At 39.6% G+C, this 144179-nt stretch overlaps 2 protein-coding genes across 2 annotated transcripts; both read right to left on the bottom strand.

Annotated features, from left to right (window-relative positions):
• Window positions 1–1377: 1377 nt before the first annotated feature.
• ADAMTS1 (ADAM metallopeptidase with thrombospondin type 1 motif 1) lies at window positions 1378–8997 on the bottom strand. The gene is made up of 9 exons (XM_031612736.2): window positions 8448–8997; window positions 7998–8344; window positions 7403–7535; window positions 6829–6996; window positions 6246–6532; window positions 5934–6120; window positions 5656–5831; window positions 4584–4759; window positions 1378–4207 (listed from the first exon to the last, which is right to left on the bottom strand). The coding sequence occupies exons 1-9, from the start codon at window positions 8995–8997 to the stop codon at window positions 3466–3468; spliced, it is 2766 nt and encodes a 921-aa protein (XP_031468596.1). The 3' UTR covers window positions 1378–3465.
• Window positions 8998–36126: 27129 nt separating this feature from the next.
• ADAMTS5 (ADAM metallopeptidase with thrombospondin type 1 motif 5) lies at window positions 36127–84486 on the bottom strand. The gene is made up of 8 exons (XM_031612737.2): window positions 82510–84486; window positions 71610–71742; window positions 54520–54687; window positions 49706–49989; window positions 48054–48237; window positions 47446–47621; window positions 46426–46601; window positions 36127–43176 (listed from the first exon to the last, which is right to left on the bottom strand). The coding sequence occupies exons 1-8, from the start codon at window positions 83458–83460 to the stop codon at window positions 42606–42608; spliced, it is 2643 nt and encodes an 880-aa protein (XP_031468597.1). The 5' UTR covers window positions 83461–84486; the 3' UTR covers window positions 36127–42605.
• Window positions 84487–144179: the final 59693 nt, after the last annotated feature.

The raw sequence follows: 144179 nt of genomic DNA on the forward strand, positions 1-144179 counted from the left end.
GCCTGTGCCACTGCCTCACTGCTCTTGCTGAGAAGAAACTGTTCCTAATATCCAGTCTGAATCTCCCCTGTCTTCTGTAACTCACCTCTGTTAAAAACAGGATATAATTTCAAGAACCATATTACTGTCTAACAGATGCAACTGCTAAAGATTCATGGACTGGTCAAAGAAAAATATGTAGTCAGTAAATTGAGTTGGAAATGAAGTCTTGGTCTCCTGCGCTACAACTATGGGTTACGAGCCAACCAGCTGCTGCTGTGTTCATGCTCTAAAGAAATCAGTACCACTATAGAAATTAGGCTATCATAGCCTTTTATTACTTCATCACTGATTTTATTATGTAACCTTTTGCAAGAGTGTGAAAGGTGTTGCTGTTGCCATTTCTTCTGTAAAACAGAAGTGTGTTTAATTTTCCTCACAACTTCTAACTCCTCACATAGATCACTCAGCCCTGTAATTAACCAGAGGTAACTAGAGTAATACGGGCGCTTTGGAAAGGCACTGAGAGTGTTTCTTGTTAAAAAAAAAATGGTAAATTGCTGCATTTAATTGGATCCAAATTCCCTTCTGTGTGAAAGGTGGTGCCTGTGAAATACCATTGTTTCCTCCCAAAGAGCCCTAAGTGCTACTGCAAGAGGAGTATGTCAGCACCCAGGGCTTGCTTTAATTGCTATGGGCAGGTCTAGAGGAAGCTGTTATGTCTGCAGGGTTTTCTTAGCCCTGCCTTGAGTCTAGCTTGATGAGAGCAAAATTAGGCAATGACCCTCAACCAGAAGTCAGGGGACCTTGCCAATTTGGTAGATACGGAATATCTTGCAGTTACAGGACACTAGCTCCTTAGGCTCTTAAATGAAGAGCGTTTCAGGCAACGCCAACAGACAGCTTTGTGTTAGGATACAGAGTTTACAAGGATTAAGAACAACTGAAAATTAGTTATTTCTCTTGCAAATGTATATATCTATATATTCTTAAATTAAATGTGCTGAAATATACACATGCATATAAATAGAATCAAAGAATAATTTAGGTTGGAAAAGACCCTTAAGATCGCCAAGTACACCACTTGTCCACTCCAAGCATTACATACACACATCCCTTAAATACCTCCAGGGATGATGATTCTATCACTTCCAATGCCCACCCCCCCTTTCTGTATGCAAATAAAAATACTCTTAAGCATTTATGAAAAAAGAAAGTGGCCGTCTCCTAAATAACACTACAAGTAAAATGTTCCCCAGTATTTTTGCATGTCAAAGACAAAGTAATAGTTAATGATTAAGTGTGACATGATGAAAATTTTTCTATGTGCTTTAGAAGGGCCAGGATTTTATCCCTGGAATAAAGTGGGAACAATTTCTGCAAGACAGAGTCCAAACATTGGCAAAGGAAGTTTTAATAGATTTTTACATGACACAAAGCCAAAAGTATTCATAGATGACTGATGTCTCAAATTCCATGGCAAGAATCCCACTGAGCTCAACAGAAGATTTTCCCTCAACTGGAGTAGTCATGAGATCAGAAATGAGGGAGCAAAAATCAGTTTCTTAACGCTTAGTATGTATTTCAACATTATGAAACGTGTTACTAACAGTTAGAACAGTTCATTCATACAGTACTTTTACAAATAATTAGAAGAGCGTGATCATGAGGCCCTCCAGAATTTTGTGAGGGAAACCTCTGACTGCTAGTTAATAGTTTTAAATTCCAAAAGCATCTTTCCCAGTAAGTAAGGTTAAGTGGAGCAGGTAAAACTGCTACTTTTGTACTTTTTTTTTTGTTATATACACCACTGTCAGCAATACTCCCTCTGTAAGCCCTTATTAAAATCAGTGATGTCAGTCTAGCAGCAGTCCATATTTTTGAAGATGAAACAACAGTACTGAGCACCCAGATAGTAGTTAAGCAATAAAACACAAAATTACCCCTTTTAATGTACAGGTAGTTTTCCAAACCCCCTGACTGACATAGTCTGTTAGTAGCCTAAGCTACTAGTATTTTAGAAAAATGTAGTTTAGCTTTCTTTGTAACATTGTCAAGCAAAACAAGCTTGGCTTCTAAGGCAGACTCGTTTTACTCCAGTGAAATAAAGACACTCCACTTTCAAAATTTATAGGGTTCATTTATTACTTCTAGTAACATATTATACTGTATAAATACTCTATCCTTGTTATATGTCCTTTTAAAAAAGCGATAACTTAGAAGATCACATTAGACAAGAAGTATAAAAATAAATATGCTCATTATATGCATTTATTACAAATTATAACCCTTCCCAGAAGGGAAAGAAATATAAAATACTTATAAAGTATGTAACATCTATAGTAATATATTTTACTATATACATATGGAAAGCCATATTCTCTCATTGTCTATGGACTGGCACAAACTTTAATTATGCAAATGCTGGCGTAATGCTGCGGATGGACCTGCTATCCTTCAGCTTTGTCTTCCCGCCTTATCAGTGATTTGAGCACTACAAACCCATCAGAGGCCATTTAGGAGAGGTTCCCATTCCTAGCGGGATTTCTTGATGTCTTTTCATCCAAATGCAAATAATTGCTATCAGCTGGGGTAAGGGAAAAATAACATGAGAGCACTGACTGAAACGCCCACTGCCACTAGTCTGGTTGACAGGATGGTAGAGCCAAGCTCAAATCAAAAAAAGCCAGTGGAAGGTATGCAGAAGGCACAAAGAGCAACTACTCGTAGATGCTACCTGCTCCATGAAGATTTCCACTTTTTCTAGCCTCTGAATTAGATGTCACTGCAGTGGCATTAGAGTGGATAAGAGAAATGGACAGGAACACTGGAATGACATAAAGATGCTTTAAAGGAAATAATGAAAGAATGACATTCTAGTTATTTGTTGAGTAGAATTTTTGCTATTTCTTACTCTTTACAGGTAGAGAATATGGCTTTGTTTTTATATAAAACTGTTCTCTGAAACAATAGCAGCCATGAATGACTTAGTTAAAGCTCCTTTTCTAATCCTGTGTTTTGCCCTTTGTGAGGTAGGTAAGCCCTGACCAATTATTTTAAGCTATCTTTTCCACTCCCCTTTGTCTTCTCTTCTTACATGTGGGGACTTGATCAGTACCACAATATAAATCCAAAAGAAGGGAGAATTAACCAACCCCAAAATGTTTGCTTAAACATGCTTTGGCCACTGCTCATGTTTCAATTTGTAACAGACTTTAAAAAAGGAAGTTATATTACGCTAGGGCCTTCTCTGCCGAAGAAGAGTGAGTGACATTGGTCTGCTATCCTATCAAATCTGCAGTTGGCAGGGTAGTTTTAGGATGCAATGCCAACAAAGGTTATTTGCACTGTCCCACCTCAATGGATCCTCACCATAGATTTTGTATGCAAAACGCATGCGCTACCTCTAACCCTCTTATTTTCAGTGCATTGTTCTGAAGGAAAAAATAAAATAAAATAAAAATTAGCTTTCCCAACTTATACTATTTAACTACAGTCCGTAACATTGCAGAAGTCTATCAGGTGCTTCGGTTTCTTGGAAGGCTCACAGCTTTCTTGTGGCAGCACGCCGCCGTCGTAAGAAATACATTTCAACAACCTCTTTTTGAAACCTTTCCCGCACGTCTTAGAGCAAGCTGACCAGTCCCCCAGCTGCCACTGTGGGCAGGGGATATCAGCACAGGGACGGATATCACTGGGCTTCAGCTCCCGGGCACAGTCAGTGGCTGGCCGCCCATGGGGGTCCCGACACTCCACTGCCCGCCGCTGCCAGCCTGAGCCACACGACTTGGAGCACTCGCCCCACTCCTCAATGACCCACTCAGAGGAGATGATCTCCTTGATGGCATTGAAGGACTCTTTCTTTTTACTGGGCACCTTCTCTGACGCAGGCTGAGCAGGCTTCTTCACAAAATAGGTGAACTTGATCTTAGGCTGTGGCAGGTCCCCCACTGTGAGGACTTGGATGGTCAGAGGCTCCTTTAGAGGGCTGAAACTGCGGATCCTCTCCAGAGCGGCAGAGGAGCCGCTGTATCTCAGCACGCTGCCCTTGTAGGTGATGTCCTGCTCCAGCGTTGACAGGGTGTAATCACCATTGAGGACATAGGTGCCATCTGCAGCCTTGATGGCCAGGAAGCTGCCATCATGCCTGGCACCTCTGTGGTTCCGCTGTTTTACCTCGATATTGGTCGCCCCAGCTGGAATGGTGACCACGTCGTGGTAGCCAGGTCTGCCCAAGAGAAAAAAGAAAGACTGAATTCTCTGCTCATCTCTGGGACAGGGGAGGAGCTGCCTCACACAAGGCTGAATTTCATTTGGAGCCAAAGCATGAAGCGCACAAGTTGCTGACCTAACAGAACTAATGGATTAAGAGATTTGCAAAGTCACATCGCACATTATTGCTGTGGCAAAGGCATGTCCCATGTAATGGGTTTCCTTTAATACTGAGATCTGACTGTGAGTCATCATCAGTCAACTGTCTTTGACAGAACAAATCTCAGTTCCAAGGATAAACTGAGACAGTATCTCATTGACTTGGAAACCAAAAAGCCTACACCCACAAAGCATTCCCCAGAACAAAACAGCAGCCGCGGTCATGCACTCACTTTGCTCTAACAAGTGTTCCAGACACTTTTTTACAAGTGGATCCATTGCCACCGCAGATGCCGCATTTGTCAAACTTCTTATTGGAGCCTATCATCCGGTCACAGCCAGCCTTCACACACTGTCCCTGGACGCACACAGAGGTGGAGTCGGGGCTACATGGGGTGCCATCCACAACCTTCACAGGAAACCAAGAGGAAGGCATTCAATTAGAAAACGCACATTCCTTTGAAATTGCAAACAAAGTACATACAAAATGAAGAATATGAACAGAGGGAAGGCCTGCAGCACCCAGATTTTTAAGGCTTTTCAAACTAGAAACCAAAGTTGGGGCTACATAATGATTCTTCAACTCACTTGAAAAAAAATAATGCCGTGGTGACAAAAGAGAACAAGCAGTTTTTATTAACACCCACCCCACTCCAAAAGAATTCTATAGAACTGTTAGCAATTATGCATAAAAGACATTTTTCTTCTCATGTCACTAGAAGCGAGTGTAAAAGAAAGTACAGAACTAAAATTGCATTTAATGGTGTCCAATCAATCCTTTCCTTCTACGAGTACTCCTCTACAATAAATATCTGTGTCATCACCCTGGCAGTTACTGGCTCTCAACATCTAATGACAGTGAGTTCAAGTAGCTACGCAAGATAAGTTATTTTTCCTTTTGTTTATTTTAAGCTGTCAGCGTATTAGTAACTGCTATGACAAAGCACTGATATTTTGGCAAGGAAACATAAGAATTCTCCAAACATATCTCAGTGCAATCAAATTGGTGGAAGGAGAGGGAAGGAAATTAGGGTGGAGTGGGTAGAAGAGGTGGTTCGTGTGAAGTAACTGCAAGCACTGTGCCAGAGTATTTAAAGCATGCTGGCACCAATCAGACTGTACATGTATGGAGCAGAAAAGGAAGAATACTGCTTAAATACAACACAATCTCATATTTCTGACCTAGCTTCAATACAAGAAGAACATAAGCTCAGATTTCTACACTCCTTGATTCTTAACTTCACAAAGAGTAGGAGAAAATAGAAATCTGCTTCTTTAAGAGGATAAGAGATAGCTTTCAAATACCTTTGGCTGTAAAACAAAGAAGTATCCCGTTCCTTTTGCTCTGCAGACCAGTTTGCATCTGTCCTTTGGAGAGACACCAGCATACTTGGGTGTCCACTCCACTGCAGGTCCGCTTCCAAAGGCAGATTTGGAAAACTCATTGTGCTTCTCACATTGTTCCTCTCTAAAGGTTTTGCCTGCAGGCACAGGAAAGACAGGTGGACATTAGATCAACTTCTGTACATGGTCCTCCTCCAGAAGATCCCCTTCCTTCACCTCAAAAATGGGGAAAAGATTACCATTGTTATCTGGGCAGTCCTCAATGTTGCATGACCTGTACTGCACCCTCTTCCCCTCACAGTACTTCCCCCCATTCCTCGGAACAGGGTTGTCACACTCCCTGAAAGAGTACTGCACACCGCCGCCGCAGCTCCGTGAGCACTCGCCCCATGCTCCCCAGGACCCCCAGCTGCCATGCACTGGGGTCTGAAAGGACAAGCAGAAGGAGACCAGAACAGTTAGATAAAACCACAAAAACTTTAACACCAGCTGCTTGTAAAATAAAACAAAACAAAACCAAAAAAAAACTTCTAAGTCTGTAGAATACTCACATCATAATGCTTCTTCTCAGTTTTATTCACACACTTGCCATTCATGCACCATTTCCCTTCCCCACAACTGGTACCATCCGCCCAAGGGAAGTGTTTGGTTTGGCAGACGAGCAGTCCTCCCGAAGTGCCGGTACACCACAGAGTTGTGCACGTACTGGCTGCATCAGGGCAGTGCTTGGATTCATCTCCAAAAGTGAACTGGCACTGTCTGTTGGCATCATACAGCGTGCCGGGCAGGTCAGAAGGAAGCTGGATTGGTCTGTGGGGCTTGTCCAACAAACACTCACCTGAAAAGGGATAGAAAAGGAAAATAGAGCAGATGGTGCTGTCAGTTAGTTCAGTTTTAGAAAGGAAAAATGTATTGGCTTCTCTGAAATTGCATTTTCATTGCAGCATGAGTTTTCCAGCCAATCTGTGCCACCATTTTTTGTACAACTAAGGGCCTTCTAATGTCACTGGCAGCATGCAAAAAGCTAACGCTGTCCTTAGCAGAAAGCACTCCATTAATTAAAAGGAAAAAGAAGCAAAGCAGTAAAATGCAAGAGCATGAATGCCACATGAATGGAAAGTTTAATCATCTTACCATGACCATTATCCAAGAATGTTGTAATCATGTAGGCACTACATGGAGACCAGGGCTGGCTGCGATCCAGGTTGGAAAGCATGGATGCCATCATATGGAAATCCCGGCTTATTCCATTTATGCCAGCACACTGCTTTGCATCGTCATGAGGCATGTTAAACACGTGGCCTTAGGAACAGAAAAAAATAAAAAAGTTTGTGATTTCAGCAAGCCTGTCCTTTGCATTACCACTGCTACTGTAACTCTAGAGCTACTCATAGTCAGGTCTTTAAATACTGAAAGAATAGTGGTATCTGAACAGTGCCAAGTTTTAAGCAGATTACAGAGCATCTTCTCTCTCCTCACAGGCTATTTTCCTGCAATCTCACTCCAACACAGTTCTCGCAGACAAAGCAGTCTGGCCTGGAACTGCTTTCAGCAGTGGAACCCTGCTGCACTGCCAGGCTGTGCTGCTTCCAGCCTTGCCAAGGCAGCACAGGGTGCCCAGTGCCTGCGGAACTGGGAGCTTCCAGCCTCAATGCATCGAGCTGCCTGCAACTAATCAGCTGAAATCACATTTTAGAGCTTCAAGTACCTAGCTCGTGGGCTGTTGTGAAGGCAGCCTGCAAACCGTCATCTTCTATGATAGAGCAACTGCGGTTTAGATCACAAACGGTTCCCACATCGGCCATCCCAAGAGTATCACATGTCTTGGCACCACAGAGGTCCTGCAAAAAAAGGCAGTTCATTATTAATCAGATCAGAGCCTTCACCTTGGCAAGAACCATCCCACCCTGGCAGCTTGCCTTCACTTATGGAAAGTGCATAAATATTCAGCACTTCAATGGGTACGATGGCAAAAATCTGTCTTTGGAACATACACAGGGCTTACACGTAGAAGCAGGATGCATAATTTCCATACTGACTCTGCTAAAAATATACAGCAGAAACACACTGCATATCACAGAATATCCCAAGTTGGAAGAGACCCATAAGAATCACCGAATCCAAATCCTACACTGTAAGCTTCACCTAAGACAACACAAAGGATACTGAACCCTAAACAACAAAAATTCATTTCAATTACAGACTGTTTTGTGGAGCTCGAAGTGCCTCCGAATGCTTTTTGGAGGTCTTTGGGGGGTGGGGAGCTACGGGCAAGAGAGTAGATTGGCCTCCTCGTCCCTCACCTGCCTGGTGAAGAGGATGGCAGTGTCGTAGTGCTCGGCGTGTCGGTCACTGGGCGGGTTGTGCTGCTTCTGCCAGCTGCAGAAGTTGCGCAGAGTCAGGGCAGCGTTGGAGGAGATGTCGGGTCCTTTGCGCTCCTCGTAGATGACCATGATCTTCACCACCACCAGGCTGATGGAGTTGCGGATGCTGGGGTGCTTGTACAGCTTGGCCGCCACCGAGAGCAGCGTCAGGAGGTAGTGCTTCAGTCCGCTGCCGTGGAACTCGGCCATCGACTGGTCGGCCACCAGCATGGTCTCCACGTAGCGGGGACTGGAGACGAATCTTTTTTTCCTTTTGCTTCTCGTTTCTGCATTGAAAAAGAGAGGGAGAGAGCGCGCACGTGAGCAACGCGCGAGAACTCCGCGCCCGAGGGCAGCACCCAAAGCCCCGCTCCCACCCGCGCTCGGTACCTGCATGCCCCGAGGGCTCCGGCTCCGGTCCCGCCGCCTCGGCTCCCGCCCCCGGCTCGGTCACGGCGCAGCGGGATGCGGCGGGAGCGCGGGGCCCGCGGAGGCGGAGGAGGTGGGGACCGAAGCGGTGCTCCGCGGCTCCGGGCGCGGGTTGGATGAGGTACTCGCGGCCCCGCAACGAGAAGGCGCCGCGCATCCCCGCGCACAGGCTGAGGGCGGCGGCAGAGCCGGGGTCCCGGTTGACGGTGCCGGAGTAGAAGCAGCGGGCGAGGTCGTCTCCCGGCGGCGGAGAGGAGGAGGAGGGCGGCGGCGGCCCGCCCAGGTACTGCAGGGTGAAGTCCGGGGCCAGGAAGCTGCTGTCGGGCTCCAGCTCCAGCGTCAGGCGCTCCCCGAAGGCCTCCAGGCGGAAGCGCTCCCGGCCGCCGGCAGCGCCCAAGCGGCGCGGCAGCACCAGGGCCTGGCGGGCGGCGGGGCGCTGGGCGCTGCACAGCCCCAGCAGCCCCAGCAGCGCGGCCAGCACGGGCGGCGGCGGGCGGGCGCCGGCCCTCATCGCGGCGCGGCGGCGCGGCGGCGCGGCGGCTGCGGGCGGTCGCCGAAGCTGAGCGAGCGGTGCGCGGCGGTGCGCTCGCGGCGCGGGGCTCTCTCCCGGCGGAGGGGCGGCCGCGGGTCCGCGATCACTGCGGAGGCGGCGGAGACTTTTCCATGGCCGGCTTTTCGGGAGGGGTCTGCCAGAGGGTCCCGCTCTGCGGATCTCCGCTCGTGGCCGTTCCTTTTCCCTTCGGCTCTCCGAGCTTCGGTCGCTCGCTCCTGCGAAAGCCCCGGGACGGCCTCGCGTGCACTTCCACTCTTGCGGGCGGCGGCGGGGACGGAACGAAGGCGGCCTGCGAGCCCCCGACCCTCCGCCGCGATCCGAACGCCTCCGCCGAGCGGGGTGAGTGCGGCAGCCCGGTCGCCGCCGCCGCCCTTTATGGGGTTTGTCCGGGCCGCCCCCATCCCCGGCGCGGCCCCGCCGCCCCCCACCGCGCCGCCCCTCGGCCCGGGCCGTGAGCTCACTGCGTGCGTAAGGCTGCGGCGGGCGGCCCCCGCCCCCGGCTCCCCCACCGCCCTCGACGGGGAGGGACGGGGAGCGGTGCGGTGCGGCGGGAAGGGCAGCGGTCCGAGCCCGAGCCGCGCTGTCGGGCTGGGGGATGCAGCCGGCCCCCGCCCGCTGATCCTCATCCCCCGGCTGGGCTCGGGGTTCCGTTGCCACTTGGTTGTGCTTTTCCTTTTCGTTTCTGCCCCCTTCTCCCTCCGCTTTTCTTTCTTTTTCCTCTTGAAGGAGTCTGTGCGCAGCCTTAATGGCTACAGTCAGGCGTGCACCTGTAGTCCTGGGAAATGGTTCCTTATAAATCACTTAAATAGGGGCATCTAAGTCGGTGCAGGCAGTTTTTCCCCGAGGCAGCCCCAGCCGTACAGCTAATCCACATTGTAGTGCGCAGCCCCATCAGCAATGCGCCTTCCTCCTCGGAGAGGCCTTACTGAGGATCAGGGCAAAGAAGTGGTGAGCAAATGTGGTAACAGAAACCAGAGTGCTGTACCTATCAGTGACATGGTATTCAGTGCCAAGCAGTGCCATGCTTTATGCCAAGGCAAAACTCACAGGCTGGAGGCAGAGCAGAATGTATCATCATGAGGGTAACATCTTTCTGAGAGAGCAAGTGTTTCTGAACTGAAACCAGAGGATTTTCAATCTCATTTAGACAAATGTTGCATAAACTTGGAGACATGTTCCAATGACAGTGGGACAGGCTGATTACTTGTCTAGGTCAAACAATACATTTGTCTCCTACAGTATTGTGAACGGATGAACTGGAGTTTCCAGTTTCTTATTCCACAGAAAGTGCTGTCATCCCACATTGATGAACAAAATCAAAGAGGGAACTTCACTTAGTATGCAGCAGCCCAACTCCTTACTTCTTTAGCAGAGCCTTGCAATTCAACAGTTGCAGCTGTGTGCCCATCTGCCCTTATTTTTCAGAATTGGTGATGTGTACCCAACTCTGCTTTTCTAGAATAGGAAACTCAACAAAGATGTGGTCCATTTATGCTGTTAGTTTTCTTTTGCATCTGATACATACCTAACACTTTTTGTAATTTATTTTTGAATGTAAATGTTCAAAATTGTTACGTTTGCAAAAATATTAATTAAAAATACAGAAATATCCTGGTCAGTGTTGATATAATGTATTGCTCAGGAGGGATGGAGCTCCACTGAGGATGTCCCTGAAGCCACGAGCAGCTTTGTCACGATGTTTGGCAGTTCCTGTTTGATTTTAAATCAGGCTTTTAAATTCTCTTGACCACCTTAAAAACACTTCTTGCATGATTGAGGTCTTCCTTGTGTTCCACCAGGTGGCAGTCGCCTATCACGCATATTTTTTGAACAATGTTTCGTGGTTATCTCTCTGTTTCCATCTCTGCTCTGGTGGAATTGCCTTTACGTTTTAATGCTGTTCTTAATTCGGTGATTATGAGAGTTGGTTAAAAGTTTTTTTTATATAGTGTCCATCAACATAGTTTAGTTCAGTGGCACCCACTCAGCAATTGCCTTATTTTCCAATTATTACTGCTGAGAATGCCCAGACAGGAATATCAGTGATATAAGTGCACTGAGCACAAATTGAGAGAATAATTACAATTAGAAGCAAAAAGTTTGGCTCCTGACAAGCATGTAAGACTGTGCATATAGTCTTGTGAGTGTTTATTTCTGCAAATGATTCCAATGTCTAGCTGTATATTCAAGGCTGGAAAGCATGTTCGTATCTATTTGCAATCCATATCCAATGCATATCAACTGCACGTTTTATATAAATGAAAATCTATTTAATGCACATATAAGAATGTTTTAGAAAGCTAAGCGTTCTGAAGTTTTGCTTAATTTCGCTGAGTGGGATGAAAAGGTGCCTTTTAGTCCATTAACAGTATTTCTTGGGAAAAAATTCAATAACGTTTACTGCAAGGGTAGCCGCCAGATGGAGCTCATCGATCATTGTATTGTAGTTAATAGTGGAAGAACAGTGTTTTTAGTTATGGATTAGCCCCAATTACTTTCAGTATCTGAGCAGTATTAACAATAGCAAAGTTGTAGTTTCTTTTCTAATCTTTGTGTAAGCAGCGGCTTCCAGAATTAAAACACAACAACAGCAAACACAAGATTTCAGCCTGTTTGTTTAAATGCTGCAGCAGAGCATCTTTCAAGAACTATTAAAACAGCAGATGGCGCATTAGGTCCACTGACTAGAAGGTAGGTGATGATGCTGTTAAAAAATACTCAAAAGAACAGTTCCAACAGCCTTAAAGCCAATTAAAAAAAAAAAAAAAAAAAAAAAAAAAGTATATATATATATATATATATATATCCAATTTTGCAGAATTTTTCTCCCTACCGAATGGTTCACTCACAATCAATAATTCTATTTGCTTACTAGTATTTGAGCAGCCTGAGAGGTTTGACTTCATGCAGCAGAAGGGAATTCATTGTCATTCAGGATGATGACAGTACCGAACAAGATTACTTATGGATCCTGGTCCACTGTGATGTCTTTTGTGATATACATGATTGCATAGCTTATTGCTCTTTTCCATTTGTTACTGATTTTGATGTCATTAACACTTGATAGCAGGATGTTAAACTGGGATATGAGAGAAAAGCTCTAGCTTTACTTTTGTGTTTTGATAATTAGCAGAAATGGGATAAAGCAAAACCACGTCCATCATCACTTTGATAACAATCTGGAGCTTTTTTTTTCTTTATTCACTGTGCTTAGCAGTTTCCCCACAGTTTCTCCTTTTACATAAGCTAATAATCAAAGTTGCAGAATATATATATATATATGTAAAACCAACACAGAAACTTTGAGTCCAGCCAAATTTTTATCACTAAATAGCTTATATAGCCCTATATACAGTCAAAATGAAGCACTACCAATTCTTTTTGCTTTCCAGTGGTAAACTTTCATCAACATTGAATTCACTAGGACCACTGTACCTCTGGCTGCATGAGTTGAACATTTTATTATTCAGCAAATGTAATGCACTAGACGTATGTATTCAGGATTTATAAAGGTATGGGCAACCAAGAAGGTTGATTTAGTTTCAACCCAATAGCACTTGTAGAAATAAGAATCCACTTACCTTATGCAAAAAGGATATTAATCCACAGATAATTTCTGTAGTCATTTTGCTTTGACTTTACGTAACACAGTCCAGTGACTTTAATACAGTTACAGGCATTATAAATGATGGCATAATTTCTCTTTTAATATGTATACTTTTTTACAAGGTACAGATAAAAGCATATGTAATCTAGATCCTCTTATAACTCTCCTAAAGACTATATTATCAGTTGCCAAAGCTTTCAGTTGATGTTTTTTTGTGGCTTCTTCATACAAGATTCTACAACTTTACTTGTTTAACTGTTCCTGAAATAAGCATGATGAAAAATACATTGTGTTTTGTCCAAAAGTTTGTAGCCATTTTGTTGTAGGGCAAGTGTGGAGGGAAATTGAAATCAAGGAATGCTGATGTCAGCTTCAGTGTACAAAGACTGCAGTCATGGATAGTAATGTTCCCTTAATGATGGGCAACTGTAATACCCATGGCCCTCAGTGTCCTCCTTGTGTTATAGTCAGGAGTCATAGCTTTCTCTTGACATTACTAGTAGGTCAGGTCTGATGAAGGTGATGAAAGATGTGGAGCTGTTTAGACCTGGACTTAAAAAGTGGGCCCAGATGAACTTAAAGAGATTCAACAAGGCCAAGCGTAAGTGTTGCACTTGGGTGTGGGCAATCTCACCTGTGTACAGACTGGGAAAAGAACTCACTGGGAGCGGCCACGTGGAGAAGGACTAGGGGGTCCTGGTGGATATGAGACAACAGGAGAGCCAACTGTATCCTGGACTGCTTCGGAAGAGGATTGGCCAGAAGGGTGAGGGAAATAACTGAGGGATGGAAATCCTCTTCTGTGAAGACAGACTGTGAAAGTTGGAGCTGTTCAGCCTGGAGAAGGGAAGGTTTTGGGGAGATCTGAGAGCGGCCTTTCAGTATCTAAAGGAGACTTGTAAGAAAGAAAGGAACAAACTCTTTAGAAGTGTCTCTTGTGGCAGGACAACAGTTCTTTCAATCTAAAACAGGGGAGGTTTAGGTTGGATATAAGGAAGAAGTTCCTACTATAAAGGTAATGAAGAACTGGTACAGGTTGCCCAGAGTGGTGGTGGATGCCCTGTCCTTGTAGACTTTCCAGGTGAGGCTGGATGGGGCTTTGAGCAACCTGATCTAGTGTTAGATGTCCCTATTTGCTATAGGGGGATTAGACCAGGTTATCTATAAAGGTCCTTTCCAATTTAAATGATTCTGTGATTCTGTAATGTGAGTCATCCTGGGACTGACACAGAGTATCATTCCTTCTGTAGCTGAATGTGACCAAAGGAGAATGGCAATGCATCACCAGTGGTGTATGCTGGTTTGTCTTGGTAGGGAAAAGTTGAATTGTCTTGGTAGGGAAAAGTGAGCCTGTATCTTGACCAGCAGCTGCCTGTATTCATAACTACGTGTACAACTGTCTATTGTTGAATCCCTATCTGATCCAAGACATCAAAGACTGTTAGCAGCTCCTGGCTGTTTGTTGATTGATGTGCTTGTTTGGACCTGTGAGCTGCGCCCTTAAAGAAATACATTCTAAGACTAGTGGAGGCAAAGCTGTGCATATGTTTAACGCTAGTTTTCTGGCTAAATCAACACCTAGGGGATGGTCTAGCATCTACTTTTATGTGGCCCAGCTATTATCAGCCACATACTTCAGCAAAAATCTCTTATCAAAGCGCAGTAAGTCTGAAGAGGGAGGTTGATATGAGAATGTGATATGACCGTATCACAGAAAAGTTGTTCTAAAGACTGTTGAGGTCTGACGCTGTATCTCAGTTTCTGGTGGTAGAAGTATTCCTACTGAGGAATTTATGTCACCATTTAAATGGCTTATGAACAGCTGACCTAAATCCCAATTTTCATGGTTAAAACAACTGCTAGTGTCAAGTATACAAAAATCTCTCTGAAAAGAAGGGATCAAATAAAAAGGATTTAGGCGAAACAAAATGTTGAATTACACTACGCCTGCAAAAGCGTTTCAGAAGTTAAATATAACCATAACGTTGGCTGCTAAGTCCCTCAGCAACTGGCAAAGAGAATGGAGCACATTTGTGCATACCCTGAGTTCCACTGACATTTTAATATTTTTATCACACTGCTATTTCAACAGATACCGTGCTTTCTCAGTGTACTTTGGACAGAGGGTTTCACAAGTGCTGCAAGAAGTGTTACAGTTTCCATGAACATTCTCTTAACGAAAAGTCATCACTGTGCCCGTTAATATATATTTTTTTTCTTTCCAGACATTTGTGTAGTGTAGGAGACAATTGCTGTCACTTAGCAAATGAGGGCATGTGACAGCAATTCCAGGGAGTTTCTATCTTGCTGAACATTGCCCTCCTTACTGCTGTCCTAGACATGCGTCGGTCTTTCTTTGTGACCAAAGAAGCCTATATAATGTCGATAATCCTTATAAAAAGTATCAGGAAATTTGGACCCATTCAAGAAACATTTTCTTTGGAGTCAGATTTCATGCTGGGCAGTTTTCTCACCCTAATGTTCACACAGCCACACAAACAGTTGTGTCGGCTTAGTAGAGGGTGTGATAATGCATTGCAGAAAGTGGTAGGAAAGGGCAGCTCAGCCTGTCAGGAATACAAGAGCTAAACTGCCACACACATAATATTGTACATAGCTTGACTTGCATGAGGATTTATTAATATGAGGGTCCATTTTACTAACCTTCCTTCCTCGTATTCTCCCTCTGTGATTTTAGTAGCCTCACTTACATACTTTATGTTACCCATACTTTTTTCAACCCTTCTTATCACACCTTTCCTCCCTGTTATGCTGGATAATCAAGAGTTGGCAGTAAGAGTATTTAACAAAGGGCGAAAAAACATTAAGGAAAATGCTTTACTACTCTCTACTCCCCAAATTATTTATATATGTGTTTAGATTTATTTAATCCATGTCTTGCTAAAAGCAGGATTAGATGGGCTTTCCTTTTGGTTTGCAGGGATGGGTCTGGTTCCCCTGAACTGCAGTTCTTGGTGCTCCCCTTGGTATCGGTTGTTCTGAGAGGGTCCCTCTCTTCCTTCCTCTCCCTTTCCAAAGAGTCTTAACTTTTCTGAGCATGTCTGAAGATTGATAAATAAATAGATTTTGTTGTGTCACTTGTGAAATCTTTCTTTTTGTCTTGCACAATTGTTTTCCCTCTTGAATAACTTTGCTCTCCAAGGAAAAAAATAGACCATTTCTAACTGGTTGTAAACTCACGTATGCGGATTCATTGTATTGTCTACTTGCTTTTATAGCACAACACTGTACTTGAGATTGCCTAAGAACACACCTTAAAGTAGATTTGTATTCATCATCAGGTTCTCCATTGCCTATGATAGGAATACTTACTATCACTGTAGTGTTCAAAACGTTAGATATTGTAATGTTTTCCCTCTTCTTCTTTAGACGTGAGTCTTGCTTTTCTACACTTTCTACACTTTGTGAAATGCTTTACTGTAATGATGAGTTCCCCAGACATCAGTCCTGAGAGTAATTGATATCCTTTATAAATGTTAGATATCTTGCATTTGAATATATAAATATCTTAGACTGCCACCTTTTCTGCTACTAAATAATGCCCAAGTTGTGTCACAGAAATGTCTACCACTTAGTAGAATTTCAGTAATTTTAGATACATGAGTCACCTTTGTAGTAACTTCATGCTGTGAACATGATCCTTGAATTTAATGAGTGGTAATCAGAAAGTGTAGAACTGACCTTGCATCCTCTGCCTTCACCTTCCTGCTCAAAACAGAATATCCATAGGGTGTGTGAAGCCAGAAGGTGCTACTCTTTCTGTTATTGCTGGCACAGAGGTGGATGTTAGGAGCCTCCCTAACTTTTTAACAAGTATTTGAGTAGCTACTATTACATACTAGGTCATTGTCGGCAATTCTTTTTTTTCCATTAAATCCTGTTTTGATTGTAAGAGCCTATTGACTGAACAGCACTGACTTCCATGAAGTTTATGTCACAGATGGAAAACAACTTTATGGACTCCTCAGCTTACTGCTGGGGTTCTTTGAACACAGAACTGGGAGAGTGGCCTGATACACCAGAGGATTATGCTGCCATGTGAAGGGACCTGAACAGGCTGGAGAAATGCATTGAAAGGAATCTCATGGAGTTCAACGAGAAGTGTGAAGTCTTGCACCAGAAGAGGAACAGCTCCAGGCTCCAACATGCTGGGAGCTACTCAGCTGGAAAACAGCTTGCAAAAAAGGACCTGTGGGTTCTGGTGAGCATTAGGGAGAACTTGAGCCAGTAATGTGCCCTTGCAGCAAAGAAAACTAATGTTATCCTGGCTGATGTAGACAAACTATTGCCAGAATGTTGAAGGAGGTGATACTTTATCTCTATTCAGCACTGATGAGGTCACACTGTGAGTACTGTGTGCAGTTCTGGGCTCTCCAATACAAGAGAGATATGGATATGCGGAGAGAGTGCATCCAAAAGCCACTACTAAGATGGTGAAGGGACTGAAGCATGTCTCCTATGAGGAAAAGCTGAGAGATCCGGGGTTGCTCAGTCTATAGAAAAGAAAGCCCAGGGGGGATCTCATCAATGTCTATAAATAATTTAAGGAAAGGTGCAAAGAGGCTGAATCAGGCTCTTTTCAGTTCTGACAAGACAAGCGGCAACGGGCACAAGAGGTTCTGTATGAACATCAGAAAACATTTTGCTACGGTGCAGGTGACTGAGCAATGTAACAGGTTGCCCAGAGAAGTTGTGGAGTTTCCTTCTTCGGAGATAGTCAAATGCTCTTTGGGTGCAGCCTGCTGTCTGTATGCCTGATTGAGCAAAGGGTTGAACCAGTTGACCTCCAGAGGACCTTTCCAACCTCAATCATTCTGAGATTTTGTGAAATCTAAGGCTTCAAATGAACCTGCCACTGTAGCTACTTGAGAACTAAATGGAGGAGCACCTTCATTACTCAAAGTCCAGTGTGAAACTTTGGTCAAAAAGCAAAGTTTTCCATTTCTGCTTGCAGCAGTTGAATAATAAGAGTTTGTAGTTCTGAGCTTTACTCTTCTAAAGGGAGGGATTTTGACATATATGTCAGTGCTACTTTTATAATGCCAAAGAGTTGTTGGTCCCTAGGTTCTCCAGTGTTTTTACTAATCTCAGCACTAACTGCAAGGAATTGTAATGGAGATCAGCTGTTAGCTTCCATCTTGCTGCCAAACTAGGCTTGTATCAAAAGCAGAGAGGTGCTAGACAGTCAAGCATGAAATTCTCTTGCCTGCATATCTTTTATTCAGACCTGATGGAAATAACATGTAAGCAAGTAAAAAATCTCAGCAATACACACCTCAAGAGAGAGAACCTTAAAAGGCAGATTTACTTAATGGCAAATTTAGGGATTTGCATCAGCATCCTTATTTAGATATTTGAATCCAGTCATTTATCAATTTATACCATGGTCTAAGCAAATATTTCAGAAATACTGCAAGAGATTGTAATGCAAAGTCATGGTTTTAAGTACAATTCTATGTATCTTTCTTTAATATGTGTCATATACCAAAATAGCATGCCTTTTCTTTAATATTCATTGTATATATAGGATGCCTTTGTAACTTCTGGGAGGCCTAGCTCTGCTACAGACTCCTTTTAAGATGAGAAGTAAATCACCTAAGCTTAAGTCTAGCAAAAGCCATAAATATGTAAAAATCAGTTATTAAATCCAGAGGATGGTTCAAATCTATTTTTTTGAAGTTTGATGGCTTTCAGAAGCCTTCAGTAATTGCCTCCTTCTAAACACTGTATTTTTGACTTGTTCATTGTGCGTATATGGCTTCAGAATGAGCAACTCGCGGTCCTTAAGAAGCATCTCCTCAGCATCTCCCCTCCCCAGGCTGTCGCCAGGCACCCCAGGGTGGCTGCTTGGTCCAGCCCACCTGACTGGAACCAGCCATGTCTCACCTCACGGGGCAGTCCTGGCCTTGCCTCAGGCTGCAGCCCTGTAGCCCACTGCTGTCAATGCATGTACATATTAAAAATGGTACAGAAAGGCAATGCATAAGGATATCCTGTACTTTTCACTTTCTAACTCATTGTCTCTTCATCCAGCTTCACAATCTTTATCAGCTTCTGCCCTTCCTTTTTGCCTTTTCCTCTAATGAATCCCCTTCTAACCAGTGGCACCAGGGGAAATAACAGAAGAAATGGGAAAAGATTGCTGAAATGGCATAATATTTTCTGCTCTCACAGAAACGAATACCCTCAGCTTTTCTCACTTTCCTGTTTACAGTGTAAGATTCCCCAAGTCCTGCGAAAATCCAATACCTGACACTTTCTCTGCTTCTCTATAAGGAGGCATCTGACTGCCCTCTGCTTTCCTCTGTATTTGTGCACTTTCTGCTTTCTCTTCCACCTAATGAGTACTACAATTGGTATTTTCACTTCTGAAAAAGTAAATGCTACCTATACCAGCACTTGGAGGAGTAAATATTGCAAAAAACAAGCAAGTGAGCGAGCAACCAACCGCTCAATAAAAGAAAAACAGACAAAGAGAGAGGGGATTGGTTCATCTTAAGAGCTTTCAAAGAATTTTTGGAAACAGAGATCATAACAATAAATTTTAAGACTATAGAAATGGTGAAACCTGTAAAATAATGAGCAGAGTGACCCCCAGAACATCAGGCTGGATCAGACCAGTAGTCATTAGCAGAAAGAATTTGAGCTCTGGGGCAGCGTGAGCTAATCCCTCCAGTTTTTGGAAGATTTAAAATTACTCTCATAGTTCACTGTGCAGTCACACTTGCTATCTCTCCAGCCAATCTGGAGCAGCCCATGTGTGCCTCTCCTCTGGCACATAGCCTTGTTTGCACAACTCCATATTAAGACTATTAATACTCTTTGCTCAGATGAGGAACCCTTGTTGCAGTGATGTAACACGTAGCTCAATCATATAATGTTAACAAAGAGAACTTGAGCAGACACGTAGACCCCAATCCTGGAAATATTTATAGTTAGGCTTGAGTTCTGGCATCTTATTAACCCCTTGAGTGTTTGCAGGATTGAAAACTTAATAAAATGTTGGCTAAAGTATTCTGTTTACAAATGATATCAAGAGGAAGCATGTGCAATGACTTAGAAGTTTTTAACACAAAACATCCTTCCGTCCATGCTCTGTGTATGTCAGTTTATACCATAGAGATTATAAGAGAGCACAGCCAGAAATAAACAAATCCTAGTAGACCAATACCCAGATTTGTGTTTTCACTCATGTTATCAGTAGGTCTTCTGAAAAAATATCATTGCTTTTTAGCTTCCATTTAGCATAATTAACGTCTCAGCTTGGTTTCAGTATGCACTTTTGCAAGTACTTCATTGTACTTGTATAAACAAGCCCTTTGATTTCCCATGGGCATAAATATAAGCCTGTGAACAAATGTTAGCAAGACATTATTGAGACCTCTATCGACATTCTGTTTTTGCTTTGCCAACGTCTTTTTTCATAGTTTGTCACAGGATATTTTTTAGTTTTGGGTGATAAAGAACTGAAATCAGGGAGCTCAGGGCATACATTCATGATGCCTTCCCATTCATTCTGTTTCTATGAGTGACATGGTAAATTCACAGCTTCTCTGTTGCCAGATACATGCTTTAAAGTTAAAATCTATACTTCAGGCAAAAATAAAGGTTTGGATATATGACTAAAATTCATCGAGAAAAAATGGACAAGTTTGAAATATTTCAAATCTTCTAGGAATACGTGGGCCTGTATCTACCAGTGTTTTTACTCATTCTGTTTAGTTCCACCTTCTGATTATTTACAGGATTATGAGTTTTATGCATGACTAAAATATTGTGGTCATAAAAATGCATCATAGTTTCACATGGGATATGTATTTTTAACGTAATAATTAATTTTATGCCTTCATAAATTCAGCCATCATTTCTAATCATAAGCTGGTCCTAACTGGAAGACAAGCACCACATACCCTCACATGCTGGCAATCCTCTATTCTGCTGGGTCGGTTGTCTGGTTTGGCATCTGGCTCCCTAGGATATGGAGGGAGTACAGCTGAGGTAACCCCACATTCTTTGGATCAGCTGTGCTGCCAAGCTGTGAAAGAAACCTTGGATTACAGCCGCCTCCGCATGGGTCAGCTGTGTGCTGAGGGATATTTGCATGCCCCTTACAAAATGCTAGTGGGTGAAGAGGCAAGAGGGTGAACTCCAGCTGTTTTTGCTTACTCTAGACTGTTTCAGGCTTGGAAGAGCTGCTGGCCCAAGTCCAAGAGTAGTCTGGGGAAATCCTGTAGGAATTAATGAGGGACATTGACTGGGAAGACTTTCTCAGCTTCTGGGGCTGACATCCTGTGGCCTGAGAGCTGGTTATGTGTCATGTGTCTTCAAAGGCTTTTTGAAAGCAGTTAGAGAAGTCCCTTCCCCAAGATCTAAGTCCCATAGGAGGGTTCTCATCTGAGCCGGGACTTGTTTTTGCACATAAAAAATAGAACAAAGCAGTTCATGACCATCAAGAAGATAAAAAATATGTGTTATTGTGTGTAGCTGTTCTTTCTTATACATTCAAAATCTTCATTCTATTGCTCAATAACATTTATGAAAAGGGAGTAATATAAAAATAATAACTACTGCACGAGTATGCACAGCTGTCAGATGTAACACACCTTTTAAAACCAAAGTATCATCAGGTATTTTAGCAAAAAGTAGAAAAAAATTCCACTTCATAAAGAATATATAGTTCTGTTGATTCCAACTGAGCTGTCATTGCTTTACGTGGTAAATACGCGAGCTAACATAGGTTTTCTAAATAAATAGCTAATGAGACAAAAAGTGAAACCAAAGTTAACTGTGAGGGCCCTGCTGGCTTTTTTTAATGTGAATGTCAAAGCTTTCAAAAAAAAAAAACAAAAACCCAATCTCTTTTTACCTTTTGACTGAAACTCAAACATAGAATGGGAAACAAGCTGAAAAACTATGAACAGTAAAGATATGACATAAGTCACTGAAAGCTCAGAAATTATAAGTGGCAGCATTAAGTCCTGTTGTTTATTTCAGGGAAGGCAGAAAAGGAAAGGTCAATTAAGGTGAGGACATTCGCCACTAAAACTGCCAGTATTTACTGCTTTATGTTAATCTCTGTGGCTCTAATCCCACAGTATTTTTTATATATTGGTGGACAGCTGCACTTGAACAGAGGCCCATTGACTTGTCATCTGAGCATCTCTTTTGCATTCAAGGACTTTGATGTGTGCGGCTGGAAGGAGGAAGTCTCAACTTTAGCCCACAGCAACATCCTGGTACGTACATGCTGCTTTCTTAGCACATTGCAATTCTTATTGACTACTACAACTCTGCAAAGAACTGTGGAAAAATGCACATGCGTGTTTTAACTGCCATGGGGATCATTTGATTGTACAGTTGTGATGTGACAGGTACCAAATGCTATAGCAGTGAGTAATATAAATGGTGGTTGTCTGCAAACCAGGCATTTGGTTAGTAGTGCCAGTGAAAGGACATCATGTTACAGATGTTGGAGACTGCTGTTTCTGCGGCCTATGAGGACCGTGACAGGTGCAGTTTTATAATAAGGCTCTCTAAAGCTGTACATGACTAGGTATGTTTTCCAGGAGGAGGGATAGAGGCAAAGGGCATGATGACTGAAGAGTGAGCATGATGAATTTCTGAACTGCATAACATGCCTACTTCCTATCACAGCAAAGGAAGGAATACACTGTGAAGGAAATGTCTTCCAGACTCATATCCCTAATATGCTATGAAATATACATGCATAAACTCCCTGCTTGAGCTTATTTCAACATCCAAACAATCTTACGAGCAATGTTTGATTATCCAAGAGTAGGGGAATGCAAACCTTCTGACACCTCCAAGAAGCTTCCAACAAGCACTTGGACTTGGAATTGGTGCCTAGGGAGCTTTTCCACACAGAGATAAGTTTAATTGCAGACATCAGCATTTTGTTTTGGAGGCTGCTTTGTCCAAAATTCTGCAGTGTGTGCATATGTCATCTCAAGCATAACAGCTAGCAAAAAAGGATCAGCTGGTGCTCTAGACTTCAAGGCCAAGTGCTGTGAATATCTACAATAAATGTTATACACTTGAATAATGCCTTTGGCTCAGTCTGTGCTGTCTCTGGGATAGTGAGCCAGGGAGCACGGTACGAACCCTGTTCTGCTCATTGTGTGCATGCATTGCTGGCAAGGGGATACCCTAAGCTCAGCTATCTCCAAGTCCTGTACTTTCCCTATCATCCATGAAATGGGGCTTTTCTATGGGGAGTAGCCAGCTAGCACATTTATTCTGGGGTACCATGGGATAAGTAATATAAAGGCATATCTCTTCTCATTAAGGGAAAAAGAAACCCTTTGGAGAGAATTGCATACTTCACCCCACTGAATTTTTTCATGCCTAAGATGAAATCAGTTGATCACATTGCCATTTAATCCTTTTTCAGACCATGTATAAAAAAACCCAGGGCTTAATGGCTAGAGTTTGTCATTAGTTATCACATACGAGGGGTTCTGAATGTAGTATTTCATGTAGGTATTTAGTTTTATGGCATCAGTGTAGGTGTTGAGTTGGATTTTTTTTTTTTTTTAATGTTTTACATTATCTATTTTTAGAGCTAGAAAGAAATATAGAATAAAGATAGAATATAAACAATTTAATGAGTTTACAGTCAATCTGATGCTATGAGTCAGATGGAAGAAAGTTGATGATAAAGGGTGTGACTGGGATAAATAGATAATTATCATGTAAAATAGCACAAACATCAGCCAAAGTTGGAAAAAGACAGTGTTTCCAAATAGGAAAATATTTTTCAGCTGAGGATATGAGGATTTGTATGCTAAGAAAGGGTTAGGGGATTTATCTATGCAGCTTGCAAACCCTTCCATCAATTCATCTTTAAATTGAGGTTGTCTGTCATTTGACTGTTGCCACTCAGCCATGTGTGGTATTCACTTAACTGTGGTTATGGAGGGGGCTAGAAGCCTTATGATGCTGGAAGAAGACTAAAATCTCATAATTAAAGGCATGCACCTAAAAAAATCTTCCCTGAACAATTAAAAAAGTAAAAATTAGAGCAGAAGACTTCAACTGTTACATAGGTGTCTGCAGTCCATCAAGGTAATTTGTGGTTATCATGTACCAAGCATTCTAAGCAGATGGTGAAATTTAATTGATTTTGCAAGGATACATGAATCCTCCTACACCATAGGAGTGCTTTAAGGGAGCTTCTAGAAACTGTAATAGCTCTCCTGTTTCAAAGAAGTACTGTGAGGGTGGCTCTCCTAACCCTCAATTCTGAAAGTTTGTACAAGATTGATAGAAGCACTTCCCATCTTCAGCAGCTCCACAACACCCTCATGCCAAGAAAGACAGGTCTAAATGCCTGTTTTCTCACCTGGCTAGTGGGCATCAGTTGGCCTCTATGGCACCTGTAGTGACTGGTCATAACTATTGCATTCCTTTCATTGAGGTCCAATGGTGGCACGTAGGGACCCCAATTCTTGAACCTCCAACCAGCACAGACTGAAACTGCTGCAGCCCCCCTTCATCTCTGCTCTGTATCCATTTGTTCTTTGTACTGTTTATACTCCTTACTCCTTGTACTTTTATACTCCTTATATACTTCAAACACTTATACATATAGGGAAGCAAAATCTTATGGAGATTTGTAATCTAGATTAGAAAAAACAACAAAAACCAATATTAGAAACACGTTGATGAAATTTGTAATATGTGGCTAGGAACTGACAGCAAATGTGTAATTAATTTGAATAAGCTGTTCTGTAGTATTAGGACCACCCAAAAGATGGCACTAAACAACCTTTAGTCACTCCACCTGATACATGGGTATACATCCACACAGGCACACACAGATTTCTAAGAATACTCACTAAGAATAGTTTGCTAGCTTAGTTTTGTAATTTTGTGTGCAAAAGTAGAAATTCTCTTAGATAATTCTATGTTAGACCAACAGGAAAATTGAGGAGAACATATTTATATAAACAGATAAACTTTGCACTGTAAATATTACTTTTATTGACCCACATGAAAGCATTCATATTTTTGTAAACATGACAATGTGACATTTGGTGAACAGCATAATTGCACTAAAATTACTCAGGAGTGAGGCACTGTAGTTAAAATATTTGATTATTTCAGAGCTACTGATGCCACCACTATATATTGACTTTGGTAAATAAGTGGTTATTGGGGCAGAAGTGCTCTTATTTATGTGAGTGCAATGTGAAGTCATTTCACCAGTGTAAACAGAGCCACATGGAATAGCAAGTGTTAGCAAAGGCAAACTCTTGGCCTATTGTCACTACCTTTTTAAACATGTAGGGTCAATGATTTTGATTTTTAAGTCAGTGTAGTAGTTCTGTGGTGAGAAGAACAAGACGTGTTTCTACTAGTCACCTTCTAGTTTATGATGGAATAGTTGAAGGAGGAAAGAATCCCTTTCATATTTATCAACCTATGAAAACTCTTATTGTTATCTAATTTACAATAAGCCCTAAAGATAAGAGTGTTCAGAAGAACTGCTGGAGGAGGAAACCTGACATCCTGGAGTTAGCTTTCTCTATGATTTCAGTTTCATGATTGTAATCAAATACCACATTGTTAATAGTAAACAACGCAACTTTAAGAACAACACCTTTGCTTAGGGCAGAAATAATTTGGGCACCAAAAGGATTTGAGAAACTCGTTGCCTTCCTCATATGTTTGATTCCTGTGTGTTATGAGGCTTCTCTTTTAAATGTGGTTGCCTGTTAACCCACAGCTAAAGTAGACAGATAAAAAGAAACATCCCAGGAACTGGGACAGATGTGGGAATTGAAGGAAGTCTGCCTGGGTACAAAAACTTCTTTCACCTCATTTTCCAAAACTTGTCCTCTGGTGAGTCTTTAGTGTCTTGCTCACTCCTGCATTTCTTACTGCCATAGCCAGAGTGGAAGCCTCGGAAACACTGAGTTCTCTGTACACTCATGAAAGTAAAGGCATTTAAATTGACTATATCAGCTCAGAAGTGGAAGTCAAGGTTTTATGTTTGAGGATATATTATTTTTATTCTTCTTTTGACAACTCGAGAAAGGCATTTCACTCATATAATCATTTGATTATAATAAAGAAGCAAGTGTGGATCTTGAGGTTTTCATAAGGAAATGAATTTGAATTTATTCAAGAGAACTTAGTAGCACCTGTGGAAAAGTTATGCACAGATGTGAAAACACTAACTGGCTTGGTTATGTTTACTCACCATGGGTAAAAGCGCCAGAAAAAGAAGAGATAGGAGAAGTACACAGAATGAATAGGTGAGGAGCTGGGTTCTCTTTGCTTTTGTAGCAAAGTGAGGTTTACTCACTGAAAGAAGGAGATTCTGCACAAGACAGTATTAAAAGCCACCATGGAGTTTTCAGGTAGTGTGTGGTTACATTTTACCATAGCTTGTTGACATTAAGGGCTTACTAGTATTAAATGTGTAGTAGGAGTACTGTGATAGGACTAGGCTGCAATTGTCAGTGCTAAAATATATGTATGTATATTAGTAATTAGCTTTAAAAGATTTGTAGTAACATACTATTTAAATATAGTATACTTAGACTAAATGAAGCAGATACATTTGTGTGTCTCAAAATCCTTTATAATTTGATTTTTAAAAATATCATATTAGTTAAAATTCTGCAAGTGACAGGAAATATACGAGATCACCTCTCAGGAATATATTTTAAAGGAGGCGGGGAGCAAAGCATTTTTCTGCCAGCCATTGCAATTTGCATAATATGTAAATTCTGAGGAGTTTTGAACTCACTGCAGATATTTTCTACACCAGAGAATGTATATTTCTTACATAAGCTTAGAGATAACTTTGCAGTGAAGTAAGAGCTGGAGGAGGTAAGGGGGTGGGATGACAGGGAGGCAGAGAACCTGAATTGCAACATTATGAATTCTCACAATGGTAGCTCACTGAAAAAATTGCTGCAGAATAAACCTGAACCTAAGTTTTTACTTGAAAGCTCTTTGGAAACAGGATACTGCTCCCATGCTCTTTCAGTCCTTTTGAGACCTGGAATGAGATTCACCTCAGTTAACTTCTGACATTTCATAGAATCATTGAATGGCCTGGGTTGGAAAGGACCACAATAATCATCTAGTTTCAATCCCCCTGCCACGGGCAGGGTTGCCAACCACCAGACCAGGCTGCCCAGAGCCACATCCAGCCTGCATTTGCATTGTAGCTCTCTGCATAAGACCCCCACGTCCCTTTGTCACTGGAAAGAAGTACAGATGTGTGAAGTGCCAATTTTCTCTTTGTTGAAAAGAACTTATAAGGACTATTTCAGACACAGATTGCAAAGTCCGTGGGAGGAACTCTGTCTCCAGTGTCAAAGGAATTTTTACTTTTAATTTTTGAAAGACTATGAAAAAGTGCTACAGTTGTGTATATTTAGACTCAAAAAATTAAGAAGTGGAACAGACTGATACACTCTTGGCAGAGAACATGCCACTGCAATAATTTATGACAGCACTGTTTGTCTTCATAGGGCAACTTACATAAAAGTCAACCACTGAACCATAGAGCAGTCTGTAGAACAGTCAGAGGCCAGGGATGGATTCATCTGATCAAAGGTGAAAGCCTCCTCCACATCCAATAACCTAGAGACATCTTTCTACTCCCTTTATAGTTAACAGAGAGAAACATGAGCACAGTTAGTCTCATCCTTATGTCAGTGGCAAAAGCCACAAGTATTGCATCTTCCAAGTGTCTGCTTTTCTCTGTTAGCTGGTAAAGGTGCCAGGGTTGACTATTTAAAGACACTTTAAGAGCAGCTTTGGGCAGAACTAGTGCTCCATCTGCTTTTGTGGATGCAGTTGCAAGAGGAGAGTTGAATAAAAAAAGGTAACCAGGAGGGTCAATCTGATGCTGAAAGTGGCTGTAAAAAGTCCTGACATGGGAAGAACAGTTGTTTTGTATCGCTGTTCGGGAGTATAGCAATCCATGGTAGGTTTCTGGCTGTCCAAGTAGAACTTGCTTAAAACGGGATAGCTATGAATTTTATGTCTTCCAGTTGCTTCCTCTGGGAAACCGTGGTAATGATATCTTCTCTTGCCTCTTTGTCACTCACCATTTGACCTATGTAAGCATAGGAGAATTCTGAAATCTCACAGCTCGACTTCACAGTCGAAACTTGGGGATATTTGGTTAAGTTAACTTTTGAATGGCAGCCCTTTCTTTCAGCTTTAGTTCTGTATCAAACCAGCATAACTTGTTTGGGAGAAAATCTAAGCAGTGAACTTAACAGTGAAACCTTGGGGATAGGAATTTTATTTTGTTTTGCAGTATGAACAATTTATATAAGAAAGTAAACTGTAGGATTGTACAAACATGTTTTACCTTTTCTGTTTTCTTTTCTTTCTTCTTCTGGATACTTTTGCTGTGCATTCTGGCTCAAATCTGGGGATTGGAGACAAAAGCAATCTGCAGACATCACTGTTGATGTAAGCCTTCCTCTTTCTTGGACTTGCTCATCACAGCAAACCCATGTAACTCCACCTGTAGCCATCCATCTTCCTGGGAATTGTAACACATGTGTATGCTAAGAACGAGTAAGGAAGTCTTTTGTTGACTGCTGCTATGAATCTAACAAATAGGAAGAAATTTTTCATTACCGTGAACTGCTGTTGCAACAATATTGTATGGTTACTGTATAAAGGAAATTAAATACCTAGCATAACTATTTAATGCCTCCCTTTCATGGGGGCAGTGAAAATCTTTTTGAAGGAAAAATTCCTAGTAAAGTAGGTTCCTCACGGGGTAGTAAGTGTCCTAATCAGACAAAAGAGTATTGACAGAATAGTAGGTGCCACAGTTCCATTGTTGGTCTTGGAAGCAAACCTGTAGCAATACTGACATCACAGGTTTGGGTTGGACCCCTGCCTATGAAGTTACTTTATTTTCCCCACTATTTTTTTGTAATTTCAGGTTTGTGTACTGTATGCACTTCTGAGTGATTATGCTGCCTACACTATGTTCCTGCAATTTGTCTGCAAAATAACTTAAAGGCTGAAACTGCCACGGTGGAAGTTATTAATGACAACAATGAGTGCAAAGCCTAACTAGTACCGGAACTCAAGCCTTATCTTCTAACTCCAAGCTAAAAATCTCAAAGTGGCTTATATCATGCTGGTGGCATTACGTTAAAACAAACAAACAAACAAAAATAACAACAACCTAAACCTTCCAGATTGAGTCTATAAGAAAACTGCTTGTTTGTAAGTGGTTATTGATCTCACCATTATCATGATTCTCGATTCATTTCAGATTTTGATATTCCTGCATATTTATATTCATCCACTGTACAGGGGCTTGAAAGACTATCTGCTGGTCTGTTACAATGTTTTCTTATTGCAAGAAAAGATGCTATCATCCAACTATTAGCTGGAAAGTGCGCCAATTGTTTTCTGAGTGGGCAGGAGGTCACAGCCAATGGACAATGGAAAGACAAGCAAACTACATACAACTGTGCACTGGAATTAAGTTGAAGGAGGAAAAATAATATTTTTAAATATAGTCCATAAAGATAATTTCAAAGCTTTTTTAAAGGCTTTGTCGTGCTCTCAAGTGGGAAACTTAAGAATTATTTAGTGTTAAGACCAGAAAGGTCAGCTCACAATAGCAGAGATTCACTAGTAGTAAATAATAGAAATACTTTATTTTCGAAGTCACAAAGCAAACTTTGATCATCATACAGGAAGTACAACAGACCTAAAAAATCTTGCCATTGACCTCTAAGGTAGAATAAAACTGAGAGAGAAAGGGAGCTAACTCACCAACTTTTTAATTACTGTTATGCCAAGACTTTTAGAGAGTTTGAATCCCAAACATGTACTCTAGGAAAGGAAAACATTTCCCTTCACTGTACAGCCCTTAGGAGGTGTCTCACTTTTTTTGCCCTCTCCCACCCCTCCCTCATTTCTTTTTCCTTATATGTACGTGTAAAAACACAAAGTCATATGTAAGAAGTTCACTTAATTCTTCACTCTCCGCTCACATTTGTTACAGATTTTGTTTGGCTTCCATTTTGCCAGAAGGGAAAGGAAAAGTCTGCTCCAGCCAGGGAATGCTGCTGTCCACTGAAAAATGTGTTTGGATGGAGGAGCTCTTTTTCATGGCTGGATTGTGGCTTTTGGCAGCAGGGGTGGCAGGAAGCAGTTGCCATAACAACTATACCATTAAAAAACCTCCTTTAAGTAAAGAAATGTCTTTGAAATCATGCTATTATTAATGATCCTGGTAGAATCTATCAGTTCTGTATTGTGGGTGACAGGATACTGAGTGCGGTCTTCTGAGTGCACACTAACAATATGCTTGTAGGGCTATATTCAGTCACTGGCTCGTTAGGTACATAGAGGAGAAAAATATGTCAACAGGCAGAGCACTGAATATAATCTGCCTTGCGTGGGATTTCAAGGCTTGGCTAGAATCACAATATGATGTTAAATAGCATACTGAAATGTATATGTACATATATATGTTTTGAAAAAATGTTAAGGATGGGATTTACAAATTCATTGAAGTGATTTAAAGACATGACTTATGCTTTAAGTCAAGGCTAAGAACTCTGTTTTAAGCGTAGACATAATTTAATATTTATTGGGATTCGTGTGGCAGGTACTACTCAGATAAAAAGCACAGATGCAGCCAGTTAATGCTGAATATTACTGCAGTAGACTCAGGGATTTTCTACAGAGGTGGTTTATACTGGTTCAAACCCAGCGGAAGGTTTTTCATCCGCAACATTACACCACACATTATTGTCACTGGCACATTGCTTTGGCACTTCTTTTTTTTGCTCTTGGAATCAGAAAATATTTAACACTGCTAAAATAACTTCAATCTGTTGCCATATGAGTACCAGCATAGTTTTTGTGGTCCTCTAACTACTTTCCTTCAGTGCTTTGCAATGTATCCCTGATGACCACGCTATTTATTTACTCATGGCACCTTTCTGAACTAGTCAGGTGAACTGGAATCATTTCCCTACATTCGTTCCAGGAAGGATTTATCCCTTCATTCTCACACATGTTAGGGATCGGCACCCATGAGACTGTCCATCTGTGAGCCTTTTCTAGCCGTGGTGGTATTGCAGAGAGGATGAGTGCTCCCACATGCCCTTTCTGCTCAGTCAACGGCTTTGTCTTGAGGCATGAAGAGCCTTGGGACATTAGTTAATTAAGTTTCAGTCTGAACTCCTTGCCTATGAGGTATGTTACCTACAGTACATCCTACTGGCACGTGTATCAAATAAATTTTCTAGCCTGTCTACTAACAGCTTGCTTTAAAATAAAGTGCTATATTAGCAAGTGCATCAAGAATGAGCAATTCACTCTCAGCCATTTTTGAATTGTAATGCGTATTATGGTTACAATTACTCCAAGAGGAGGAACTTCTTGACAATCTAATTAAATTAGTTAACCAGGATTTTATTAAAATCTTTAAGGAAATGCTTAAACTTATAAATCCATGATGGTTGTAATCTTATTTTTCTTTAATAATAATATTGAGATTCTCATAAATAATGGATCTATGAATTCTTTTTCTACTATTTCTAACTGAAATCTATATGTATTCTTATAGAATATAAATTTTTTGTTGCTTACCTTTATCTGGTGCATTTAATCTTGTATGAAATTATCCTATTCTGAACAATTTTCTTACATGTAGGCTCAAGATAGAAGAGATTTTGTTCATAGATACCATTCCTTCTTGGGCCTTTTTTTTTCTTTTATTCTTTTGTAGCTTTTTAGTTGGAAATAAGAAATAACTGTCTCTTTTACATATTCTTACATATTTCTAGAAATCTGGCTAGCTCTGAAGACAAACCAGTTGATGATTTATATAAACATTATGAATGCAGCCAAAGGAAATGGCTCTTGTGGTAGAACATGCAGGCTCTGGAGCCTCAGACTGGAGTCCCTCTGGGAAGGCCTTCTGCAGGGTAAGCCGGGTAGAAACCTTTTGGAGGAAAAGTTGTTCCATAATAACCTCACAGTTTGCCTTGGGTTCTGGCTGTCTCTGCCTTGCCATAAGAAACTATTTTAGAGGAAAATATACATAATGGACTCATCCTAAAATAATAATTATTTTGATGGATAGAGAAGTAAAACATCCTTTGGTTCTTTCTCCTCTTCTCTAAAGATGAAGTTCTTAATATAATAATTCAGTTCACTGCCTCTTTTTAACCTGATTAAGGGTTAGTGTTTCACTGATGATTTCCTGTGTACATTAAGAGGCCGAGCTTTATACAGAGAAGTCCTGCCATTTCCCTTCTCCCTTTGAAGAGTTGTATGGCCAAGAGTCTGACTGTGTATTTTGGCATTTGAATGCCAGACTAGTTGGTAATTTCCCCTTAAACCTTTTCATAGCTCAAATTCCTATCAAAAAAAGCCTATCTCTTCACAGCCGGTGGTTCACCTTACAGAGGCTGTCTCCACTATCTGCATCCTCTCCGTGGCTTGGCTTGCCCCCGCAGAGCCTGCCATTTCACATGCTTTTAGCTGGGAGTTCTTTGCAGCATATATTTAAATGAAATATTGCCTGAAAGCCCTCTGGATGGCTGTTAGATCTTTGCATGCCACATAAATATTAGTGTGAAAACATTCCTCCCAGCCCACACAGAATGCATGTAACGCTGTTTTTTCTGGACAAACCATCGGTAAGTACAGTGAGGCCTTCAGAAAGGACCACTTTCAGTGGGCAGGGTCCTGTTTTAAATCGACCACTTTAAAGTGCTCAGAAAGTTTCCAGTATAATTTTCGTTACCCTGTAGTTACAGACCACCTTTACTAGGTAGTGCAGCTTGTTTGCCAACACGTTGGGCAGCTGCCATGTCAGCAATTGCCGCGGTGGCTGGTCGCCAGGATTCAACTGTTTCAAGATGTGAGTTACCTGATGCTGCTGGGGATGGTGCTGGGGCAATGTTCACCTCTCGGATGCCTCCCCAGTCTACAAGCAGATGCGGTGCCTTCAGTGCTTTGTGGCTGCGTGGGGCACGTTTCCAGCAGGCCTCTGCTGGATTGCCTGTTGAGGGCAATTTTCACATTCTTTGCACAAACTTTCATGGGTCTAACTCATGCGTGTGCCCTTCAGTAGTCATCTGCACAGCTAGAGTGAGATTTACATCTCCAAATCCCATCAGGGCATAATGGCCTTCGATTATTAAGTAAGCAAAATTATCAGTCACCATAAGAACACATGGCATCCATCAGCAAAGGGCCCAAGCAGAGCACCTGCTGCCAGGGTACTCGCTTCATGCCGTGCTACATTTCTGTGAAAAACGGAAGTTTCAGCTCTGAGTGTTCCATAAGCAAGCATGAGTGCCTGATCTATTTCAATCACAGCTCTGCAAGTGAGCAACTCTGGGCAAGCAAGCTTCAAAGGAGCAAGAAACTCAGTGCCTCCAGAGCAAGAAGTGTAAAATCCATCTTGACTGCATGCTCAGAAAGTAACAGAAGTGTGTAAGGGGGAGGGAAAAGCTGGCTAGCAGAGCTATAGCTATAAAAAGAGTGTATTTATGATGCACACCTGCGTGAAGCACTTGGCTATGCTGGAAATAGGTATGTCTGTGCACATATGCAGGATCTTGTGAGTTCAGTTTCACCTGCTGGGACATGGGCCCTCTGGCACCCGCCTGCTGCATTCAAGGCTTACTTGGATGTGTTGCTGCTAATATGGGTCTGGCTAGCTGAACTTGGGCTGCTATCAAAGGGTATGTTTTTAGTTGTGTAGGTGCAGGTCCTTTTGGTAAAGTCTTACTGGGAAAGAGGAAAAGAAAGGACACTACAGTAAAGAAACATCATTGAACCAAACTGCAACACTTGGAGTAGTGAGACTGCTGCATCAATGGATACAATGGCTATTTCAGTGAACTAACTATTTGGTTACATTGCTAAAACAGACCTTTATCAAGCAACTGCTTAAGGAAATGCATGTGCCTTTTCCTTGAAGTATACATTTTTTTAGAATAATCAAGGAAAAGCAAAGAGATTTCTGCAATGCTCCTGGAAGCATGGAAAATAATCATTTTCCTTGGATTTTATGAAAATATTCTTCCCCACGTTTTCTCTTCAATCCTCTTGTTGAATCAATGTAGAATGCTGAGTGGTGTGAGTACGATTAATGTATTATTTCCAAATTAGCAGAATGTAGCATAAGAAGAGCAAGGTAACAATATGAGCAATGTGGGAAAACTCAAACATTGATTTATTCTTGTTTAATTATTCCATGTGTTTTGATGTTCCCAAATTTATTTATTTGTTTATCTATCTATCTATTTATTTATTTATATTTTAAATTATTTATTTATTTATTTATTTATTTATTTATTTATTTATTTATTTATTTATTTATTAAGGTTCAGTTTGGATGAAGTCTAAAATTGGCCAAATGGATCGTGTATCCTATCCTAAAAATGAGATTTGCGTCTACAAGTTCAGAGTCTTGGGAATAAAAATCTCCCCCACTGTACGTAACTCTGTAAAATTTCTGAAGAGGTGAAATGTCACATTATGAAGAGATGGAAAATGCATTAGGAGAGAATGAGTTCATCTTCCTGATACAGAACAGTCTCTGCACAATAATGGAATTATGACAGGCTTGGATGTTTGAGGAAGTCTATACCGCTGTCTGTGCTGCATTTGGTTTCTGTAGGAATGGATTTCCATTCTCATTAATGGCTTTCTCTGAGCTATTGCAAACTCTAAAATGAGAAATAAAGCCATAATTTTGGGAAGACCTGCCACAACCACTTGGGGACATTGCAGCTTTCTTTGTAGAAAATAAATACAGAGGAGATACTGAAGTATTTTTGAGATATGGAGTTCTGCCATAGACAAAAAATGCGTAGAAGTAGAGGACAGAGTTGTGATATAGTTTGTATGACTGCTACTTCTACCTGTGTAAGGGCAGGGGGAGATGAGGAGTGGGTGCATTTTTTGCTTTGCCCCAGGACCCTGGATGAGCTGAAATGCAGTGAAGGAAGAAAACATGTTAGTCTGTTATTGCTGAGAAGTGTGTGGAGCAGATGAATCATTTCCCGAAGCCGTTTAGGCAGGACAAATGGTAGAACTGCATGATTGTACTGTGTTTTCACTGCATACTTCACTGATGTTGAACACTGTATTCTTTCTGATGACTAATGAACAGTTTTATAAACATGTAGTGTAAATGAGATTTTTTGAAACATTTTTATATACATGCATAATATATACAAATATCTAATATATTGTACGTGTGTGTGTGTATATATATCTCTGTGTGTGTGTGTACACATATATATACTCTATATCTTGTACCAAGCACTAGCAGGACAGCTGTCTTATAAGGTGGTTCAAGGATTGGTATGTGGTGTAATAGATTATTAAAAACATATTTGCGAAGGCCTTGGCCCTATTTCTACAGGTACTGGCCACTATGCAAAACTTCATTGACATTATAAGAACAACCCAGGAAGAAAAGCTATTCCTAGGCATGAAAAAAATTGTTTCTATAAATAAGAATCAACATCACTTAGAATTTGTAAAGCAAAATAAAAAAATAAAAAGGCGGAGTCCAAAATTTGTAAACATGTCAACAATCAATAGATCAGACATACACTTGTAATAAGACTTAGTTTTTGAGTTGAATTTGTGTTCTCTTTTGGAGAGAGCACATCATTTTAGGGAACAAGAAAAACTCCAACTTTGTATTATAGAATTAGAAAGGATATGCAAGAAATCAGCATGAAAATTATAGCTCATAATTATCCAGTTCTATTAGAAAGTCATGGTATAATCATAGAATCATAGAATCATTAAGGTTGGAGAAGACCTTCAAGATCATCTAGTCTGTTAACAACTTCATCTTAAGAGCCATAATGCAATAGGAGCGTGTATGCAATTCTGTGTCACCAGCCATATCCCCTTAGTTATTACCTTAATCTTCCCTTGTATACATGTACTACAGTACCATATTTGCATGCATCATACACTTCTGCCACCTGCTCTGGCAGATTTTTACTACTCTTAGATGAGTCTATATTGCTAATTATTAATCTAATTTGGACTATCTTAATCCACTGTCTAATTTTGCTGAATTAAGTTTTTGGACAGGTCTCCTGGATTTCATGGGGGCTTTATATAGGCTCAAGAGATCACCAGTGTATGCCACCTCTGTTGGATGGCAGCAAACTAATTTTTTCTGAGTCTTTAGAAAGGTACTAAATGCTGTTTTCTGCACTTTTCTGATATACTTAATGACTCAAAGGAACACATCCACAGAACTTCACCCCATCATATATTGCACAAAGTGCAACATTTACATGTAGAAATAATATTTATGCCTTAATTTAGGGGTCAGATTTGTCTCTTTTAGCTTCTCTCTTTTTAGTGGGAGACAAATGGCAAACAGCAGCCCACAAATATACCATAAATGAAACAAGTGTTTGGACCTATGATACAGTTTATTACTTCTTTTAACTGAAATCACAGAATCAAATGTTTTAAGATTACAACTGGTAAATTATACATATGTAATAGTTTACAAAACAAAATATTGGCCTTCAATGTGTCATAGTACAGTGTAGACCTTGTACAATTCAGTTCAAATGAATTAATGTTTCGCATAACGTTATTTATGGTGTAAACTGGCTGACATAGTAGTGCTCTAAAACTGTTAATTCTCTTTGATTAGACATATAGAAAAAAAAAAAAAGAGTCTCGTGACACATCTTGGTTTTCATAAGGTACTGGTATTTCAGTCAAGTTGTCTGTAATGCACAAAGTGACACCAATGGAGTGTACAAAGAGGCACATGAAATAAATTAAGAAGAAATGAAAGCTGCGCTATCCTGTTCATCTTCCCTAGAACACCTCTCTTGTTTTATCTTATCTGATGTTACACAATGACCTGACAATAGAAGTGAAATTTAATTATTGCTACACAGGGAAACACATTGTCACCATCTTATTTGGAGTACATTATTTCCCTAATCTCATGAGATTTTATGAATGCACATGCGCTTGACTGTCAAGGAGTATGTTTTATATGATAAAACCATCTGAAAATTTCACAGTTCATACAGTAAATTGTGTAAACCAGTTCCTATACATTAAAAAGAGAAAATATGCTGTTACTTAAAGTGGTTTGAGTTTAAAGCAGCTCCTGCAAAGGCAAGCGATGTAATGAAGTTACTCTGAATTTACATAGGCATAGCTGAAACCAGTGTAACTATTCTGCCCCATGAATGGGATTAACGCAAACCCAAATACTCATTTGTGTGCATACAAATGTGGATACAGTTATACATACACATGTATACACAAACACAAACAACAACAAAAAAATACACATTTCCATGTAGTCACGGTTAAGTTCTATGTGTACACCTATATGTTTCAACACAGACTATGTAAGATTCTAGCTGATACACATGGAAATACTTGAAATATCCTTACGGCTACTGTGAGACTCTGCAGACAAATCTCAGGGCAAACAACACTGAGAGTTTTGGTTTCAGTCCGTAACTCTGCAGTGTGCAGAGTAGCTAGACACTGTTAAATATTTGGTACAGGGTATCTGGAGAGAAGTTCTCCAGCCACTCACCTGCATTAACAATGTGTTTGGGGCTTTTCAAGTGTTGTATGCCATATCACTGAATACTGCCACTTGTAATACAATCTTGTAAACCCCAGAGCTACATAATGTGGTGCCAGTTGAGGACCTGAAAATTTGTCTCAGCTTAAGTCATTAACAGTATGTGCAATAAACCAGAAATATTTGCATTGGCAATTATATTTCAAACAAAAATGTTGAATTAGCTTTACTATACAAATTAGCATTCCGTGTACCCACAGTAAAAAAAAGACTATTGAAAATGTTACCAGTGACAAGTATAGGTGCAACTCTATAAAAATGATTCAGTTAACTAAAAAAAGGAACAAAGGCCTCAAAATCAGTAACTGCGTTTTTTTTGTTTTGTTTTGTTTTGTTTTGTTTTGTTATTTTTTAAATTGCAGCCTGAGCTTGAAGAATCTAACTTTGCTTCATGCCATGGGCTCTGTCTTTCTCAGTGAGACAGAACAGCACAGCTTTCGTGAACACAAGGAGAAACAGTCACATACCTAAACATTTTGCTGAAAGCACACAATTATCAATGTTTCAACTGTACAAGGCTTCTTTAAAGCCCACCCCAAAGATCATCAAAGTGAAGGCTTATTGTTATTTCCTGGTGTTTTGGAGTGGGCTTTAATGGAGGAAGCGTCACCCACTGGCCTTTGTAACTTCATCTGAAGCCTCATGGTTGGCTCTGGGTGTTCCGTAGGGCCTGGACAGTGGCAAACGTTGGGTACAAAGGATGAGATAGAATGTAAGTTGTGTGACTATGGGCACTGATGAGGAAGATATTTTTTTATAGTTTGAAATAGATTTTTTGCCATCTGTCATGCTACCCTTACAGTGAAGTTGTTCGAAAAATAATTTGTATTGTTAATTGATAGTATGGGTTTATCTATACTATACTTTTTTTTTTTTTTTTTTTTTTTTTACCTCACAGCCCAGTACAGTTTCCCTGGAGCTTAGCAGAATTTGGACTAGACAAAAACTGGAAGTAATGAGATACTGTTATTTTCATGGAAATACTGGGAATGCATGCTTGGCTGGCTTTTTATTTGTGTCTCACTGCCTGACACGGTGCAAAGAGCTAGAGTAAAGCAAAGAAAAACATTGCAAAGCCTTACAGATTGTGCTTTTGACATTTCATAGCTATAATAAATAGATATATAAGTATATAAATGGTGAAAAAATTGAAAAGGTAGCTTTTATAATGGTTCACTTTTCATAAACCAAATCGTACATCATTTAATCTGTAATTGCAGAGGCACACAAAACAATTTCTCTGTAGTGATTTCACTTAAATATAAGAAGCTGCATGAAAGAATACTCACTTGCCACCCTGACAACTCAGAGAAACTTCATTTACAAAGAGAGGATTCCCATTTACTGCAAGCCTGAGCTTGCTCCCATTGGTGCAAATGGTAAGGCTCTTACCAACCTAAGTGGTAAACTACTAAGGAGCAGAACAGAAATTGCACATGTCTTTATGGAGTGAGTCTGTTGTTTAGAACCTGGGTGGTTTTTTTTTTTTTTTTTTTTTTTTTTGTGTCCACAGACCTCTATGACTGAGATATTTTAGAACTGAAGTGTAGTGAGGAGGTTTGAGCATCAGGTGTCATGAACTTCTCTAAGAAAGATGGCAGCAGAAAAGGAATATACATCTATACAGTGTGCACACATGTATACACCTATACTCCTGTTCCACGCAGAAAGCTTTCTAAATAAAAACAAACAAAAAATAACCAGTGCCATACATTATGTAAACTCAACACAAATTTGAAGCATAAATTAAGAGAGCAAGAAAGAGAGACAGAGATGATAGCAAACATTTTAAATAAAGAATTTGCACAATTGATATTTTTGTTAAATAAGAATAAATAAATTCATTACATCCATTCACATACTAGTTGTAAAAACAAATAAATTATTTTATTTTTTTTTCAGTGCTGTGCTTTTTTTTTTTTTTTTCTTTTTTTAATACAATTGTTATTAATCCACAAGATTATTCCCTCTCCCCTTGTGATAAAACTGTTTTCACAGGAGGGCAGATAAACTGAACTTCATGCATACAATCAAACTGCAGATGAAAGGCTTTTTTCTAATTACACTGTCTCATTTGAAAAGCAGATAAAAAGCCACAGATTCAAAAGCGGGTCCAATCTAAGGCACTGGAGATGTGTCCCAAAAAGTCTACAGTGAATTTAACACTGAAGCTTGCTTATTTCTATATTCTGGACTTCTGAGACAGTGCCACTAACATTGCAAGCATTTGATGAATCTTGTTTGGCAAGACTCAGTAGTAATGTAAACAGTGATGACCAACGAGGAATTTAGTTTGAAGCACAAGTTGTAATGGCAAATTCACATACCTTGCACCAATTTTTCATTCATCAGTTACATGAAATAGGTATAAATGAAAAAAGCAAAGTTGGGAATTGCAGTTTGGTTATAAAGATCAGCTAAAAAGCAAATGTTGGGTATAGCAGGATGCCCTAGTTCACCTTACACTTTTAGGATAGCTTCCTTAGTCTGTTCCCTTTCCATTAGGCTGGATGGGGCTCTGAGCAACCTGATCCAGCTTTAGATGTCCCTGCTCATTGCAGGGGAGTTGGACCAGATGACTCTTAAAGGTCCCTTCCAACTCAAACAATTCTGATTCCATGATTTTATTTAAAAGCAACGTCTTTTTGCACATTTCCTTCACTACTACACTGGTGAAAATGGAAAAAATCAGTATAGTGGTTTGCTCTTGCATTTATTTACTTTTTATAAATAGACTCTTTCTATGAAAAATTCTTGATCTAAAGAAGATTTAAATTTATACCCGTTTATGGTATTACTCTCCTGGAGTCTGAATAACATCCAAAAGCCTTACTCATTTTGTTGACTACATCATAAATTATTTCTATAATGCAAACACAAATACTTGCACATTCTGTCTCTATTCTGATACAACACAGGAAAAATAAATGCCAATTAATTCAGCAGCTGGACAGCCAATTAATTCAGGCCTGGACAAACAGCAAATCTATGCTCCTTATCTTTCCACTTATGATGTTTTCTACTTGTTATGATCTTCCTTAAGAGCCCTAGAACACCTGTTTATACATATATAAATATAAAAATCAGTTTACTTGAAAGGAAAATAAGACACTTCAAACATGATCTTATGTTATAAGGTAGAAAAGACATAAGCATTTACAGAACTCTGCAAATATTCAGAGCCTTGATTTAAGTTCTTAGGGTGGCATCAGTTGTAAAGTAGCCAACTTTCCTCAAGATCCATGTTTTTCACTTTTATTAGGAAGTCACACCATTCTCGAAAGCTGAAGATGACTAATAACATTCCTTTGCAGTTCACTTTCAAAGAGGAGACCCTGTCCCTTTTAGTGTTTACTTAGAATAGAGTACAAAAACAGATATTTCTCCAGGTTTCAACTTGTTGATGTAGCAACTTTGTGCTGTTTTAAAATCATCACATGCTTTCTAGAATTCAAACAAACATGCCAGAGTTGCAAAAACATGTTTATGTCAGCCTGGAGTGAGACCTGCCCTTCTTGCAACACAAACAACAAGATTTCTTTTCTGATTTCATGACTGGAATTTTCTGAAGAGCCTGAAGCCTGGGGAAGTATAGTGCTAAGTACTACTGACTCACAGCTGTATCTGAAAATCTTCCTGCACTCATACTCTCCTGTGTTGACAAACTGAGAAATAAAAGATAGATGGAGTTCTACCACCTTGTACCTGTCATTCTAGGGTTTAATTCAAAGCCTGCTGATATGAAAGGAAGCAATTCTAACAAGTGTTGGTGTCAGGACTCCCCACCTGTTACCTGAATATGGTGAAATGTCCTTTCTCAGTCACTAACTTCCACCAGATAGTAATGGGATTCAGAAGCTGCTCTTGAGGGAAATTATTACTAGCTTCTGCCTGTACTGTGGAAACAGTTTTATTGATGTTGGGCAAGTCCTCCACATCCTGATGTGGTTTGACTTCCTACTGACACCTCTTCCTCCCAAATGTGGTAGATGTACAAAACATGAAAATCAAACAAACAAAAAATCAAACAAAAAGACAGTTACAAACTTTTGCTGGTAAGATGAATACCAGAGTTAGACATGATGGACAAAACAGTGATAAAATATTAACTGCTTGCTGTGTTTTTTTGACCTTTATAGCCTCTTCAAAAGATGTAGGTACATTACACATTGTTAGATTCAAGGTGGAAGCCATACAGAAAACAACAGAGAAAGCAGTTGAACATAGCCTCAGAATATCTGAGTTAGAAGACACTTGTTTATCATACCTGTAATTTTTGCTTCTCTAACTAGTTTCTACAAAATACAGTATGCCTTTGTTTGTTGGAAAGAAGGAGCTAGCAGCTATTGTTCAGCAACAACAGGGATCCCACGCTGTGACAAAGCTGGAACTAGTGGAGAGTTTACCAAGAAAAAGGTACACAGATTCTTTCAGGCAGACAAATATTACTCCTATGTGTGTCTGACATACTCGTGGTAAGGAGCTGCTGATGGTACTGGTATATGAGCAGTGTACCTGTGGGGATCCTTGGTCTGCACTCTTGCAATGCTCCTCTGAGAATTTCTTGGTGGAAACACAGAATTTGTCATAGAATTATGATCTGCTATCAGGAAATCCCTAGAACAAACATGCATTTCCCTTTGTCAAAATCAAATTACTTATTAAAACCAGCAGCAAGCTCTTCATTTTCCAGTAAAACATCTGCAGCCATTTCTGAAGGCTGGACCAAGGTCCACAAGGGCTGCAGATATACTTTGGTCAATCACTTTGCTTACATAGCTTGTCTTTTGATTTTTTTTAGTAGAACCAAGTGATATAAAGTGACATACCAAATCAAATGTATTTACAAAATAGTATAAAATAAGCTTCTGTGGTATCATGGGTACATGTGACATTTTCTAAGGACATACTGTATTAGAGGTAGGTGTAAAAGGGGAGATGATTCTGTAACCTTCAAATATCCCAGGATCCTCCATTTGCTAGTTTTTCTTCTTTTTCATTACTTTATTTTATATTTTTGCAGACACAGAGGGCTTATAGCAACTTTAATGCTTTTTTTTTTCTTTTTTTTTTTTTTAAAACAGATCAAGATCACCCTACTATTTTTCAAAGCAGTGCACATCTTCATTTGGTCCAAATAGGCAGATTCTGCCCATAATTTGAGACTTTATGTAAATACACTGAAGCCTTTGCTTCTCTCTGTCTGGGCAGACCTAATACCTAATAGTACGTCAATAATGGCTTCATCAAACCTCTTTTAAAGAAGATCACAACCACAGGTTAACACTTTTTCAACAAGCACTGTTTAAATGCTGACGGTCTCTGAGAGAGAAGACATCCTTTAGCTAGTTTTCCATGGCCGTCTTTGCACTGGACAGTTCTGGTGTGCCATCCTGTGTCACATGTTCGAGAACAAGAAAGCCAAGGCCCCGTCACCCACCGGGTTTGTGTGAGCTGTGGAGTTACTTTGCTGCTGCTGCCACTGCCAGTGACAGAGTTAGTCATTTGTCCTTGCTTCTTTGGCACAAAGAAACTGTAACGGACGTCCACTGGTTGAGTTGGGTCAGTTGCAAGTATCTGCACTATAAGAACCTCCTTTGTGGCAGAGTGTCCCATTGCATGCAAGAAATCATCTTTGTGACTCCAGCCACTATAGTTCATGACAGTTCCATTGATATCGATGATTGTTTCCGAAGTGGAGATCATATATTTTCCATTGACAAGATACTCACCGTTTTTCTTTTTCAGGGCCAGGTAGGCAGTAAACCTGCTCTGGTCCTTAGTCTTGAATTGACGAACTTTGATGTGAGTTGCTCCTTCTGGGATTTTCACTATATCTGTGTAGCCCTTACTGCAGAGGGGAAAAAAAAGTAGTCAGTAGTTGCTGTGAAATAAACCTCAAGTCTTACTGCTAAGCCTCATGAAGTCACCGGTAAGACACAACTTGCTTCATTTTTGTTCAGGCCCTGAATCCATCTGCTTTGAGGCACATTTGAGATTAATTTAATCAGGTTCCATTTTTTGTCTTTTGTAACGCTGTGTTCTTCAAGAAATTTCTACTGCACTTAATTCAAATTGCTTAATCTTCAGCTTCAGGAATGATTTCACATGAGTCAGATACAACAGGAATGAAAAATAACAGATAGTTTATATACTTCAGCAAAGGGTGGGAGATCTGAAATATGATTCACATTTTCCGTGCCAAGGAAAGATAATGAGATATGCATTGGTTACAGCTGTTTCTTGCTGTCTTTGCCATAATGATTAAGGAAAGCACGAGCAGAGTAACAGCTGGATAGAGGTACCTTGGGAACATTTAAAAATAATCTTGATCACTGAGAAAAAAATTGTTTACTTTGAAATTCATAAAGCTGAAGATGAATTGTCCAGTGTCTAATAGAAGGTGCACTCAAACGCTTCATTTGCAGCATAAAGTTCTCTTAGTAGGTACTTATGAAATGCTTTAATGCAAACTTAGGAAGAGATATTTCACTTTTCTACTGAAAGTGACAAGCACTCAAAACCTGCAAGTGTACCAGAGCTTTTACTATCTCAAGTGTGTAATCTGTTTTAACCATAGTGATACACAGTGAAGAAGGCTGAAGACTGTACATAGCTATAGGCTACAAACTGGATTTTGGAAACATTTATTTTCATTTCTAAACCTGTGACAAAGCCATTCTGCAATTCTTGTATCTTAAGTGCCTAGTGCTGAAACGGATAGAGGAAAGGAAATAAGAAAATAGACATACAATGCAGGAAAGTGACAGTCTCCTGCAATTGTTTAAAGAATGGCCTACCACTTTCACAAATCTGGGTTGCCCAAGTAAAGACTGCAGAGACTAAAGATTAAATGCTTGTTCTATTCCCATGCTATTTCAAGCAGTTATGGGACATCTACTAAAAGTCCTTTAATTTATCACCGTTATAAACCTGAAGGAATATTGTGCAAATAACAAGCTGGGTGTCTCTGCTCCACAGCACTGCAGAAATACTTTTACTTAAAAGTTGCCAAAATAACTCTGTTAAAACACGTTATTAAAGTTACAAAATCATCTGTTAAAAAAAAAAAAAAAAAGAAATGCTAGAGAATGCAACATTCTTAGCAACATTCCATGCGCAAAAAGAAGCATGTGCAGCCTTAATTCCCTGATTTCCCAACTTCTGACTATTTAACTTTATGGCCCTTTAAAAAAGTTCTTAGGAAAGAGTTTTCCAGGAGGTTGGTTTTTTGATCATTTTAAGAGAAAAATGTCAATTAAGAATTTACTATTTTAATGCAGGGTTTCTTTTAAAAATCTTGCATAAAGAAATTATATCAAACAATTTCCCCATAAAAAATAAATGAAAATCAAAATCAAGTTAGAACACACATGTTGCTTACAGCTTGATTATTACTAAGTGAGACAACTGTTTGAATGCAGCAAAGTCAAATTAGTATTTTACTCTCCAACTGGTCTCATTTCAGTTAAAGCCATGATTTGAGGAGTAAGATGGTACCTTCATAGGAATAATTACAGTGGAATCTCACTGTTTCCAACTATATCTACACTACAAATCTGGCCTCACTAAAATTCATGAGGTCTCTCTAGCATTTTTGCTGGAACCAAGACTGAAACATAAGGGTTACAACTGAAGCACATTAAGTGTATGTCACACAGTCTTCTTTGTTCAGGTATTTCAGAATTTTCATTCAGTATTTAATGCTCAATATTCATTCAATATTTACAAATCAGAAAAGATTTGGTTTATATAAGTACCAAATTGGATAGAAAGTCATTCTTTTTGGAAGAGGTATTTGGGCGTCCTTAGGTGAGTAATCATTAGTTTACCAGGAAGAAGATTGGTTATGGCTATTCTTATAACAAACTCACTTTTGAGGAAATTTTTGACTACTATTACTCAGTGTGTCAAAACGTATATAAATGAAAGGTCCTTTCAGGAGTCAAATTTCAAATTCTAATGGTGTTTCATGCACATGCAAGAATTTGTAAGACATGAATTCTATGTACATTTTAAAAGATGTTGTGTGCTGTGTATAAATGTTCAACTGCAAGTTTCTTAGAATAGGTCACTATAGCAGTCCAGTGAGACCTTGCAATCTATATAAACAGTGGTTAAAACATCCTAATTCTTATACAAACCTTAAAGGAAACAAGAATACAGACAGTGGCAGACTTGCTTGACATTGGTAATCTTGGTTACAAAGCTTGCTTCTGCTTTGTAGAGTCAGGAAAAACCATGGGGGAGTTGCTTTTGTTTTACTTATATTAAGTTGTATCATACTTAAAAGCTGAACTCTGACAGAAAAATGGCTTATGGATGACTGCTATAAATATTTTAACTTAAAAAAAATATTTGTCCACCTGGAGATCAATATTATCCCAGTGAACAGTAAGGGATATATAAAATGTCACATATAAACCTGTGTGTACTTCTGACATCTTGCCTAGTCACCTAAGCTCCTTGTATACTCAGCAGTGTGAAAAGACATTTTAGGGAATAATCACTTTCAGCTACTGAGGATTACTTTTACAGCTGTGCTGTAATGCTGCCTGCCTTCTCTTCACTAACTATGCAAGGAATCTATGTTACTTAATGATGATATCTACTAGATGATATTAAACACATTCCCAGTGTGCCTTGCCAACACAGCATCACCTGGGAAACCTTGAGTTTTGGACATATCTAGATATACCTCTGACACCAATAGCTTTCTGATTAATCAATGTCTTCCCTTCTCTCTATCCTCTAAAAACCATATGCCATCTGGCCCAGCAAGCTGGCAAACAGCAGACTGTGTGCTTCACTCTGGGCAGACTTCCTATGACTGGTTGCTCACCTGTATCACTAGTATTTTATGTCAGAAATGAACTGGGTGCAGTGTTTTGCCAGGTGATTATTTGCCAGTTTCATGATATTGTTAAGAGACCAGCTGTAAACATCTGAACAGTGCAATAAAGCACTGGCAATGTACACTTTTTTTTTGCTTAACCTTCATATGAAAGTAAATTGCATTTAGAGGAGGGAAGAATGAAGCACACAAGTAGAGCTGCTATTCGCACAACAAGATATATTTGCTAATACTCAAGATTAATACCTCTTTTTGGTGAAGGTTCCCATGACTTTTGTGCAGCTTGAATTGTCTCCTCCACATACCCCGCATTTATCATACTGGAGCTTTGAACCAATGATGCCATCACAGCCAGTTCGGATGCATTTTCCCCGGACACAGACTGAATTACTGTATGGCCGACACTCAGTACCATCAGTTACCTAGGTAATCAAATGCCTGTTAGTTAAAATTGCCACAGGAAAAAAAAAAAAAAGTGCTTTTGTGTATCTGACTGGCAAAAAAACCTTATTTTTGTCACCCATACAGAACAGATTTACTACCCTGACAACCCAGACTGAGTTTCTCTAACATTCCCAGTGCCACAGCAGATGAAATTTAGCAAAGGTCTGAAAGCAGTGTGAAGTAAAGCACTAAAATGACCCAGACTTTAATGACAAAGTCATATCTTGCTAATAGTAAGAGTACTTGTTGATCACCTTTCACTTGAGAATTTCAGTTCATTTAATTAATGCATATATACCAGTTAAGAGGCAGAAAACTGTGAGCGTAGGCATGGGAGATATTTCAGTTCAAATTGTATCTGAAATGACAAACTGATCACAAGTCACACCTGTACTAATTGGCAAATTAGTTTTTATTAATTGGTTTTGTAAGAGTTTTACTCCAGACATTCTTAACATCATTCAGGACAAAATTTATACTTCCGTTGTGGTACTCTCTCATCCAGAAGACCCCAGACTCACAAATGAGTCTTCAGGTGAAAGTCCTATAGCCATGACTGAAAAGAAACTACTGCAGAGTGCCCTTGCAGGCCTCTATTTTTCTGTACTTTTCATATACTGAAGTGTGGAAAAACTTGTCTAATTTTAGATGTCAGTTCTGGTCCTAATGTATAACCACTGGATGTAACCATTACATCTAAAAATCACACAGCTAAATTTTTAAATCATTTGATTAATGCATTCTCCCTTGTTGTAGGGAACTGTTTTTTAAGATAGAGGACACTAAACTAGAACGTGAAATCATGATTGGAGAAGTCATTACCTTTTGGGAAAATACCACATAATAGCCCGTTCCTTTGGCTCGGCAGGTGAGCTTGCAAACATCTCCGGGAAGCACTCCAGCATACTTGGGGACCCATTCAACAAAAGTTTTGACACCCTTTGCATCAGACTGATAACCATTCCTTGCTTCACACTGCTCTTGTCGAAAAGATTTAGCTGTAGAATGATTCACATTATTAGTGACTATTTCAGACCATGCTGCAAATATCATTATGCACCCCTATTATTCCAATTTCTTTTTAACATAATTTTTAAAGTTATGGTACTTCACCTCTTTACTTAGAACAGGCCTTCAAATCCTTCAATTTTTTAGAGATTGGAAACCTTCCTATTACACAATAAGCTATGAAGGACTGAAGTTAGCATTATGATTTATCTTCTAGGACTGAAATTGCTTTACATTTGATGCTCTTTATTTATGAGGTCAGAGTGGGGATAAGGGAAGAACTGTCATACTGTATTAATGATGAAAGTCTTCCTTGGTAAGCACGCTTTAGAGAAACTACAACAGATCTTGGATGTTTCCTTTCGCAGTAGATGTTCAACACTTACTATCTAAGGACACAGAGGCTGGAGCAGCTAACATACCGTTTGCTGGGCAAGGTGTGACATTACAAGATCGATAGATGGCTCTCTTGCCAGTGCAGTACCGGCCGTTGTTTCTAGGAGCTGGGTTATTGCAGTGACGATAAGCAAACTGAACACCTCCTCCACACGTACGGGAGCACTGTCCCCAGGGTCCCCATGACCCCCAGTTACCATGGCTTGATGCCTGAAACATACAAAAAGTGGGAAGTAAGGACATCACCATCCAAGTGTGAATAGGTGCTAAATCTCAAAGACATTGCTAATGTTTTCCCACAACTGAAGGTGTTCCCTTGGTCATTTTATCAGGGATAAAAAGGTGTTGGAGCCTTCTTTCTACCAGTTAAATTAATTTATTTTATCTGCAGAATTTCGGCATCTGATTTGGCACTGATTTGCTACCAACGGGCTCCATAAACCACCTCCAGAGGATTTGGCTCTGGAACATATCCATAAGACTATCTATGAATAATAAATGCAATCATTATTCTAAGTAGGTATTGCCCTGTATTATGAGATTTAATTAATGTAAGCAAACATTCTTAAGGATTGAATGCTGATTTCTAAAGAATGAGAGAAAACGATCATACATAGATGAGTTTTGTTTCCAATTACCTACTTCATACATATACTACAAATATGACAAAATATTAATAGTTTCATCATATACCCAAATTACATTAACAGTATTCTAAGTCTAAAATTAGGCAATTGCTTCTGCTTTTCACTTTGTAAATAAATCAGACTGCATTTCAGAGTGTTTTAAAGGCAGGAAATGAACACATAAATAAAAAATTTGGGCAGTGAAAGTGAAGAAGCAGCTCCTTCTGAACCAGCAGCTCAACATTTCAAGAGTACTGGCAAGAGACTGAGCTTTCAGATATACATTACAACTCTGCCAATTTGACTCTATATCATATTCCAACAATTAACAGATACCGCACAAAGAAATATACCAGTCTATAAAAAAGAGTTATAAAGGCTGCTGCTTGATTTGAATGACTCTTGCATTTTGTAAATATCCTCACAAAGCTCTACAGTTCTGTATCTCTCCTGTAGGTACAACAGAAGGAGCAGTGCTATTATTTTCCCAGTTAATCTCAAAGTATCTGAACTGCACAACTGACAATTCTAACCCAGTGGACTCTCATGAGCCTCTTCAGGGGTATTAAACTGACAGACGGAACTCCTTCACTGTAGGTACAAGCTTGGCTGCTCTAGAAATTATATCCTGGATGAACTTCATCATTTTTTCTCTTCACTAGAGTTAGCTCTCTGAAGACTTTCAGATGAGGGCCATAAACTAAGTTTTCAATCTAATTTGCCTCAGAGTCCATTGCCAAGAAATCAGGAAGCTGTGAATCATTCCTTGCCAATCTTTCCAGGCATCCTGAGACCTGCCATTTTCTATGGGTGCCCTCTAGTCTGAAGTGATGCTCTCAGTTTTCCAAGACTGTCGGCTTCCAACCTTCAAGAAGAAAACATGCTTCCTGAAACTCAGTAGCATTTTTCCTGTATCCTACACCAGTAACACTCCAATTACATGCTAAAAAATACGGCAGCTTTCAATCTGACTTTCATAATGAAGTGCCTTTCATTCGTACTTTGAGGATTACGCCTTCTAAAGTTCCCTAGAGTCACAGTTGGTAACTTACCGAGTAGTATTTCTTCTTGGTTTTGTCAACACATTTTCCCTGGAGACAGATCCTCCCTTTTCCACATGGTGTTCCTTCCACAGCAGGCAGCTTCTTAGTCAGACAAACCATTTGACCTTGACGAACAACTGCACACCACAAGCGAGAGCACACATCCATCCCAGGACACACTGTATATTCAGGTCCAAATGCCAATTTGCACTGACGAATGGCATCATAAGTTTGTCCTGGAAGCTCCTCGGGGCCCAGGATCTGCTTTCTTGGTTGGTCCAGCAAACAGTTACCTAAAAGAACAATCCAACCTATTATTACTCATTACTTACTTTTTCTGCAGTGTTGTGTCTGTCATTCAAATTAGGAAGACCGATAATGACAGTGGACCCCATTTGAAGGACACTGATGTTATTGGAAATGCTCTCTGAGATGTCATTAAGCTTTGTATGAGCTCATCGTACTGCAACTGTGGTCTCTCCCTGCAGCATACCATGTGTCAAGCTATTTCCAGTTCAAGAAAATAAGTGTAAATAAGTTTTATTCAGGTCCCTTTGATCTTCCATTCTATTTTCCTTCATTTGGTTTGACTCAGAACACATTCCACTCCATCAATTTGTGTTTTACAAAATGATCAAGAGGAGTCCTGGTAAAGTAAGCAAAGCGCTCATTTGAATTTTGAGCCAGAACATCACAAATGGTAATGCTTCTAAAGCAAAGTCTGAAATTCAAATTACAAAACGCAGACCACGAGGCACTTAAAAACAAATAAATAAATGCCTTCCCCTCCAAAACCACACGCACAGAAGCAAAGAGATCAAAGGAAAAATATAAAACGAATATCAAATCTAATGTTGGCGGTAAATCTAGACTGGGCTTCTCTTGTAAAGAATGATACTTGGCTGCTTCTGGAATTAGTTTGTAGAGGGCTATAAATTTTATACAGAAAATGCACAATAAAACCACCCCAGAAAGACAAGAAGAAAAACAGAATAAATATAAATTACAGAATTGAATACGTGTAAATTGAATAGATGAAATAGAAAATTAATGGTACCCTCGCATTCAAATTCTTTTACAGTGTAGAATATTCAAGACATGGTGAAGAGTGAGGAAGCACAGATGTATTTTTTCTTTTCCTGAAGTTTCTGAAAACTAAACCACTGGCAGTAGTTGCTGTCAAAAATATATTATGTAAAAGCAAAGAACAGCAATTAACTACATTACAGCATACAGAGCACATATGTACTACTATTCCCACTTTTTGTCCTGAGTACCAAAAAACATCTGGGTGCCCTGGCCGAATACAACATTCTTGACTGATGACAAAGTTAATCAAGCCATCTCGTTCTCATTCTATCTCCTCAGTGTTATGTGCAATACAGCCTTGGAAAGCAGAATAAAATCTGTGCAGGAAGTAGATAACCAGATATAAATTAATTAAAATAGAAATAGTCTTTTTTTCAGGTTACAAAGAACACCAAATAGTCAGACTAAACACAATAAAATGTAGGCAATCATACCACGGTCTAGTGGTTGGCATGACAATAAAGGCAATTAGTATCTTACAAAGGGTCGGCTAAAAGCAGATGGCAATAAATGTCACTGTCTTCTGGACACTAATTGAGTATTTTCTTCCTAAATGTGAAATTGCTGTCTGGGGTCATCTTATAAGTGTAAAATAAATGGTGATATGATGACATTGATGATTACAGTTCTCAGAGTGGGCCTCAGGAGACTGGGAAACAGCACCTTGATCATTCCCAGACCTCCTGCTTGACCTTGGATGAGGTATTTCTACTGAAATTTATTTAGCTGACCATAACTAGATGTAATGCTGGTGTCTGCAATTCAGTCAGCAGTCAGATGTTTCACTGCTTAGTACAAACACATGAGCTTGTGGTGTAATTCAATCCCACTAATACAACTGATGGCATCAATCCAATCACCGATACCATTAATTAGACCCCTCCATGCTGTGATAGGAATTAAGCACCCACTTTAAGCAGAGTTACCTACATAGTAAAATACATAGTTATCGACATAGTGCACTTTTTATGTGATGAGTCCACATCCCAACATCACTTTCCAAATGTATTATATAGGAACCTCCAGCACCCGACAATAGGCTGCTACAAAATTAAAGTTAAGATTATGGAGCCTTTCAAGGCCATGTTGGATTAGACACAGAGCAACTTGACCCAGTGGGTAGCAACCCTGCCTGCAGTAGGGGAGTTGGAAATAGATGATTTTAAAGGTGTCTTCCAATCTAAGCCATTCTGTGACCCTATGATTCTTGCTGTTGAAGCAATACAGGTGAATATCTGTATCTATATGGGAAACGTAAAGGTTTGAAGAAATACTGTTTTATAACAGAATAGTGCTCAGAGATCCAGGTTTCTGGACATTCACATTTCATTATGCTTAGCCATAAGGAGCAGCATATGAAGTACTTCATTTATCTGCTTCCTCACACCAATACTGCCGTGCCTGGTTTGTCACAAAGCACAGTTCATAAGCTCATGCCCATTCACTCCAAAAGCACTGTGCAGACTGCTTATGTTTTGTATGAAAGATAAAGCTTCCTGTGACTACACAAAATCCAGTCAAAATATCTTAAAAGAAAGCCTGGTATAAGAAGGTCTGTATACTCTCATTCTTCTGCTGTATCTGCTATTTTGTGCCTTATTTGCCTACATTATGTCTGTGGCACCGCTCAGAATTACACCTGAATGGTTAAATTTATTTTTCTCTGCTAGCAACACTTGAAAGATACAGGACTTTGCTCTTTCAATGGGAACATGGCAGGAGAGCATCTTCTCAAAATGAAAAAGAGAGGGAAAGTAGCGTAACTACATGGCAATATATCATCCACAGCTAAGGAAAAAAAAAAAAAAAGAACAACTCAAAAAGCAGACACATGCTCATTCTGAAAGAAACATGGAAATATGGCACATTTGCACTGTCTTATTATCAGTCCAAAGCAGTCTGAAAAGCGTCGTCATGCTCTACCAGGTTTCTCTGGGCTTTGGTACACTTGGTGTACATTACAAATGGGAATTACAGCTATGGATTCATTCCCTGGCTAGAAAATAAAACCAGAAGGAGTTCCATTCCTAAAATAAAACACGTACTTTCAGCTGAATAATTTGAACAAACTGCAGTTTAAATCACTGGCCTTAGTCCTTATTTCATAGACAGTGTTTGTGTTCTGTCAGGGCAAATCTCTGACTTAAAATTAACACCTAAAAATTGATAAACTTCAACAGAAAAGGAACACTGTAATTTAGACAAGGTCTATGAGGACCTAATCTATCAAGAGAACATATTTCCTAAGCTCTATACTTTTGAAAGCATACCAATAACATCACTAATAAAACTAATGCGCAGATAAGACCAGAGGCTCACATTTTCCACGAATTATTTCATCTCATTAATAAGTCTTTGGGACTACATGCCTGAGTGGTAACTACTCATGAGTATCAGAAATGGCAATATACCCTAAACCAAACTAAGCAGACAGATCCTAAGCAGCTCTTGTGCAGGAAAGAATACATAAAGTATCAGAAATGGAGAACTGCTAAACTTCTCATACAGGAAGTCAACACAGGCTGAACAAGGAGACCACAATGCAGCTCTGAAGGATTTGAAGCTCCTACCCTCTTCTACTGAAAAAAAATGACAGAATGACATTCTTACACTTGTAGGATAGACTGTACTCTCTACAGGGTCAGTGAATACATACTGTGAAACTCCCAGGTGAGACAAAAGGGAGTGAATGCAACTAAACTCAAAAAGGAAAGGTCTCTTTAGAAACTCACTTCTTATATTAAGTCAATGCCAGAGCATTATGGGCATTAAAACAGGACAGTATAGATTAATGAATCTAATAAAATTGAGAGAAAAAAAAATGAAGTCATTCTCCAGATAGGAAAAAATAGGAGAAAATATTTCAGAGAGCATTGAAATTAGCCAACAAAATACTTAAAAGCAAAAAACTTTACATTCAGCAGACATGTCATACTTTTTATCCATACGTATTTCAGTTACCATAACAACTTGATCCATTCACTCAATTATGTCATTTTTATCTCAGCATTTTGGAATTTGAATGGCTTAAGAACTGCAGTTGCTTTGGAAGCACAACGAAAACTTTAAAATTCATTTAAGAGTTCAGACTATGCTTTATATTACTACTTGTTGGAAAAAATGAAAGTTTTGTACTTATTCTCCAAAGGTCAAATTATATTTTAACAAATATTAATTACATGACTTGGAGGGTAAGCTCCTGGAGCAAAAGCAGTCTTTTGTCATAGACAGCACAGAGGGGTCTGAATACTTGCTTACAGCTCCTCTACATAAACAAAATGAATAAAATCGCTTTATAAACAAAATAAATGCTCTTAATGGTAAGAGCACATATGCCCTGCTCATATCTGCAGCATAATGCTAAGTAGACCATATCAAACATTCTAATTTCTGTGAGGAAAAGAAGTTTCCTTTTATCCTCTATTAAAAGCATTCTCTGTAGCATTTGGGAAGACAAGACTAATTTTGTACTTAAAAAAAATTGAAACTCTCTGTGTCTCAAACCAAGTTATTACCAACATGCACTACATCAACTCATTATTTTCTTTTGCATATGAACCACACAATATGGGCATGAGACTCTGCCTGACTTTTAGATCTTCGCCTTGTTCTGCAAGCACTTTCAAGATAGTCTCAAGACAAGCAAGGAAGGAAAAAGCTTATGTAAAATATTTAAAAAAACATATCACAGAAGAAAATGACACGTAATCAATGCAAGATGTGATAATACATACCATGACCATCATCAAAAAATTCTGTTATAGTTGCTGATGTGCATTTGGACCAAGGCTTGGAAGCATCAATGCTAGTCAGGATGGAGGACATGAGGCGTTTATCTTCCATGGAGCCAAAGTTCTCCTCACAAAATTTGGAGTCGTCATGGGAAAGCCCAAGCAAGTGCCCTATTGAAACCAAATGTATACATTAAATGAAACAATGACTCATAATAGAGTTTAATAGCTGGAACCCACAATCAAAGTAAAATGAAATGCATTATTTGCCCTCAAATTTCCAACAGCAGCCACTTGAAATGTGGTATCTATGCTTGAGGATAAAAGAGTTTACATCACTGCATACAGCAAGCACATAGTGCCATCAGCTGATGTGTCACCAAACTGAGCTGATTCTGAGCTGATTTATACCTGATGAAGACTAAAGTGAACTGTACTTATTTATATGCCATGAATTTAGTTCTCAATGTTTTCCAAATAATCTGCAGTAATAAAAACTAATTCTTCACATTCTGCCATTATTTAGAAAGGCTTTACAGTATCTTTGTAAATGAACACAAAAGTTCTGTTGCACTCCTTGTTGAAGTGTAAGTACCCTCTGCAGTACATCAAACAATCTGAATAATGTTTTCCAGTAGTCTGTCTAATGTACAGTGTCTTATTTTGTGGGATTTTTTTGTTAGGGTTTTTCTGTTTTTTATTTTTAAATGTATGTGGTATTGGGTATTTATACTACAGAATACAAAACAATGTGAACACAAAGGAGGACACAATGTAACTTGCAAAAATCCTGGATACTCAGGGGAGCTCACTCCACTGCTAGATTAGGCCTTATATAACAGAAATCTTTACTGCAATTCAATGATTCCTACTTTCTCTAGCTTCTGGGCAGGCAACATACTGCTTTCTCTGTAAACATCAGGCTTAACGTTAATTTCCACATCGGTTTATCTCACAACCAATTTACTGTCCAGGAGGTATAAGAATGAATGGGTACCAAAGCTGCAGTGAGCTCAAGCCTGGACTTAATTTTCACAGTCTTCAATCTCACCCTTGAGGTGGTTACTAAGATATCCAAAGTTATACCATGAGTGCTTTAATAAGGGCAAAAACCACCCATCACAGCCACTGCAGAGAAATAAATCTGATGCACTCAAGTAGCCCGTGTGGCTGAAGAGACACATTTTGTTATTCTACAATAACTAAAAGTCTTCTACAAACACTAGGTTCTATGTTTTGGTATAACTGCTATATACTAGTTGAAAGGTGACAAAAGAAGGAATACTGATGGCAGAATACCATATTCTGATATCCACAGTAACAGCCATGACAACAGTAAAAACAATAATACCTACAATACAGGCTGGAAAAAAAGCAGAAAATCAGTATAAATCTATGTGCCGTATATAAAATTTATGATACGTTGTTTTCATCTGCTTTGGAATAGAGGCCAAGAGAAAGAAAATAAAGGCAGCATCACTGTCTAGCTGTATCTGAGACTATGAAAGTAGCTATCTGACTAGAAGTATGCAATAAGTCTGGAGAAGACCAGAAATAAGGGTTTTTTGCAGTCCAGCTCCCAGTAATGCTGAGTTCCTGATCTAAGGATGGAACTCCAAGAGATGTGAAAAGAGAACCTTGATCTGTTATCTCATTTGAACCAATGATGACTAAGAGCAGCCAGTCCTACTGCTCTGAAAGTAATGCCTCCTACTTACTTCCATGGAAACGTCAACAGATACAAAGAGCAGAACAACACTATTTGATAGAGCAAATGCTCAGCTACAAAACACTATTTATCAACACAATAACCACCATTAGCTATGCATTTTTGTCAGAGATAAAGAAGAGCTTGTGTGTCATGCTTGTAAAAATCTGCACTAATGGAGGTGACCCACTATGTTAACACTGCTCTGATAGCATCACTGGGAGGAAATGATGCCCACACAGTCCGTCTTTCATTGGCCCAAACAAATGGAAGTCAGAAGGCACCACATCTGAACTATACAGTGGGTATAATAAGATGGCACAGCTGAGATCAGCAAAGTACTCCAAGGTTTACAGACTGGTATGAGGCCTGGAGTTATCATGCTGCACAAGAAAGGTTGTCTTTTTCTCTGACCTGACTCTTGTAATTTGAGCTTTCAGCTGAGTGACACGATGTAGTGATCAAAGTTGATGGTTTGTCTGATTACCAGGAAATCCAGAAGACCACTCTATTTCCTATATACTTTACCCACTGAGAGCTGCATCTTGAGCTTTGTCTTTGATGAGGAATTCACATGTTGTCACTCCATGGACTGCCGTTTTGACTTTGGCTCATAGTGGTGACATCTCATCTTGTCGCCAGTAATGATGTGATCCAGGAAACTGTCACCTTTAGCCCTGTATTGATTCGATATGTCCTGGCAAATTTGCATACAGTGGTCTTTCTGCTCCTGTGTGAGCATTCATGGGACCTAGTGCAAACTTAGCAATATTCCAACATTGCCACCATCTTTTCCTACACACTGAAGCTCATACTCTGCTCCATACACATTTCTGTGGTTGTAATCCACTAATTCACGCGGATGAGCTCATCGAGATGCTCTTCATTCTGGGGTGGTACAACTATGCATAGCTGGAACACGGCTTGTCTTTCACACCACTGCTGCCACTGTCGAAATGTCCCACACACTGCCTCCCCATACTCACATTCACTCTTCGGTCTCCATAAATGTTCAGGAACTGATGAGCAATGCAATTTTTTCCACATGGAGGAATTCAATTCCACATTTTTGTTTCATACGCACTTCCATGTCAGGCACCATTCTGTCAGACTGCCCCTCTGCTGTCATGTGTCACATAGCAGCAAAATGTAATGGAATGTTGGTGAGAAGGTTCAATCTCTACTGCCATACTACCAACATCCACCTCTGACATTGTGGGCCAACATAATAAAATAGGTGGCACTAGTTTTAGAACAGTCTTTTCCTTGTTGACACTTACTATTGCTGTGCTGCACTGTTACACACACAAACATGTTCTTGCAAGAATGTAACAATTCAAATTTTTATACAGAAGGCAAGCCTAATTATTGATGTATTTTATGTGCACAATTTGAGTCTATTTTTTCCTTGTAGGTAAAAACACTTTCCTTTGGTGATACTCTATGAGCCAGATAATGCTGCTTTTATTCTGCACTGACATACAGTAAATTCATGTCAAGTTTCAATCTGACACAGTATTATACAAATACATGCTCTGAAGAGATGGCATCTTTTTTTTAAGCCAAATGCTGTTGCAGAGCAAAATAATTATTATTTCAGACACATGTGTTTCTCCGACAGAGTAACCAAAATAAACAGTGCATCACTTCTAACTGATTGAACAAATTATCTGAAAGTGTCACAAGCTAAACGTTTAATGAATGTTCAGCTACTGTGCCTGTGAGGACTACTACCTTTGGCTTTGCCAAAATCTAAATACAACGATGATGAGAATTTTCAGGAAATATGAAGATGATGTTGGTTTTGGCTGCCTTTATACACAATGTTATCATTATGTTTGCATTCACTGTAATGCAGTGAATGACACCAGGTCATACTTCATATCTGAGAAGCACAGCCAACGTGTTAATGAACCTCAACACACGCCTAGTAGTAAAATAACTAGAACTGTTCTCTGATGACATTAAATAATTATTTGTAGCAAATTTTCTGCTAACTTAAGCAAACATTTTCTGGAGAGGGCTTTAGACATATCCACTAACATTTGCTGAGGTACCCTCGTACATATGGTGTGGTTCTGCACTTAAATCAGGTCTGCAAATGCATTGCTTTGCTGAGTTGCTCTGGAGTTTCTTGTGATTTACTTCCAAGTCCACTTGAATATGCACATACTTCCAATGAATTAAGCAGAAGTATTTGCATAAAATTAGTCCAGCAAGCATGAAAATACCATGCTGATTAGACCTGTCCCAGTATAGCAACCTTCTCTGAGACAATTCTTATGCTTAAAGGTTGCAGGAAGAATTTTTTGCATTTATTGTCCCAAGACAGCTCAGGGTTGTAATACTGCAAGAAATTACTTAACTGCAGAATGTTTGTGAAACAAAGAAACAAGGTCCTGTTAATGAAAAAGAAGTTTCATTTTAATATGTGTGAATAACAAAAGCTAAAAGACTGTTCCAAAAGGCAGAATCATAGAATCGTAAAGGTTGGAAAAGACTTTTAAGATCATCCAGTCCAGCCATCAACCCATCACGACTATGCTCACTAAACTAAGTACGTCTGAGTAACTGGCATGGAGTCTGTGTTTGGTGCAGGTTATGAGTAGTATCTGGGCATTAATCAGCTTATTCTTCAGAGTGCTCAACATTTTGTAGCACCACTGTCATGGATTTACCTTTGACAACCACCCAAAGCTACCCGAAACTCAGTGATACAAAGGATTGAGTCTTATAGGATGGAATTCAAATTTCTTAACACCCTGTAGTATCACTCTGCAATGGTCCTCCTATTGAAGGTACTTCACTCACTACGTGAATCTTTTTCCCGCATAATCATTCCACATTCCACATGAACATACAATGAATAAAATAATAATAGGCACTGTCAATAAGGATGCTCAGCTTCATCATCTATGAGACTCTCTGCTAGTTAAAACATTCACTTCACCCATTTTTGGGGGGTGTAGCATCTTCCTTGCAACAACATCAGTCCCAGCCTCAGCAAGAACTCTTTGTTTTTTTCTACACGTTTTTCAGCTCCTGCATTAGCCCCTGCAATGAGATATGTAAGAACACACAGCTTCAACTGTCTACTGTCAGAGTAATGTGGTCACAGTACATTAAACTACAGAAATTCTACAGCTGCCAATATGAATGCCCCTGGAGCAGGCCAGGGATTTTACTGTGCTTTAGTTGGTGCCCAGCTTCCATGTCTAAACATGATATAGTCTGTGTCCTTCTGTTTTCTCTCCTGCCCACCATCCTTTCTCATGTCCCATGAATTGAGCACAAGGCAGGAATCAGCACAGCTGAAGGTGAAGCATTGTAGATCTGTCTGTTAATGAGCAGTCTGCTGAGGCTGAGGGAAGGCACCAACAAGCCAAAAAACCCTGAGCTGCAGCACCTCTGAGATGTATTTTCTGTGCAGAATTTAACTCCTGCACTGCATACTGAAATTGCTCTTCCTTTCTTTTTTCCTCCCTCGCATAGACAGAAGAATATCTTTCACAAACAAGGAAGCTTGCAGCCAAATTTCAAGCCCATCACTTTGAGCAGAGAAGCTCCTAGTTTCTGCATAAAATGTTTGCAAATTAATCTCCCCCTCAGAAATGGTTGGACAACCTCTGTAGTTCAGAATAAATAAATGAAATGAAACACCTCTCAGGCGTCTATTCATCACAGAACATTTCAACCCAAATACTTTGGCAAGAATACAAGAAACTGAAACAGGGTCATCTTCTGGAAAGTGTCCAGCTACTGGCTTCACCTTTAATTAGAGTGCACTGTAACTTTTATCTTCATGGTGATAAATGGGGTGAACTGAGGACATACCTCATTAACAGTTGCCTACTTTGGGTTATTAAACTGGGCCTTTGTTCTACAGTATGATGAGAATTAACCACTTACCTGGCATACTTATGCTTTTTGAGAGGTTCCCTAAGTCTTTATGAGTCTCCTGTTACTTTAAAAATTTTTGAAAACATCTTTTTTAACATCATAAGAAAAGGGGTACTGAATAGCTTCCCAAATATAGAACTCTGACAGTATTTGAGCTTTTAAATAAGCCACCAGTTATATTAATGAAAGTAATAACTGTTCAAAGCATTAAATGTATGAATTCTATCATTTGTACATATTGATTTGCTTGTTGACTTTGTATGTATGTTGAATGCAACTTTCAAATAATTTTGTAGAATTAAAATTCCTAATTCTTATCACAACCTAAATCTCTCTCTATCCTAACTTCTGGTTATAAAACAGTATGGTCAGACTTAGATTAAGATATATGACAAGCTTCTGATGTCTTTTAAAACTGTTTTGGTTTTTCATTAGAAATAATAAAAATTCAAAATAACATAACAATCTGTAATCTCTAAGGTATGCTCTTTTTAGCACAGAGGTGGGAGAAACAAAGTGTTTCTATTCCTGTGCCTTTCATCCTTTTGTATCCAACAGCAAGACAATAGGCACAACCCTTTCTATTTGAAAAGTCCCCTCCCCACCCACATGCATGAACACACCTGTATTATGAAGTATTGCCCAGAAAATTAGCATGGTTATTGGTAAGTACTTCCCGTTATAAGAACCAAAGTGAGAAGGTTATAGGTGATCCTTCAAGTGATCCTACATGTAAGCAAAATTCCAGCGAAAGCTTTGGGCAAAGGCTAAAAGACATAAGGAACACAAATCTTAAAAAGAAAGCTTTTAAGAAGGATGCCAAATTTAATATCTCACAATTCTGTACAACTATGAACTTCATACCAGGCTACTGATAAAAAGGAAGAAAAAGCGCTCCTGGCAGCTGTGTAAAATGATGACTGATTGAGAATGGGCTAGTAGATCATCTGATGTTTTCTACTTAATGAAGCATCTTACTGGTGTTGACAGTTCCCACTGAGTGAAAATGACATAATATAAATTTACCAGCAGGATGGTGTTTAGTTAAGTTATCCTGTAGGAATGCACAAAATGGTAAAAGGAACAGATGGAGAGGAGGCAGGGGTTTACCCTCATGAAAGTGAAGAAGAGATAGCCTTGTAAATAGTTTCCTTCTCACACGGCAAACAGACCAACCAGCTAAAAGGACTGTCAGTCTTTCTTAAAAGCCTTTCTTCTTCTGATGTGAGAGCAGGTATGGCTACATCAGTAAACTACTGAAACAGTATGAAAGCAACTTGAAGGCTCTGGTATCCCCAGTATCTTTGGGATCAGGAAAGCCAAGGCGCAGGAAAGACTGAATTTGGCAAAGGATGTGAAAAACAATAGGAGGACTTTCTACAGGTACATTGGCCAGAAGAGACAGACCAAAGCGAGTGCACCTCCTTTGGTAAATGTAAAAGGAGAACTGGCTTCAATGGACGAAGAGAAGGCTGAGGTACTGAATGAGTTCTTTGCCTTGGTCTTCAGTGGTGGACAGGATTCAAATACTTCTCACATCCCTGAGCTCTGCATCCCTAAACCTCTGGGTGGGGACCCGGGTAGTAAATCCCCCCCCCCCAAAACTGTGAGGACAGAGCAGGTCCGAGACTGCCTCATGAGACTGAATGTGTACAAGTCTATGGGGCCGGATGGTGTGCATCCCAGGGTTCTGAAGGAGCTGGCTGAGGTGGTTGCCAAGCTGCTTTCCGTCATATTTGAAAAGTCGTGGCTGTCAAGTGAGGAATGAGAGGAGGATGGGTCACATCACTCCCATTTGCAAGAAAGGGAGCAAGGAGGACCCCGGGAACTACAAGCCGGTGAGTCTCACCTCTGTGCCTGGGAAGATCATGGAACAGATCATCCTGGATGACATGCTTGATCACATAAGGAACGGGCGTGTGATCCGTGACAGCCAGCACAGCTTCACCAAAAGAAGGTCATGCTTGATCAATCTGGTGGCCTTTTATGATGGAGTGACGGCATCGGTGGACAAGGGAAAGGCGACCGATGTCATTTACCTGGACTTGAGCAAGGCCTTTGACATGGTCCCCCACCACATCCTTATCTCCAAATTGGAGGGATGTGGATTTGATGAGTGGACCACTCGATGGATAAGAAACTGGTTAAAAAGCCACAGACAGAGGGTGGTCATCAATGGCTCTATGTCCAGGTGGAGGCTGGTAACAAGTGGCGTCCCCCAGGGGTCTGTCTTGGGACCGGTGCTCTTTAACATCTTTATCAGTGACATCGATGACGGAATCGAGTGCACCCTCAGCAAGTTTGCTGATGATACCAAGCTGAGTAGTGCAGTCGACACGGTTGAAGGAAGGGATGCCATTCAGAGGGACCTCGACAGGCTTGAAAGGTGATCTCGGGTGAACCTGATGAGGTTCAACATGGCAAAGTGCAGAGTTTTGCACTTGGGCCAGAGGAATCCCAGGCATCCCTACAGACTGGAAGGAGCGGTTCTTGAGAGCAGCCCTGTGGAGAAGGACCTGGGGGTCTTGATAGACAAAAAACTTAACATGAGCCAGCAGTGTGCCCTTGCGGCTCAGAAGGCAAATGGTATCCTGGGTTCCATAAGAAGAGGGGTGGCCAGCAGGGACAGGGAGGTGATTGTCCCCCTCTACTCTGCTCTTGTGAGGCCCCATCTGGAATACTGCGTCCAGGTCTGGAGCCCCCAGTACAAAAAAGACAGGGAGCTGTTGGAGAGGGTCCAGTGGAGGGCCATAAAGATGATCAGGAGACTGCAGCACCTCTCCTATGAAGACAGGATGATGAGTGCAGTCTTCAAGGGAATTTTGGTGCAGCTCACTCTGTTTAGATGCTCCAGTAAGAAATAAAGAGAGTCAGCAGCAGTCATCAATCCCTGGACTCTGGTTCACCTTCACCTTCTGCATTCCTGACAGTGGACCTTGCACTGCACAAGGTCCCATTACTAACTGAAGGCCACTTACTGCAGACCAATAGGAAATAATAACTCCAGTAGGATTAGAAAGAATTTCTGCACCTTGTAGGAATAGGGTATGTATTACTGAAATAAAGTGGGAATACTCCAAAGCATTTCTGACAAGTCATCTAAAACTTCTATCTTCGTTAAATATCAGAATACAAAACACTCTGCAGGTACATCAGGAGCACATCAGAGCTATGCCGGATGTGTTGTAAGGCACATTACACTATAGTATTTTTTTCCCAGGAGTACTGGGAAACAAAACAACAATGTGAATATTTCTTAATTTTCTTAAAATGTGTTGTGAGACCATCTGTAAAGCTTCTCTGGGCCAGCAGTGTGCAAAGTCATGCAACCTCATTTTCCATTGATATCTCAAGTATAGGAATACAAAGAGCAAAAAGGAGCACCAATGTACAGCAAGTAAAGCTCAGCTTTTGCTAAATTATAAATCATGGTGGTTAATTCTTCTGGAAAAAAATACCCTTGTTTATGAACATACAGAGATCTCTAGTACTTAAACTCAAGAGCATATCAAAGTACAGCTCTTGCACCACAGAACACATGCAAAGTGACACAATATGCTAAAAAATGCTACAGGCATTGCAATTTGTTTTCTTAGAAAAGTTCTGTGCCAATTAAGCATTTATTTTTCAGTGAGGTCAAGCCTTTCACCTAATATTCAGTGAAGATGACTGAGGTACAAAAGAAGGTCAAGTGATTTACCCAAGGTTACCCAGTGAGTCAGAGCAACTCCTGGAATCAGGATTCAGGAACCTCCTGGCTCAACATTCTTTGGTTTAATTACCAGGCCATGAATTCTGCACAATTCTCTTGCTCTCTCCTTTTCTAACAGATTGTCATTTCTTTGTGCATATACTTTTTTTCCAACTTGTGCAAGTACTTGGCTTGTAATTAAGAACCACATACTGATATCAGTCATAGATGGAAATCCTTCTGAAGTAATGAGAATTTTGTGCAACAAATGATAAACCTAAGCAATAATGATTAATGAATTTTTTTTTTTTTTGACAAAACAGCAGCGTTTTGAATTACACAGGCTTACAAAAAACAAGCACAGAATGTAAAACTGGCTCTTCCCCTTTCTTCATACTTGAACTTTCCTTCCAATGTTCTTTTCCTTGACTGCTCTCCATTATTTACAAAGACAAAAAAAAAAAAAATCACCAAAAAAACCCACTTTCTCCTTTAAATCTACAGCACAAAAGCAGTTTTTAATATTTCTGGCTTAAAGGAATTCCTCAGGCTGAAAGAAACAATAGTCTGAAGTGCAGTTCCTCTTCAGGAGCATACGTAAAAAAAGCCACAATCAGACATTCATACACCAGTCCTGCAGACTTTACACAAAACAAACGTCTACTGGAATGGCTTGTTATAACAGACTTCTGTGGGAGATCACAGATACATAAGCCCAGTCAGACAATTTGCTGACAAAATTCTGTCCAGGCAAAGCAGATTAGGCAATTAGAAACTACTATGCCCACATCAACTCAAATGATCATTAAAAGATGTCATCTGGTAGGTCCTTTCCGCATCTGCTATTTTGAGCGCCATGTACAAGAGAAGTGAAAATTCTAATGAAGAAGTGGGATATGGTGATTCCAATTTCATGCCTGTCCAACTCAGGGTAACTCACAAGGAGTATAATTTGCTGTAGCTCATAGTAAATGAATGAACTCCAGGAGAGTAGACAGTGCAAGACTGAATACATTACATTGCCTGCTGTCTGTTTCTGGTGTAATTCTGCTTGAGGTATTGTCTGCACAAAAACTACATGATCATATCAGTAGTGTTTATCTGCCAAGGACAAAAGCAATCCCTACTTTAATCTGCAATATGGAAGACTGGGGGGCTCAGGCACTGCACACAGCCAAAGTGAACTTTTATTGATAACAAGTGTTCTGAAGCATTAGGCAAAACCCAGATTTGTTCTCAATTCCCTCATGGATGAAGAGATCATGATACATCATTCTACCTACTTCTCTTCATGTTATGTTTCATGATCCACAGCAACTTTTCAAAACCTAGTGTTGTTTAATTCAACTCTTCATGAGGTCACACACATACAAAGATCAACACAACTCCTGCTGCTGTGTTTAAGTTGCTTCCTGAAGTCCCTGATTGAGAATTCTGCTCTCAACCCTCTCTCTTCTCTTTCAGGACTGCTTCACATTTGCTAAAAAGGCAAAGATCCCTAATCTAGTCAGACTTAGAAGTATAGGGTAGATAAAGAAAAGCCCAAGCATATTTAGAAAACAAGGATTCACATAACCTTTCTCCCTTCTGTGTCTCCATTTTTCCACACAAAGGCCATTACAAAATGGCTCAGCCTCACTAAAAAACATTAGTTTTAAGCACCACGTGTGCTGCAGGTGGAAAAATTATGTATTGCATATAATATTATAAGCTAATCACACTATCGCTAGGTAAGCCAAGGGTTTTTTAGTCAAAATTTTAAGCAGTAAACTTTTGTACAGCTGATGTTTGCATTTTGAAACATCATGTAAAGCTTCTGCCCTACTCCTCAGATTGTTCATCTTTTCTCTTAACTAAAGGGAAAGGTTTAAATCAAGTTCAGAAGGGCTTAATACAAGTGCTCTTGCTAGCAGATGTTTAAATAAAAACTTGAAAAAGGTTCAAAGAGAAGGAATCAAATAATATTCCTGATGTATGTCATCAGAGCAGATTTGGATGACTCTAACTCCCTTTTTTTTTGTTTTAAGAATGCAACTCTGCCTAATTATGATTACCTGGATATTTGCCCAAAATTTTGTCTGTCATGAAAGAAGCATAATACGAAAGTCAAATATCCTTCACCATTTTTTCATGTTCCTATGATATTCTATGCCCTTGGCAATCTATCCCCCTTGAAATGAAAGTCTACAAAAGATTTGTATTTGACAAATCTGAAGCTTGCTGTTATCTGCTTTATCTTGACAGCCTCAAAATCAAAGGGCTACATATTCAGCAATGGCAAAGAAAAGATGACTGTGTATTTAATTACTTTGAGAGTATACAAAATGAACACATGGTAAAACATGGAATTAGAGGGTTTTTTTTTGGCTTTCCTACATACATCAAAGGCAGAACTACTTCTTAAATATCATACACATTGCTCTTGGTTTCAGTTTTTCCTGGAGATGGGTCAGAGTCATGAAGCTCTTTATAAGGGTTACACAGGTTAGGTATGTTAGGCATGGCTCTCCTTCTACAGAGGCCTACAACTCTAAAGCAAGCTAAGGTTCTGAAAAAATACTTTGAACCCATACAGAATTCAGTTCAATTGTATTTTAATGTATTTCAGTGAATTGCTTTAATAAGGACTCCAGGAGTGATATCTCACTTTTGAAATGGCCTCTTTGCATAAAATAATGCTCTTCAGGAAAGCACTGCACTTTGTTGACAGCATTCATGTTATTTTCATTCTCTAGTGATGGTAGATGCCACAGGATAATGGCAAGCTTAAAAAGATTTTCCTTTAAACATATTATTCTCCAGTTTTAGTTTCTGTACTGTTCCTTGATTTTAGGTGTTCAGCTGTGTAATACAGATGGAGAAGTAGTTGGAATAACATCACACAGCCATAAGAAATGAGGCTGAGAAGAGAGCTTGAAAAGTCATCTTGTCCATCCCTCTGCCATAAGATAGGATCAGCATACCAAAAGCCATGGCTGTTTGGCCAGCTTACTCCTGAGAGCCTCCAGTGATGGAAACTTCACAGCCTCCCCAGGCAATTCATTCGTTTGCTGAACTGTCTTTATGGTTAAATGACTTTGGCTAATGCTTAAAGGAAAGCTCCCTTGCGGCAGTGCACAGGCTATTACCCCTTGTGTTGTCCCAGGTAGACATGGAGAATGATTTATTATGTACATTTTCACAACAATTACTGAATATATTTGAAGACTGCTTTTATGACTCCCCTTCAGTCTTTCTGACTCTAAAGTCACATGTAAAAGATAAAGAAAATTAATGACCAGAGGTTTAATTAGTTCCATGTAGCAATTTTAAGCTATAATCTAAAAATAAAATACTTGGAAAGAACATCAGTAAACCATATTACTCAGGAGGCTACAAGGAGTAATAGCATGCCAGCATGATTACACAACAGAGAAATAGGAACTTTGCAAAAAGGTCAAATGAACATTACCACTGAGCAAAAAGGCAGAGCTTTCTCTATATCTGCTCTTAAAAAATCCTCAAGATTGATGGAAAGAATAAAGATACATATAATTTAAGTTATTAAACTCATTTAATTTTCACTGAGCTAAATTGGAGCCTTGCCTGCTTATAGACTGCAGGAAGGATGCTTTTGTATTTAAGGACTAGACTGAAACTCAAGAGGCAAGTTTAATCCTTGTCTTTCCGTAAGACTTCCTTTTGATTCTGGGAAAGTCACCAAATCTCTGTATTGCCTACTGATAAAATGATCAGTAGCTCCACTTCTTTTCTCCTGAACACTTCTTTCTTTTTACAGATGATAAACCTTTCAGACTGGTGGTTTGTTTGCACTGAAACCTGCAGGACTCCAGTATGGGAGGGAATGAAATCCTTTTGAAGGGTACTGCATGACAAAACACAAAACTGGGCTATAAAAAACCACTGTAACATATTACATACATGGGATCACCATGAGAGATGTTAAACATGACTTGAAATTGATTGATTGTGTCTTTCAATCATGTTATATCAGACGTCTTCAGGGAATCCACAGACTGGCTTACAATTTAGCATGGTAAAAGCAACAGAATCTCCATCCAAACAGGATACAGTGTTAGAGTGAGAAATAAATCTAGTCACTTTTGTTTCCTCATAGTTATTTTAATAAGGGAATAGAATAGAATCATAGAATGGTGTGGATTGGAAGGGACCTTTAACATCACCTAGTTCCAACCCCATTGCTAAAGGCAGGGACATCTCCCATCAGACCAGGAGTAGCAATATGCCAGCCCTGACCTATGAAAACTGTTAAGCAGATGTTGAGATTATGGGCAATTATTAAACACTTTTCTCCAGATATCACTGTGATGCAGGGAAATCCATGAAACAACAAAGCATCATTTTGTTACAGTCCATAGGCTGACGATAAGAAATACTTGGAGAATATCTGTATGCTTTGCCTAAACTGGTTCAGATACATCTGCAGTGCTATGGAGGCATACCCTCAAGCAATTTGCCTGGAGTCACAAAAGACATCTCTGAGCTGAACTCATGATGTGAGGCAACAGTACAGAAGATTACTTTTTGGCAACCAAGCTACTACTGTCTAAATTGACAGTATATATAACATATATAACATATATATAACACACATATATATATATAAAACATATATATATAACATATATATAACATATATAACATATATAATAACATATCCCCAGTGAAAAAAATAACTGTATTTGGATTTACCATTGATGGTTGAATGCCTTGATAGGATATGATTTAAAAATTACATTTGTACTGATAACATTATCTCTCTTTATTCTGAGGCTGTATTACCACTTTCAAAGCTAAAAGACATCCTTAACAGTAGTTTTTTGCTGTACGGTTTTCTGCACTTGACACCAGACAAATGGTTCCTGATTTTACTATACAAAACTAAGACAGGATTCTGGTTCTGTCTCATTGCTGTCCATATACAAGTCTCCACAGCTTGTCATCCAACTAGTGTGTTATGAATTTGGCTGTATCTATTTCTTTCTCTGCTTTCGTTTACATTTCTTTAGAGATCTTGCCTGTTGCTGCTGCTCATTCAAATTCTCCCCCTCAAAAACTACTGGTCAAAATTCATCTACTTTATTTAAAAGGAATAAAATAAACATCTAATACATGATGTGGTAGAAACCAATTGAAGCAGCAGCCTCCATTCTGCAGCTTTTTGGCTTCCTGTGAATGTATCCACTCTGAACCCTTGGGTTGTGCATCGTCCTGCTCGGCTGAGCTGCAGCTCTATTTACTTTGGTTACCTTCCAGAGAAAGAACATGATCCTCAAAAAAGCTCTTGGAACACTCAGAGAGGAAATAGGAGCATTCAGATCACCTTGAAGTCAAAGTAGGGACACAGTCTTCAGATCAAGTCCATACTTATGATGCTGCACCTACTACAGATGCACACATTAGGTAGAGTTATTTATATTCTGCAGACAGTAACTACAGTATGCCTAATGACTCACCTCATTCTTCCTATTGACAGAAAGGAGCAGCTTAGGCTTTGAGCTGTAAGAATCCTTTCTATCTTTCAGGGCATCTCCTAACCTGCAGAATGAACTCCACTGAATAACTAAGCCGCCGTAAAATTAAAGCTACACCCTGCCCACAGGACAGGGGGGAACCTTAAGATTCCTGTATTGAAGAAAGAAATCTGGTCTCCAAATAAAATAAAGCAAAGTTTTCCCTAAAGTGCTTAACTAAAGGGTATCCATGCCACACTTTTATTTTTCATCCTTTTTTGACCTTTAATTTAACCTAAGTACGCACTCAATTTTAGCTGTGTTTTCTTCTCAACATCTCCCACTTTAGGCCACACACACAAAGGTCATTCTGTGATTTGACACCCTTCCTTTCTTAAAATCTTATGGTGAGAAGGAAAAAAGGGATGTTATTTGAAACAACCTCAAACTGGAGTTATTTGGTCCATTAGGGTACTTATTTAACCAACTGCTTCAAACCGTGCTTTTTTACATTGAAAATTATAGCTTTTATGGATTCCTGTAAACTTCTAGGTATGAAAATGGCTCTTTTTCAAAAAAGTGCTTCTAGATCACTAAAAATAATTCTCTTGTGTTTACATTTCCTTTGAGTGGAATTCAAGGTAACAATGCATACTCCTTTCTTCTATTGTAACTGATCTATGTTCTTTCATTTTTAATCTGTTTGCACATGTATCTATTGTTGATAGAATGGCAGTCAAGACACTTTACCCACTGCCTGCACAACAGGTATATACCAACACTGGCATCCCAAGGAGGTCCTACACTCAGATTCCAACCTCGCCAATGCCCAGAAACCATCAGCAGTAGATACCACTTCGGGATGTCAGATGATAGAAGAGTACCTCCAGCAGCAGACTGGCTTTTGAGTGGTGGATTAACTTTGCCAGTCTTTTTGACCCATTTGTGATGGGTTATTAGCTTTATAGCATCCAGGTATGATACTACAGTGCACATCTGCTTTTAGGCTGTATTTGATATGCTGCTGTATGTTTCTAGTAATTTCAGATTGCTTCTTCTCTTATTAACAAACCATCTTGTTTATTAAAATAAAGATTCTGGTTTGGGGACTCATTCTACCGTAACATCTTATGCTTTCATTCAACACATGAACCCCATCCATCCACGGCTGATCTCGTTTCTTTGTGGCAATATAAAAGCTGTAGGCTGAGGCTCACTAATGGTTGAGTGATCTGGACGTTAGCATGCCAGCTGATTTTTCATACTTGATGACCTCCGGTTGCTGAGCCAGGTATATATCAGGCACAGAACTCTTAGGCTCTACCTGCTAGTTACTTGAAAATTGAACTACTGCAATGATACTCCCAAAGCAAACTTTACTTTGGTTTGGCAAAAGGTACAAGGCAATTCAGAAATTGGCTCCCTCTGAAAGTTCTCCTTTCCTTGTTATTTCCTTCCAAGAATGTTAAAAAAAAAAAAAAAGAAAAAAAAAAGAATGTTCTCCCCTTTTAAATTGCTGTTCACTCACCAAAGCGAATAGCCTTCATACTGAATGTATTTCTAGTGAACACAGGTCATGAAATATTAGAAAGTTAAAAATAGCCAAGATGGCAGCAGTCTCCCTCAAGGAATATATCAAGCCAGATGTAATGTCCCAGAATACAACTTTCTTCTGTCACATATTCTATCTTAGATCTTTCTCAAGTGTGTAAGTAACACTCCTATGTGAAACTGCTGTCCACTAAAGCCGAGACTGAAACCAAGTTGAACAGTTTTTTTGAACAAATTGTTAACACTTACATACCATTTCACTTATCTCAGGATTCACATTAGTACTACATTTTACCATAAAAGTAGCATTTCAATACTCCTAGAAAAAGATTTTGTTCTTTACCACAAAAGTCTTCTCTGCAGGCAATACATTGTTCCATGTAAAGTTTCATAACAATACAGCATGCAAATAGTTCAAAAAGGTAATTTTGCATCGTGTATACACTAAATGCGTGTGAAATATAATAGATAAACCAACCACCTTCTCAGGAGGGACATGTATTGACGTTTTTGGACAGTAGCAGCAGCCTTTGAATTTTCACTTCGACTGCTGCTTAAAAACTGTCAGAAAGGAAACACCTACTGTGCGCCTTCACTTGCCTTCTGATCCCTTATTAGTTAACCCTGAAGTGCGTATGTATACAGCCTTAATCCCCAAGTGAGTATCTGGACCAAGGGAAATCTGGAATTAATTGCGAAGTATTTTGGTTACTAATGCAGCTGTTACAAGTGTTTGATTTGGCAAGCGAACAGAAAAGGCACTGCATACCAATTTCGTGAGCCACTGTAAAAGCTGCATGGAGGCCGTCATCTTCAATCACTGCACAGCTGCGCTCAGGAGAGCATATGGTCCCAACGTCTGCCATTCCCAGAGTATCACATGAATGATGCCCACATAAATCCTGTCCAGGAAGGAAAAAAAAATCATTAAAATAAATTTTTACACCCATAAGTAACAACAGGCTAAAGCCACCAGTCCTTTGCAAACAGCAGAACCTGGATAAAAACAGTCATATAAGCTTACATCTGAAGATCTCAATGCAGTTTGAAAGCATGATTATCCAATCTCTGCTAAAGTGACTGGGAGAATTTTCACTGAATTTAATTAATCTACAGCTAACTATTGTTATTTAAATTTGTATTTCTGCAATGCATGCAGACACTCAAAGTTGCACTAAACTAGTACACAAAACACATGCCATAGAAACATTTCTGAAGAAATAAAATATATCCAAATATACTTATTTACTAAAGGTGAAAACAAATGCATAGATAAAGCACCACATTCCTAATCATTTCTTGAATTACAGATTGCCTTTCTATTCAAAAGGCAAATCTACTTGTACCTAAATAAATGAGATTGTTATATATTAAACCTCATGTCACACCCACACAGTAGTACGATGATTAATAATGTGTATTACCCAATATACCAAGTATTTTAGCAATTCTCAGAGCTTGCTTAAGGAGTCAAGGACAGAACAGAGTGTAAAATCCCCTTGATTCCTAGTTCAAATAATGCAATAACTAGGTCACATGCTAGGACTAGGGTTTTTTTTTTCTATTCCAGGATGCTACTACTACCACCACCACTACTAAAAAATGAAGCTTTGGTCAGACGTATGGTTTTTTTAGTTGAGAAGGAAAAGTTGGGACCATGCAATTTGGAACACTCTTAAGATTATTAATTGTGGTTGAGTGAAAACATCATTTTCAAGGCAGTATTATCAACTGCTACTATCAAAATGATCGGAGTTCTATTTTTTTCCCTTCATTTTTAAGAATCTCTTCTTCCCTCCAGATCTCCTTTATAAATAAATGTTTCATAATTAATCCATTCTGTAGTGCTTATGATCTAGGGCCTATTCAGAAAGGAAGATGCAATACTTAAATTCCTATTACTTTTTTTGGGTTCATTTCTATTTATCCCTTTATGCACCTCTTCTGAGTATGGCCCTTTCAACCTAAAAGTACATTTTACACAGGGTAGTTTAAAGTGGTTTACCTACAGCAGCATAGATCAGGTAACAAAACTTAGAAAAATGCATGGCATCGTACCAGTATAAATACCTTTTAATAGTGACATAATTGATCTAAATAAATGACTGTAAGTTGTATAGGAAGTAAGATACCTTTATACTAGATCCATTTTAACTGGATCCACACAAGCAGTTGAACTGAAATTCTTACACAAATACAGAAAAGCACATAAATGAGACAGAAAGTTGCTTAGTAAAGAAGGTCTGAACTACTTTCAGGTTGATAGTGCCAAGAATGGTATAAAATACACTAATTGAGACCTCGTCTGTACATGCAGATTCTGTGCCATTTGGTCCTCTCTTATTCCTGTGGTGTTTTTATCACTTAGATGCTTATATAAGTATTCCTCCCAGTATGGTACAATTATATCAGCATCCATATGCCTCATGCATAAATTGCATGATTTATTTTCATTTGCCTACAAGAAGCTAAGTCAATGATATGGCCATAGAGCTGTAACAGCAAACACAATCAGATCTCAAAATGATTATTCAGATTTCACAACACAAGTGTAATTAAAATAACACAGTCTTTCCAAACAGGCAGTCTCATAAGCTTCCTTAGAACTACTTCTGATGGGATCTCTGGATTTTGAAAAATTATAACCAGGATATTAACAATAAGTATCCGTTCTGACTTTTGGCTGGTTAGTAATACCATCCTAAAAATTTCCTAAGCTGTGCATTATGCCACTTTCATTAAACATCAGAAAATAGCTATGCACACACGCAGGCACGAAAGGAAATAGCAGTGTTTGGTTACCTTTCATACGTTATGTGTTACTGGCATTACACCACGTTACACGCCCCAGTCTTCCTGTGAATTCCAGTCACTTCATCAGGTTGTTGTTCCTCCATTACCATAATTTCCCAGAGTATGACATGTATCCAAACATCTCAACATCTTACTAGTAGCCTTCAAGCTTATTTGCGTAACAGCTGCCTAGACATAACAAAGCAGGCTCTATGCTTTCTTTAGGAATAACTGAGCTTCGGGTCAGATAAACTTCTTGATGGACTTTAATTACTTAATGGTCACCCCTAGAATATCCTGCTTACTAGCTAGCTCCACCAACACCCCACAGGCAGTTGGTAAACATTTGCCCCCAGATAGAGGTAAGGTGGTAGTGTGGGACCAGAGATCTCCATAAGATAAAAGAGAGGAGAGCAAATGCACCATGGACAGAAAGCAGCGGATTGATACAGCACAACTGCATTTCCATCAGCTGGCTGAGCCACCATATCTGGAAGGCCTCCCCAGCAGACTGAGCAAGATGACATGGGGAGTCCTGCTGCCAGCTACTGAATTTCAGCTGGGCAGTAGTGGAGCAGGACTGTAAATGGTCTTGGGACAGAAAATATTTTCTGGTATTAGCTTATTTGCGTAAAGTTGTTATTCATAGAGTCACAGAGGGATATTAACAGTCATTGGAAGGATGTCTACAGATTGCCCATCTGCTACCAGAGCAGTGTATGCACTGACCAAGCTCTGAACAGAGAACATGCACAGAGCCTTCTGGTTTTCAATTCAGTGCTCAGTCCTCAGTGACTGCACGAGGATGACTTTTTTAAGCGAGTTTGTCCATAACCAGGCAGATTATTCAGGACGTGGCTCCATTATGTCCTCAACTCTATCTTAATTTCTCTTGCTCATGTATGATTTACAATATTTCTACTCACAGCATCGCATGTTATATACTGCAGACACAACTGAAGTGGCATCTCTGAGATAAATATTCTGAAAATTTTGCTATTGGATGTTTTCCTCCTTAACTCATCACTTCCTAGTTAATGGTCTTTCCCCACAGCACAACTTTCAGTGATGTGACAAAGACCACACCTGTTAACACTTTCAATCTTTTACATCTTTATGGCAAATTTTCCTTTAACTTAGAGTTTCTCTAGCCATACTGGCCATACTGGATGATTCGTTAACAGCATCTACATTTTTAGTTTGCCCAAGCAGTTTTGGAAGGCAGTCACAGGCTTTTCCAAAGTAAAATTTCTGGGAGTACATTAAAAGCTCTTATTTCCCTAGAACATAGTATTTTCTTTCTTTCTTTCTATCTTTTTTTCTGCAATGATCAATTATAAAAAAATCTGCTTGGTTGGATTCCCCTCAATTTTTCAAACTCCTGAAGTCTCATGATACTTAAGATCAATTTCTAACAACTATTTTGCTGTGCTGTGTAGCTTTCTTTTTAAAAGTCAGTCTCTTTTTCAGATCTGTACACTCATTTAATTGCCTCCAAGCAGAAGAAACTTCTAAGAATATGTGTTTCTTGATATTTCTGAAGAAAGAATGCAGCATCTGGCCTTTCATCTAGATTACAGAAGTTTCAAAATGGAAGAAGGAACAGAAAATGCGTTTGCTACATAGGAGACAATAGATGTAAGCCTTAAGCTTTGGCAAAGGAGCAACAGGAAAAATGAGCTGTACATCATAAGACCAGTAGTTAATTAGACAGCTTATTAAAGGCCAAGTTTTCCTGGCATTCGTAAGTACATCAAGAGCAGCTGGCTGTTGGCCAGATATACATAGCATTGTAGTGAATGAAGATAACTCCAGTGGCTTCCTGCTTGAAGTAGTTAATTTATTTTACCTGAAAATCTTTGATATGTGCGGTAAGGTTAAAAATGAGAATAAACTGTTAACTGAAACCTGATAGCAGACCAGAGACTATGGACTGGATCCAAAACAGTATTTAAGAACCAGTGTGGACTGTTTGGTGGAATGCAAATGCAGAAGAACAAAACTGACCTGTGTCCCCTGGTCTTTGTGTTATCTAACCTGCACAGGGCTTGTAGTTTGTGACCTTACAGACCCCAAAGAAAAACAGTTTTACAGCCCTGAGCAGCTTAGCATTTAGTTTACACTGAAGTACAGACATTTAGTGTTTCTCAATCTTTGTCCCTGTGGGAAATCAAGTCTACACATATTCTCAGATCAGATCTAAGAGACACCAACAGGACTGGACTTTCATGGTTGCACATCATGTTTTAAAATCACAGCTAACAGATTTTACATCACTATGTTTGTTTGCTTGATGTTCTGGTTTCATTACAATGGTCCAGCAAAGTCTTTGCCCAAAAGTTTCAACTTCAAATTCCTTTGAAGGATGAGAATACTTAGAAGTGTGTTTCTTAAGAAAGTGCCCTAAGCACCAGACTATAGCCTACAAGGAAGGCATGCATGTGGCTGTGTGTGCAGGGAGCTGGGGCTCCTCCCGTTGCAGCCCATGTGCCAAAGGTTTCCATAGCCCAGACTGCAGTTAGTGCTTACAGAACCTGATGAAGAGACTTATTTTCGGTTGCTGTTCCTCAGTCTGCTTCTGTTATTTTACATTTAACAGCCTTTCAGTAAATTACGGAAACACTCTTCTGTATGCTTTGGGAGCACAGGCTTTCTTGCTCTAAGCAACTCACTCCGGTCAGCAGCTTCAGGTCATGATTTCTCTCCTTCTCACCACATGTATCTTGAATTACTTGCTAAATAGTGACATAGCTTTGGTCAGAGAGGTGGAAAGTTTCCTTAACACCTGGAACAGCTTACAACCTACTGGTTAAGGACCTCTCCTGGGAGGTGGGTGATGTAGGCCTAAAATCCCTCAAGCAGAGGAAGGAATTAAACACAGCTTTCCAACTTCCTGCATAAGCGTTCTCACTGCAGGTCTGTAAAAGGAGGGTGGGGTTGCAACTTACTCAGGACCCACAAATCTGTCCTTCTGTGCTCAACCCTGGAAAGTGGGTGGAAGTTTATTAACGTCACAGCAACACAGAACAGAACACTTGGAGACAAACATTAATAAAAAGGAGATAGAAACACTAAAGCTCATTGAAACAGAAAGGATTACCAGTATCACCCAAGGAGTGTGTGATGTCCAGAAGGCAGAAGGAGTGCAAGATTGGGATTGATGTACCTCAAAATGTGTACTGGAAACAAGGGCTAACTGGTGAAAAACATAATAAGGGAATGGTCTATTTTACCCTTCAGCTGATACTATGACAGTTAGAAAGAGAGACTGTACGTGCCAAAAGCGCTGCTCTGGAGAAAGCCTCCTGTGAAAAGTCCTGCTCCTGAAAAACTGCTAAGTCTTGTCTGTGTGGATGTCCAGGTAAGGGCATCAGGACAAGGCCTAACCATCACTGTGAAGGAAAGAACAACTCCAGCTAGACCCACTGAGATACTGCTTCACCCTCCCCAACACATTTTGAGAAGAAAAACAAAGTCTGGTTAACTTTTGAGAGAAAGAGGAACCTGCCTCTTTCACCAAACCAAAGTAGATCAACCTAAAAACGAAGGTCACCTTCCTTTCAGGTTACTATATTAAAGTCAGAAGTAAGTCAGGGGTATTTGAATCTCAAACACAGTGAATTGTCTGTCTGAATTATAGGTAAGGAGAAATTCAAGAAGATTTGATGTTTTGGTAATGTCCTGTTGGGACCTCCTCACAGGAGTGGTTACTTAGACATGCTCTTACTCTTCCCTTGGATGACACAGAGACCCTAAGCATCTGTCATCCCAGGACACTCTGCTGTGAAGCATTAGAAACAGAGTCTAAATTGGACTTAAGCCTTTGTAATATGAATAGACAAAGTAACGAAACTTCTTCTACCCCTAAAATATACAAAGAAAATGCAGAGGGATTATGTAAAACACAGATTATTAAAAAACAACAACAAAATGCACATAAATCTTTTGGATTCTGTATGGGGAAAGGAAGGGCAAACAAAATTTCAGTTGTGAAATACACCAGTTGTGACTGGCGAGCAGGGAAAGATGTTTTATTAACTTGCCCATCCCATATTTTGCATGGAAACTCCACACAGTCTCTGTAGATTAGCATAATCATACTACTCCTCACCCTCAAATAATGCCCCACTTTATTTTCCCCTGAGATCTCAACTAAATGTATTAGATTTGCAACAAGCATGGTTAAAAACCTACAGAACTGGTAGATGTATCATATCATAACTTTTTCAAAGTAATAATAATAAACGTTAATGAAATATATTTTATTGACAATTGTTATGGTGACCTGCTTTACAGATTAAGAATTGTGAGGAGATGATTTGAGAGAGAGAGAGAGAGAGAGAGAAGAGAAGTAGAGCCAAAGAAAGCATGTGCTCCACTCAATGAAATAACCATCTATTGAGTTGAGGTAATCCAAAGCTCACTGTTAAACTTCAACAGCACTGTCAGATTGACAGTTCAACTAAATCACACACATAAGATCCATGTAATTACTGTGTGGCCTTTGGCTCCAGTATGAACTTCTTTTTAGAGCCAGGTTTGCTGGTACTATTGTGGATGATGCTAGCAAGCACTTAGGAAAGTGTTTGTTCTTGGTGCTTACATCTACTGTGAGAAATATCTTTTTATTTTATTTTATTTTTAATTTTCACAGGATTCAGAGTAGGAGGAAAGGGAAAGGAAGAGAACTGGATTTTGTCCAAATGCACTCAGTAGTTCACTTGAAATTTAACTAAGGGTCACTGATGAAATAGAGTGGATGAATTCTCAAGGATAATTACAGAGCAGGCAAGATCTCAGAAAAGAACAGTCTGAGTTCAAGCACAGTTTGCAAGACACAACAAATATGTTTTCGTGCTGTGACAAATAATCTGGCACATATTTGTTGCACTGATAAAAACCTGAAGACTGAAGATAACCTGCTTCCAGCTTCAGAGAACTGTTAATGAGAACATTCGAAGCAGATGAAATTTGCTGTTGACTTCACAGAGTTGGAAAACAAAGTGAGCTAATATCTGAGGGTACAGGGCTTACGAGCTCTTCTTCCTTCCCACCACACAGCTGCACCTGTACCACAAAGTAGAGTGGGGTCTCACCTGGCCACCAGATGACCGAGTCCTAGCATCTCCACGTTGTGGAAGATGCTCTGAAGATGCATGTGACCTAAGGATTTACAGCTACTGTCAGAGACTCAACCACAAAGCAGGATCCATGTACTCTCTTGGCTGTCAAGGCCAAACCATTTTAACAAGAACTTTCATGGTATTTATTGTGGTTTAACCCAGCAGGTGGCTCAGCACCACAAAGTTGTTCATTCTCTCCCTGCCTTCTCAATGGGTAAAGGAAGAGAGTCAGAAAAGAAAAGTGGAATTTACGGGTTGAGATAAAACTACTTACTAAGATAGAAAAAAGGAAAATAGTAATGACTATACATACATATAGAAATGTATATAACAAGCAATGTGCAAGCAACCACTCACCACCCCTGATCGGTGCCCAGCTAGCTCCTGGAGCTGCAAAAGAAACATCAGCTCCCACTCCCTTCAAAACTCTTTCTGCATGATGTCATAAAGGTATGGAATATTCCTTTGGCTAGTTGAAGTCAGTTGTCCTAATTCTGTTCCCTCTCAGCTCCTTGGGCCCTTTCCTGAGAATGGCCTTGGTTCTGTACAACACTGCTTAACAGCAACTATAAACATCACTGTGTTACAACATTGTTTTTCTACTAGAACCAAAACATTCCATCATACCAGACACTCTGAAGAAAGCTATACCACCCCAGCTAAAACTAAGATACCTTTCTATCACATTTTGGTACCGATAAGTCAGACCCTTCATACTTGATACTTCGGGGAATTCAAAATAATCGCTGTGGAACCCAACTGAGTTTCTGTGATACTTAGTGACAGATAATTTCTGCGTTCATTGATGTTTATAGGTGTAACAGCAACCAGATAGCTTTTCTGGTAGTTACACTTGGGATTCACTGCAGCTGAGTGATAGAATTATGCTGCCCTTGTCCCTGTTGATAGCAATACAGAGCATGAAGACATCATCTGTGTCACTCCAAATGGAACTCAGGTATATATTTATTTTCTATTTATTTTGCTCTGCAGCACAATTGCTTTGATACACTTGCCAAGTTAGATACATGTTGTGACTGAAAGTGAATTGATGTTTTAACCCAGAATTAGTAAACCTCCTTCAAAAAATCTTCTTGCACGGGAAACATTTCCAGCATGAACAATGATTATAGTAATTTAGACCTCTCATACTAACTTTACAATACAAGAGAGTTGCCAGCATCCTTAGTCTATCAGTGGTTATTAATTTATCTTGAAACAAGTAATGACAATAGAAGAGGAGGAAGTGGTGGTGCTGAACTGTGAGCAAGCAAGCATCCTTTCATGCCAAAATAAGATCCAAGTCAGTGTCACTCCAGAATAAAGATAATTATTACTTTAGAGCCTCATATGGCAACGGGCACATATAACTGAGATTCCAGCTTCATGTCAACAGTTACATACAGCTGAGGACATGTGTTTGGCTGACAAACGATGTGCAAATATTATTCTGTTGATGCAGAGACACAAAGTTTGAGGTGGCCTCAGTTAGTAAACAAAGACGGAAAATGTACCTCACACATTCACTCCATGCCTCAAAAACAAGCCATTTAGCGGAAGACATCTGGATGTTCAAAAATTAGCATGACGGTATTCAGAGCCCATCAAAACAGGCAGCCATGGCGCGGCGTCTCGTAGCTAAGCAACGCACTTCATACATTCAAAACATAGTTGTAAAAGTGGGATCCTCCTGCCAACTGCTGCCACTCTCATTGAAAAGCTAAACTGGAAAAAATCTTGCTCGAACTCAAAGTGGGACTGTTTTCTGCAGGAAACATCCCCGCTCCTTTTTCATTCTTTAACCCTTTTTCGTGTTTACATTCCAAGATGAGCAAATAGATTCATGTTGACATTCTGACTGTAAGCATATAAAAATCGTGTGGATTCCCTGCAAAGAACATCATAAACACATGTAGCAAGAAACTATGATCCTGTCCTTTCTGAGCCAAATACACATGCAATGCCAAACAATGCGCCTGTGCACGCAGCCAGTCATCAGAACAGATTATGTTATCCGGAATTGCTCTGCTGCATGCACTACATTTAAACCTGGAAAACTGAAGCATGTGCCTTTCTTTTCCAGAGTATCTACATCCCTAAGTAACAACACAAAAAATATTTGCATCTTAAGAATGGAAGGAGACCAGGGGAATGGCGACACTTAGCTGATGTACTGCATGCATCTGAAAGCAGTAACCCTGCCCATGAAAGATGTGTTACTCAAGAGTAATTCAAAGTGGGTTACTGATTAGCACTCCTGTTCTTGCATGAGGGCATCCATGCAAAAATCATGGATAAGCATCTGTAAAGCAAGTGCATTTTAAAGCCACATCCTACCTTAATCCAAAGAAGTTAAATCATTAAGCTAGGACTCACAGCCTGCCACCATAGGAGTTTCTGAACCACAATAAATCCCAAGGAAATAAATGGGAATTCTGGCAGAGACACACACCCTCTAGTGAAAGAGTGATGGATTCTGGCCCAAGCTTAACCAATAAGCCATTGGAAGGGATGTTTATAGCAAAAAGCAAGAACACTATGACCCACCCTAGGTAGCCTGCTTTCTTTCAGATTGTAATGATAAAAAAATGAAAGCTTGCAAATTGGAATGATGGGTTTTAAACTGCTAAAAAAGGCTCCAGTTGCACAAGGAACGCCTGACCGACACAGAACTTAATGTTTCAACTATTTACAGCTATAAAAGCAAGCCAGGCACTTTTCTTTCCCCCTTCTGGAGCAACTCCTTCCACAAACCATCCAAAGCATCCTTTTTGGCAGGCTCTGGCAATGCAGAAAAGCAGGAGTACTCGAACCAACGGAAAGTCACGCCGTTATTTTTTTCATACTTGAGGAAGAAAAAAAAATTAAAAAAAGAAAACACCAAACCCAGACCGCTGAGGGCAGAGTCTTACAGAAGAACTTCATTGCATAAACTCTACCACATGTCTACTACAGCAATGTCCCGTAACGACCTCTGGCGATGCAATTAATTAGCGAGTGGGCAGGGAGTGAGGCACAGCTCCGTGTGGCTTAGGCTGGTGGGTTCTGACCCACGGCTGGTTGGGACACTCATGTCTCACTGCGGAGCAGGATGCTGCATCCCCTCACCACCAGCCCAGCTCACTCCACTTCTGCAGCTCTGTTTGCCTGTGGTTTCCATTTGCGCCCTACCCTCGAACCACAGAGCAGCAGCCAGCTTCCAGAGCAGCAGAGCTGGCCTGTCGTGCTGGAAATAGCCCGTCAACCCCCTCAGTGAGGAAGTCTCATGTGCTTTTACGCTGCCCTGCATGGGTTTGCTAGCAGCTAAGCAGGTTCACTGGGGGACCAATATGGGCTGGGGGATGGTCAGCTTGCAGAACAGATCTCTCCCTGAGGGGCTGTGTGCGATGAGCTCAGTGGACTCAGAGGACACAGCGTCATCTCCCAAGGGGAACAAGGAAGATAGCTTCAGATCTGGCAAACCACTGCCTTTCTGCCCTGGCAGCAGTCCCAGTGCCATGCTGAAATGGATGGCCTCGCAGGGAAGGGGAGACATACCAACACATACACGACATGTTGGCTTTCCAGCTCCACTTCCACCCCAGCAGCTGTTCATCCGGGTGCTGGTCCCTGGGCCTCAGCACTCCCCAACCACAGGGATAAGGACGTGGGCAGGCAGCAGCCACCAGGCAAAGCGTGTGCTGGACAGCGGCCGCATTGCCACCGCCCCATGAAGTGCCATGCACGGGATGCCGGGCCCTGGTTGATGCTTACCTCGCGGGTGAAGAGGATGGCGGCGTCGTAGTGCTCGTCGTGATCGTCGTCGAGGCGGTTGTGCTGGTGCTGCCACTTGCAGAAGTTCTTCAGGGTGGTGGCGGCGTTGCGGTTGACCTCCAGCCCCTTCTCCTTCTCGCCTAGAACCACCACCTTCACAACGGCCAGCCGCACGTGGTTCTCCAGGCTGGCGTGCGCGTAGAGCCGCGAGGCGATGGAGGCCAAGGTGAGCAGGTAGTGCTGCAGCCCCTTTCCGTACTTGCGCGCCATGGACGCGTCGGCCACCAGCAGCAGCTCCACCTGCCGGGCCCGCGACACCGAGCGACGCCGCCGCCGCCTCCGCCGCCCGCTCTCAGACGCCGCCGCCGCGCCGGCCGGACCGCGGGTCTCGCAGCTGGGGCGGGCCGGCAGCGTCTCGAAGCTGAAGCGCTCCCTGCGAAAGAAGTGCGGGGCGCGGGCCGGGCCCTCGCCGTAGATCCGCGGGCCGCCCTCCTCTTCCTCGTCCTCCTCATCCCCGCCGCGCCGCGCCGGCTTCACGGTGTAGCGGGCGCGCCCGACGGCGAAGAAGCCGTCGAGGCCGCCGCAGAGGTTGAAGACGGCCAAGGAGCGCGGGCTGCCGTCCACCGTGCCGCGGTAGTAGCAGCGCGGCGGCCCGCCGTTCCGCGGCGCTCCCGGCGCCTCGTCGCGCTCCAGGTCGAGGAGGAAGCGGCGGCCGCCGGCGTAGAGCACGAAGCCCGCCCTGCCGCCCCCCGCGTAGGTCGGGTCGAGGCGCCGCACGACGCCGCTGGCCCCGCGGGGCGGCCCCGGGGGAGGGCCGGGCCGGGGCGGCGGCGGCGTTGGGGCGGCCCCGGGGGGCGGCGGCGGAGCTCCGGCGGCGGCAGGTGGCGGCGGATGGGCCGTGGCGAGGGGCAGGAGGGCGGCCAGCAGCAGGGAGAGCGGCGCGGGGAGCATGCCCCCGGCAGCAGTGATGGTCACGGAGGACGGGGAGCGGGGGAAAGAGCCGGGCGGCGGAGTGCAGAGGGGAAGGACAGAAGGGAGAAGGAGGGAAGGGGGGAAACGAAGGAGAAGAAAGTTCTGCCTCCTGAGCGCGAGTCAAGTGTGAGCGGGAGAGGGAAGGATGTCAACAAAAGCCGCTCGCGTGTGAACTTTGTGTTTCTCTGCAGGGAAGAGCCAGGAGCACATGGAAGGAGAGAGAGAGAGGCGAAAATCGCAAATCCCCGCTGCTGGGGAGGCGGAGGGGGAGAGAGGGGAAGGAGGAGAGAGGCTCGGAGCCGGCGTGCAGAGAAGTTTGAGCGCTTCCCGCTCCTCTTGCACTTCTCTGCTGGAGTCAGCGGCTCATCCCCATCAGCGGCAGCAGCGGGACGAGGACAGCTCTGCTGCGGCTCCGCGCTCCCCGGCTCCGGCGGCTCCTTCCTTCCTTTGCCCCCTTCGGTTTGGAAGAGAAGGAGGAGAAGGGGAGAGGAGAAATTCAGGCACCAAACACCGCTTCGATCGTCTCCGGTGAGATGATGGTTAAAAAGAGAAAGAAAGAAAAGAAAAAAAAAAAAAAAAAAAAAAGCCGAAGAAGCGGAAAACGTCCCGGATTTTGGTGCGAGCCCCCTCCTCCCCTTCTCCTTTCTGTTGTTGTTGTTGTTATCCCCAGTCTGCCGATGTGAACAAGAGGAGAAGGGAGAGAAATGTGAAGATGAGAGGAGGTGGAACAATGAATTTATAGCGGAATGCCATCCTGCAATGGCAATTTCAACAATTCGTCACTGCAGGCTGCCTCTTAAAGGGAGAGCTTCAAAACCACCACTCCCACACTTCCTTCTCATTTAATCAGACAGAGAAACTTGAGGGGCGGGAGGAGGAGAAAGGAGAGAGAGGGAGTGAGGGAGAGGGAGGCAGGAGGGAGGAAGCCGGGGAGGGGAGAGACCGGCAGAAAATGTTTGTGTTCTCAAAAACGCCGCGTTTCCTTTGGATCACTTAAAGCCGCAGAGCCACACGGTGTGCGATACTTCGCGAGCGATCACCTCGCGTTCTGCCAAGTTCCCCCTCCGCTGCAGCCCGGGCTAGGAGCTGCGGGGCTCGGAAAGGAGAGAGCGTTCCGCAGCGCTCCGGGAGAGTCCCGGCCCCTCGCTGCCCCTCGCTGCCCGCGGGCTCTGCCCCCGCCCAGGGTAGCGGCGGCGGCACCGGGCTTCCTCCCTTTGTCCCCGCGGCCCGCAGCTCCCAGCCTGTCATTAAGGGTCGGCAAGCTGTCATCTCGCTGCGGCGGGCTGCCATTAGCCCGAGCGCCCGAGGAGGAGGGAGGGCGGGGAAGAGTTAATGCTCTCTGTGACCTTACGAGTGACTTCAGATGCTCGGCTCACCCCCCCCCCCCGCTGACCGACACGCGCACCCACGCGCTCGGTCCCCTCTCCTTCCTTCCCCATCCCCGCGCCCGGCGGGGACACCGCAAAGGGCAGATATCCGGGTGCACTTTGTCATCGGCTCTTTCCATGCTGACACTGCCCGCAGGCAGAGGGGACAGCACAGAAATCCCCGCTGTTTTCTCTTCCTTGTGCCTTTGAGTCCCGCGGAGGCGAGTGCCCGGAGCAGGTGCTCTCTGGTTGCGGGACGCACGGAGGGATGCGGCTTCCCCGCCTCCTCCCAGCCGCTGTCAGCACCGCAATCCTCCGCGCCACGCACCGAGCGAAGCGCGCACCGGCACCGCGCTGAGTGGGAAGCGGTGCTGCGCAGCGCAAAGAGCAGCACAGAGGGAGAGCGTTGGAGGCTGTTCTCAGAGTCCAACGCGCTTCTGTAAAGAACGGGTTAACTCACACCACGAGCGCTTCACAAATTAATATTCCCGGGTAAATTACGCATTAACATATGCCCGATCTGTAATTAGATCGCCCTGAGGTTATGCTTATGAAACATTTAACGCACTGAAGGTTTGCAGGTGTTCTTTATTCTTTTTTTTTTCCCCCATTTTTTTTTCTTTTTTTCTTTTTTTTTTTCCGGAAACAAGGAGACATGCAAACAAAAGTTCATTGCTCAGATTCCCCTTGCTTGTTTTTCTGCACTTCAGCAGTTTGCCGTCATCAAAAATTCTTCACTGGAGTTGGTAAATTCCAAAATTCTGTCCTATATCTGGGAGGTCACTTGACGTTCTTTGGGCATCAATCCAGAATTCTTCAACATTTTTTTCAAATTTAAATATTTTCTCAGTTATTTTAAAGTAGCTATAAAGTTAAAACAGTCGATTTTCTTTTTCTTTTTTTTTTTTTTTTTTAAAGGGAAAGAGAAGTGTAAGGTGTGTTTTGATGAAAAAAAGAACCTGTAATTCATCTCTCGCTTTTTCTTGGATGGCTTTTACTTTTCCTTTGAGCCTCATGGATATCTCTTCAGCAACAACAATATTTTTATTGACTTCAGTGAGACCTGATCAAGCCCTGGATTCACATATATGTCTGCATCCAAACTCCCAAATGCCTTTGGGAGTTGTGCTAAGGATGAGATCTAGGATAAGGAATGTAGTTTGGATAGCAACCTCAGAAACTCTCATTAAAAAAGCGTTAGTTTGTCCATGAATAGGCATATAGCACACAAGAGGCTGGTGTAATGTTCTCCTCTGCTACAGCATAATTCCAAATGTCCAGCTAGATAGCCTAGGAAAAAGAGAAATGCTTAGAAGGGTCAGTGGTAATTGAATGGTGCATCTCAGTGCTGTCTCGTCCTTCATTTCCCAGCTGAGACAAAAAAGCTGGCTAAATGTCCACAATGCTGCGTTTCACTAAGCAAGGATCTAGGCTTTCCAGGATGATGCAAATTAACCTGTTCAGATTACCCGGTGGATTTTGAAGCCTTTCCTGTATAGATTTCAAAACTGTAGTAACTCATTAGTGCAAGAGTGGAAAGTTAGGTCAATCATGCCTCATCTAACAAGAGGAAACCTCTTCTAGCTTGGGAATCTTGAAGGATAAATCACTTAAACAAGTTGTCTTCTTTTTCCTCCCAAGTTTGCCCTTTCAGACCCTTTTTACAGTTGCAGCATTCCCTTTAAACAAGAAAGCCTGTTAGCATGTCCAAGTTGTGGATGGCACTAAATCCTTGTCAAACAGTTCTGACCTGGAAATCAGAAATCTGACCTTTCCCAACTGAGAGATAGAGAGCCACAAATCCTCAATTATCTTTAAGACACAACACGAGTTTTGTGCACTTTGGACCAAATTCAATCCTGATGTAAAAAGATGCAGTCCCCTTGAGTCTCCGGAGCTGCAAGCTGCTTACATTAAGGCTGTACTTCAGCCCTTGGTTTTGTCCATGAGACTTAACTCTTAATTAAGCTTAATTCTTACTCCTGGAGAATTAATTTCCCTTCAGGGTTTGTTGTTTGAGTGTTAGGAATGCCTAATGTTTCTATCTAATTGCACAGTGAGATGAATTGCTATGGGACATACTTGTTTTTTCTATCTATCAAATTATAGGAAGATTGAATCAAACTCAAGAAATCCACCATCTAAATATATTCTAAATTAGCATAAAGAACACAGCCAAAAGGTGGGAACTGGACATAGATTTTGGGAAATTCCTGTCCTTGAATCTACCTGTTGCAACATGCTTCCTAACATGGGGCAGCTTGGTGTCTCCTGAGAATAGAGAGTCTTTGTTTGCTTTATGGGACATTTTCAGTCCCATTCAGCAGGATCAAGCTCACTTGCAACAGGAAGCTGTTCAAATCTTTATCTCCCACAAATCCATCAGTTTCACCACCTTTCAAATCCAGCACATTTTCTTGGTCTTGTCAGGATTTTTAGCAATCCAGACATTATGATTATAATATTCAAGTCTATTAGTTTTAGAGATTTCCTATGGTGATGCATTGAAACCACTGAATACACTTATTTCTCAACTGCTCATTATTAAATTAAATACTCATTATAAATCATTTTGCAAAGAACATTTACAAATGAATATTTTTGGTTAGTTTTCTGGAAAAGTCTAGATATGCCAGTGTTTGGACTAAGCCATACAGCTTTGACTCCCACTCTAGAGAAACAGCATAGTCAACACTGTTCCTTACTTTGGACTGTGTGTATTTCTGTGGCTTAAATGCTCTTGGAAACCCATTTAGGATGGAGACCTCCTGGTATTTGTTTTGACTGAGTCTATCTCTTGCTTTTTGACACTGATGTAGGTTTGTGGTTGATAAGTGAGCCAACATCACCATTATTGGTGTATCCTTCCCGCCAGCCTTACCAAGTGAGTCGGGAACTGAGTGGTTCTGCACACTGAGCTGACTTCTTCATCTTTCTCATACTGGATGTGACAGTGGCAAAGGCAGTAGCAAAAAGCTTTCTTTTGGCTGCACATTCTCTCATTTTCAGGGCTGTCATTTCCTCTAAACAGATTATCTTTTTTATAGAGCTCAGTTCCAAGTTTTTGTAGACCCTAAATTATTTATTTAAACATCAAATTTAAGCATCAAATAACGCATACCTCAGAAAAACCCAAACAATTTAAAAGTATTTTCATAATGAAAATACATAGTGAAGACAGACTGGGAGGAGTGCAGCTGCTTACTGAAAGCAACCCTATGGAGAAGGACTTGGGGGTTCTAGTGAATGAAAAGCTTGACACAAGCCAGCAGTGTGCCCTCGCAGCCTGGAAGGCCAACTGCATCTTGGGCTGCATCACAAGAGCAGTGGCTAGTAGAGCAAGGGAGGAAATTATTCACCCTCTGCTCTACTCTCATGAGATCCCACCTGGACTACTGTGTTTAGCTCTGGGGCCCCCAGCACAGGAAAGATGTGGAGCTGTTGGAATGGGTCCAGAGGACGGCACAAAGATGATTGGATGGCTGGAGCACTTCTGTTGTGAAGAAAGGCTGAGGGAGCTGGGCTTGTTTAGCCTGGAAAAGAGAAGGCTCTGGGGAGACATCACTGTGGCCTTCTACTACTTGAGGGGATCTTACAAGCTGCGGAGGGACCAACTTTATACATGAATAGATAGTGATAACACAATGGGGAATGGCTTTAAACTAAAATAAGAGAAATTTAGGTGTTAGGAGAAAATTCTTTCCTCAGAGGGCAGTGAGGCGCTGGCACAGCTGCCCATAGAAGCTGTGGTGCCCCATCCCTGGAGGCACTCAAGGCCAGGTTGGATGGGGCCTTGGGCAGCCTGAGCTGGTGGGGGGCAGCCCTGCTCATGGCAGGGGTTGGGGTGGGTGGGTTTTGAGCTCCCTTCCAGCCTAAGCCATTCTGTGATTCTATAATTCTATGACTCTATGAAAAGACACAGACTGGTGTTCTCATGTGTGCGAGCTCCTGAGTGGCATTATCCAGATCATACCTTCATGTCCATGACAGGCTATACTGCTTATGACCACCAACTGTGGTTGCTTTAACTGTCCAGTTTTACAGTAAAAAAGTGTCTTCAATTACAATAAAATAATGAACTTAAAGTAGTTGTATTTAACAAGATATATCTTTTTTTTTTTTTTTTTCTTTTCTTTTCTTTGGTGTGAAGCTGTGTAGCTTTAAGGCAAAATGTTTTACTTGCTTCTTTATGGTCAATGACATCTTCAACTACAGCCATGTGGGAGTGAAGGAGACGCCTTTGGCTTGGGGTTTATGTTTTTATAATTGGCGTGTGTAAGTAATGTATCAAGTACATAACAATTCCAGTCGGCTAAAAACTTTACATTTGACATCAGCTTCATTCTTCTATAAGGACTAAGGAGGCAGCCTTAAGGGTTGTTAGAACTGGGTTGGGCGTACTTTAAATAGTGGTATTGTTTCAGTGTAACAACACAAGAATATTGTGAATTCATGGGTACAGTATTGACTCAAAAAAGGAAACTGTCTGGGGTCTTTGGCTGGAAATCAAATTGTTAGGTTATCTACTTAGAGGAAAAGAAGGAGCTAGGGAGATTTCTGTAAGATTAATCATATATAAAAATGTATTACATAACAAAAGTGTATCTCTTCCCTTCACAGCAGGATCCAGAGGAGGAGCATGTTTGCTGATCAAAAGGAGCTGTGACAGTGTCCAGTCAGGAGGAAAAGAAGACACAAATGACAAATTATATTTCCTAGGTGGTATGGGATCCCTCACCTTCCTATAACTGATGCAGTGAGTGAACTCACATAAACCATAACATAAATGAATGATTGTGACCATTGAACCTACCATGAATGTTGTTTAAAAACACATGTTGGGTGGAGGTAGCGTTCTGCAGGAACTATCAGATGTTAGTATAGTATCAGACTATTCTTTTTTTTTTTTCTTCTTTTCCTGAACAGCAGCAAAATAATCAGAAGAATGGTAAGATGTTAAACTTTCCTTATAAAAAAGTGACACTTGCTATAAAAAAACCCACGAGAGTTCAAGATATGCACATGATGTATTCTACAGCTGTTCCTTCAGGAGACTAGAAGGCCTGAAAAAGTCTGGAGTCTAGTTCATATGAAGAGCAGCAGACATTTAATTAATGTCAGACCTAGAATTTTACAGCCAATATGTGGTCTCTGAACATCTCTGCTCTAGTTAGCAGAACATCTGTAGTAGAAAAACAGAACTTAAATAAATCTGAGTATACTCATACTCCTCTAAACCTTACCCCCTTTCTATCATTATTCTTTTAAATATTTTTCCACAGATTTATATGTTCAGGTTCTCCCTGCCCTCTCTGCTTTAATGAGCTGTGTCTAAACAAAACTCAATTCAGTATCAATTTAGCAGGAAAATAACCATCCCCTCCCCTCTACCCAAATCTTGTTCATTCTTTTTTTTTTTTTGTGTGTAGGCTGTGTATATACTCCTGCATTTGTCCTGAAAGAGCTGGGTGTGTAATACCAAGGCAATTATAAAAAAATAAATGTCTGAAATAAGGTTTTTTTTTTTTTTAATAAATATTTTAAATATATTTATTATATTAATCAAGTTCTCAGTTAATGCAGATTGGGATAGTTCCATGTGGGCAAACTGTTAGAGGTACAGCTTTATGAATTCACACACCTATAAATGATATTCCAGTACTGTAGGTGGAATATCTTTTTCCATGTCATCTGAGGCATAAACCAGAAAATGTACTTACCTAAACTTCAAAGTTAAAACCGAAAGGGAGATTAAAGAGAAATTTAAAACAAACATTCAATTGCCAGATCTCACCTGGCATTAATACACACACGGCACCACTTAAGATATCAAGTTCTGGTTGCCGTGTGCACAGATTTTTCCATCTAAATCCTGGTTGCCCTGAACATGGGGAAAAAGAATTTTAGCAGGTTCTCTGAAGCAGGAATTATTGGGAGCACTGTCAGGTGGCACCTCCTGTTACTTGTCCTCACTCAAAATACAACATCTGCCACAACAGGGAAGGTTGGAGAGCCTGCTTCTTCTCCCACAGACATATTTTTAACAGCAACCCACATGTAAGAGCATTTTGCGAGCTTTGTTTTGCCCTTTGTCTGAGAAGGCACAAGAAGGTGCGCGTGGCGCATCTGCGGTAGGGCCATGAATATGCTTTGGAGTTACTCTCCCACTCATTTTCACTCACTGAGCTCTGATGTTTACTAAGTAGAGAACACAAATGTCATTTCTTTGGGATAAAACTAAACCAGATGGTGTACTTTACTGGGTGTGCAAGGTGCAGGGCTATGCTAGATCCAGCCTAGAGTCCACCTATTCTCCTGTTCTGCACTGCTCCTCCTCCAACTGCACTCCTTGCGAAAGCGAACAGTCATACTGCTACTGTCGAGGAACACCAGAAGGATACAAACAAGCTGCAGTGTCGGCCAAATGCTACACAAAATCCCTCCTCTGATCAAATATTTTAGACACTTCTGCAGGCTTGGATGCTTTACAAAGAAATTATAAGGGAACACATTTGTAAGAGAGGGAGGTAGTTTTTTGAATATACTTTACAGTCTTAAATGGTGAAAAGTGTACATTTTAATGATTTGCACATATCCTGTAATGCACATACTTCCGCCAAAAGGGCCAGGAGGTCCATGTAACATTTAAATGCTTTGTTGGGCTTATTTTGGGGGCTTAGATGGGTCTCAAGAGGTGCATAAGCCTTATACTGGCCTTGGGCGTAAGGGCACAATTCACCCTGAAAGAAGAGACCTAACATAAGTCTCATCACAGCTGCAATATTCATTTCTGGAATGCACCCAGCAGGTCTTATCCAAGCCACTACAGACAGGCAGTTTGAGTTTTTCCAGTTCCTAATGATTACACAGTATCCTGGAGTCAGTTGGACAATTTCCACCGAGAGTGAAACTCTTTGTATTTAATATCCCCCTAAAATAAAAGCGGTATAAGAGAAGGGCCTCAATCTTTTCTTCTTTTATTGCTTGTGTTGAAAAGGGTTAGCCCACAGGGGTTGGAGCACTGGGCAAAACTACAAAATATGCAGTACATCCTGTCACACCAAAGTGGGCAGATCCCCTCCAGTAGCAACTGGACTGGTACAATGGAAGACTTTGTCTAGTTTTCCTGCCCATACAGTACTACAGCGTGCATGGTATTTCATTATGGTTTCCATTTCAGGAAGTGAAATGGTGGAAATCCCTAAGTATCATGACTCCATTTTCACCATTGCTCCAGGGGGATCGGGGGTGGGGTGTAAAAGGAGTGGGCAAATCTCACTGGAGCTGTTATACACGATACTGTAATGTACAGCAGGAAATTATTTCCCACTCTGCTGGACACCCAGAATACCAGCAAATATGAGTCTGGACAACCTTCAGTTGCTATGCTGGAAAGAAATTTTCAGATAAGTAAAAAAATGGTGTGCCCAGAAGATATCTCATACAGGCAAAGCAAAGAATAACTTAATCTTAGTTTGGTCTGAGCAGCAAGTCCTATCAAAATCCATGTATCATAAACTCCAGCAAGAGAAAAATCAGAGCAGCTCTGCTAGACAACAACCATACCTTCACTATGCATTATTCTACAAAATGTCATTCCTACCTCAACTGACCCAGAATAGATTTACAAAGCAGTGTGCAAAAGACATGCACCCATGGAGGCAGCTTACCATTAAACACAATATAAAAACCAGGGTGTTAGAGTAAGGGTGACCCAAATCTCTGCTCTACTATTTAATCTGAGTTACAGAAAGCTTCAAGACTGTTTCCCAAATTACCAACCCTCTCTCAGAACCCTTCTGTAACTCTGCTCCCCTATCTGTTATTTTCAGATTTTTTTTCTCCCAAAAGAACATTTTGAAACGTGCATGTCATGGTCCAGATCATAACCACACCAGGCAGCCTCCTTTCCTCCTTGACATTTGCTAGGTTTTATATTCTCCAGTATGAACTGAAAAATGTGTGTAATCAAGCCCTTGCCAATGAACAGCATGACTTTCTATGGTTCATAAAACTCACCCATCCCCTGTGTAGGAAAACTGTTCTCTTACAGATCAGGAGTTCGCTACTTCAAAACATAGAAACCATATGGTGACGTGTTTTAAAACATAACTAAACAAAGTAAGTAACAAAACAAACCTTCTTCTCCAAACCTTTACCCTTCCCAACAAAACCCCACCTTTTTCATCCAGGAGAACTGGCCAGTGCAGTCACCATACATTTTAGTTGCTGCTGCACAAAGAAGGCTGACTGTAAGCACCACGTTTGTCTTTGGCATCTGTGCATCATCTTGTCATCAGCTTTGCCACCTTCTAATGTGGTCAGTCTGCTATGTTCCAGGCAGTGAGAGGGCAGAAGGACATTAAGGAGTGCTTTGTGCATGTACATCTTCCCCTGCTGTGGGAAGGTTTTAAAACTGAGAATATAGGTGCAGGAGTGTGCAGACACTGGAGTCAATATGGGTTTGAGAGTGGCCATGTACTCACACCCAGAATAGTCAACTTGATCTACTGTGTAATGATGCCAATGGACTTCTCTGGTTTTGTCCCTAGCTGGAACAGATTTTTTCTAAGAAGGTTTCTAACCACGATCTGAATATTTCTAGGGAAAAGATGACAGCCTTTGGTAATAAGGTTAATAAATAACCTTAGCTGTTTAAAAGTCACAGCTTTTAGTCTGAATTCATTTAGCTGCTGTGCCCAGTCATTACACTTTGTTAATCTTTTGCCTGTTAGTCTGAAGAATCTGCTACCTTTTCTCCTATAGATAACAGACACATGACTAACCTTTTTTCTGGGGAGGCTAAAAGGCAATAAAAACCTTGTGCCTACATAAACATTGATTTTTCAAGGCTGTAGTCATTCTCAAGGTCCTTCTCTTAGTCTCCTTCATTTCATCAAAATCCTCTCTAAGCTGGGGCTATTGTATTTGGGTATGGCATTGTGTTTCACACCAGTGTAAAAATATTCATACAACTTAGCTTGGTGCAATTCTGCTGGGCAGAGCATCACACTGGGAACTCACATTGGTTCTTAACTGCCTCAGCCTCTTCCTCTCTTAAGAGCTTCTTCACAATCTCTGCTTCTCTGGAAAGCATGTTCCTCTTCTAAGGTCAGGGTTCACCTTCTTTGTGTTCAGATGTATTGCTCTGTTCAGTACTTATTCTTCAGGATCCTAAATTCATGTCAATGACTAGCCCTTTTTAAAGCTTATACTGCCTCCTGAACTTATTTTTATGACTCGATGTCAATTTCTAGGTCACTGATGATAAATATACTAAATTTCATTGTGCCAAGAACAATTGTCTTTGGTATGCAGCAGCAAAGTCTTGCTTGATAATGAGCTCTTCTTTACAATCACATGTTGAGGTCTATCAGTTTTCAACAGTCAACATTTGCTGCATATTTTCTATGCGTAGGCATATCCACATGAACCACAGTGAGTAACTACACTGTTATAAGGCTGATTAATAGGTTTCTGTCTTACAGTGACTTTCTTTTTCTATTTGTCTGTCTGCTGGAGCATTAGTGATTCAGGCCCATGGCTGCTGTTTTGAATATTGCTGCTGGGGTCCCACTGAGCAAAGTCAGGCTTCCTGAGTAGCACTGACAGAGACGTGACCTCATCCCATCTCTGTTTTGTCTGCTCATACTTACATGCTTCTACTGATAGGGTTCAAACAGAGCCTCTCTCCTTCCTGTACCTCTCAGAGACACAAGAATAACCCATCCTTTTCTTTCTGCATCTTCTGAATAACTCTTCATAATTTTTCATTGCAGGTTTTTCTTCTCTTAGCAGGTCTATCTACACTGTTTTGTGATCTTCAGTTCATCACTCCACTCATCTACTGAACTTAGACCAATTTCTAATGAAGAGCAATATAGCCTTCTCACTTCCTGTTACATTTCAAGAATTAAGGTGAAAACATTTGGTGGTAGAAGGAAAATTTCCTTATGCTCAATAAAAAGCCTTAATACATATCATTGTCAGTACTGAATTCTCCATTTCTACTTTCCCTTGGATAGTCAAGTCTGTCTCTATATCCATTTTATCAGATCTGTATGTTCATTACCATTGATCCTGAGGAGTTCATATTATAACTGGCCAGGGAATTATGTTGCAGCAGAGTCTTTCTCCCAGTTTGTAGATGAGGAAACTAATGGCTGCATAAATGCAAGGCAGTGACATATCATACTGTCTGTTTTCTGCTGTATAGCTCTTGTAGGCCTCTATCCTTTCTCATTTGGCTAAACCTGTTTTAACAAGCACCCAGAACAACTCAGCTCAGTTGTTCTTGTTGTTTTGTCCCTGTAAACCCAAAGTGACTCCTGCACATATTTCCCCTCAAGCACTGACATGCATGCGGCAAAGGCAAAATTTCAAAACAAAGTAAGTAGACCCTGCTGATCCATGAAAGTCACACGAGGTTGGAGTTCTGATGGCTTTCATTATGTTGTGGTGTGAGCACTCTCTATTCACATGGCCTGATGAATTTTAGTAAGCTCAGCCATTATTTTGTGTTTCAGACTATCTGCAGACTCGAAGGCAGAGTGTGTACATGTTTATGCATCCGTACGTGATGCACATCATTTTATTCTTCAGTGTTGAAAATGCAAATATCTCTCATTTTCCAACCTCTGCAGTTACACTTCACTGGGATAGCAGGGAAACACTAGAGGAGTTATTGGTCAATAGCTCTTATAGTAAAAGTTAGTAATGTTTCCCAGTAGTAAATGTGGGAAAGACATGAATTCCTTTCAAGTTCTGAATCAGATTTATTTTTTTCCTCCAATCCTTTCCTCAGATCTGGGGAATTCCAAGAAGAAGGGTTTTCAGACTAAAACCAAAGCTATCTATGTTGTAAATGGAACTGTCAAACTGCTGCTTTTACAACGTGTGATTCAGAGAACTCAGCCACCCACATGCTAGCTGTAACCACAAGAGGCAACACTTCAGAGCATCCTATCTGAGAATCCATCTACACGGACATTTCAGACAGACCCGAGGCTCCTTTTCTTCTGCTTTAAGCTTCTTGGACACAATCCAGGTCTAATTTAGGAGTTTTGCAGACATGTTAGCTCAGTTTTGTGCTTGAGCTAATATCAAAGCTCTTGCAGTCATCTGGGTTGAGAAGATGCCTTGTAGGTAAACCTCAGTCCTCAGGTGATACAGAGGCATGTTGCCTCCATGAATGTCAGAGGATTTTTACCTCAGAAGAAAAATATGCAAGGGAGTATGTGTTTCTTTACTTTCTGCTATGCATGTAGCATAACCCTTCCTCTTGCCCAAGTTTTTTTCTACAGAATTGATGCATATTCTACACTCAGCTTCAGAGTGGCTCCTTGCACCCTGCAGACTCCCTTGGGAAGCTGAAGCAGCTCCCTAACCACTCCCACTCCCAGCCCATCTTTCTTTTCCTTTGTACCCACTCACATCTGGACAAAATCCAGTCTTCCACTGAAGCTTGTGGGACTCCTTTCCTAATAATACACACTTTACAGATAAGAAAAGTAAGTCTTGCATCAGAAGAGAAAATAACAACAACAAAAATCCCAGAAAATACCAACCCCCCCTTGCCTGAAGTCACGTGTCATACCCAGAAGCAGCGTTGAAGACTCTTGGCTCTCGGTCTCTGCAGACAACAAGTTTGCACCTGAATTGGAAGTGAAATATTTTCAGGAAAAAGACATCAGCTCCAAAATATGGTAACAAATCCTTTGTTTAGTTTTGCTGAATCCCATGGTCTTGTGTTTTCATCCCTCAATCCTCCTCACCAGAGTAACAAATATCCAGTAATTTGAACACACGTATGCTCTTCACTAACTCCCAACAATGGTAACTTGTTCCATATTCTCAGTACCAATTGCATTAAACAGTTCTGCTGCTTTCCCCCCTTAGTCCCAGGGCAGAGAAACAGATGGGTTAACAAAGTAAAGAATAGCCATGTCTCACTGCATTTAATTTTTTTTTTTTCCTGCTGTTTTTTTTTTGTCTTTTTTGTCTTTTTTTTTTTTTTTAATCTATCCAAACTTTGGGACTAATTAGGTCATTTTAAAATAAGGGAAATTCCTGTAAAACCTTTTTTACTTCTTCAAACAAAACAAAACATGGAAGCCTTCTGGATTACAGCATGTAAACTGATGGGAAGATAAGATACCCTTTGTTTTGTTTGAGGCTTAGAAAGATACTCTAGGTAAAGTTCCTAAGTTCCTTGTTGTTGGCAGCCTACTTACCTTACCAAGATGGAATTTGAAGCTATCATTATGCTTTTTTTTTTTTTTTTCCCAACACTTTTGCAGGAGCAAGAGGAAAGGTCTAGTGGGAAGTCATTCTGCATGAAGTTTACTGAACGACTATGAAAATCATTTTTGTTTAATAACTGCACAGAATAACCCCTCTGATTATTTATTTATTTATTTATTTATTTTCTGACAAGTCAGACCTATGGATATCTGCATCTATTACATTATGTTGATACAGCCTATATCTTTGGAAAAACTCACCCCAAAACAAAAACAAAAGTAATGAATCCTCTGTTCTGTAAATAAGGTGAACTCCAAAAGAATGCTAGGCAGCATTTTAATCAGAGGCTGAGACAGCTGGTATTTTCCTGACTCAGGTGACTGCTTAATGATTATTAACAGTATCTAGTGGCTGTGAATGTTCAACCTGTATTTGCTTTCCTTCCTCTTTTGCTTCTGACTGCCTCCACTGAAGATAGGAAAGAAAATGCTCAAAAACCTGGGAGACCTCTGTGACCTTTCAAGTGCATCTGATACACTGCCCTTTCCATCTCTCCCACCTCTATCCAGAATCGTTAAAATGCCACTAACAGGTGCTGCCTCCGCGTTTCCAATTGCCTCTGTCACAGATACACAGTGTTCTCTGCTTGTGCAACACCAGTAATGTGGCCTCCTGTTGCCCTGGCTGGAAGGCTTGGCTGCTTCTTTTCACCTCCTTCCAGTGCCCACGAGGCTGTTTGCCTTCAGCCATGTCCTGCAGGAAAGGGCTGATGACTGCTGTCAGCTTTACTCCTCTCTGTACCAAGGGACTGGGGAGGGAGCAGGAGCAAGACAATGCAGGAGTCAAGTCAATGGGGGTGGACAGCAATAGAACAAGGAACAGTGGCAAAAAGTAGAACAGAGGAAGTTCTGTACAAACCCAAGGAAGAAATTCTTTACTGTCAGAGTGATGGAACACTGGAACAGGCTGCCCAGAGAAGCTGCGAGGTTTCCTTCTCTGGAGATACTCAAGATATGTCTGGATGCCTACATGTGCAACCCGCTGTAGGGAACTGCTTTCGCAGTGGGGTTGGACCTGATGATCACCAGAAGTCCCCTCCAACCCCTGCAATTTTGTGATTCTGTGGTTCTGTGAAAATAGGATCTACTTCTTGTTGGGAATGAATGAAATTAATTGTAATAAAGACAGACAAACAAAAAGCTGTCACAACATAGTGATATTGCTGATGCTTGTCTTCTACGTTTTTGTTTTTGTTTTTTTCTTTTTCTTTTTTAAGAGTGGGGATTTTTCCTGTTTAGCATTAAACCAACAGAAATTCCTCAGTGAAAAATAAATACAGATTTGGTACCTGGCAAGGCAAATTTCTGCTTCTATAGGCTTAATAGACTGCAGCTTTTGGTCTGGAAACCGGAGAACTCTCCAAGCTGAATGCCCACAGCACTGTGTTCTTGAAATATGCATTGCCTCTGGAATATACATAAAAACCGGTAGACATTATGGCTTTAGTACTGTGCTTGGTAAACATGCATTTTCAAAAGCTAGCTTTTTATATCCCACCACTGCTATGCTTTTTTGTTGCCAGTTTCTCTACTCCTCTGGCCACCAAATCGTCACAGCAGGAAGCTACACAGATTTAGTAGATAAATATGAAATCAGGCTAATGGCAGGTGAAATTATTCATAAAAGGGCTGGCACTAGGCACGGAGTTCTTTGTCACAGCATCTGGGACTCTCGCAGTCACTTGTGGTGTGGCACTGCACCGCAGGAACATTCATATTACTCTGCTTTTCAAGCTAGGCGGATGAAAAAGGCTGGCATTTTTACATCCGACATTGTGGCCAGACTCAAATGGGAAGTCTGGCCTGGAGAAACAAACTCCTAGAGCCAAGGTGAGGCCAACAGTGAAGCTGCTTTCATTTTAATAGGAATAGAAAGTTACCTCGGCAAGTAGCCAAGTATGGATACATCAGGCTGACCGGGGAACACTGTAACTTCCATTACTGTAAATTCATTTCCTCCCAAACCTGCTGTCAGTCCTATGAAACTGGAACAGACTGGGCTGCAGTCCTGGCCACAGCAGGTGCTGCACAGGCCCTGCTGCACCACAGGTACAGGTGCAGGGCAGCTCTGGTGAGCAGCAACAGGAGGCAATGCTAATGCATCTAATGATCATCTGGCCTCATTGTTTACCTCTGGTAGATCCCCCAGGTATATCATGCTGTTCTGGGCCTTGTCTTTTGATTTTTCGCTGCGTTTGGCCTTCTGTCCTGTGGATTCATGGGTGATGAAAGCACAAAGAAATGAGCAGGCAGGCCAGCAGAATGTCAGCTAGACATCCTGGCTGGACAACCTGGGCTTCGAAGCAGGGAGAAACAAGGAATCTTGCAGAACTCCGATTGTTTTTTTCTTTAGTTTTAGTTCTTGGATTTATTGGGGATTTGTTGACTATGGCAGAAGATCATCCAAACTCCAGAAGTGTCCAAACTTGCAATAAGTGGGAGTTGGAGTGCTTGCAAATTATGCGTATGACAGCTTTTGGGAAATTGCAACAAAACCTTTTTCACAGGTTTCCATGCTCGCATTTCAAATAAGTGCCTGAGGCCTTTCTGGAAATTCCAAATGCCATTGAAAGTCACTGAGAAATGGCTGTGGTGTTTTCTAAAATCCCAAATAATTTAGGAATACATCCAGCAATACTTTGGAATGGTATACTTTGGAAAATTCCAACAATGTAGATTTATTGTTCCAAATCAGAGATGACTTTGGAAAACCTATGAAAAAGACAGTCTTTTTAGTTCTTTTGGAAGAAGACCTCAGTTAGCATATTTTATCTTTTCCTGAATCTCTACCATTCTTTGTTCTCACGTCTTGGAACAAAAGAACTCTTTGGTACCCAAGAAATTTCAAGCACAGCTATTCTTACTTATGAAGGTACACTTCTAAAAACATGTGCCTCTTGAATCTATTGATATTACTGTATGCTATTGAAAAAAAATATATTATTTCATGCATTTGATATTAGGATTTTGCAGACAAAAACAGCTTTGCCTAATGACAGTAATTGAAAAAGTAAAATTTCACTAAGCATTAATTTTATGTGACACAATTTTATTTTTATCATTCTGTTTGCCCAAACAAAAGCAAACTTGCCCTGGATAATTTTTCCTTTGCTGATGTTAGTCCTACAAATATTTACTGACTCACCTAACCTGGCGTTTCAGCTAAAACAGTTTTTATCCAGCTAAATAGGGTAATGTAAGTGGTCATATAATAATAAAAAGAATTTTCACATACCTCAAAATATAAGTTTTACTCTTAGTAAAAGGGAGAGCAATTTGTCACATTCCATTTTGAACCCTGCTTTATTTTATAATGCAGTAAATAAATCCATCTCGCTAACTATCAACTCAAACCCAACTACAATGACATTGGTATATGGTCTGCCTGTCCAGAACCATATTCTGGTTTTCTGTTTTGGTACTGAAACTGGAGGGGATCCATCCCACTGGACAAAGGGGCAAGGGAGGCACCCATTGTGCTAGCTGTCTGAGAGACCGTGAGCATGTGAGCTCTACTTGTAAAGATATTTCTCCCTGTTCTCTCATTTTTGTTTTGGTTGTAAAAACAAAATATAAAGGTATAATATCATTATTTGCAGTTAGAAGGAAGCTAGCACTATATCCTTCTTCATCTTAGGCACTGATTTACATTTTGATGAAATGAAAAATGAGATAGAATCATAGAATCATAGGACAATTTTAGTTGGAAGGGACCTTTAAGATTATCTAGTTCCAATCCCCCCTGCTATAGGCGGAGCTACCTCCCTCTAGAACCTCTCAAAGACCCATCCAACCTGGCTTTGAATGCTTCCAGGGAAAGGACATCCAAAGCTTCGCTGGGCAACCTATTCCAGTGTCTCACCACCCTCACAGTAAAGAATTTCTTTGTAATATCTAGTCTAAATCTACCCTCTTTCAGTTTAAAGCCTTTCCACCTTGTCCTGTCACTACCTGCCCTTCTAAGAAGTCCCTCCCCAGCGTTCCTGTAGGATCCCTTTAGGTACTGGAAGTCTGCTATAAGGTCCCCCAGAGCCTTCTGTTCTCCAGGCTGAAAAGCCCAAGCCCTCTCAGCCTGTCCCTGTAGAGGAGGTGCTCCAGCCCTCTGATCATCCTCATGGCCCTCCTCTAGACCCGCTCCAACAACTCTATATACTTGTGTTGGGGGACCCAGAAGTGGACACAGTATTCCAGGTGGTGTCTCACTAGAGCAGAGGGGCAGAACCATCTTCCTTGACATACTGGTCACACTTCTCTTAATGCAATCTAGGATATAATTTGCCTTCTGGGCTGCAAGCACACATTGCCAGCTCATGTTGAATCTTTCATCAGCTGACACTCCCAAATCCTCCTCCTCAGGGCTGCTCTCAAGCCATTCTCCGCCCAATCTGTATCTGTGCTTGGGATTGGCCTAGCCCAGCTGCAGGACCTTTCACTTAGCCTTGTTGAACTTCATGAAATTGGCATGGGCCCAACTCTCAAGCCTGTCCAGGTCCTTCTGGATGGGATCCCTTCCCTCTAGGATGTCAACTGCACCACTCAGCTTGGTGTTGTTGGCAAACTTACTGAGGGTGCACTCAATGCCACTTTCCATGTCGCCAGCAAGGATGTTAAATAACATTGGTCCCAGCACTAATCCCTGAAGTTCACCAGTTGTCAATGGTCTCCAGCTGGACACCGAATTGTTGACTACAATGCTCTGTGTGTGACCATCCAGCCAATTCCTCATCCAGCGAGTGGTCCATTCATCAAAATCCATTTTTCTCCAATTTGGCAACCAGAATGTCATGTGGGACAGAGTCAAATACTTTGCACAGATCCAGGTAGATGATGTCAGTTGCTTTTCCTTTATTCTTTGATGCTGTAGCTCCATCATAAAAGGCTGCTAAGTTTGTCAAGTGTGACTTTCCCTTGGTGTAGCCATGTTGGTTACCACCAATCACCTTGTCTTTTTTATCCACATGCCTTAGTAGGGCCTTCAGGAGGATCTGCTCCATGATCTTGTAAGGCATAGAGGTGACACTGACTGGCCTGTAGTTCCCTGGATTTCCTTTTTTTCCCTTCTTCAAAATGGGAGTTATGTTTCCCATTTTCCAACCAGTGTAAATGTGAATTCAAAAGGGTCATTGTTTGTTCTGTCCTTCTTTTCTAGTTTTCTCAAAATTTTTAATTTAAATGTAGCTCTAGTAATCTGTTTCTAAGGCCATGATTAATGAGAGTAACCCACGTTCCTAAAAAAAACTGGGAATGCCTCCTTGACACTTTCCAAGTCTGCACCAGATACAATATTCCCTCAGCTCCAGAGGAGTCATCCTCCTGACCTTGGTGGTTTTGAGCTCAGACTCAAGGTGTGTGGTGGAATGTGCCAAAGAGAAGATCTGGATCACATTCCCCTTTAGTTTCTATTTTATAAAGAAAGGAATTTGTTAGTGGGCCTTCCCACTTCAGGTCTCAGTGTTCTACAATTTCATCATCCAAGAAAAGGAGAGAGCTATGACTGCTACTTTCAAAATGCCTTTCTAATGCCTCTGCATTAGAAGCATCTGTTCTTATTTATGAACTTTTCCATATACAAGAGGATATCACACATTTTCATTTTGGATAGCTTATTCTTGATTGAAAAACAAAAAACAAACATGAAAGTTAAAAAAAACTCATACTGGGAAAATGCCTTCAAAGCAAGTGAGACTGAATGCCTGACTCCTAGGATAGTGTCACCCGTGCTGGCCCTGGTTCAGCAAAGCACTCAAGTGCATCCATGAGTCCTGTTTACTCCAATGGGCCATTAAGTCTGGGCTCATGCTGGACTTTCTGTTACAGCTGTTAAAAAAACTCACAGTACTGCCTCCCACACCATGATGCAGGGAGAAACCTGATTAAAGCTGATGTAAGAGGCTACCAGTGAATGCCAAGTGCTCTGTACAACAACAAGTTTTATTGATCTCATAAAACTCAGGAACTCTTCTGTTAGCCAGCCCCCTATTTTTGAGTCCCATATATAGACAGCTAATTTACTGTTCACATACATAGAGACACAGCACACTCCTGCAGTAAGTCCCAGCATTTAAAGTACACCATAAAAGAAACATCAGCAGTCTCTCCACTTGTGCAGCTACATAAACCTTGACTCTTGTTTGGATATGTCTAAAGAGCATCTGGGCTGCCAAAGGTTGCTCTGGCTGTTGACTGTCCAGTGCTATTGCAGCAGTGGCAGTGAGGTCAGAAGACAAATGTTACAAATGTTTACTGTGCTCAGTGCAGTCCCAAACTGCCAGGAGAAACACTCTTCTCTTTATTGTCATTGACCACTCTTTCATAGCTCCCCAGTATTTGAGCAGGGAATGAACCACTGCGAGTTTTAAAATTGTACTGCTTTTTGGATAGAATTTGGGCATGTGAGATTCCCAAGTTGGCAGCGCGGAGAAAAATAAGGCTGTAGAAGAAAGTGACCCAGGATGGTGGAGAAAAAGAGGAGGAAGTAGGACAGTGTCTCTCTGATATGTCACATATTTAAGCCTTTATTATCATATGTATAATTACAGTTACTCATTTACAGAGTTAATGAAATCTGCTTCATTTCTCTTGGCCTGGTTGTACAGAGGGACAGGTTTTAACCTCAGCTGAAATCAGATACTAGAGGAAATGAACTGGATTTATGCATATGTAGAAGGATTGGTCAGGCAAGATCTATGTTTATTAAAGCACTGTCTGGCAATTTTCGTTGGTTGTGTTTATACCTTGTAGACTTATAACACAAAAGGAGATTCAAAATAAAGGCAATAATACAACAAGATTTACAGGTTCATGCATTTATCCATTTCCAGTCCTATAATCCATCCTTCTGTGGTGACCTGAATGATTCTGGTCTGATTTGACAATCCTGTTCATGTGGAAAGACATATGCTCATATGAATAACTGTTTAAAATCAATGCTGTTTTATTATATGGTTTATGAATTCCAGAGTCAGACCTTCTAAGAAAAAGACAGTATTGTTTGCAGATAAAATAAGCAAGACAGAAAAGTATCACTTGCAGTCAAATAACCAAGTGGAGGATTATGCATGAATTTCTTTCATATGTAGAAAATAGAGCAAATATAATATTTCTAAAGTGAGAGGAGAATACTTAAAAAAAAAAAAAAGTTCATTTGAATTTACAGCCATAAGAATAAGCTGAGGAGAGCAGTGAAGTACTTATCTATTCCACATCTCTATTGAGGATTGGCTTGTAATGACAAAGAATGAAAAGACAACTTTGTCTGGTGTTAATTAAGTTTATTAACAAAAATTAGTTTTATTAATTGGTGATTAGCTCTCACATTCTTAGAAAAAAAAAGATTCTACTACTGTATGGCCAATAAGCCAACATCTTAAGCATGATTTCTTCAAATATTTTGCATTTTTCAATGTATAAAGTGCTTTTCCATTTCTGATCCAAAAGTAATTTTTGTTAAATGGGTATCCTAATATGGAAAACTTAAAGTGGGCCAGCACTTACATTTCTATTTGCTTTTAATTGCTACTACTTGTTCTGTTAAAAAATATATTTGAATACATTTTTCTCTCCTGCTCTGTAATATTATCAACTTTTCAGAGCAGGTAATTTATAAGCAAACATAGACCAGCTTTGGGATGAAAAAACTATAAATTGTAGTTTCTAACTACAGTGGTTTTGTTGAAGAAGAAGTATTCAGAACTAGTTACCTGAAATACAAATTTGGGTGTGATACCAATAAAACCTTTTCCATAAGATTACTCTGTAGCAATGAGCTTCTTTTCTAAATCTGAAAAAAACCCAGTTTCTCACTTCCACTAAACTGAATAACAAAACACTGAATTTTCTCTTTCCCGCCATTCCTGGTCCAGTCTGGAATAAATTAAGCTATAGAAGCTTAACTAGGGAGGGCTCACAGTGTCTGAGCCTGCTTAGCGAATTGCTTGAAACAACAGATTCTTGGCACCAAAAATTATTCGAGAGGCTCTTTCCATGGTAAAAAGGATTAATAATAACCAAATATTGCTATTTAATCTCTCCAGAGTGAGAAAGAGTGGAAACAGTGCATAGATGAGGTAGATGCCTTCTCTACTCTCAGTATTCAAAACCCTGCTCAGTACTCAGAGTATTGGAAATGTCTGCTTTTAATTATGCACATTGCCTTTCTGCCAGATAGCAGGTGGAATAGATTTCAATTCAAGTGGGAGCTAATACAAACTCCTCTCAGCAAATTCTCTTTAAGAGGATTCTCTTTCAAGGCTGCTTGTTTCAAGCCGAGATTGTAGGTGTGCTCAAGAGAGTATTCTTCACTCAGTTAATTGCACAAGAAAAAATCTTCTCCTATGTACTGATAAAAGTCAGGAAATCTTGAACTTCCTCTGTTCCTCTGTTATCTGCCTATTTACCAGATACATGGCTGTGCTCTGCTTTGGTGATATAATACTCTCCCTTTGTATCCAGCTTGGCATAAGTAACGTAGACTTGCTGCTAGTTCTCATTCATTCTCACTTTCAGATGAGTATGTCAGAGAGAATTTTTTCCTTTTATTAATATTTTTTCCACTCAGAATTTTCCTGCATTTTCTATGGACAGAAAGAACACAGCTGCATACACAGGCATGACTGAAATTCAGGCAATCAAGCTCCCCATTTTGTTCTGAGTTTGCATGTGCCAAGGGGCTTTTGTGCACAGGCTACTTGTTGACAGACATCAGGAGGTAGAGGTTTGAAAATTCCTGGAGATATTATTACACTGTACCAAGAATATCTGTCAAGAATCAGGATGAAATCCTACATAACCAGCGTCTGATCTTTTGGAAGGACTCAGAGCACTTTGGTAAAGTTTATTCAGAGAAGATGTAGCTGACTATGGACTAAAAGAACATTCATTCTTTAATCCCTGATTCAAGAAAAGGCAGGCCCTACTGCTTTACTGAGTAAGTGTCAATTGAATTTAAAACCCAACAAAATGAAAACAACCAAATATCCCCAACCTCTCATAAGCCTCTCATATCCTTGGTTTTATGCACAACAGGTTTTTCTGGTATGGTTAGAAGAGGAGAGTTTGTGAGAAGACAGCATATGCTTAGAATGGGTACAACTTCTAAAAGTATTTATCTTTCAAATTAATTGAAAAATATAGGATACAACCATTCAGCAACTGGATTTTGCTATGGGAATTAAAATAACCAATCCTCCTGGATTTATGTTAACCTTCCAGCTCTGGAGTATGGCAGAGTAGCTTTGCCAGTTCAAGGCCTTGGCTTTGCTAGCAAGGAGGAAACAACACTTGAGGATAGGTCTATGAAAGCAGCAGATGCTCCACATCACATTTTTATTAGGGAAGAAGGTTTCCTCAGAAAAGATGAGTCTTCTGGAGCTGTGAGGTGGTAATTAAAAAGAAACCAGTCAGGACTTCTGCAAGAAGTCTGTAATATAAATGGGTAAATAGCAATTGTTAGAAGAAAGTGGAATAACAAAACTACGATTGAAAACGACCAGCTGTATTTTACTCAATAAGGTTGCTTTGAGAAAAAAAGAATATTAAAAATAGTTCTTCAGTGTCTCAGGAGTTATTATATTTAATTCCCAAACTCTTAAAAAATTAATTTCTTATACAGGTATTAATGTTTCTCAGATCAAGCGATCAGCTCCCCAGCTATCGAACAGAGATGCTCCTGTCAACTTTCACTAGTTGGAGATGTAGCCAGAAAAATAAAAGGAGGGATTAGGTGTAGTTTAAGATGGATATAAGCTCTTTTCAAAGCCTATGGAACAGCTGGTATGCAATGTAAGTGTTGTTCAACCAGCATATAGCAATCCTATGTCTGCTCCCCTTATATGAACATCTTCCCAAATAACCTCTTAATCCCCTCTGTGACAATAAACACCATAAACAGCATGAGGCCCAGGCTAACTGAATCATACATAAAGCTATGAAAATACTTACAAGTAGATTGGCAGTGAGACCTAGCAAATTAAAAAAAAATAATCATGCAAAACATGTGAAGTAGAATAGTACAAATGATCCTGGGGGCCATTAAAGGCTATCTCAAACATCAAACATGGTCACAAAATATTGTATAACTGTAAGATTTCTCTCAAGATGTAGTACTCTCTGACATTTTCTACATGAGACTATATACTCGTAGAACCATAGAAATGCTTGTGTTGCAAGGGACATTAAAGTTCCAATCTCCTCCCTCTGTTAGCAGGGTTGCCACCAACTAAATCATAGTGACTGTAGTCATTTAGGTAGTTATTAAAAGCTATGTATAACTGTTGAAGAAAAATACCAATTAAATGTATAAAATTTGTCAAAATGGCAGGCAGTATTTCTTGAGCACTGTTGTTTATCATCATTTCATCAATTATATATTAACTACTGAGTTCTTAACATAGGATGCTGACATAACCAATTAAGAAAGAGTTCTATATGCCCAAATTTTTTAAAGTATGTTCCAACTTGGAGGACTTTTCTTGTGTCCATTTTATACTTTCAATATTAAGAGGAAATGGGTTCTTGGAAGTACAAAAATAGAACTGAAAGTAACTCACATATTTCAAAGAATTATTTGTACTTGAAACTACCTTCAGCCCAACCCAGAAATTGCTTCCATCTCTCACTTTATTGTACTGGTGATGTGTTAAGAGCCATTTGGGGGTCTAAAGAAAAATCAGGCTCCATGCACTGATGCAGCATTCCTTAAATACTGTAATACTATTCTAGTCCTACAAAAGTGAGGGAGAAAGCAAATTTTAGGGTAATAAACTCAACCAGCTTTTTTTTTTTTTTTTCCTTTCTTCTGTCTTGGTTTGTGTAAAAACTTCAACGGTATTTGAGCTTTTTTTTTTTTTTTTTTCCTTCAAAGACATGTAATTGCCCAGATGATCAAGCTGGACGCTGTGGCAAAAGGCATAATGGAAGGAATGTGACTCACTTCTCACCTGTCTTTCCCAAAGTTTGCTGGCAGCCAAGTATGACATTTGAGACAGTTTCAAAAGACTGTTTCTCTTTTCAAATAAAATGAAGCTTTATTCAGATACTCTTTCTAATTCTGAAGTCTGGAAGAGGCCATGTACTTAACATCCTCAGAAGCTGGGCTGGACTGGAATGGAAATGGAAATATTGGAGCTAGCACATGTGTTGCTAGGTCTTTTGTCTCTATTATTCAAAAAAAGAATAAAAATAATAGAAAAAAAAAAATGGAGGGCATTGTAAAATCAGCTGAAGTTTTTGATTTTGCATGGTGCTAAGTGACCTGAAACTCTGGAAAGGCAATAAAAGTTGAGAAGCTGAGAGTCCTCTGCTGCTTCTGGGAGTCTCCATATGGTGCCTCACAAGCATACAGCTTCCTGGCATCTGCTGAAGCAGCAACACCTGCAAAGCAGTGACTCTGCTTGAAGAACTGGGGGAGCACTGGAATCCAACTCTTTAAAGATAAACATCACAAATATCCCAATATATCAAATAACTCCTGACATTTGTAGACAGGAGAACCACTTAGCATTGCAGTAGTGGGTAAGAACAAGCATAGAAATATATCTTTACTTTTAAATAGAAACAGACATAAGCATATATCTTTCTCAAATTTACCCTCTGAATTTCCAGTCTGTGCAGTGGATTGCAAAAAAATCTGTTGCCCTTGCAAGGGGTTGTTCAAGAATAAGTTCTGATATTAGGTATGACTTGGAAATTATTTCCTGAAGCTCTGGGGAAAAAAATAGCAAAAGCATCTTATGTAGTTACAAAATTGTGTAAGATAACATTAATTAATTTTTTTTTTTAATTGTTTCCCACACTTCCATCCCTTTAGGAAGCTGGAAGTTTTCACAGAACAAAACCAGACTCCGTGAACATGTGATTTCCTTTTAAAACAATAACAAAAAAATCTGAAAAAACAAATTCTTTCCGCTGAGAACAAATTTTTTTATGGTTTTCACAGATTTCGAGTGTTTAAATTTTCTCTGTGGCTGCCAGAATCTTGTTTTTATTCCTTTTTTTTTCAGAAGCAAATTTGATTGTACAATGAAAAGTTAATATTATTCATTGAAAATTGTATTGTGCACATCAGTAGCTTTCAACAGAGAGTGAATGTATTTCTCCTGCCCTGCTTGTATCTGTTACATATTTATTGTTCTCTCTCACAGTGAAAAGAGGAATGGGGAAGAAAAGCTAAATGAATGAGTACCAGAATCAGTCCAGCAAGAATGACCCTGCCCTATGCCAGTTTCTCACCCAGCCCTCTAACAAAGTGTCTGTCACCTCAAAGTGTCTGTCCCTTCTGTCAGTTTACTGTCACACCTTTATTTACACAGACAGGCAGACTAGACCGTAACCAGAAGAAGATCAGAGCTCCAAGTGGTCCTGCCCATCCTAAGGCAATGAAACACAAGCATTATCCTGAGTACGTTGTGCTATTGCACCTATCAACTATTGCAAATGGACATCATTCTGCACAGCTCATTCCCTGATCAGCTGCAACCTATAGAGGACTGTACTCAGAGTTTAAGATAATTAACAAAATAAGGGAGAAAAGGGTTTTCTATGACTATGTTCTCATGTAGAGCAGCATGAAACATACTCACTTTGCCTCTTTAATTGAACTTTAATTCAGCTCTCAGGGGATTTCAGTACCTGTGAATGAGATTCATTTCAGAAGTACATAAGCCAAATGCTCTGTTCCAGTGGGACATCAAATGTATTTCAGTTTCTAAAGAATACAACAACTGAAAACAACAGCAAGTCCTTTTGGCAGATTCAGATGTGATGGGGGATGTTCTGTTTAACAGCCCAGACTAAATCTCGTCTAAAGTAAAACTACTGTGCTGCATATAACATGTAGGGGATTGAGTACCACCTGCACTTAGTGTCAAATTGCTTTCTAATGCAGAAGTAGACAGAGTTAAACATGTATTTGCAAAATTGGTTGAATAATTTGTTCTCTGCCAGGGAGTTTAAGCTTTCAATTTAAGACATGCTAAAACCTTTATTAACAATGACATGATTACTATTATTAAACTTCCATTATTTTTAAGTTTGCTTCTGAAAAGTTATTACCCTATAAAGCACTTTCATAGTCATAAGTACAGTATTTGTTAACAGGTGCATTTTACTATGCATGAACCTTGTCTGCTTTTTCTGCGTTCAGTTCATTAGAGCATTTTTTTGACAGAATGATGTAGCAATGAGCTGAGAGGGAAGCTTGCTCTGCTTTAAGCATTGCAGAGCAGCATGAAGATTGAGTAATTTCTCTGGCTTTACCTCTCAGTTGTTTGGAAACCCTTTCTCCCACCACCCCTTCCAGCTCCAAATGTTCTTGTCTTGTTACTTCTTGTCTTTTCCTTCTTTTTCTCCTGTGGCTTTCTATGAAGTCACACCCTCCACTGATGAAGTAAAAAGTTTATAATGTCATTTTAGACCTTGCAATGGAGAGTGGTCCACATCAGCCACTGTCCCAGTGCAGCATACTGGCTCAGTCAAAGAAAGTCATATAGAGTACAACCTTCCAAGATTTCTTTTCTCATAGAAATAGTTGCTCCCCAGAAGAATCATTTAAAACTGAGGAATGAAACATCTGGAAGATATACTTACATGGCTGTACATTTATACACCAATTAATGACACACAAAATCAAGGAAAACTTTAGGACTACCTGCCTCAGATCCTGAGTACGTTTGTTTGCAAAATTTACATTCCTGTGCTTTCCTAGAAAAGTTTATGAAAAGCTTTCAGAACTGTAGATAAAATGGAGCTGTTGTTCTCTTTTAACACAGATCAGCTGTGTTTTTCCAACTTTTATTTAAGGGTGAGGAGTTGTCTCTTAAACAGCTTCTTTCCTTGCTGACAAACTATTTACATAAATAATAAATAATGATGTACAAAGCATATATCACATTTCTGTGGACTCACACTTTTCTTCATTTTAAAGACTAATTCCTTTTACCTCTGAAGGTCCCTGACATCCTTCCTCTTGTAGCTGAAAAGGAAGATGATTTGCACAAAGAAAATCTCAAGACTGAAAAAGTAGAAAAGCCAAAAAAAAGCAACCTCACACTAACTTGCTGATTACAACAGCAAATCAGAAAACTTGGTGCTGTGCAGGAGCACTCCAGAGTGTCAGGATTCAGCTGCCTAAACAGAAGCAAGCTGTGTCATTGGAGAAGTCTTGCAGTAGCTATGACATCCATGCAGGGTTGGCTGCAGTAGCAAAGTTCCTGTGGGAAACGTTTGTCCTTCTGGATCAGCAGTGAGAGGCCAGGTGGGATCCCTGAGGCATTTGAAATATCCCTAAACACCTGTGTTTAAGCAACTAAATCAGTACAGAAATGCAGCACTCACATTACAGGAGGTATGATTCTGATTCTAATCTGTGTGGTGTGGTTGACACACTGGAGGGGATGCCATCCAGAGACTTAGACAGGCTTGAGAAATAGGGCAGTGCAAACCTTATGAAGTTCAACACTGTCAAGATGAAGGCCTAAAACCTGGGTTGGGGCAATTCCAAACACAAATATAGGCTGGGCTGTGAGAAGATTGAGAGCAGGAGAAAGACTTAAGGGTATTGGTAGATGAAAACTTAACATGATTTAGAAATGTGCCCTTGCTGCCTGGAAAGCCAACTGTATCATGGTCTGCATCAAAAGAAGCATAGCCAGCAGGTTGAAGGAGTACTGCTTTCAGCTCTGGGACTCCCAGCACAGAAAGGACACAGAACCTGTTGGATTGGACGCAGAGGAAACCATAAGGATAATCAGAGGGCTGGAGCATCTCTCCTATGAAAACAAGCTGAAAGAGTGCTGTGATCTACGTCAGCAGGCAGGTAAGCACCACACAGTTGTTCATTCATTCCCTCCTAGCTGGATGCAGACAAAAATTTAAAAAAATGTATAAGTCATCAGTTGAGATAAAGACAATCTAACAGAACAGAAAAGGAAGGAAAAATATTATTAGTATTGTTATTAATAAAAAGAATACACAAAACAAGTGGTGCACAATGCAATTGCTTACTACCTGACTGATACTCAGCCAATCCTTGAGTACAATAGCCCTGTCCTCTATTATCTTCCCCTTCATTGCTGGGCATGACAGTATATGGTATGGAACATTCCCTTGATCATTTTGGGTCACCTGTCCTGTTTTTTTCTTCTTCCAGACATCTTGATGACAGGGGAGTAAGAACAGTCAAAAAGTCCTTGAGTTGGTGTAAGCACTGGTTTAGCAACAACTAAAACACTGGTGCGTTATCAATGATGATGTCATCCTAAATCCAAAGCACACCACCATAATAACTACTAGGACTAAAATTCATTTTCTTCCAGCCAAAACCAGGACAGAGAATTGGGGTTGTTCAGCCTGGATAAGAGAAGGCTCTGGGGAGACATTACAGTGCTGCTTTTGATACATAAAGGAATCTTCCAAGAAGCCTGACGGGAAAATCTTTATCAGAGAGTGTAGTGATAGAAAAAGGGGCAATAGCTTTAAACTGAAAGGGAAGATTTAGATTAGACTTAGATTAGATATTAGGAAGAAATATTTACTTAGAAGGGGAGTGAGGCGCTGGCAGAGCTGCCCAGAGAAGCTTTGGTGTCCCATCCCTGGAGGCCTCAAAGCCAGGTTGGATGGGGCCCTGGACAGCCTGAGCTGGTGGGAGGCAGTCCTGCCAACGGCAGGGGTTGGGGGTTGGGCTTTGAATTCCCTTCCAGCCCAAACCATTCTGTTACCATACAATTCTATGATTCCGTGATTAAACTTATAGTGATGACACTTGATAAAGTTAATGAGATAAGGATCAGTTTCTAGATTCCAGCTGAAAAGAATTACACAGAAAAAAATTACTGAACTGTGAATGCTGATGTCTCATTTTCTTTTTCACATATAAACCAACATATTTTCTCATTTGAAATTATTATACTTTATAAAAAAAATGATTCACATAATTTGTCATTATTGTTTTTAATGTGTTAAGACACCCTCTTACTGTGTCTTTCAGTTTCTCTATAATTATAAAAGCTTGGAAATTTTTCTTTTTTTCAAAGTTGTGTTCCAAGACATACATGGTTTTATGAGATAAAAGTCAAAATGAAAAAAACTGAAAAATTGAAAATATCAAAGAGTAAAAAAACTCTCACAAGTCTTTACAATACTGGAGCTACTAGAGTTATTCTGAAGAAACATGACTTTGTAGAGTTCAAAAATTTAGAACTGGATGCATTAATATACAGGTTCCTAAAACGCTTGCATGTTTTGTGGAAAGTTTAGCGGAAACTTTATGTTCCATATACATTCCAGGTCCAATTGCGTTTTAGTGAAATTTAAACAGGCAACTCTAGTGGAATTAATTTTTGTCTAATTAACCATCACTTCTCAATGTGATTTAATTATTTAATGAATGTGCAGAATAATTTGCAGAAGCCTTGGATTTGTAGCATTTACTTTCCACTTTGAACAGACTGTGTGATAAAAGTAGAATATTTACAAGGCTGGTAATGCAGCAAAACATAAACTTTCATTCTGAAAGAGCTGAAACAGAACATTTGTTTTTCACCAAGGAGAAATTAAAAAAGAAAAGGTTAACATTGACCACTGGTTACTAAAACCTTTAAAGTTAATTCCCTTTCTTATCTGATTTTTTATTCATTGAAAGAAGCAGTGTAAATGAACAGGCATTAACTTGTGTACCACTGCGGCAATAAAAAAGTATTTCTAGATGCAACTAATGTAGCTTTAAAAATGAGTTGCTTTGTGTTTTAAGCTTGAGAACTCCTGCTGTTTGATTAGATCTTGGATTACTGCTTTCTGGAGGACAGAGAGAGCAATCAGTAACACTGAAAACCTGGATGATTTACAGGCTTTATGGAAACTGCAGAGGGTTAGGCAGTGGGGTCCAGTAACTCTTGCTTTATAATTTCAGCTTGGTACCAGTGCTTGCAGCAAGAAAAAGTTTTATCAGGCAGGTGGCCCTGACAAAGAAGGTTCACTTGGTGGTAATCTGATCTCTCAAAGAGAGAGTGTTTTCAGTTGCAGAGATGAGAATGATTCAAAAAGCCTCTCACTGAGAAAACTAAATAGGGACAGGAAAAAAAAAACAAAAAACCCTATTAAAAATAATCTTAAAGCAAGCTAAACAATGGGCAGAATTTGTCTTTTATTTAAAAGCTATGTAAAACGGTGCTGGAAACATTGATAACAGCTAAAGAAAGAAATGTCATTATAAATAATTTCTCAAGTTGTCAACCTGCCTTGTTAGATACTGACTAACTCCAAAAAGAGATAAAGCTATCACAGCAGCCTTTCTCTTCAGTGAACAGCTGTAAGCTTTTCTGTTGCAGAAAGTATTTTTTTCTTTTGATCATGCTGCTTTACACGGATGGCTTAGGAACACTGGGGAAGAGAAATCTTGCATGGTATATGGCATGGAATTTCACAAACACAGAGTCAGGAAAGCTAGCATCATTTCCATATTATTGCTGCCCCTGAATCACATTCTGGCTGCTATAAAAAGTTTTATCATCGTATCTGCATGGCCTTAACTCAAATGTTCTTCATGCATGATTCACTTGCTTACAATACAGAAAGAGGTTTGGATCTAAAGACAGTATCTAAGAGCCTTTTACATGTAGGGGAGACCCTACTTAGCATGCTGTTTTAAAGCTCCATTACTCACATTTTTATGTGGTATTAGGCTGTCCTGCTATTACATCTCTTAAGTTGCTTTTCACACACTTCATGTAAAACAGGGCAGCACAGTTAAAAGAGAAGAAAAATATGACTGTCTACAAATTGGCTATAGCAGACAACTATAACTCTGGTCCCACATTAATTGTGAAAACAGTTACTCTGCTGGCTAGGAGTATGTTCAGCACTGATGTGTGCTTTTTCCCTGATTTTCTTTTAGTCCTGCTTAAAAAATAGACATTTTTTTTCAGTCAGGTACAAACATCATCTGTTTCTCCAAGTAGAAGTTTTGTGTTTTCCAAAATTAATTAACAATAACAGCTTGTAATAATGATTAAGGCACATATTCAAACTAGAAATTTCGGAGCTGGTATGGTACTTGACTCACTTAAAGAAGGAAGCAAGGAAGCCTGGAAATGTCTGGAAGCCTGCTTTCATTCTCTCGATTTTTTCCCCTTCATTTTTTCACATGTGCTTTCACTGGTGAGCCTAGGAGCAGGACAGACCTGGAAGTGGTGGCCAGGCCCAATCAAGAATCCACACTGTAAGGGAATGATGTGATGATGAGAAAGATCTGTGACAAGCTGGGAAATTGATCCACAGGTCTGAGCCAGAATTAGACCCTGTGGCTGCTGGATGTGGCTATGAGGCTGGGCCAAAGCTTAACCAGGATATGATCCTCCAGCTGGGCCCAGCTGGAGGGGTGCCATAACTGGGCAGGACAGTGCTCTGGGGAGATGGGGACCAGTTTTGTTGTGGGTTTTCTGGGGCTAACATGAGGTCCTGGGCCCTCGCCAGAATGAGGAGCCCATTCTGCCCAGGCAGTGATATACTCACATGGTTAAAGTATCCTATGAAAGTAATTGACCTAAATTGAAGGGTCTTTCATTACTATATATTCCTTTGTGTATCTCATCTCTTTCTCAATAGTTGAAAGAAGGAAAAGAATACTCTATGGGACATCATCTGGACCATATAGTGTTTGTGCCACAGAGGAGAGAGGGAGGAATAACATTAACAGGAGAATCTGGTAAAACAAAACTTTTAAACATAGACTAGAGAAAAGTATGTTCCTTTTTTATCTATTGTTTTTGTTTTCAGAACATTCAGGGTAAACAACGATAACTTCTCTGGACACTGAGATGCATCCAAAGCCTTTCAAGGAAATTAAAAGAAAAAAATGCCTAGCAATTGTGTGGGATTTAATGTGTTTGTATTGTTTTAAATTACATCTTATACTTAAAAGCTTAAAATATTTTTTTTAAAAGTGAAAATAATATAAAACAAATGAGAAGATTGCTGGATTGAGCAGCAGAGTTTCGTACGACTTTTGGACTTTCACTCACCAAAACTCATGTGACCTGAAGCCTTTTTGCTAATTTTGCAGTGTATGGAATTCAGATTTGAAGTATTTTCATTTTCCATTAATGTACCAGAGAAACAAAAATGGCAAACTTCATAATTGTAGACCTTTCCTAATTTTTTTTTTTTCTAATTCTAATCCTACTCCAGACTCTATGAACTCTTTTCTATTCAATTTTACTCTTAAATGATAGTAGAACAAAACAGAAAACTGTCTCCAAGCAAATATTATAGTAGATGAAACTGACATTTTATTTAAAAAAGACACGAAGAATCAAATGAAAGATAACCAAATGTTCTTTTTATTCTGTCTTCCAATTAAGTCAATCTTGTAACTCTCAAGAGTTTATCCTTTGTTTTTAAAATAATGCTTTCTCTTTAATAAAATGGCCCTATAGTATCTTCAGAAAATTCAAGATCATTTACATCCTGTTTTACATCACCTTTAAACGCCGTAAGATGAGAAGAAAATAGTGTCTGGCATCACTGCTACTCAGAGCTCCATCTAAAAGCCTTTGTGATTGTTCTCATACAATACACACTGTAAAATGATATTCCTGCCCATGGCTCGGAAGTTCAGAAAGATTAAGCAATGTTCACCTAGCAGAATGCAAAGCCCGAATTTCTTCCTTTTCAAGGCCTCCTCTGCTGTACCTTTATGACAAAATCCAACTTGCAATGATGTTGCTTTGTAAAAATATAATTAAGGGATCTGGAATAGCCCTTTTAAGTCAATTGCTTTGCATGATTTACTGAAGTTTCTTGGAAGGCACTTGTCATTATCTTGGCAATTAACATTATCAGTCGGTATTTGATATAAAGATTATTCTTGTATAACGAGCACGATGAAACCAGCTTGTGTTTCTCATATCAAGCACACTGAAGATCTCTTGCACACTAATTACCTTTATGAGAGTGCTTGTAAATACAAAGCATTCTAAAAACCAGAGCTCATATTGCTTCGTATGGAAAAAAACTCAAACCTTATCTTTAAAAGAGCTATGCCCTAATTTTCACCTAAAAAGACAAGATTAACTTCTTCAGGTCTATTGCAATTTTATACAAACCCATGGGTCTTCCCAAAAAGATTTAATTAAAAGTTTAAGGCTTTATTTGTTAAATCGGCAACACCAATATGGTAGTGAGTCATCTGCGGGCTATTACAGATGTAAAATTACACAAAAGTAAAGCTACTGTTGTTCCTCAACCTGATTCTATACCAGTAGTATCTGATGGATTCTGGCTTAAAAGAAAAGCAACTTTAGATCAGAAATGTCATTATGGTACTTAGGCAAAACTTATTATGTAAGGCAAAATGTACAATGACATTAATTGTTCTCTATGGAAGACCAAAGCAATTTAACATGAGGTCGTAAGTATGAATTATGATAAAGTAACATCACTGTCTGGTTTAAATATCCTTATATCAAATCAAAGTTTACATTCTTTCAGGGTTTTTGAATTTACAAAATAAACTGCAAAGGAAATAAATACATATCTGACTTGAAGTCAGTTAATCAGTGGTAAGTTTTCTCTCAGTTCTGCTTACTCTATGGTCACGTTTTTCTCTCTCAGGAATCCTCCCTCCTTTTCTTTCTTGTGTTGAGCTACCTGTAACAGATGCTGCACAACAATAATTACAATAACAGGAAAAGATTTTCAAGATCATGATGCCAAACACATAACACCAACATAAAAAACAACTGGTTCTATTATTGCAGTAGTGATGTTACGTGAATTAGTGGGCTCAGTGTCTGAATTATGTGATGGAGTTAACTTAAAAATTAAAATTATACTTCAGATTATAGAAAATTATGTAATTAATAGAAGAGACAACGACAGTATTTATCCAGCTATTAGTTGGTTCCTTCAGAGGAGGACAATAAAATTATTTTTGCACAGTAGAATTAAAAAAATGTTTTGTAGAAGCATAGTATTATTTTCAACAGGTATGCCAGTGGGAGAAAGACTGAGAGAGTTTGTGTGGCTGGCAGAGAGCAGCTAGTAGCAGGTAAGAGCTCAAGTGAATTAAGTAGTGAAGTGGAAAGAAATGAAGGGGAGAAGGAGACAAGTTTGACAGGAAGAATGAGCAGTTATGATTTTGGCAGGAAGTGAGGATGCAGTCCTGCATTCAAGAACAAAAGGGAAGATTGTGATGGAGAGAGAAGAGGGAAGAGAGAAAAGCTGTTTGAGCAGTGGAACAATGTCTTGTACAGAGCTTGAGAGGAGAGCAGAGAAAGGCTAGTAGTGTCAGGTGATGGAAAAAGTAGTGACATCTTTTCTCTCATTCAGTAGGGTAGGAGGACAGTAATATTTCTACTGGTGATAGAAACATAGGAATGCAGAGTGGGCTAGGACCCAGTCCGTGATATATTTTGTCAAACTTTTCAGGAGAAAGTGTCAGAAAGACACAGTGATGTAAGAAATAGGTGAAGGAAGGCAGCCTGAATTAAAAAACAAAACAAAACAACAAAAGCCAGGAATAAGGCTGACCTTTTGTATTCTTTCATTTCCAAGCAAGAGAATAATGCATTTTTCCATTTTAGAACATAAAATCACCATCTTCTCCCCCAGTGGCTTCAGGATGGAGGAGAAAGACGCAGAATGAACAGTTTTGTGAAAATGTGTTCACACTGCTGCCCTTTAGTCAACAGAGTTACTGTACCTGTCCAGTGTTATTCTGTTTTTCATATTTTGGAGCATGTTTCAGGTCTGCACAGACACATAACATGCTCCAGCATAAGAATTTCCTTTTTACCGTCAACTAGCAGCACACATGGCAGTTCACATAGCTTGTGTCAAAGCAAGTCAGAACTCATTACAAATTAAAGGGTGACCATATAGTGTTTTCTTTAGGCACTCAATTAAAGGCAGGTGTCTGGCCCCTCATCAGTTGTAGGTGGTCTTTTCCTCTTGGGTTGTTTTTCCTTTTGTGGTGGTGACTCAAGAGCTTTCTTCACTTTTGAAATCTATAAAGCAAGCCATGATCATTTTGCAGTATTCTCTCTAGTTACATGTGCAAAAGTTTCCAAGGAACAGTCAGGACTTGGTAAGTCATTTTTCTTGCTTCTTCTCATAGGTACACATTTATTCCAGATTCCTGTTGGTGGTTAGTGTTCTCAAAAAAAATGGAATAAAGATGCACAAGTGTAGATGGCAGAGATGCTAGTTTTCCATTAGGTTCAGAGGACACTGTAAATTACGACCGCTGCCAGAAGACTCCAGAAATGGAACAGTCAGTCAGATGGTTCCTGCATTGTTTGTCCTACAGATCTGGGAATTGCAATTTAACCCTTGTCTTTGTTCCTTCCTCTCAATAAAAAGTCTGAGAAGGCACCACGTGTTTGGATTTAGCTGCTCTTGGATGTAATTGCACAAAATTCACATTGCCTCTGGGATCTTTGCCAGGGTACATGCTGATAGAAGAGAGCAAAGACCTTGGTTTGATAATGAACCTTTCTTCAGCTATCAATATTTTACATGAAATAATCTAACTGTAGGGTAACAATGTTAATATGAGTGTGAAGAATTGCAGAGATCCGAGCTTGGCCTCTGCTTAGCACAAAAAGATCAGAAAATACTCAAAGGACTGTAGGACTAGGATCATTTGCTGTAAGGAATATTTCATTTAAAACAGGCTGTTTACCAGTACCACATTACTAGAGATGAGCTCTCTCCTTTGGGAAAAAAAAAAAAAATGTTCTTCAGGAAACACTCACTTGAAGTTGAGCCACATCATGATTACCTCAAATAAAAAATACAAACACCTGCCGTAGCATTACATTGCTTATTTTAAGCAGTGGTGCAGAAGTAAGTTTAACCTAATCTTTATACAGCTGTGCTTTGCAGGAAACAGTGCACGGAGCTGCTTCTCTCACCTTGCCTAACTTCCACCTGCGCCAAAATCATGGTGTGTTTGTGCTCTGGAACTGGAGTGCGTGCCCTCCAAAAATTCCTTGGCACAGAATTAACTGAAAGAAGGCAGACAGAGAAGAAGTAGAGGGCTAGGAAAAAGAGGAAAGAGGGGGAAAAGAGCCTGGCTGTGCATCAGGGGATTCCAGATGGCAAGCAGGCCAGCTGGGGCAAGAGCTGAACCAGGCTGCCTGACACCCAGAAGTCCAGGACAAATGGCTGCTGCATGTGCACAGTTCGCCCCGAATACATTAGATTTGTCATGCATGTGCAGGCCATCTGTGAAACAAATGCTCGAAAGGCCCCATGAGTTGAAATGGAAACACGAGGGCCCCTGCAGAGCACAACTGTCACTGGAAAGCAGCTCCCTCCTAAACTGAGTGAGGAGGGACGCTGTCCCTCTGTGGTAGCCACACAGTATTTCAGCAGCAGACAGCCAGCATTAAAGGTCTTTTCATGACCCTGAAAATATTATATGGATCCATGGCATAAGAGGGACATTAAATTGTACCCACAAAATGCACTTGTTTTCAGTATTGGGTAATTGCATACAGCAACAGCTCATTTAGTCAAAGTAACCATTCTCTTTCACTGTTTTCTACACAATGCCAGCTGTTGCCAGTGAATTATTAACCTTTCATGCCCTCCCTTCATTACATGGCACTGTTGGAGTGTAAGGAAAGCACACCCAGTAGCATGTCTGTAATTTAACCCATAACTACTGCTATTCTGAATTCTTCAGGAGCTGATTATAATGAGATATTCCAGAATTGCAAAACCATAGCAAAAATTAGTTGGGAGCAGACCTCTGGAGGCCAGGCTGTCCAAACTCCAGCTGAAAGGAATGTTACTGCAGACTTACACAGGGTTTTGTCCAGATTAATTTTGAATCTCTAAAGACAGAGATGCCACAGCCTCCCTGGGCACTTGTGTCAGTACTCAGCCACACTTATGGTGAAGCAGTCTTTCATTACATCCAGATAAGGCTTCTATCAAGGTGAGTCATGGTTCTTGCCCCTTATCCTTTCACTATAAACCTTAATAAGATCTTATCTATAATGTACTCTCTATAACTACCTTTTAAATAGAAAGGGTAGAATTCTAAATAACATTTCTATCTTGCTCAATTTTTCTTTGCTTAAAATCTTTTACTCTTTGCTCATTCTTTCAGAATTAGCAGTAGGTTGGTGCGTGGTTGCACTTAGCATTTCATACATAGGCTCGTTTCCTCACTGCAGTTATTACTGGAATAAATGAATAGAAAATCATAGCTAAGTGTTTGAGTAAAAAAAAACAAAAGCAACAACAACAACAAAAAAAACTATAAAATTTTCAAGTGATAACTATTTTTTTTTTTTTTGGAGAATATTGTGCAAAGCACAAAACAAACCACTACGCTACCATGTCTTCTTTTTTTTTGTTGTTGTTTTTTCTGCATGGCATTGTACAGATGTATTATCACTCTATTTTGCCTTGGATTTATAGACTGGAAAATGGGACATTTTTTAGGTAGAATTTTTCCTACCTCATAGGGATAAATGAATAATAAGGCAAAATAATGCAATACCTGAGAGAAAAACGAGCCTTGCCAAAAGAATTTTTGCATTCTTTTAGAATCATTCCATTTGGGAAACATTCAAGGGGTCAAAAATCACACATCAAGCCATCACTGGTAATACACAGGGAATTACACAATAATTCACCATGTGTTGTTTTGAAAATGTTATTTCTCTAGTAAAGATTCTCCTTGAATTGGTCTGAATCCATAACCAGCAGAATGGGATATGAACATCTCTAGAATTCTCATTACAAACTTTCTATATCTTAATTCAAAGTTGATTCTTCAGGTTGTTGACGTGACAATGCTGAATTGTGATGCAAAGACACACAGTAAAATTGTCTTGTCCTTTCTATTTGGTTTCTTAAATCAGTACAATACGATGAACATCAGTAATGAAAAGATGGAAATGATGCCTTGTCTTAAGCAAACGCTGGGTTTTCTTCCCATATATACAAACTAAACATATATAATATGTATATGGAAAATGCAGATTCCACAGAGATCATCACAGCTGCCCTCTGGTACAAAATTCCTGTGGTTTCTCTCTGCTCAAAGTAACCCACTACCACTTTGTATTTTCATGAATTTCCACAATTTAAATTATGTTCTCATGTAGTATATATTTTTTTTCCTACGAATATCTCTAAGCATATTACTGATCGACTTGCTAAGTGTAAAGATCTGTGCTACAACAAATCTTTAACAGGTTATTTAAGAAAAACATATCAGGGTTCTTTTTCTCTCTGAATACTCCCAACAAATATTCTGTCTTAGATAGTAATGTGGTGCTTGCTCACAGATCCATACCACAAGACGAGACAAAAGTGACTCTATGTGTTCTTCATTAGTTACCTTTGTAACACAGGTACAATACTCACAATGAGATGCAGACATCCTTCAGGTTACAGCAAACATTTTAAGAAGGAGGAATAGCACAAACTAGGTAAATAGAAAATATTTATACTCTACTAAAGACAAGTAATAAGGCTGTAATGGAGAGCTATAGACAGCCAGTGACATAGTGACTAGTGAAAAGAAAGGGGAAAAAGCAATTGGAAAATTTTCTTCCTTATCCCTTCTATGAAAAGTAAGTAGGAAAAAAACCATGCTAACTGGAAAAAATGCAGATCTCAAAAGGTCTGATATCCTTCCTGTTATGTTAAAAGAAATGAGGACCTGGAAGCAAGCAAGAGGGAAAAATACCCAAAACAAATAATCAACTTGTTTACGAGGAAGATCACGGCAGCTGCATGAGCAGCAGGAATGGAATGGGACAGAATGGTCTGGCCCAAGCCTATGCTCCTAACATGCACAGCCCCCTTCACAGGAATGACAACATCCTCAGCCAATGACCTCTTTGACAAAAATATAACTTGAGCACTCCTCCCACAGATTGATGAGTAATGCTAAGCACGGGGTATGCAGCTTCTGAGGCTGGATTAACTGTCTTGTGGGTTTCCTTTTTTGCTACTTTTGATTGTATGGTTAGATCCTTCCCGTGTGCTTCTGTACTTGCTGATTTCTAAATCAGTTGCTGAGCCAGATGTCCCAGCTCAAGGGCACATCTGACCTGTCACCAAGGGAATGTAACTCCTGGAGATGCACCCAAGCCTGTGGGGGTGCTGCTGGCAGTGTTGGAATAGCCTTCTAGTAGCCTGAAAACTGTTGAGACTTTTTGCCTGCTCCAAAGAAAAATGCAGGGTGATTTACTTTACTTGCTGTGTCTACTTCCCTTTCACTTTTTCTCTTCTTCTTACACAGTCTCTTCTTCCTTTCTCTTTTTCTCAGTGCCTCCACGCTCAGTGTAATGCTGCTATCTATCCCTCTTTATTCTTTGTACTTCCTCCCCCTCATTGTACTCTTTATCACTTTCTCACTTAACCTAACTTTTACTGTATTTATCCACCTCTGCTGCAATTTCTCCTGTTCCCACTTTTTAGTTATCCTCACCTCGGTCCTGTCAGATATTTCTTTTTGATGAATGTACCATGTAACTCCATTTCTTTTCAAGTTCTCCTTTCATGGCTACAGACAGAAAAACTGCTCACATACTGCAAAAAGTCTCAAAGAACTTCAAAAAGCTGAATCCCTGGTCTTGAGAAGGCCTTGACTTATATCAGTCCTGTGATGACTACTGATGAGACGAGCCTGATGGGACAGTTAGGCACAGTGGCCTCCATCGTTGCAGTCCTTTCTGCCCTCACACATTATCCTTCTCTTCTGTTGGCTGTGATGAGATGCTGAAGTGGTCAAAGCACACAAGTGTTGAATTTGGCTGACAGTGAGCGTAGCAGAGCCACAAATGGCGCCGGAGTAGCTCAGTGCTCAGACACTCAGCAGCTGATTCAGGGAGGGAAAGGTTCACAGAAGGGCACCATCTACAATCAGAAACATATTTTGGGCCCGAGGACTAGAAAAGCTAAAAATAGCAACATGTGGGCCTAATTGCAGAACAAAGGAAAAGGGGATAGAAAATAGAACAATTTAGGGAAATTAGGAACAGTTGATCACCCAGAGTTTTGCAAACAACATCAGATAGTGCTCCTGCTTTCCTTGCAGAAGAGATGTGCATTATGTAACAGATGAATCACACTCTTTGCAGGGGAATAAAATGTTCAGGGGACTGAGAACATGGGATGTGCCCTTGACAAAATGATCTTTACATGGAATAAATGCTCATAAGATCTGTCCTCATAGAAAATCCACAGACAGGAAAGCTGTACTAGCCTCCAAATCCTACAAAATACAAAACCTGCTTGTGCATATCTGCCTGACCTGTTGCTGAGAAGTCAATTCCCACCTTCTTTTTCAGGCTCTCACCACCTTGCTTTCACTTAAGCTATAGACCATAGAATTGGATGTATGAGGGCTGCTCTGAAAGCAATGTCTCCTATTTTAATATGCACGTCCACAATGATGGAGGCAGTATGGTTGTAGAGTCTGAACCTTCTTATCAATATTCAGGTATGTTTTGTTGCTATGTGACAGATGGCAGCAGAGGGCAGTCTGACAAAATGGCATCTGATATGGAAGTGTGGATGAAGCAAAGATGTGGAAATTGAATTCCTCCATGAAGAAAAATGTCACCACTGACATTCATTGGCACTTGCTGAACTTTTCTGGAGACCTAACAGTGGATGTGAGCACAGTGAAGCAGTGGATGGTGCATTTTAGCAGTGGTGACAGTGACAGTGGGTCACATTCACTGGTGCAGATTTTCTGAGCACAGCATGCAGGCTCTTGTTCATTGCTGGTGGAAATAAATAGATAATGGTGGTGACTATGCTGAAAAATAGTGTTTTGTAGCTGAGGAATTGCTTTATCAAAAAATGTGATTCTACTCTTTGTAATTTCCATGGAAATAAATATGAGGCAATATGATGCAACAAATGCATTTTCCTTAGATTACCTCAATTCTTTTGGTTTAATGAAATCTATATTTCTGCAGCACTAAGACTTTGAAGATTTGCAATAAGGTGCTTCACCCATTATGTCTGTATGCACTGAACTTTTTCTAGACATCAATACAGTCAAAAGTCTGTAGCAACCATATAACAGTGTGAAAATGCGTGGCCTCATGGTGGCAGGCTGCAGTTGAACTTCCCTTTGATTTGAGTCTGAATCTTGCCTCAGGGCTTTGATATCTTGACCCAGTTATATTTGCCTGTTTTGAATGGCCTCCATTCTTGTACAGATGATAGAAGATAGTCTCAGCCAGGAGGCAAAGAGAAACCTATCATAGTAAAATAGTGGCCAAACTAAATGTGGAAATTACTGAATCAGTGTATTATAAAGCTACTTTTCTCTCTTTTCCTGATTCCAGCGAGGCATGTTTAAACTTCTGTCTGGCTCTATGCACTGCTCCAATGCTCCAGCTGGACTTTTCATTTTGCATTTGCCAGTACCACTTAAGCGTAAGCACAGTGAGTCCCTTGTAATGTCTTAAAACACTATTATAAAACATTATCTTCTCATTCCAGCATTTGTAACACAAAGTTTAGTATATTAAGTCTAGATTAAAATGAAGATCTTAGATAGTTACATAACTGTTTCTTTACCAGAACTGTTTCTTACTAGAACAAATCAGAGAAATACCACAATAGTAACATGGGAAAATCTGAAACATTAAGAGCACAGGAAGCCTTTGTTACAGAAATGTCATCTCACTGATGCAGAAGCGCTAACAATTTGGGAGATCGGTTTTGATAATCATCTCTGGTGGTTACGAAGGAAAAAGGTAACTTAATTTCCTCTCCTGGCCCATTTTCTTACGTACTGCCCCCTCAGAAAATGAATAAATCTCTGTCAGCCATGAGAAATTACACTCTTAACCAAACTCTATCCAATGTAGAAGTACAGAAATTAATGTAGCATGTGTCATGTCATTTTTTTCCTCATGATTGTTCTTGGATATACTGATGTTCTAACTAAATGCTTGTAGGTCAAGTCATTTTTATCACTGAAACCTACTGCTGTGCTACTGCTAAATGTCACTTGTGCTGCTCAGATATAGAATAAGTAAATATTTCAAAGTAAGCTGAAGAGATTTATTTTGAGTACTTTTCCTGGAAGACAGCAAAGGAAAAGTAGCAACTAATTTTTAGAAAGCACTCTGACTCAGGAATCACAGCAATTGTTAAGTGCCACTGGAAGATATTGCAGAAAAACTATTTTTTTTTTTTTTCCTAATTGATTAACATCATTATATTTTACTTTATGTCTGGCCAGTTTGGCTTGGACAGTGTAATCTGACATCTGATTCTATTTGTTTAAAAACCTGTGAGTTACTGTCATACTAGCTCTCTTTCCTATATATGGCTATGTGGTACTCAAGAGTTTTCTTCATGGCATCCAGTTGTGCTTGAGGACAGAGGTTCACTGCAAACTTTGTACATCATCTATCATACATTTACTACTCAGTACTCATGGGTGCTGCACAGCATTTCAAATGGCATAAGGTATTTAAATCAGGCCCCTAAAGTAAATATCCAAGGTAGATAAAGGTACACTTCTCATCAAATTGCTATCACTTTTCAGTGATAGCTCCATATATACTTGTATCAATTCTCCAAAAAGCAGTAACTTACCATCTGTGTTTCAGATGAACCTTATTATATGGAAATGTAAAATGTAAATCTGAAAGCATTTTTTGAGAAAAAAAACCCAAACCAACACCATCTTCAAGAAGTGGAATGTAATACAGTTTCCATTATTTTGCTGATGAGTTCTTCCAACATAGAAAACTTATCATATGATAAATATCAGGACAATGTTAAAAATATAGAGTTTAAGCCAATCCAGCATTTTTCTGAGAGTTTACACTTTAACCGAATTATTATGTATCACTATTCCATCTGCATATTATTTTTGACATCTAGAAAGGGTGGAAGATAATTAAAAAATATGTATATATTCGAACTAATTTCACTATAGGTAATATTTAAAACCTTTTCTTTAAACCAAAATGTTCCTTGCTTGCACCAAATAATAAAGAAGGATATGAGGAAACTTTTTTGGTCTAAAGGATTTCTATGGCCAATCTGACTTCTATATATATCTTGTGTGGACACAGACACCTATGCCTATATGAAACTGGTCATCTCCATCAGGATGTCTCCACAGATAAGTCTAACATCTTTATATAACAGACATTATTTCTTGTCGAGAAAAAAAAAGAAAATCAGTTTTAGAGCAGAGCATAGAAAGCGACTCCTATGGATATTAGTCAATGGTGAGAAACAGCGTGAAAATAGCATTTTCTAATTTCCAAAGGAATATTTGAAACAAACTTTCCTCCCTGAGGTGTTACTGAAATGACAGTTTCTTTCCATTTCCAAGCAAAGACATTTTCCAAAAATGTTTTCTTGCTTAACCCCTATATATTGCTAAGACAAAGTTTTAATACTTAGCTTCTGCATCTCCCAGAGTTTTATTTCTCCTTTATGTAGGCTGTTTTGCAAAACTTGATCTCCAGTGCCTAAATGTGGAAAGGCTGATAATTTATACTAGAAGTAGCACTTGGGAAATTTGTATGTCCTGAGAGCTGGTTTGAAAAGAGATTGTAAAAATGCATTAAAGAGAAAAATTGACTGTCAACATTAGACAGCCAATCTTAAAGATTTCAAATGCCAAGGTTACTGCGTAATGGACTGATTAGCTACATTTAGTTGAAAAATATCATAGCTAATTCTGGCCTTCTTCAAAATTATGCAAAGATAAAAAATGCAGCGAACATTTGAATGCATAGACATAAGCTTCAGGGTATGCTTTTAAAATATATTGGTGTTCAGTATTATGAAGTACTGGGCATGTTCACACAGCACTCTACTAGGGGAGTGGCTGAATATTCTCTTCAGTTTATCTTCAGGGCACTGTTTTTGGTTCAAGCTTACTTTCTTCCCCAGTGGCTGTGCAGTTCAACTTTGCTTCAGTTGTGATAACAAGGTTTCTGAATATCATGAAGACATTTGTTGTCCAAATATTGCATCCATTATACTACTTCAGGTACTGCCTTGGAAATATGCGTGGGAGCTTAATGTGGGGCATTGCAAGCTCAGGAACCCAACCTAAATTCTTCAGTGCAAAAAGCTGTAGAAGGTTACACTTTCTGCTTTCCCAGATATCAACTCATCACCTTTAGCTGAAAACCTCTTTACTGCTGCCAAAAAAGGAATATCCTGGCTTGTGAACTGGGAATAGGTAGATATGTGCATATAGGAGCGTAGTCATTATTTTATCTCTGCTGATTCCACAACAATAAAAGATACGTGAAATGAGTCCATGGACACCTGAGGTCACAGTGACTTACATAGGACAGCAAGGTTTGCCTGGGTCTTGCAGCAAGGATTCCAAGGATTTTCATACTGTCAGTGAAATTCATTTTTCACTCTGACTTTTCACTTTCACTCTGACAGTGAAATTCATTTCGGTGACATCATTTGTCTGTTTGACTTTGCCAAAAGGAAGAAATTCAAATTCAAGATTCAAAAGCAGCATCTAGAATGAAGCAGGTTGAAAAGATCTCAAATTTTGAGAGGACATCACACATGGATGCTCACTTAGGTTACACAGGTTCTTTTTCTTGAGATTTGTATTTGTAACTAAAACTTTCTTAGTTGATGAATTGAAACCTTGAAAAGCACTTAGAAAATGAAAATACATTCCAGAAACTAAAAAAAGGCCATATTAAAATAAGCTTTTTGTTTGTTTGCTTTTGTTTTTTTGTTATTGTTGTTGGAAAAGCATGAAGAAAATTTAAGGAAATGCAGATTCAATAGTAAAAAGACATGCCACATAAAATGAAGTACCTAACTATATTAACGCTCTAGAAAACAAAAGGACAAACATATAAACACATTTTGTGTATGTCAACATATAGAAACCTGTAACATCATGGAACTTTATACATGCTGTAGACTGCAAGTATCTGGGATACACTTTCTAACATTACATTGTGTTTTACTGTAGGAGATTTTGCCATGTAAAACCTAAGTAAAAGCCATTGAAATGCAACAAATCAAATACAAAAATAAATGTAATTCATCTAAGTAGGTCTTGGAAATGGCTGCAATTAACTGTGTCTGTAAAATTTAGAACAGTTGAGCTAAGTGTGGAATGAAATGAAGGGGATACCAACAGAAATGAATACTATTTTAGTTTCAGGTTTCATCTGTGGATGCTGTAAATGAAAGAGGTTAAATAAGTTGGAGCATGAGAATCACTTTTACTTACCAGCACCTTCTATTCTAAGTTGATATTACAGTTTTCTCTGATTGTGTCACTTACTGTTTCATATCCTATTGTGTTCACTGGCACCCACTTAGCTTACTAATGGGCATTTGACAGCAATTACAGCAAGTGAACAGAGCAGAGTGAAAAGGGAACTGGTCAGAGAGTGGCAGATGGCACAGTTCTGTTTGATGCAACTATTCCTGAAAGGCTCCTTTAAATACCAACCTAGAAACAAAGAGTCTTGTATGATTTTCACTGATTGATTTTTTCTAATTTTTTTTTTTTTTTAATTAAAACAGCTCCTTTAAAGGAGCTGTGTTTGAAAAATGAATATTATCAATTGAAAATTACCACTTACAAAATGTAGAAGAGGATGGAAAGGAAGTCATTATGTTTAAACATTTTCCTTTCATGCAGTGTTTCACCATTTGGAGAATTCCTCTCAGATAATGATAACCTACCTAGATTATATCAAAGCTTAGTCCAAAATTCTTTTATTCTGACCAATGAGTAGGACATAAGAATATGTGTGTGATATTTTCCCCCCAAGATGCTTTTGCAGCTGACAGCAGTTTGTAGATGAGAGATTTCCTAACTCTGTGCTAATGTTCTTATTCTTAATAGTCTTTAGTGGGCTTTTTGTTCTAGGGCTTTACTTTCTTTCTGAAGCCAAATGAGCTTTCAGGATCCATAGAATATTACACAGATCAGCTAGAGAACAGAATGAAATACCACCTCTTCTTATTCCTTTTTATTTTTTTCCTTCTTTCTTCCTTCCTTTCTTACTGTGTTTTTTTTTTTTTCTCTCTGTTTTGCTTTGTTTTGTTTCACCTTGTTTTGTTTGTACTTGAATCTGCCACCTTTTAGTTTAGATCAGCTCTCCTGATCTAACAGGTTCTTAACCTTAAGAATATTTCACTGAAGACCCTCAAAAGCATCTCATTTGATGTTATAATGAACTTGTGTCAGAACAGCTGTTTTGCTTCATGCCTAAAACTGAGATGCAAGCTAGATGCTTGCATCAGTGAGACAATAAAGCAGCCCAAATAATTTAACCTTTGTAAGCAATATTCTGGACTGTTAGTGCTAAGAGAGCAGTTCCCACGCGCTATACATTTTCTGCATGTAACAGAGGAAAAAGAAGTGCCTGTGTTGGTGATTTACAATGGCTAAGCAGTCAAGGTAGGATAAAAAATGACAGTTCACTGAATAATGTGTATGCTGAATGCGAAGTGCTGTTCTCAAGGAAAGCCAGAATTAACGTAGCTGAAACATCAGGATTGTTTTTTTGAGACAACACAAGTATTGTAAATCCTAAGAGTCTAAGTCACTGTTAAAATTAATCTCCTTTTCCATCTTTAGTTTACTTGAAACTGTCAGGAGAAGGGACTTTCTCAGAGCATGCACCTCTTCACATTCAAGTCAATGGAGAATTTGTATGAGCTAAGTCTTATAAGATGATACTTTAATAGGATTAATAAGCAGTAACAGAATACATGGCAGTTATGGCTAGAGATATTTAGGGAAAGACTTAAGAAAGACATAAGTTTCTGTTGTCAGTTTGGCAGAGAGAGAGAGAGAGAGAGAGAGAGGGAGAGAAGGAAGAGCACAGAAGGATCATGTCTGTTCCTTACCTCTCCTTTTTGTAGTTCTTTGAATTTTTGGTAAGCATTTCTGGGTTTGGGCTCTGCACAGAGGGAATAAGCCTTTGCAATACTGAGAAAAATGTGGAAGGAAAAAATGGTATAGTTCTTCAGCAGTGATGGGAAAATGAAATCAAGAATGCTGTTAAATAATAATATGGACTTAGTAGAGAATGGATGGAAAATAGTAGGAGTCTATGCAGGACAACATTTTCCATTACAGGAAATATAAAGCACTGGAAAACATTTTGAAGAACTATCATTTAAAGGTTTGGGTTTAGTGGGAAATATCCCTGACCTAATTGTGTTCATGGTACAATCTCATACGTTCTTTTTAGAAATGTGGCCTTTCCTCAGCGTATATTTTTTAGTCTTTTATATTACATTAACTTTTTGTTTGCTTTGAAGAGAAAAACACTCTCTGTGTTTCCATTCCCCTGCCATTTCTCTTCCTTTTAATGAGATCTTGACTGAAATATCATCCTCCATGTTATCCTCCTAACTTTTTCTGCTCTCTCTATTCTTGTCTCTGGTAACATCAGTCTGCTTTTTCACTTCATGCCAAACATGTTAGACCCAACAATTCTCAAATCAGCACCCAAACTGTAATTTCTGTTGCCCATAGAGCATATATCCTTTTTCACTTCTATCAGCTTGCTCTTCAATATTTATTTCCTGTTTGTCCACAAAATTTAGGTACTTAAATATGGACAAATGACATTTCAAGGTATTATTGCAGACAGTGCTATTATCACCTCCTTTTTCTACTTTCATTTTGATTCCTTGATTATCTCTCCTGTTGTTCCTTCAGTATACACACCCATATCTCCCTCTCTTCCATTTTAATTGATTTTTTTTCTGATTTATGATTTATTTTTTGGCAACTCTGATGTTTTAGCAAACTCTGAGTCATTTCTTATGTAATCCTGTTTTCTTTTCCTGAAGTTAATTTATATCTGCAGTCTTAAAACTATGTTCAGCTATGCAGATCTGTTTATTTGGACTTCTCATACTGGATAGATACTGCCTTCTCTATATATCATCCGCTAAGAAATGAGCCAATTGTTAAGCCATTAAACAAATACAGCATTCCTGCTAGAGCTACAGCCTTCTGACAGGAAAACTCAATTTATGAAGAAATCTGCTTTCTCTTGAAATGTTCTTTAAAGAAAATGGAATATCTTTTGTCAAAATGGATATATATGGCTCAGATATTCTGATTTAACTCCAATTCAGCTACCAAATACAGGCCTTTATTTATGAATATTCACACTGTCAAATGAGACTCTGTGATAGAATTAAACTCCTCTTATAGATAACTTCCCAAATCAAAAGGGAGATTTTGTATAACATTGAAGATTCATTTTGAGCTGAACATCAACTAGGAAGAGAACAGGAACCACCCAAATTACAACACAGAAATTTGGCAACAGCAGCTTCCAATTCAAATTCCTTAGTTTCCTGTCAGAGTCAAACCTATCCTAGGAAGATGAGGCAAACATCAATAAAACAAAATACCAAACCAGTTCCAATAATTCTTGATGAGATTAAATGTTCAGATCTCTAGCAAAAGGACTCTAACATTTCTTTTGAGAAGCGACACTTATATTACTTAGATATTAATGTAAAAGTGAAGGTGCAACTAATGTGATATAAGGGTCACACAACTCATTCCGTATTCTAGTTTTGAAAAATAAGAAACTTAGTTCTGTTTTTCTACAGTTCCATTACTTGGGAGCTGTATAGAAAATATGTATTGTCTTACTGCAAAACTTAGGTTTATCTATACAGAACCACAGACAACTTTGCAAATATCCTCAAGCTATTGGAAATCCAAGCCAGTTATTCTGTGTGATATACTGAATAGCCCAATGTGACTGGGAGCATTCTAACAACTGTTCCATGACAATGCCAGAGGCTGGATCTGAACCACTATCAATAGCAATGATTTATTTAGATTGAGCCTTTTGGTTAAGTCCCCCAACACTGCACTGCCCCATAGGATGTACAAGCCCAGCTCTGAAGGTCCAAAGTAAATTTGATCTTGATCTTTTACAGGTGAGCTCCAAGCTTATGCAAGTCAGTGGATATAGGCAGATCTGTATATGTGAAAAATAAAAAACAATAGCATAACTAAACATCTCAGCTGAAGCATGCTGAACACTATTGCTGTTCTGCCAAGATTTATAGTTACTGTTAATTTTTTTCATAAAGAAAATTTATATAACCTCAATGGGATAAAATCTACACAAGCAATTTGTATTCCTCCTGGACTGTACAGGTGCTATCTGTGAAACCCGCACAGGTTTCACAAGATGAAAAATAAATGTTCAGTTGCCCATCAAGTTAAAATTCAGATTATTCAGATAAGAATCCAAATTACCTGAAATTTGATCACTAAAAAAAAAAAAGAAATTTTGTCACTCCAATGTGAACACAGTTAAATTCTGATTAAAATAATTGGTAAAAGCCTGGTGGTTACTGCATGTTATTAGTAAGAAAAGCAGTTTTTGTACACGCACAAACTCAGTGAGACTTTTACATTCATTTTAAAGGAGAAATAGAATTTCAAATTGACTAAATCAAATGCTGTAGAGAGTACTTGCTTCTTTTCCTTAGCAGTCACAAAAGAGCAGAAGTATTTTAGGCAGCTTGACATCTGTATTACATAAGCAGAGAGAAATTCAGCTGCTTGGAGAGTATAAAAACAACTTTGACCTTACACTGGAGACATGCTTCAAAAGATTAATTATTCATATGATCAAAATTGCTCGAAAACAACTGCTAGAAAATATTCTCAGAAAAAAAAGAGATAGATTGTTCTGAGGCAATAACGCAATTTTGATACAGCAAATGTTACTGCTATTTGTTAAAAAAAATCCTGAGGCTTTTTTTTTTCCACAGTAGCTATTTCATCTGGTAATATTTGAAATATTTTATCTTTGAAATTGTTGTTTCTCTTGTTTATTCATTGTATTTATTGTGTTGCTTGAGTGTAGTTCTTCAGGAAGTTTTATAATTGCAAACCATTGCTCTGTAGATGCTAATTAAAGAGTTTCAACCAATGTCATCTCTTGGTCTGAAAAGAAAAAATAATCCAACTGTAGGGTTAGAGAAGCTTTCTGTCAATAGGAAACAGTGCAAAACTATCCATAAGAAAAAGATGTGCATTAATTAATTTTCACAATATTCTTGACATAATTCTGAACAGCATGAAATTCTGGATTTATTTTAAAATGACATTTCTATCAGAAGGAAGCCTAGTCATCTGGTGGAGGGGCGGAGTGGAAATTCAGGAAATCTGGGTTCAATTCACAAGACTGCTACTGATTTCCTCTGTGATGCTGGGTAGATATCTCAGGATCCTTTCCTGAGAATAGTTACGCAAATCCCTAACTTCACCCCAGTCAGCAATGGGATCCCACCCTACCTTTGTGCTGTCTTAACCTTGCCAGTGCACTTGAACTCAAAGTGAATTTGATTATTACAGCACATATATAAGAAGTGGGTTTCAATTTTCCTTCCATTCTCCCAAACTATGATGAAAAAGCCATGTAATCTTAATCACATGTTTCAAAATAGATCTTCTGGGGACTTTCACCAAGCATTTATGGAGTTCCCAGCATTGCAGAATATAGTTTGTCAATGGAATCTCTATATGATAACAGAAATAGATGTTTTTATCTTTTTTTTTTTTTTTTTTTTTTTTTTTTAGCTCTAGTCAGTACTTTAATAGAAATGAATTTATTTGTTATATCTAATGATACAAATATGATAGCAATGTAAGTATGGAAGCAAAAGGTCAATTATTACTTTTTACTTCTAAGCCAGCAGAAGTTCTGTGACTGTAGACATGTATGCACTGATTTTCTTTCATCTGTTTTGATCTGAATATTTTATGCAATTATATCTCCATATAAAAAATGTTACAGTCCCTGTTTATTCACAGTGTTACTTCAGCAGCAGAATCCAGTTCTATAGTTGGAAAGTTGCAAGGTGTAAGCACAGTCCATCTACGTGCGGAAGACTCAACAATGGGCAGAATACTTGAGGTCAGGGAATGAATGAACAATAACACTCTTCAAATGATATTTGTCTTTACTGTTCAGGCCTTTGACATTGAATTCCTACAAATCAGCTGAAAATGATTTGTCATATTTTCTGATAAAAGAACTATAAAACATGTATATCACTTTGCTTAACAAAATGGTTTTAATTGTTCTTGTAGTTCACAACTTCAGCATAATTCTTGTGTTTGTTTTATTATTATTTTGCAAGTGCCTGCTGACCTCCTGGCAGGCTTCTGCCAAAGAAGACCATCTTGATTATTTAGAGAATGGTTTCCACGAAGCTGCATCATCAAACTAAGCTTCAGTCTATGAGCAACCTGGTTATAGTGTCTGGTTCTTACTCAAGTGTCTGAGTTCATTTTTGCTTCAAGCCCTCCTTCATGATATTACACTGTGGCCATACTTCCTTCATAACAGTATTGTTTTTACAGTTTATTAAACATTAACCAAGTAAAACAATCATAGAATCATAGAACCGTAGAACAGTTTAGGTTGGGAGAGACCTCAGAGCCAACCCATACCCACCCCACTGCTGTGGGCAGGGCTGCCCTCCACCAGCTCCTGCTGCCCAGGGCCCCATCCAACTTGGCCTTGAGCACCTCCAGAGATAGGGCACCACAGCTTCTATGGGCAGTTGTACCAGTGCCTCACCACCCTCTGAGAAAAGAATTTCTGCCTAACGTCTAACTTAAATCTCTCTTCTTTTAGTTTAAAAGCATTCCCAGTGCAAAAAGTCAGATCCGCTATTGTTTATAAGCTCTTTTTGAGTACTGGGAGGAGCCACAAAGAGGTTTTCCTGGAGACTTCTCTTCTCCAAGCTGAGCGACAAGAAAGCTGCTCTGTACTGAAGAAAGATTTCTGAAGCTTTTACTGTACTGTGTTAAGCCAGAGATTTCAAAAATAAATAAATAAATAAAAATTCAGAAGACGCAGAAAACAGAAGAGAGAGTTTTTTCCAGATTGTAATTCACCTGACTGAAAGCATTTCAGACAAGGATTTTCATTCAGGCATTAGTAGTCTAGTTCTGCAGCTCCAAACTGTGACGCACTATTCTGATTAAACACATGCTAAACTGATTTTTAACAATCACTTGGTTCTTTAGATGTGTATCCAAATTTTATCAGTACAGAATCAGAATCAGAATGAGTTTCTCCATCTAAGCTTGAACTGTTCTTTCTCTGCTTTACATTTTTCAAATACTTCTTAAACCCAGGCAAGGAATTTTGTACTACCAATCAAAACAAGTCAGTCAGCAGAACTGTTTAAATTTCCAGCTCCTAATAAATCACACGGAGTTAAGTTAGATTCTTGAATTCCAGAGTAATTATGCATTTATGTCCTCAATTTCCATAACAGAAGTTGCAACCCAGTGGGAAAATTTGAACCTTCTAATAGTCACCTGTCGAATTTCCTTTCTGGCAGAACTCATTTATGTTTGCTAGTCATTCAGTGGGGAAAAGTTAACCTTAAAATTAACATTGCTTATTGTCTCATTCAGTTCTCTTTGGCTTCAGCTAAAAAAAGAGAAATATTAACACCTCCTCCCTCTTCTTTTAACTATTCAATAATTACTACAGGGCATATATCCCTGTAAATATAGGTCAAGCAAGGACAACAATAAAGTCATTCATACCCATTGGTTTACAAAAGAAAGGAATAGGAATGTAAATCTTGATAATTTCTCTCTATCAACAGACAGCTGCTTTGTAAGTACTTTGTAAGATGTGTAGCATGGCCACTTGCTCACACACTAGTGAACATCTCTCCATTCTGAATTAGCTCTGCTTCACATTAAATTGATTATTTAACTTTGCATTCTGGTGAGCACTGTTCCGCTTCTCCAGAGGCTGATACTGCCAGTGTCTTTTCCCAAGAGACGAGATGAAGTCTGCTGCAGGCACTCTTTGCCAGGGATGCTGAAAGTGAAGCAATGTGGTCCCACCCTTCCTCTGTGCTGAGTAGGGGGCTGAGGAATCCAGATTGATTCATTCCACAGTGAAAGTATCCAAGTTCACAGAATAATGTTCTGCAGTCATGTCCCTAAACTGGCTTCTTATCAGACTTTAAAATGAAAAATTATGCTTTCTCTCTTCAGTACTAACTTTGCCAGAAAGGTGTTTTTAATTTAAAAACAAAAGTGTATGTTTGTGAATGTGTATGATAGAAACATTGGAAAAAATTTACATCTGTGACCTGATACCTGTGAGCAAGGAATTATTAGTGTCATTGAGAGTGCATAAACAAAGGAATCAATGAATTCAGCTTCTTTAAAGTAATGAGCACCATATTTATTTTGTCTCCTGTTGATTACAAATGTTGTGTGATTACTTTTAATCTAAAAGCAATATAGTAGTACTGACTGCTTAATCTTATCTGTAAACTCAGCTTTCTGTTTTCATCAGTCACCAATTTTCTATGTTTTTGAGAGATAACAGCCAATGTTTGATGCTTCTTTGTTTTAATATACATCTTTTCCAGTTCCTTTTATTACTGCATTTCTGTTTACTTGAATTCATTCTGCAGACAAATTGAAATCTGTAGTTATCATCCTTGAAGTTCCAAACGTGTTTCTTCAAATTTTTTTTTTCTCTCTCCAGGTTTTCCACTTGGGCTGTAGATACAGTACCATGAACAAAAGACATTTCAGATCACACATCTTTACTCAAGCCTCTGAATGTGTATAAAGTTCTCTGTGCAGCTCTTGCAATAGCCAAATTTAACATGTTACTCTGCCAGAAAATGCCAGGTGTTAATAGAGAATAATTTTAGGTACTTTCTTAACTGTACACCAGGTGATAATAACACAAATGATAGTATCAAACAAGTGTTAACTTGCCTCCAACCCAGCTTGCACATACAGTAGATGCAAAAGGCCATTCATCCTAAGTGCCTGCCATGTACTGTGCAGTGTAGAATAGATATTCCAGCAAAAACTTGTCCATGGGCTATCCAGGAAGCACTCTCGTTGAAATTCCCCAATGCCTATATGAAAAGCAATGGAAAAGTCTATGCTTAATTTTTTGTGGTTATGAAAATCCAAAGTTTTCTTTTATTCAATAATCTTAACAGAACCTTTTTGTTCTACTGTAGTCTATATTCTCAACTGTGCTCTCCCGCATTTCCAGGTAGTGAATCACAATGACTGTATTAGATTGTGATATCAGGAAGCCCCCCACTTGGCTTATTTGCTGTAGTTTGCCGTAGATCTGGTGTAAGGATGACTATGTAGAATTGAAAAGTGTACTGTCAATGCTTTAATTATATTTGGTGGCTTGTTTCTCATCTAGCACAATGTATATTAACATTGTTAGTAAATGAATTTATGCAGGTTTAAGTTCAGGTTGGCATATGGTCCAGTATCTCCCTCTACACATACCTTCTTTCTAAGCCACAGCTTCTATGAAGGAGATTGAAACCATGAGTGAATTTTAAACAGATTGTGCATTGCTCTTTCAAGTGAATGTTTTATATAACAATGCTACATTTGAAGACTGTATCTTTATTTAAGAAATACCTGGCTAAAGGGATATTTGTTACTCGTCTGAGAAAACATCACAAAAAAACATTACAAATAAACCCATGAAATCAATTATTTAAAAATAAAGAAAAACAAATTCCTCCTACCTTCATCCCCACAATAAAAGGAGTGGTTAAAGCTACTCCCTGTAAAGATAGATAAAACATAGGTGTATTCTGCCTAAACTTCTCCTTCACATTTCTGAGTCCTGATATTTTCTTTCCCTCAGCAAAATGAGACCTGATTTTATGGTTGCTCCATTCTGCATTACATATTTTAAGAAAAAACACTGGGGTATTTCAGAAACTATACTGGAGTAAAGTCTTCCAAATCGCTGTATCAAAGTCGTTTGCTTATAGTTTTAATATGAGAGTGATTCATTCCAAATGCTCTGGAGAAATATATCGTTGTTTAGCCCTCTCTTCCTTCCCCCTCAGCTCCTTCTCCAGGTTTCCTTAGGTTATTTCCATTTTGCTCTTAATGGAAATTCCTTCTGATCCTAATCTGATTCTTGAATTCAAACTCTCACATGAAACAATCATACTATTCTTTAATCCAATTTATAGGAAGCAAGGGAGAACAGAAAGAAACAAAATAATAAAGATCAGTAGAACCATGACATCTTGATCAAAATCCACTCCCAAATGGGAGTGATTAAGCAGTCTTCTAACTCTGGTAACTGAAAGGCTTTTATATGTTGTGCTTAGGTTTTTTTTATATCTTACCTGAGTTTTAGCCAATGATCAGGATCTTCTAGATGCATCCAATTATGGGCTACAGTTATGCTTCCAAAGTCTGCTTGGCAGTATCTCTGCAGTGCTCATACAGCAAGGTCTCATAGGTATTGCAGGCCTCTGGCTGATCTCTTACTGAGTGTACATAGTTTGCATGTCTGACTGCATAAGAAGTCCTCATGTCTGGTATTTGTCAAAGCCAAAAAACATGTCCAGTCATCCAGCCATCAGCACCATCTTGTGGTGCTGGCATCATCAAATCTTTTAGTGTTGTCTTGGCACAAAAGTTGCAAGATGGGTCCTTGAAAAATCAAAGAGCCAATACCTAAAAATCATACTGTGAATTCAAAACTCACTTGGGCCTACAGTCTTGTTAATACTATGCCCCATAATTTCTTCATATAAGAATTCTGATATATATAATAATAATCATAAAAATAATATAAATAAATGAAAAGATAACTATACCAATAAAAATACAGTTAGTAATTTTCCTTGCAGTCAACTGCCTCTTCATTCAATTTGTTTCTGCTGTCATGCATTCTTTTATTTTCCTATGAAACTGGTATAAAAATGACTATGGAACCAATAGTCTATGTAGTTCAGTGGATGAATGTTGCCATTATTTTGCATTTAGAACTCAAGAATGCTGGCCTCAGTATTGGATTTGTGAAGTCCACAGTGTGATCAAGAGTTCTATAGTAAACATGTCCTCTAAGCTTAACAATTTTGTTTGTAAAATTATAATGCCATTTACAAGGCTTACTCCAATCTCTAGGTTGAGTCTCATGGCATCGAATGGTGAAAGTGAAGAAGCAAAGAGAAGTATGTTACACTAATGCTCATAAGAGATTTTATGATACACCTCCCACAGTTTCAAATTGATAGCTGCTTTTAGGTAAAGTGGAAAACACATACCACTAAATCACCAGCAAAACCAGACAAAGATTTCAGTAGAGGGATTTTACACAGACAGTGTGACAAAATCTCTACTGTATTTATATTATAAACTTTTACACAGAAGTTCCACCATTTTCTGACACCAAAGACAAGTCTTTAAACTTCGTGCAGAGAGAGAGAAGATTGAGAAGACAAAAAAAATAAAAGAGAAAAGTCTTAATGAAGCTTCTTCCAATACAGTGGTTTCTCACAGCAAAGTTCCAACAAAATATGATCCACGGAAGATGTGTTTTTCATTTCTGTGTTACAGAGATGAAGAAGGAAACAAAAACTCTTCATCTAATTCTCTAGCAAGATGACATGTGCCATCTACATACAGGCAGAAGGAGCTGGGCTTGTTCAGTCTGCCTAAGAGAAGACTGTGGGAAGACCTCATAGCAGCTTTCCAGTGTTTAAAGGGAGGTTATAGACAGGAGGAAAATAAACTTTTTACATGGATAGATAGTGATAGGACAAGGGGAAATAGTTTCAAACTAAAATAGGGAAGATTTAGATTAGATGTAAGGGAAAGTTTTTCACTGAGAGAGTAGTGAAGTGCTGGATCAGATGGTGTGGAGGGGCTTGGATGCTCCGTCCATGGAGGTGTTCAAGGCCAGGTTGGATGGGGTCCTGGGCAGCCCGACCTAACACTTGATCTAGCGACTGGAAACTCTGCCTGCAGCAGGAGGTTTGCAACTTGACCATTGATCGAGTAGCCATTTCAAGTTCAAACATCTAATGTGATTTCTATTAAAGTGTTATCTATGTGATAAAATCTGATTACTATTTATAAATATATAAGATGCAAGAGGCAAAGGGATAAGGCCAGACCCTTTTCAGTGGTGATCGGACAAGGGGAAATGGCCACAAAGTGAAGCACAGGATGTTCTGTACAAGTATGCTTAAGAACTTCTTCACAGTGAGGATGACAAACCACATGAACAGGCTGCCCAGAGAGGTTGTGGAGTCTTCCTCTCTGGAGATTTTCAAGACCCACCAGGACGCCTACCTGTGCAACCTGGTCTAGGGAGCCTGCTTTGGCAGGGAGGTTGGACTCAATGATCTTTGAGGTCCCTTCCAATCCTAGCCATTCTATGATTCTATGAACTTGCAACTAAACATTAAATCAGTATAGACTATATAGCATCTCTGCTGTTTTCAAATGAAAAGCCTTGTTTTCACAAAGCTGAGTAATTTTAAAGAGCACAGAATTATCAGAATCCAATTCAGAAAAACTAAAGATACAATAGATAAATATTAAAAATATATTAAAAAAATATAAAATATAAAAAAAGATATTTTTTTTTCATAAGACAACGGTAATAATTTTCCTCAAACTATTCAATATTCTGTATGGCATACTAAATGACATCTTCAACAGCTGAGTAACTATTCTTATCAGCTGAGGAATGATCAAGATTGTATAGAGGGTTTTCCCACATACAGCCATTTGCAAAGAAGACAAGTCTTTGCTTTTGCTCTCTGGCTGACGGTTCAACTGGTCTACTAATTTCCTCACTCTTTCACCTGCTTTACTCTGTTGTAATAATATTATATTTATTGAGAAAAGAAAAAGATCAAATTGATGAGTGAGAGAGACTCATAACAAGATGGGATGTAACAAGAAACTACTGGACTTGTTTATAAAATGGAGGAGTTACACTCTTCCCCTCTTCACCTGCACATAACTATTTTCTTTTCTAAAAAGAAAAGACTTGTTTCCAAAGGAAGAGCAGGTGAACAGGAAAACTAACTAGAGTAATTGTAGCAGTATTCTTCAGTAATAATTTCAACATACCCCTGCCCCACAGGCACACCATATCATAAATATTACTTTCTTTCAGAATAATTACTGTGCTTTCTAAGCAAAGTAATCCTTCTAGGAAGGAAAAGTGGAGAGGGAGGGAGTGCAAAGCATTTACTATGGCTTATAATCCCAGGAGCTGTTCCATGCAACACAACAAAGAAGTTGCCTGACAAAAATGCGCTTTTTCCAGGACACATAATGGAAAAAGTCTTATCATTAAAAAAGCTGGATAAGAAACAGTTAAAAATGGGGAAGAAAAAATACTCAACACCAAAATAAGTCATACACTACTCTCAAACACTTCTTATCAACATAGCCCAGACCCAGCTGTTGCCCAAAGTAAATACTATTCTTTTATCAATAATCCCAAAGCATAAGATCAACTCAAAACACCTTTGGAAAAGAAATATGTGTATTATGTAAGGCTGAGATAACACCAGTGTTTAATTTGAGCATATGTAAGTTTTTGAGATGTTAACAAAATATGCTAAAGAACTTTCAGTTAGTTTTGAACTGAATCCATTACTACAGATGTTCTGTGAGAAAAAGTTTAATTTTAGTCAAGATTTTAGACAAACACTGTAGTAAACATAATAATTTTAACAATTCTTTTTGTGAGATTTTTTTGGGAAAATTTATTTTCACCTTTTTTTTCGATCTCACTGAAAGTTACAGTCAAAATAACAATAATAAAGAAACAAACCATAAATGTTTGGATTAGTTGTGCTAGTGCTCAGAAAAGGTTTAACTTTAACAAGAGAGTAAACTTTGCAGATAGATTGATTGTAAAAATCTAGTTTCTGTGAAAGAATAAGACTTGAATGACATGATTTATTTATTTTCTTAATTGTCTTGAATCATTAGTATCATGTTTAAGTCACCACTGGTTTCAGGCTAATTACACTGTAAAGACTAATTTTCATGGTCTCTAGAAGGAGTACATTATTAACCACAGCTTAAATTTTAAGGAGTGACTGATAGTGCAATTTTATGACAGTCCAGCTTGTTTGAAAGAGAGGAGCCTGCACAGACACTGAGATGTTTAAACCAGTCACAGGAGGTCAAAGTACTAATCAGATTATATTGTCTGATCCTGTTTTCTAATCACAAGAAATTGTGATGGAAAGAAAGACAGATTGCCTGTTTTAATTCTTGCACACGTGTTGCTGTAAATGAACTAAAACAGAACAAAACATGGTGGACTATGAAATAACTTAAAACTAATGGCTTGAGAGGTAAAGTAGAAGAAATATATAGATAACATATAGTGGAAAGAAGTAAATATTGCGTTTCCAGCATTCTTGTCTTCTTTGGGTTGAAGAATATGATGTTTTTTTTTTCTGCTGGTGGTGAAGGTAAGAGGGAAGGAAATGCAGAAACAGAGATTTCTAGGGCATAATTTATTCTTCAGATCTCGCTTTACCTTTTTAAACTACTTGTAAGTAATTTTTGAGAGATATTTTGCCTATTGATCCTCTTGATAGTTTTGTTATCAAATATATGGCTTTGCTATGAAGAGTGCATAGTTTATTGAAAGCTGCAACTTTTATATAAAAGTTGTTTTCCTTCAAAAATATAGCTTAGTAATATATTTCAACTGTAAACTTCAATATATTGATTTACACACTGCAAGTGTGATAAGCACCTTTATTTTCTCCCCAACTTTTAATTTTATAATTAAATGATTTATAATTTTTGCCAGCATAGAGTTCTACAGACCTGTCAGTAGCTAACTCTCCTTCTTTTCCATGTTGCTCATGTTTACATTGTATCCTGTGTTTAATAATGGATGTAACAATTGAAGACTTTCCATTTACTGAACTCCTACAAAAATAAGGCACAACCAGCCACTTGATAATAACTTTACCAACTGATTTGCCAGTAATTTATACAGTTAAATCTGAAGCATTTCTTTACAGTGTGCTTAAAACAAATCCATCCCGAAAAGGAAGTAAGGAATCTGAAAATATGTGTGGGTCAGTATTTCAGAATGTGGGCTGCTCACGGCCTGCACTTAACTCCCTTGTTGTGCCACTCCTTCTATCTCAAAGTTCATATATACAGGAAAACACTAGAAGGACAAGG

Source organism: Phasianus colchicus, chromosome 1, assembly GCF_987193195.1.
Source record: "Phasianus colchicus chromosome 1, bPhaCol1.hap1.1, whole genome shotgun sequence".
NCBI lineage: Eukaryota > Metazoa > Chordata > Aves > Galliformes > Phasianidae > Phasianus > Phasianus colchicus.

What these genes read in the sequence shown, in the direction of transcription:
- ADAMTS1 (XM_031612736.2), bottom strand. Translation starts at nt 8,997, where the DNA reads ATGAGGGCCGGCGCCCGCCCGCCGCCGCCCGTGCTGGCCGCGCTGCTG. An exon ending in GGAGCCCTCGGGGCATGCAG is followed by an intron (nt 8,345 to 8,447) that starts GTACCGAGCGCG and finishes TTTTCAATGCAG; the next exon opens with AAACGAGAAGCAAAAGGAAA. An exon ending in CACAACAGCCCACGAGCTAG is followed by an intron (nt 6,997 to 7,402) that starts GTACTTGAAGCT and finishes TCTGTTCCTAAG; the next exon opens with GCCACGTGTTTAACATGCCT.
- ADAMTS5 (XM_031612737.2), bottom strand. Translation starts at nt 83,460, where the DNA reads ATGCTCCCCGCGCCGCTCTCCCTGCTGCTGGCCGCCCTCCTGCCCCTC. An exon ending in ATTTTTTGATGATGGTCATG is followed by an intron (nt 49,990 to 54,519) that starts GTATGTATTATC and finishes TTGTTCTTTTAG; the next exon opens with GTAACTGTTTGCTGGACCAA. An exon ending in ATGTGGTATTTTCCCAAAAG is followed by an intron (nt 46,602 to 47,445) that starts GTAATGACTTCT and finishes TTGATTACCTAG; the next exon opens with GTAACTGATGGTACTGAGTG.